We start from the raw sequence: 121,896 nt of genomic DNA on the forward strand, positions 1-121,896 counted from the left end.
GACAATGCTTCCCTAAGAGCCACAGACTACCTAACAAATGTCCCAGTACCAAGCATGAGAAGCCCCCATTTCAAGTTGTTGGTTGGAGGAGTTTAAGAGATTCCCAAAGCAATACAAGCTTGCAGTTGGTTGTCTCTCGGAGGTGGAAGGTAAGTCCCTATTGAAATACCATGAACTTATGACAAAGGACTTGGAGTCACTGAGCTGAATCTTACCTGAAAGCCTCCTCCCAGGGGACCAACTTCCACAGTCTCAGAAGGTGCTATGGAAGCTGAGAGAAGAAAGCAACCAGTAGTCCTACCCAGCTGTAACGCCTTTCAACCATAGCAACGGCCAACACGGCAGGGCAGTACTGCATCAGTGGCACTCATATCTTGGCAGAAACCAACGGCTCTCTAATTGGAGTTGCAGCTGGCTCAACAGGAGGGAAATCAAAGAAACTGCTGTAAACCTAGCCGGCTACCCCAGGATGAGGTCACAGATCTTGGAGGAGAACCTTTTCATACCACTTCATTAAACCAGCCTAACTCGGAACAGGATTCCAGATAGCTCACCTTATACCCACAGGTAAGAGTGGCTACCAGCCCTCAGCACAGAAAGCTTCTCTTTGCAGCAGATAGATGTCTGATGATAGAGAGAAGAGACACATTACAGACAAATGGCAACTGGTCAAAATGCAGAGAGCAATGGACCATGGTGTGCCCAGCCCCAGGAGATACATCTCCAACACAACTCCTGCACCAGAGGCTCAGGGAGCATTGTGGAAGAGGGCAAAGAAAGAGTGTAAGAACCAGCAGACCAGGAATCGGGCTGTGAGATTGTTATCCCCTAGAAACAACAGGGAAGCTTTACCTACAATAATTCAACCTCAACAGAACCTAAGCAAGTACAATACCAACAGACACACTAACAAGGACGCAGGGGAATCTCACAGGGCACCGCTGCAGACAAAGAGCTACAGGCAAGTAAGGAATGCCGAGGAGGAAGAAATAAGTTTCCCCAGCGATGAGCCCCCTAACTGGTTATCCAATACCAAGTGGTCAGCCCTGAAATCATGTCGGTGCAAACACCGCTGAATGAACTCTGGAGGCTGTATTTATATTTATGCATGTGTACGTAGTGATAAGAATTAAAGAAAAGGAGGCCAGGAACGAACGAATGCATCCGTTTTTTAAATCAATACCGATTTGAATAGAGAGGGAATTCTTTAATTAATATTGATTTGCACCGGGAAGCATTTACTCACAAGGCGTTAATAATAAAGTTCCTGAGGTGACACTGCAATCAGAAAGCAAGCTGGAAACCTGAGCAGTAAAGATTCTGACTCTGGATTCTTAGCATGAAATCTGAATTTTAACTTTCAGGTTTTCTCATGCAAAAAGAAAAGGAGCAGCCACCGTGCTCTGTAGGCCTGACTGCAGTGAAAGCCAACATGGCTGCCTAGCTGGCTTTGTGTGTGTGTGTGTGTGTGTGTGTGTGTGTGTGTGTGTGTGTGTGTGTGTGTGTGTGTGTATGTATATGTGTGTGTGTGTGTGTGTTCGTTCGAGTGCGTGTGCATGCGTCGTCTGCCCATGCTTTTTGAGTAATCTGTGCCATTTGCTTCCCAGCCTGGGAAAGCAATCAGCCAGATGGAGAAAACTGTAGTGATGATTCCCCACTCTGAGCCCAGGTTGGGCGTCTAGAGCAAAGCCTTCTTTGGGGCTACTGTGCCAGCGAGGCCATCTTGGTGAGCGTTTCTGTCCCTCCTGCTTGTCATTCTTGGTTCTGGTCCCCCAGGGTTCCAGAAGCAGAGAGGCCTGCTCCCGGTATCCACCCTGTCTCTCCATTTTCCCTCTCGTTTGGCCTGGTTTTGCCAAACTGGGTCAGGCTGGATGAGGACAGGAGAGCTGTTAGAATTGGCTGCTTTGCTGGGCTTAATCTCCAAAATACAATTTAGCATACATCTTGACATTTGGACTAAGGTAAAAGGGCTTTATTCAAAAGCAAATGGTCTGTGTGTGAAGTGGAAGAGCAGGTAGAGGCAGGCATTGTTCCAGAACAATCGTCCTGATTACAGAGAAACTCTAATTTTGCAGCGGGGTAACTCAAACTTTTAGAATTGCTTCTGTCTTTTCAAAATGATGAGGTGGTAGGAGTTCATTTTATTCACTGATAGAATAGGCCAGATCAATTCCTGAATGTCACGACTTAAAACCACATGTCCCAATACCCAAGATCGAAAGAGGGAGGAGTGAGGCTAGAGAGATGGTTCAGTGGTTGAGAACACCTATTGATCTCCCAGAGTACCAGAGTTCGGTTCCCAACAACTGCCTGTGATTACAGCTCCAGGGCTTCCAATGCCTCTGGCCTCTGTGGGAACCTGCACTCACATGCACATAATTTAAAATAATAAAAAGAAATCCATAAAGGGGAGGAATAAAAACAGGAAATAAGGTAGGGTTTGGAGAATTCCTCAGAGAATTAGCAAAACAATCTTTTTTAAAAACAGCCTTTAAAGTAGAGAGGTGGAGGGATAGTTTAGTCAGTTGCCCTCGAAGCATGAGGACCTGACTGATGCCCAGGATCCACATAAAGAAGTCGGGTGCGCTGCCACCCGCCTCCTTGGAATGCTAGCTCTGGGGAGGTTAAGACAGGAGCATCCTCAGGGCTTGGTGCCAGTCAGCTGAGTTTCTTTCAGATCTGACAGCCATGTCCTTCAGGAGGGGTGTCAGTCCATTTCCAGTGCTCCTTTGAGATCCGGTTTCTCTCAGATCTGATCTTGACCACTGCCCAGGTTCTTTGTATTGCTATTTGCAAGGTGTGTCAGCAAATAGAAGACTTGATCCTGGGTTGTTTAGTGCTGGCCACTCAGGGACAAAGAAGTGTGGCCACAGAGTCTACAATCCACAGACAACTCTGGATTCAGAGATGCCAGAGAGCAATTAGAAAGGGGACCAGATAAAGCATTCACTAGTATTTGAGCACCGAGAGCAGTGGCCAGAGTGCTAGATCCAGACATACCCAGAGCAGTTGTATAGAGTAATGCTGGGGATTCCTGATCCCCAAGGACCCAGATCAGGTATGTGCATAGTGACTGGAGTCGCTGATCTGTCATTGTTGTTTGCGACAGGGTCTCACTGTGTTGCCTTAGCTGACTTGGAGCTCCATGTGTAGACCAGGCTGGCCTTGAACTCACAGAGATCTTCCTGTCTCTGCCTCTCAGGTACTAGGAATAAAGCCATGAATCCCCACGACTGTGATCTCTGGAGCCCTTGTATCTGTAAATACCTAGAGTAGATACTATGGAGCAGTTCCTGTAGTCTTAGTCCATAAGTACCTGGAACAGGGATAGGAGCAGGGCCTGGAGTCCCTGGTTCCAAGGTCCCCGTGCAAGAGTGCATAGAGCCCCTGATCCCTAAGTACCTGGGCCATGTATATGGAACTGTACCTGTGTTCCTAAGGTCCTTAAGTGGCTTTGTGGAGCACTTCCCAGAGTCCACGCTCTCTAATTTCTTTGTAGCATTTGTGTGCCATCTCTCTTTAAATAGCTGGGTTACTTTAGCTCCTGAAGCATGTGTGATAAAAGTTTTCTTTCTCTTAACAAAGACTTTTATTTTATGTGAGTGTTTTGCCTCTCTCTCTCTCTCTCTCTCTCTCTCTCTCTCTCTCTCTCTCTCTCTGTGTGTGTGTGTGAGTTTGTGATATGTATTCATTGTCCCTCAAATCCAAAAGAGGACATCAGATCCCCGCCCCCCAAATTGGAGTTACAGATGGTCATAAGCAACCATGTGGGTGTTGGCAGCTGAACCCGGGTTCTCCTATGAGCAGCCAGAGTACTTAACCACTGAGCTACCTCTTCAACCCTGTGTTGTGATAGCTTCTAATTTAGTGGAGTGTTTCTGGGGTTAACTGCCTCATGGGGGCTGGGGCTTACAGGCAGAAGTTCCTGACAGGTAAAACTACAATGTCACCTCAATGATGATGTAGCCTTTCTTCTTTAGGAAAAACACGGACCTCCTATGGCCACAGCATTGTTGGCCATTGCAGGGAGGGCCACTCTGCCTGGGTGGCTCATTAAATAGCTTAGGCTGGCCTCAAGTCTGCCTTCCTTCTACCATGGCCTCCCAAGTGCTGTGACTGTAGGCTTGATCCACAACCCCCATCTGTCTGCTTTGCTACATTCTTTCCCAGATTTCTGGCCCTTGGGTCCTTCCCCGGACTTTCTGCTTGGGGACCTGGCTTTGCATAGCTGTGGCTTAAATGGAGGCAACTTTGTACTGCAAAGATTCTACAGGGACTGGCCAGGCTCGGGAGAGATCCAGCATACACAATGTCATCTACTAGGGCCTTCCAGTGAGACTGGCAGCGTTAACTGGAGGAGCGCAGAGTGGGGAGCTCCTCCAGATGTTGTCCTTCTGTTTATCTCCCTCTTGTCTGTCTTTTGTTGGGGCTTTCCTCACTCCTTCTGAACAGCAGCCCTCTGGAAACCAGTTCCACCCATGCCTGGCTGGCTAATCGAGTGTCCTCTCCCAGGGAACCTTGGCAATTGTGTTTGAATAAGAATCCCAACTTTCTGCCCAGTTGTGTCCAGCGAGCAGGTTATTAAAGTGTATTTGGATCGAGGCCTAGGTTTTATAGCCGTATTATGGAAAATAGAGCCTGCTGTGCCTGCTGACTTGAAGTCCTTACACAGGGATGGCGAACAGCTGTCTAATGCTTTGGCCTTGCTCTGACAGGCCACTTCTCTGCAGAAGGGGCTGTGTCAGTGTCTCTCGGTAGCCAAACATGAATAGAGAAGTACCAAAGGTAAGCAGATGTGCCTGCCCCATTATTCAGGCCTAACTCAGGCACAATTATCCCCATCCTTCCAGGAGAAGACAGTGTGGGAGAGAGGACAAAGGACTGTTACACAGTGTGGTCCTAATGACGTGATGACATTGCCGACTTGAGACAGAACCACATCTAAGAGCAGAGGCTCACTGACATGCTGAAAAATCTCCATCCTCTGCCCAAGGGCCCACCTCCTCCCCAAGCCAGAATGTTCCAATTCCTTCAGAGAGGAGAAGCCAACGCAGGAGGCAGCAGTGGCTGCAGGGTTCTCTTTCCCAGCATCATGCACAGGCAGGACTCCATCTGGATGTGCTGTCTCCTCCATCAGGAAAATCTGAGTCATAGCCATGTCGAGACACAGACATGGCAGGTCACTAGCCTGTGCTGGGCAGAAGCCAACGCCCAGCCACTATCAGCTGCCATGTGACCAGCACCAGGTCACTGATGTCTGACCCAGCTTCCACTGGAGAGCCAAGATCACCACTCACACATGTATGTATGTATACACACACAGAGAGTGGCAAGTATGCAGGCACACATGTGTGCACACACATGTACACATATCCTGTCTCTGTAGCATTATTGTGGAAATTGTGGGAAAATGTTTCTGTCCAGTGCAGAATTACCTCCCAGGTTCTAGGAGGCCCACCTCTTTTTTTTTTTAAAGACTTATTTATTTATTTTATATATCTGTCTTCCAACACACCAGATGAGGGCATCAGATCTCATTACAGATGGCTGTGAGCCACCATGTGGCTGCTGGGATTTGAACTCAGGACCTCTGCAAGAACAGTCAGTGCTCTTAACCACTGAGCCATCTCTCCAGGCCGAGGCCCACCTCTTTAAGGAGGAACAAGGACATTTGTAAAACACAGTGACTGATGTAGACAAGATCTGAGTCTCCTGGAGTCACCCTAAATAGTTCTCTCTCCCCACACCCTCTATCAGTTCCCTCCACTGAGAAAATATGGCTGAGACCCTCACTCCTGGAAAAATGGACTTACACAAAAAGCTATCCCCATGTCTAAAGCAGTTAGGGCCATAGCGAGGGACGAGGTATGTTAGTGATGGCCTTCCTCCCCAGGAAGCTCCGAGCACGCTGGAAGGGACTGGCCTGGGCTGGAACAGAGCATTGTGAGCGTAAGGGCAGCTGTGGCTGTTTGCACGGTGGGGAGCAGACCACAGACACGACCCACAGCTCACACCTGGCAGGGGACTGTTTGGAAATCAGTACTTTCCACTGCCTATTCCAGAATGTTCCAGACTGAATCAGCAAAGACTAATCTTGTGCGGAATCGACTTCAACACCTGGTCTACCTGCTGTTACTAGCAACACACCCTTGCTGAGGATGGCTGTGAGAGTCCGTTTGCTGTGTGGTGGCTCCTGCGTGCCGGAGCTGGGACAGGCACAAAGGGTAGACTTGTTTGCCCCCACCATGACTAGATCCAGTCAGGAAGCCTCCCAGAAGAATTATTGCCACCCTTCCTCCACCGTGTATTGTCTAGGACTCCTGGTGTACTGCCACTCAGAACCCTGGCCTGGGTGAGTGTGAGGCTCTCTACAAAGTGACCCCTTGATCACAGCTCCTGGGTTGTCAGGAGGAGGATCCCAAGGGAGCCAGGGAGAGGTTAATGTTCTTTCTTTTGTCATTCAGTTACTTTGTGTCCCTCAGCACTGTCACAGATACAAATACCAGAGCTATCCGTGGATTTATGGTGCCAGAGGTCTCAGCGTGTGACCCACAGCCCTTAAGCCTGAGGTGAGGCAGCATATCCTGTGGGAGCACTGGGACAAAGCTTCTCAGCTCATGGCTACACAGACAAACAGGAAGAGACCAGAGTCCCACAATGTACAGTAACTGGAGACACCTCCTGCTAAAGTTCCCACCACCTCCCAGGAGGACCAGGCTGAGGATCAATCCTTCATGGAACATTTTAGACACAAACTACGCCTTCTGGGATATTTTTAGGTTCAGGTCCATCGTATAGAGTCTGCTCACATCACTGTGAAACAGATCTCCAGGATTTCATCTTGCAGATCTGAACTCTGGACTCATTAAGCATTCTCCATCTCCCCTTGGGCCCTGGCAACCACCGTACTACTTTCTGACCCTATGGCCTTGAGTCCTTCAGGTACCTCCTGGGAGCAGATCATTCATGTACCACCTCAAGCACATGACAGGACTTCCTTCCTTGGTACAGCTAATACCCACATACCCACATACATACATACATACATATATACATACATATATATTTTTGGGGGGTGGTTCCCATATGTCATTGGACATTCATCAGTGGACAGCAGAATGCTCCCATCCCCATCTATCTCTCCTTGGCCATACTGGGAATTGAAACCAAGTACTCTACTGCTGTGTGTCTTCCCACCTGTTTTTTTTTTTTTAAACGCCTCCCTCCTTTATTTTAAAGCTTTAAAATATGGTCTCATTAACTTGTCTAGTCCTGCCTTGAAATTGCTGTATAGCATAGGCTAGCCTTGAACTTCCAAACTGCATGCCTTGGCCTCCTAAGTAGCTGGGATTACAGACCTAGGCTTCCAAGAACTGCTGCTTACCTCCCCTAGCTGACTGCATTGAAGCTCTTGAGCCTGCGAACCCCTGATTCTGGGCATGCGCAGTGCTGCGCTATCCCAACTTTTGGTTACTTATCCTAAGTAGGTTGCTGATGGGTAGCCGGAATTTTTAATAACAATTTTTAAAATTTTGTGTGTGTGTGTGTGTGTGTGTGTGAGAGAGAGAGAGAGAGAGAGAGAGAGAGAGAGAGAGAGAGAGAGAGAGAGAGAGAGAGAGAGAGAGAGAGAAGGGGTGGAGGGAGAGGGAGAGGGAGAGGGAGAGGGAGAGGGAGAGGGAGAGGGAGAGGGAGAGGGAGAGGGAGAGGGAGAGGGAGAGAATGGGTGACCAACGTGGAGGTCAGAGGACAGTTTGTGAGGCTGGTTCTCTCTTTCCACGTTTTCACAAGTTTAGGAGATGGAGCGCAGGTCACCGGGCGTTTGCAGTGAGTGCCTTACGCACTGATCCATCGCACAGCCTGGTTTTTGTTGTTTTTCCGAGACAGGGTTTCTCTAAGTAGCCCTGGCTGTCCTGGAACTTGCTCTGTAGACCAGGTTGGCCTCAAAATCACAGTGATCCACCTGCCTTTGCCTCCACAGTGCTGGGACTGAGGTGTGCACCACCACTGCCCGGCCCACATAAGCCTCCTAGCTGTGTTCCGTAGACTCTGCTCCACGGGCATCCCTAACAGTGCAGAAGGTCGCTGATTTGCTGCGGCTTCAGCTGTGTGAGCATTGCTCTCTGGAGCGGGCAGCAGCTTTGTTTGGGCCTGCTCTGATGTTAATGCACTGCAGGGCATTAGCAGGGCCCGCAGCCCTAGCCTTCTTGTGTTGTATTTAATAGCAGCTGTGCTTTGGTTTGGTCTGAGCACTACTCGCAGGCCCTTCGACGTGCACACCATTTTTGGCGGTAGCCAAACCCCTTGCTGTTCTTCGTTTTTTGTTTCGTCATTGCTGAGGATGGAGATCAGGGCCCCTCGTGCTGGGTGAGCACTGTGCCACCAGGCTGGGGCCCCAGGTCTTGCCCATTTTCAAACTGGATTGTTTGGTCTCTGCTGTTGTATTTCTTTCGTCTACTCCCAGTATCTGCTGCTGTTAGACTATTTGCAAGTCTTCCAACCATCCACAGGCTGCCAGCAGGGGTACCTGACCACCAGCGTGCTCAGCAGATGCCCTGGTTCCAAGTGCTGTCTTTCCCACCCTCACCTTGGGACTGGCAAACAGAACTAGCCCCTTCGTCAGCTCAGTGGTGCCTCTCTCTGCCAGATGGTTCCTTGCCGTGAAAGCCAAAGAGCAAATGCTGGCAGCTGGAGCTTCAAGCTGAGTGTCAGCCTCATGCCGTCCTCTTGCCACCTTCCCTCAGGAGCCAGAGCCTCTGCTCCAACAGGGCCCCAGACCGTGGAGATGGGGTGCATGTGGGTATCCAGTGGGCCCACAGACGCAATGCTGAGGAGAGGCCATTTCATTTCCATGTACTGGGTTTGGGGAACTTTTGTTATATCAGGTGCCTCTGGGGAGTGAGAGAAAGCTAGTAAGCTTGGCCCTTTGCTGGGTTTGTCTCTGAAATGTTCCCCAAAGGCTCACATGCTAAAGACTTAGTCACCAGCCTGTGGCACTATTTGGAGGAAATGGATGATTCAGGAGGCATAACCTAGTGGGAGGAAGTTGGGTCTTTGGACATGACCCTTGGTGGAGAATACTGAGATCCTGCCTTTTCCACTTTCTGGGCTTCCTGTCCATCGTGAGCCTACAGCATTTTCCACCCAAGTCCCCTCCAGGATGCTGTGCCTTAGCGCGGGCTCAGAGATACCAATGTCAGGTGACCATGGGCTAAAACGTCTAAAATCATGGATCAAAACGAACCCTCCCTTCTTTGAACTTGGTTTGCCACAGAGATGAGACAGTCCGTCACTGTTCCTTACAGGTTTGGCAAGGCTTTGCACAGCCCTTCAAACAACAGAGACTGGGGAACCACCAGAAGGGGAGCCATGACAAGAACCTGACCCTGTGTGTTCCAAAGGATGGTATTAGGAGCTGGAAAGATGGCTCAGTGGTTAAGAATGTACTGCTCTGGGGTTGGGGATTTAGCTCAGTGGTAGAGCGCTTGCCTAGCAAGCGCAAGGCCCTGGGTTCGGTCCCCAGCTCTGAAAAAAAAAGAAAAAAGAAAAAAGAAAACAAAAAGAATGTACTGCTCTGATGTGTGTAAGGGAGAAATTTCCCACCTCCATGGTAGGTGGGAGAGCTAGCCCCAAGGTTATAAAAACAGGAGAGCTCACCAGCTGCATCACCCAGGAGAGAGAGCCTTGCACTAGGTCAGCACAATAGAGCTGACATGGCAGGGGTGAGGGTGAGTGTCCCTGAAGGTGTGAGCATGGGAGAGGGAGAGATGCTCTCCCCACACCCCCAGGTCATGCAGAATTGGGTGAGCTAGCCAGGGCAGTGCTGGAGAGCTCACACCCTGGTGGTGTGAGTGCAGGAGAGCTGGTGGGCTGACCAACTCAGCTACCACCCAGGCCCAGGTCCAGGGCTTCGAGTTGCCCCCCTTCCCCCAACAGCTACCCCATTGATGGACTGCTGGAGCATGTGAAGGGGCCAGTTCTACAGATGCTGCAGGATCTCCCTGACACATGGCAACAACAGGATATCCAAGAGGAGCCTGGTGAAGATCCAGTATTGATAATGTGGCAGAAGCCAGAAGCCTAAAACCAGACCAATGACTCATTGCAATGAACATTTGCAAGTACAGAAGTGTGGACAAAAGGGTGTACTGTGGGACACATCGTGACATGCTACAGCTCTGCAATGAGATTTTTTTTTCTTTTGATGGGGAGGTTCCAAGGGTGGAGGGTGAGCATAAAGGGCCGGGGAGAGGTGTAGGACTGGGGTGCATGATGTGAAATTCATGAAAAATTAATAAAAAGTTAAATAATAAAAAGGAAAATGTAACACTCTTGCAGAGGACCTGAGTTTAATTCCCAGTACTCACATCTGGTGGCCCACTCACAACAGCCTAGAACTCTAGCTCCAGGAGAGCCAATGCCCTGTTCTGGTCTCCATGGATACCCGCATGCATATGCACATGCTGACACACAAATAAAGACGCACAGGATGTCAGCATATTGGGCAAGGGCAGGAATCTCGACACTGGCAAACCAGGCACACAGCATTATAGGTGGCCATCCCCTTCATCCTCATCCCAGGTACGGCCCGCTCCGCACTAGATGCCGTGCCTGTGTCCACAGACCTAGCTTCTGTTGCTCTGTGGAGTATGGTTGGGATTGGTGTCTGGGATGTTTCTATGGAAACCAGAAACAGACGGGAAGGGGTGGGTTTTTTCCTTGTTGGTTGTGTGTGTGTGTGTGTGTGTGTTGCTTGCTTATGCATCTGTGTACCATGTGTATGCCTGGTGCCCAGGGAGGCCAGAAGAGGACATCAGATCCTTTGGGACTGGAGTTACAGAATAGTTGTGAGCTTCCATATGGTTGCTGGGACTTGAACCCACGTCCTCTGAACCTCTTAACCACTAAGCTATCATCACTCCAGCCCAAGGACAAGTTTTTGATAGCATTTATTGAACCAAGCAGCACGTGCCTTGTCCCAGTGTGTAAGCTACGTGGGGACCAGGCTCAACTGTTGTTGTTACATCACACAGTATTAGAGGCATTCAGGGACGACTTGTCAGAGTCAGTGGCAAGGGCTGGAGGTCTTTACCCAGTACAGTGTGTTGTTCTCCTACCCCGTCCTGCCCTATGTGTGTCTGCCTGTCTGTCTGTCTCTCTACCCTACCGTCATTGGTCTGGACTTTTTTTCCCCACTTTAAAAAAAACCTAGAGCTTTGATAACCCTGAAACTACTTAGGAATTCTAAACACTTGATTTTTGTTGTTGTAGTTTTTTAATTTAAAGAACATTTTCTTTTTTTTTCTCCTAAAAACCTTGATTTTAATTCTAGGAAAAGAACACCAGCTATGTCCTTGATCATCCTTTGTGACCTTCCCTTCCCACTGTTTGGCTGTTTGGGCTGTTGGGAGCAAGCGGTACTCAGATAATCTATCTGGAACAGGGTGTGAGGGTGTGAGGAGATGCCCTTGACAGCCAGTCTTGGGTCCTGAGGCCCTCCCTCCCTTCCGAAGGCGCTTGTGTTTGCTGCCCACATCAGGGTTTCATCAAGGTGCCCATTTCCTAGGAAGCAAAAAAAAGCTACAAATGTAGCCAGGGAGGAGCCCTGTGGTGTGTGCTGACCTGCGTTGTTTGCTTGATGCTTGTCCAGGCTGTGGTAAAGCCAGGCTGGCTGTGGCAAGGCTGGTCTGTCACTAGCCCTAGCTAAGCAGGCAGAGCCCAGGAGACCAGAGGCAAGGCTGTCAAGGGTGGCCCTTTTTCACCCTTCCATCAGTCGGCACACAGAACACAGACTCAGGTCTGGGCCTGGTATTCTTGCCAGCACTGACACACAGAAAGCTGTATGAAACATTCACCTGGGATAATTTTCAAAGCTGAATTCTTTTTCCCTTTGTTAAAGAGAGATCACCAATAATAAATAATTTTCACTTTTGTTTAGGAGGCTGAAATGGAATCACAGAACAGCTTGCAAAGTGGAAATCCCAGCTAGCACGGTGGCGGGCAGGTTGTAACCTCATGGTCTCAACACGGCTGCGTATCTCTAGTCACCACTGACTCATTCCATCAAGGCAAGGAAAGAAGGAAGGATGTATCTTTTGTGTTTTTTTTTTCCTAGACAAATGAAAATTATCCTGCAAGTGCCACTCAACTGATTTCTGTCACTAATGCTAGGTCCTCTGGCTATCTGGAGACTAGTTATGAGCCAGGAAAAGATAGAGTGTTCACAGCTCACTCTCACTCTCATGTTGTAATTGTGTTCCTTTGCCTGGGACTGGAGTGACGGTGCATAAAGTATGCCAGGCACGGGTGATCTTTGACAAAAGGAAAAATCAGAAGTGCTCCCATTATGCTCTGGAGTGTTTAAATCTCTCTCTGCCATCTGCTTCCCTCAATACATTGGCATCGGCAACCCTGTCTCAGGAGCACTGAACAGAGTCTGGAGGACTTTTTTGGAAAATGCTCTCTGTGTGACAGTGTGAGGATGATGGCGGCCCTGCTGTCCCACAATGCCGGGGATGGCTTAAGGAGCTTGTGTGTCCACAGTGGTTGGTCTGTCGGTCAGTCAGTCGGTTGGTTAGTCGGTCGGTCAGTTGGCAGCAGGAAGATTTAAGTTGGTGTGCCTCTCGGCTCTGGCTCTGTGAGCTTCTGGGTTCTGAAGTCACCATCAAGTGCACCTTGCTTAAATGGGCGCCTTTGTGTTTGCAGAGGCATGTCAGGGCTGTGGAACAGGCTTGGATCTCAGCTTTAGATGTTGGAGGCTTTTCTTATGATCCATGGTGCTCTTAGGTCAGCCCTAAAGTGACTTGGCTACCTCCTGCAGATGATGCTTCTCTACTGTGGTTCCTGTCTCACTGAAGAAAATCTGCCTTCGTGTCCCGGAAGCTGGGTTCATGCTGATCTTCCTGTAAAATGCCAGGCTGGCTGGGCTCCTGGGTGACGAAGGGAAACAAACAGCTTCTCATAAAGATGGATAGTGGCTACCACCATCCAACGTTGTTACTCACAGAGTGTTTTGTCACTTTGACAGATCCATATCTTTATGGTGAGGCACCCCTCCTCATGTGCCCCCACTCCCCCAGCACAGGGAAACATGGCACTGTATAGAGCTGGGTCTGATGTCTTCATCACTTGTCCCCGAGGCAAGGGCTAGATCACCCATGTGAAGTGGTGAGTCTGGCCATGTATGATGCCAAATGCTGACAGATGCCAGGGCAGGAAAAGAACTGTGAAGAGGAGAGGAGAGAGGAAGGTAAGGGAGGGGAGAGGAGAGGGAGGGAGGAGGGAGGAGGGTAAGAGAGAGGAGGGTAAGGGAGGGGAGAGGAGGGGAAGGGAGGGGAGAGGAGAAGGGAGGATGGGAGAGAAGAGAAATAGACTCGGAGTGTTAAGTAGCATTTTCTTCTGAGATTGAAGCATTCCATCTCCTAGGAAAGCTTTTTAAGACAAAGATAAACAACTCAAAATAGCTTCAGGAAGTCCCTGAAAGTGAGCAGATTTACTGCTTCACCCCTCTCTTTCCAAGAGTAGACAGTGGAGACTACCAGGAGTCACTCTCAGACAAGCCAAGCTGCAACGATTCCAAGACCACACCAGAAGATTCTCCATCCAACTGAGTCATTTGGACCCTCTCTGTTGAACTCCCTGCAGGCTGTGCAGGAAACACTGGGTTCTGCTCCTGTAACTCAGTAACCCTTCACCTGTATTCCTGTAAGTAACACCAATAAAACTCATCAGTTCACTGAGTTGGACTTTGGTGGTGTCCATACTTTGGTCTGTTTTGGCCTCCCAAGTTTTGTCATACATAGGGAGCAGGAAGGGAAGAGGAGAGGAGGGAGAGGAAGAGGGAGAGGAAGAAAGGATGAAGAGGGGGAAATGGAGGAGAAGGATGTTGGAAAGAGAGGAGAAAGGAGTAAAAGAAGATAGAGAGGGTAAAAGGAGGAGGGGGAAAAAGGAGGAGGGGGAAAAAGGAGGAGGAAGACTCTTATAATCAAGGTTTGGCTCTTGCTTGGCCTGGTGTGCAGATGGCAGCCTAGTGAGCAAAGGTTAAGTTACCAGTGTGCCCTTTTAAGGGACCCTGGGACTCCATTTCTTCCTCTCTGCTTCCCAGATGCCATGAAGGAGCAGTGTCTTCCATTCCATGCTCCTGCTATGATGCCCTGCATCACCACGGGCCTAAAGCAACAGGGCCTGTGACCCCTGAAACTGGGAGCCAAAACCAGTCTTTCCAAGCTGTTTCTCAGCTACTTGTCACACTGACCGCAGACGGTACAGTCACTGGCTGTGCCTGGCAGGTGTGCGCCCCAGAATCTCTCCTCCTGATTTGTACTTAGGGAGTCTGGCCCAGGCAGGTACTCTCCATCACCAGGGAGCAAGTGACCACGACTGGCTTCCCCATGTGGCTTCCTGCCTCCTCTCCTTCCTTACCCTGCTTTCATCTGAATTATTCTTATTCTGTTTGGGCTGCTGTGGCAGAAGGGGCGTGGGCTGGAGGCTTCACAGCTCTGAAGGGCAATAACCCAAGATCAAGAAAATGCTGGCAGATTGGCTCTCTCTCACACTCCCTCAGTAGGGCACTCTGTCAACATCTGAAAGGGACACAAGGGCTCCCTGGGACCTCCTTGATAAGGACAGTTCCTTTCCTTATCCTCTCCTTTTTCCTTTCCCTGTTGCTGGGATAAGATATTCTAACCAAGCTGTTTAAGGGAAAAGGAGTTTATTCCGGTAGTTCAAGGGCACTGTCCTTCACAGCGAGGAAGTCTGACGTGGCCACGCACATCGCATTCACAATCAGGAGATAGAAACATGAATGCATGCTGGTAGTCAGATCTCCTCCATTTATACAGTCCAGGATTCGGTTCAGAGCATGATGTCTTCCTACCCCAGTTAACATCAAGATGATCCCTCCCAGATCTGCTCATAGGGCCATCTCCTGGGTGATTCTAGATTCCAGTCAGGTTGACCGGTTGGCACCAGCGATCACTTGCAGGGATCACAGTTTGAGGACTGTACCGTCTTGCCCAATTGCCTCCCAACACCATAGCTTTGAGAGTTAGGATTTCAGCATTCCCCCTCGTGGTAGATGATCAGCCCATCACCACTAGCTGGGTCCATTCAGCTGTGGTGAAATTTCCCAGGCAGGAGGCTATACCCTTCCTGCACGGAGGATGGCTCTTCACACACTTCCTTCTCCCTTTGCAGTTATAGCTGTCCCTGGACAGGTGGTTACATAAGAGTCCTCCTTGCCAGGGGTTGGGGATTTAGCTCAGTGGTAGAGCGCTTGCCTAGAAAGCGCAAGGCCCTGGGTTCGGTCCCCAGCTCCGAAAAAAAGAAAAACAAAAACCAACCAAACAAAAAAAGAGTCCCCCTTGCCAACTGTCACCAAGGCCACCTAGAAAATCAAGTGCTGGCTAGCTGCAGACCAGCTGAAGCTCCTCCCACTTCTTTCTGTGAAGAAAAACCAACCACATGCGTCTCCTGCAAAATTAAACTGAGTTAAGAGGCCAGGGAGAAGGATGGAGGGCAGCAATCCTAGCCCTCACTGAGGAGCTGTTGGCAGCTAACGGCTGCTGGGAGACGAGTCGTTTTCTTTAGGGGTGAGACCTCTAGTAGTTCCACCCCCAAGAGTATTTGGGCATTACAAATTAGACTTGATGGGTTTAAAAAGAGAGAGAAACATGAAATTCAATGGGTAGGGAGGTGGGGGTGGATCTGGGAGGAGCTGGGGAAGGCAAGTGATCAATATACACTGTACAAAATTCTTGAAGAATTAATAAAAATATTCTGAAAATGAAAAAGGGTGTAGGGAGGAAGTATCCACTTTGGAAACACCGCCAGTGCTGACATCATCTGGGTCTGATTTCATCCAAGGACAGTATCATTCAGGTGTCCTGTCTCTATGTCTTCCCTCTCTCTTTGGACTGCATGACCTCAAGTGACTCATTCAGATTTGGGGGGCTTTTGCTTCTTCATCTGCAGGGTGAGAGGAGGTCCCCAGGCACACCTATCCCCCACAGACTCCTCAGAAACACTCCTCATTCCCTCCCTCCACTCTTTCAACAAGAAAGGCCCGGCCAAGCTTGAAAACTGAGTGCCAAGGGGCCAGTCTAGGGCATGTCCTTACCTTTCCCAGGCCACTCTGTTTATTTGGACCAGGATTCATCCTTTAGTTAGAAAGTGGCCAGACTCCAGCTAGGGCTTTCTGGGCCCTTGGTTTGCCTCAGTTCATCTGTGACATTTTCACGGGAATAGCAAAAAGTGTTCCCAGTGTGCCTCTAAGGAGAGTGTACCTGGAGAAGGGCAGGCCTAGGGTCTGTGGAGCCCTCACTTAGAGCCCTGTGGAGTGCAGAGAAAGGGGGGTAGAGTGCTAGCTCTGCCCAGTGGTCAGCCAGTGCTGCGCCACAAAGCCCAACTGTGGGGCCCAGCTGTTCTCAAGAGCTGTCTGAGAAGGAAGCAAACCTGTGTAAATCTCAAAGCACAGAGCACGATCCTCAGGCCTGGGAACCCAGCCCAGGGGAGGCTTGAGAGGAGGAACCCAGCCCAGAGGAGGATGAAAGTTCAAGCTTCTCTGGGCTCTGTAACAAGCCTGTCTCAAAAAAAGAATGGAGGAAGAAAGTGAGGAGGAGGGAGGGAGAGAGAGAGAGAGGAAAGGAGGGAGAGACTGTAATAGAAATAATGTCTTTCCACTGAGAAATAACTCCATACATTTAGAGATAATAAAGGAATAGCTCTTAACTGAAAAAGAGCACATGGGCCATCTGTAGCTAATACCCAAGGAAATGCTGGCCTCCAATAGGTTTTATTAACTTATATACACTTTAGGCTTATGCGTTCTACATGTTCTGTTATCCTCAGATATCTTCCAAGTCCTGGCCCCAGTTTGTACTTATTTAAACAGAAACGTGAGACTGCAAATCTGGCCATCTGGGCAGATTGGAGATTTAAGCAGCGCAGGTAACCCACAAGAATTATTTCTTAAGTTGAATTGTTGTTACCCAGGACCAAATTGCCCACCCTGGCGGAATATCCTGATAAGAGCACTGGAGACTTGATGACTTGATAGCAGGCCAGGACTTGATGATTGTCACTCTGTACCACCCCTACAGTGCCTCGTTTCCAGTATGTTCTTTGATATAGGAGTGGGCCTAATGGTGGGTCGGTCCTGGTGAATAAACATTTACATCCTAGCATCCTAAAATAGGCCCAGTGGACATAATTCTTATCATTGGGGCACTTTGAAGGCTGCACTCCCTTAGCTAAATTCTACTTTGTGGGGTTTAATGTCTCCTAAGTAAATTTATTATAATCCTTTATAATATTAATTCTAGTCCTTGGATTCCTTCTACATCAAGACCATGAACGAGGAGAAAGGAAGAGGGAGAGTGAAGGACCCTAGGGGCTTTCACCAGCCTTACACACACTGCCTCAGGTCAAGGCTAGGCCAAGTCCCATTCTCCGCCCACAGTTCTTGGGAGGAGCAGGAACATTCTTGAAAAACTGCAGAATGTACTGACTGAATGACCTGACCCTCTGGTCCCAGATAGAGTTCGAACGCATGTCATATGCTTGCTAGCCAATAGATTCAAAAAGGTCAACATGCTTAGCCAATAAGTTTAAACTGTAACCTTGCTGATGTAACCTGTACCCCTACAAAGTATAAAAACTGCTTGTTACAGCCATTTGGGGTCGCCTTCTGGTCACTCGCCATGAGGGGCTGATTAAGGGTCAACCCCGACATGCCGGAAAAATAAACCTCTTGCGTTTGCATCAAACTCCATTCTTGAGTCTCACTTGGGGGCGGGCGGGCGGGTCTCCGGGTAGTTAAGACTCACTTTGAGCCTTACAAGAGAAAAAGGAAGGGAAGGGAAAGAAGGGAGAAAGACAAGAAAGAAGGGAGGACACCACTCTCTATGCTCTGTGTGACATTCAGGGTGCCTGTTCCATAATATCCCTCCCCTCACACACCAAGAATAAAACAAAGTGACGGTGTGGAGAGAGGGCAGGTCCTGCCCTTTATAAGGCACAGTGGTACACCCCAGCGGGGAGTGGGGCCAGAGGGGTAGGAAGGCTTCCAAAGTTGGAAGGCTGTTAGCAAGGAAGCTTTAGGAGATGAGAGCCTTAGGTAAGTGAATCTTGACCTGCATTCAGCTCTTGTTTTCCGTAGCTTTGGAGAGAGTAGTGATGTTCCACGATCTGCCCAGTATCCCAGGAGATCTGACCACCCGGCCCCAGAGGCAACTTCCTTGGGAACTACACGGTGCTCCCTGTGCCCCGATCTGTCACCGTCCTTCTGTGCCTTCTGATTTATTTTTACTTTATTTGATTCGCTTTTAGAGGTGCTGGGGGTTTGACCCAGGGGCTCCTCCATATGAAGCAATTGGTCTATCATTCCCTTACTATCATTTCAAACCTGGAATTAATAATCAAGGGGAAAGATTTACAGAGAGTCCAATGGGAAAAATGATTTCTAGAAGGGGGCGCCTGACAAGTGAGAAGAAACAAGAAGACAAACGAGAGGATTTTTTTTTTTTAAAGGGTGTTAATAGAAGTGACGAAAGCTGAAGCTTTGAAGTGGCTGGCAGACAGAAAAAGGGTTTGGTTAACCAACAATTTGCATGAAAATGTCTTTGTAAAAAAGCTCGGGAGGAGTATGGCCCTGGAACAATGGTGCACCACTTCAGACACAGTAGGTTCCTGGAAGGGTCTGCGGGGCTTGCGTCTTACCGAAAGCTGTTTAGTGATTTACAGGGAACCGGGTTGGAAAATAGCAAAAAAGGAGAACAATGGATAAAAAGAAAAAAAAATTGAGTCTAAAAGAAATATCTGATTTCTGTGCTGATGGGCTCTCTTGTGTTTCTGGGAGAAGTCTGGATGTGGAGTCTCTTTGGTAAGGAGAGGTGATTGGAAGGAACGGAAAGGGAAGAAAGAAGATGGCCTTCAGAGTTCCTCACTAACGGTTTTTTACATTTTTTGCATTCCTGTTTGTTGGTTTTATAATGGGCTAAACAATAACCTCACTTGCTTTTGTTTTTGATTCGACTACTACAAACCTGAAAGGGCCCATGCCTTACATCTGCAATGCATGTTGGGTTCTACAGGAGAGCGCAGATGGAGACCGTTTTCTCTTTTTTAAAATGAAATCCCAGTTGAATAATTAAGATGATGTTTTAGGAGCATCAACTTTTCTAAAGTTTTACTTGAAATTTATTTTATGTATGGTGTGTGGGCTTTCTGCCTGCTTTGTGTCTGTGTGTCATTTGCACACCCAGCGCCAGAAGAAGGCATCATCTCTCTCCAGATAGGAGCTACACACAGTTGTGAGCTGCCTACATGGGTGCTGGGTCTCAAACCAACATCACCTGGAAGAGTAGTCAGTGCTCTTAACTGCAGAACCCCCGAGCGTATTTTAATCGGCTGTCAGCCTAGGTTTCCCACATCCAAGTAAGAATATCTTTTATAATATTTCACACAGATAATTATCCCAAGTATTTTATAGCCTTCTTTGTTTGTGATCAGGAGACCACAGACTGGATGATTGATAATGACCAGAGATGACATACACAGTTGCAGAGGCTGAGAAGGTCACGGTCAAGAGGCTAGGTTTTGCAAGGGGCTTGTGTTTCTGTCATAATATGATAGCAGGTGCTGTGTTACTAGAGAAGGAAGACCTTGCTTTTATAGCAAACCTCTTTCCTTCATAGGAACTCACTCCTAAAGGAACCTGAGTCCATCCATGTTACTCAACTCATAAAGGGGCCATCCTCTTGACCCTGGAGTTGTTTTTTCAAATATGAACTTTGGGGATACATTCGCACTATAGAAAAATGTAAAAAAACAAAAAACAAAAAACAAAACAAAACAAAACAAAAACCCTGCTTACATTTCCTGTTTTGCTACAGAGGTATTCAAAGTAAAGTTAAACGATGGTTTAAAGTCACATCGTTCCCAAGAGGTGGAGCGACTGCCTCAAGCCTGACCTCTCATCCACAGAACTGATAGAACAAGGTACCCTGAGAAGCCATGGAAACCTGCCTAAGACAGTACGGCAGCAGCTTGACTGGATGGAGCCTCTGACTCTGACTCTAACTCTGCCTGTATCTCGGTGCACTTCTGACTTTGATCAGCAAGGCTGTATACACATACACATCTGCAATAATCAGCATTAAGGAAGCCAGAACAGGGAGCATTTTTCTGATAGCTGTTTGCCGTGTTGTGAAGTCAGCTCTATTCTTTGTTACTAATTGTATTAACTATTTTTAGGGCAAACTGTCAATGCGCCATACTTATTCATGCTCCCTACATTACCGATTTGTTTTGTTTAGCCGTATCTATTTATATCTCAAGTGCTTTTTAAAGAGATGCCCTCATTCTGCCAAAGATAGATTTGGGGCTTGTAATTAAGTTATAAAACACACTAAGAGGAAAAGATGATGTTTGGTTGCTATGAGGAGATTATCAATGGCCACTAGATGCTTTTTGAATTCTAAATAAAACCCCTCCTTAACATCTTGAATCAAAAAGTTACAGACCAGAGAAGAACCTGACATCACCTACCTGTAGATTTTAGACTTAGACTTGGTGTCAAGGAAGGTCTGTGACCTTGTGATCCTGGGGCTGCTATTACAGCCCTGTAAATTTTAGTTTTCTTCCCTATAAAATGGAAACTAAGATGTGCCTTCCAGAGTGTCTCTGTGGATTAAATGAGGGTTTTAACGGTTTCTTGTCACTTTCATTCCACGGTAGTAATGATAGCTACCGTTCGCTAACGCTGGTGTTTTACCATGATGTCTCCAGAGGTGTCTAGTCTTTTCTGACACACCTAGTTCAATTTTAGGCCATTCTCTTCTCTGTTCTCCCCCAAGAATCATAGCCTTTCCCCTGGGTTAGAAGGAAGCCCTACAGCTTCCTGTGGTGAGAAACATTCTTCTATCAAAGACACTTGGTCCCACAGAGTCTGTATTTCCTAACTCCCCCTTTTTCCCTTTGAGTGATTAGCCCATTGAATCATATTATGAAAGTTGTGTTCCCACCAAGGGGATGAAATGCACCTAGGTCAGAGATGGAAGACAGTGGGCATTTTGTTGAGTGTTTTTACTCTGTTGGCTTGGGTTCTGGTACACTCATTTTTCAAGAAAAAACAAATCACTTTGTTTCACTTTTGTTTCTGTCTTCCTTTTAGCAACACTGAAACTATTCTTTCCCCCTCCGGACAGTGCCTCTGTTTGGAGAACTATCTGCAGCTCTGAAGAGAACAATTCTGAGACCTGTAACTAATAACCTCAAAACACCATTGTGAGGTTCTACATTCCTGTTTCTTTTTGCTTATGTGATGTGGGCTCCTTGCCCCTCTTTACTGACATAGATCTTTTTTTTTTTCTTTTTTTTTCGGAGCTGGGGACCGAACCCAGGGCCTTGCGCTCTGACATAGATCTTATCACCAAGGACAGATGTCCTCTCCCAAGTGACTGCTTCCCTCATTCCTGGTTTTTATTAGTCAGGATCAGGATTACTGCTACCCTTGTCCAGAAATTTACAATAGAGCTCTTTTGCTTCAAATGAATAAATGCAAGCCTATCAGAAAGTTCTCCTATTTGGTCCAAGAGCTTAGTCTTAATATACATATGTAGTCTGGCACCTGCTAGATGCAAACTAAATGCTTGAAGAACGATTAGTTTTTCCCTTGGCAGCCATGTGGGCTGAGTTTGTATGGCGTGTTTTGCTGTCGCCAGTCTAGGGCCCTCCTGGAGGCTAGCGTGACACAAAGAAGTGTAGGTTCTTGTCATCTGGAAGCTCGCTGCCGCAGAGCCCCAGTTTCACACGGTGCTCACTAGCGTCATCCGTTCTTCCTGTTAGTCCCGGGGGGGTGGTCCTCGTTGGTGTTTTGACCTCTCTGTGTCATGTGAACTAGAAAAAGATGACTGAAGTAGATACCCTAATCTTGACTACTCAATTTAGCTGCCCTGACACTCGTCGCCTAGCAACGCTCGCCCGCCTACGCCCAGGGCGCAGACTCAGAGCCTTTTCCCGCCCGGCCTCCCGGGCGCTTAGTTGTGACGCAAGCATCCCGCGACCCTCGGCAGCCGCAGGACGTGTGGTACTATGGCTTCTTCTGGGGTGGCGGGTGGGAGACAGGCTGAAGATACGCTACAGCCACCGCCCGAGCTGCTGCCCGAGTCCAAGCCGCCGCCGCCGCCTCAGCCTTTGCCTGTCGCCGCGCTCCCGCCGCCGGCGGCTCCGCGGCCTCAGTCCCCCGCTGGCGTGAAAGAGGAGAATTACTCTTTTTTGCCGTTGGTTCACAATGTCATCAAATGGTAAGGGCCTAGGAAAGGTCAAGACACCACCTTTTGCGGCTTCCGGTGTCCGGGGTTCCGAGCTGTCTAAACCCGGCGCTGTGGACCACGCCCCATTTTCCCAGAGGGCACACACTGTACTCCCAAGTGAAGTCCACATACTGGTCAAATGCTTAGGTTCTGCAGTGCACTGTTCCTGGTCCCATCTCAGATCCTGCGGTGGCTTGGTGATGGGTCTCAAGTCCATACACACGTAGCCTGAAGACAATTTTATACAATAGTTTTAATTCACCTGCGTTTGACAGTTCATATGAAGCCTAGCATGAAATTTCCCACTTGTAGTATCATGTGAGCCTTGAAAAGTTTTCGAATTTTGGTGGACCGCAGATGTTCAGACTCTAGATTCTCACCTTGTACACAGTTTAGTTCCCATTTCAATGTGAGGCAGCATCTTACCTGTGTGACTGTGTTAAGTACTAGGGTTGTACACAGGAAAGGACCAGCCGTTTACCCTTACAGGGCTTAACAGTTAGAAGCAAAGAAAAACAAACAATAAAAACACTTTTTAAAGTGGAGAGGAGAGTAGTGATGCTAGAAAACATTTGAAACAAAGACACAGAAATTGCTCCAAATGATTGTGTCCCGCTATTAACTTTATTCTTATAGAATATCCAAGGATGTGTCATCTTTTAGACCCAAAGTCTCCAATCTCTACGATGGCCTGTGTTTTGTTTCTTCCATATACACTTGGGTCATTTCCAAGCGGTACACTGTTGTTCTGCAGGCATTCTCCATTGTGCTTTAATAAACTTAGGTGGTGCAGAATAGTTACTGCCTGGCGCCTTTTGGTGCAGTCAGGATTCTTAGCAACAGTGGGAATTGGATGACTTGGTTGGTAAGAGCACTTGCTCAAGTACAAGCACAAGGACCTGAGTTTGAATCCTTAGCATCCACATAAAAAGCCAGTCATGGCTCTCATGCCCGTAGCCCCATCATTTCAGGACTACAAACAGATCTCGAGAGCTCTGGCCAGCTAGCCTGGCTGACACTGAACTTCTATTTAATATGAGACCCTGTCTCAAGGCAGTAAGGTGAAGCTCCAGAGAAAGACACTTAACTCTCGCATGCCCACTCAGACATTCACAGACCTGTATAACACCCCACACACATACAAGACGCACCACATATACCAAACAAACAAAAAAGAGGAAGTAGCTGCTGGTGTACTAGGACATTCTGTTCAAAGGGTGGATTTTATTTTTAAACTTATTTAGACAGGGTTTTTTTTTTTTTTTTGCCTTTGGACTTTTGGTCCTGCTGTCTCAGCTTCCTGAGTGCTGGGGCTCGAGGTATGTACCACTACACCTAGCAACTGTGACTCTCACAGTAAAATGTTCAGTATAAGTCCATAAGCTAGTGACATCATTTGTTATTGTTATCAAGCAGTAAGAACTACCTGTAATGGTATGTGTTACACTTATCTGTCCGCAGTGTAACTGTTTGCTCACACAGTGGTGCATTGGGCTGCAACATTACCACATCTACTGTGTCATTAGGCAAAGGAAGGTTTTGGTTACTTTATAAGCCTTAGACTATCACTGTATATATGATCTGTCATTGGCCAGGTTATTTAGCACATGAGTGTATAGCCACAGGACACTAGGTACAAACCCCTGAATTTCTTCTAAACCATTAAATAGTAATTAAACCATTAAAAAGTAAATTAAGACAAGATTACAGTTCCAGTCATATTTATGGACATCAGCATGCCCTTTTGTTGAAGTTGAGGCAGTCTAGGTTTCTTGCTCTGGTGGCTTGGCGCTTGTCTTAGGGCTATTGCTGTGCTGAAACACCGACTAAAAGGACGAGGAAAGGGTTTATTTGACTTACACCCCGTATCATTTTTTTCTCATTGGAGGAAGCCAGGGCAAGAACCTGCTGACAGGGGCTGAGGTAGAGGCCACGAGGGATGCTTACTTCACACACCTTACTGAGTGTGCTTTCTCTTCCTTTTTGATTGTTTTTGTTTCTCCCTGTATTCCTGGCTGTTCTGGAACTATTTGTATACCAGGTTGGACTCATACTCAGAAATCTGCTTCCCTCTACCCCCATGTACTGGGATTAGTGCCATGGGACACCACTGCCCAGCTTCAGCATGCTTTTTTTTTTTTTTTTTTTTTTTTCTTTCCGGAGCTGGGGACCAAACCCAGGGCCTTGTGCTTGCTAGGCAAGCGCTCTACCACTAAGCTAAATCCCCAACCCCCCAGCTTGCTTTTTTTTACTGGCGCTCAAGGCCACTAGCTCAGGGTGCCCTTCCCACAATGGGCTGGGCCCTCCTACATTAATTAAGAAGATGCTCTACAGGCGTGCATACAGCTTGATATTGTGGAAGCATTTTCTCAATTGAGTCTCCTTCCTCTCTGATGACTCTCTTCACTGTGTTAACTTGACATAAAAGTGAGACTGCAAAGCTTTGGTTCTCACCTTAATTCCTCTCTTGGCTTCAGACAACATGAGGCTCCTGTATGTAGGGTAAAGCATACTGCCCCCTTTGTGTTAGCTGTTGGCAAATACATTAGTGAGATGGAAGTGAGGAAAATAAAAATCTAACCATCTCAGGGCAGTGCTGGAGTATCGGGTTATCTGAAGTAACCAGATATACATGCAAAAACTAAAACAAATGGGTTCACATTCACCCATACCTCAGGAAGGATGCTCATAAGCCAGGAGAGCAGTTGGGTTGGGCCAGCCTCAGTGACAGGAAGTGAATTTACCAAGAACATGCTATGAAGACAGAGGGTCTGAGTTCAAGTCTGAAACTTGCTTTATCATGTTTATAAATACTTAATTTTCCCAGGCAGTAATTTTCTGTCTTGATACATAGGTAGTAGATCTCAGTGGTGCACACCTTTAGCCCCAATACTCAGGCAACTGAGGAGGATCTCTGAGTTTGAGGCTGACCTGGCATACATATAGGTTCAAACTACAGCTCTGTGATTTATGGCTAGGTAGGTTTGGGTTGGTAGCTCACTTCTCATAGAACTGGAAGATACTCTAAAGTGCATACCTGTGAAAGATGGCAGGTTGATCACATGGGCTTGTCTAAAGGACACACAAGGGATTTTTTTATTCAGCATATAAGAGCAGGAAGGACAAGCAATGATTGCCAGACAACAGCTTGCAAGGGCTAACTTACCTACTGACCCCAAAGCATCAGCCTTGACCATGACCTTCTCTACACCTCAGGGCCTGGCAGTGAGAGAAACCTCTGCAAGCAGTGTGAAAGAAGGTGGTCTAAGAACAGGGAGAAGCCTACTCAGGATGTGCCCACAGTTCTGCTTCCTCCCCTGCCCTAAGCAGCTTGGTAACCACCCTTTTCCACCTTGGCAAACAGTAAAAGCCAGGATCGATCCTTTAGAGCTGTGTGACCCTTTGATACAGTTCTTCATGTGGTGACCTCCCAAACATAAAATTATTCTGTTGATACTTCATAACTATAATTTTGCTACTGTTACAAGTTATAATGTAAATATCTGATAAACAACCCCCAAAGGGGTTGTGACCCACAGGTTGAGAACTACTGCTTAAGAGGGAATAAGCCAAAGTCATTGTGGGACTGGAAAGGGAAACAAGCTTAAAACAGGGGTTACGACCCCTCCCCCCTTGGCCACCCCTTGCTGTGTGGCTGCTAGCCCAGCAGAAAGAATAAGGTGCCTTCCCTCGAGTGTCTGACCAGCAGAAGAGAAAAGTCCCTGGGAAGAAAAGACTTCTTTCTCTAAGAAAAGCCAGGTCCATTATCCTACAAGAGTGAGGATGTGGCACTCCTATTCAGAGCCTTTAATATTCACTTGTAAGGATGGGACTGGCGGCGCTGGCCTGTGGGCTTGTGAAAGAAGCTGTAGTAAGAAAGACAGGACCCAAGAGAAAGCAGCCTGCTCAGTATGGTGCTGTCTGCATGAAAAAGGTAGGTCCAGTTTGAAAACTCTGGGATGTTGTGAGTTTGTAGGCCATCAAAGAGATGAGGACTGTGGCAAGGGAAGGGGAAGAAAGGACTTAGGAAGCCTGGAGTTGCAGTTCATAGTGGGTGAGGCCACTCGTGGGACTGAAATTATAAGAGGGAGGAAGGTAGGGTAGAACCTTGCTGTGTACTCTAATATTGACTCCTGAGGTCACTGCTCAGAGGGGACAGGAAATTGAGGGCAGCACCTTTGGAAGGTAAGCCTTTATTCTTGGAGGACTAAGCTGCTGGCAAATCTTACAGCACGCCTAGTGTCCCGGGTGATGGCTCTGCCGGGCTCTGATGCCTCACTCTATGCTTTCCTTGGCAGTCCTTGAGCTGAGGCCTTCTTTCCTGGGTTGAGTAAGGAAGTAAGCCTGAAATATAGGACATAACCCTGTTCTAAAAAGCTCACCATCAGTTACATCATAAGAGGTTTTTTTTTTTTTTTTTTGGTTCTTTTTTTCAGAGCTGGGGACCGAACCCAGGGCCTTGCGCTTCCTAGGTAAGCGCTCTACCACTGAGCTCCCGTCGTAAGAGGTTTTTAATTAATAAAAGGAACGTTATACCAGGTGGCTGCTGGGAATACCTTGTTTCTTCTCTGGGTTAGATCCGTGCGTCTTTTCAGAAATAGAATGCCGCAGAACTGGGACTGGACTGCAGTGTGCCATCCTTGGCTGCTGGAGATCCCTTCCTGTGCACACGTCAGCCATCTCACTAAGGGCTGTAAAGACCCTGTCTGAGATGCAGCTGCTCCTCACATGTAGCATTGGGCATTTCATCTTTGCAGCAGGCACCATGCAGCAGGCCCCATGCAGCAGGCCCCATGCAGCAGGCACCATGCTGGGATGCAGCCCTTTGCTCACACTTATAGTGAGGTCAGTCCGAGGCTGTGCAACCGCTGAAGCAGGGACATGCAGTTTCTATCTGATAGCCATTGCTCGTTTCATCTTTTTAGCTGACTCTTCCGAACTGCAGGTTGGGCTACTTCAGTTGACTTGAAACTCTGTTAACCTGAAATGGCCCGTAAATCTGCCACCTGTGAGGCAGTAAGACAAATTAAAGATGGATTGTGTAGATGGAAAGGAGGAAGTCCTCCCTTCCCAGATGTGTGCATACCTCCACAGAGGACTGAGCTGTCAGTCCTTGAAACTTTCCACCCAGCATGTGCTCTGCTCCTGTGGTTGGAGGTGAAATGAGTCCCTGGGTCTGCACTGTCTCAGTGGGTTCTCTAGAGTCTCCGGAAGAAATTTCTAGTGCTGTGTTGTGTGACTATAATAACACTCCAGTGACTGTTAGCAAAGTTGTAGAGAATGCATCCATTACCACTGTATTTCTCTCTTCTCTCCCATGCCTCTGCTGCTGCTACTAAACTTCTATCCAGGCTGGTCTGATAGGTTAGAAATGATAGGTGATCGATGTCTTTTTTTTTTTTTTTTTTTTTCCGGAGCTGGGGACCGAACCCAGGGCCTTGCGTTTACTAGGCAAGCGCTCTACCACTGAGCTAAATCCCCAGCCCCTTGTTCCGCTTTTCTCTGACAGCTTCTGAGTGTGAGCCACTGTTTGTTCTTTTTCTTGTCACGTGACAAAAACACCTGTTACAAAACTTAGGGGAGAACTTCTGTTTCGGCTCACTGTTTGAGAGTGTTAGTCCATCCTGATAGAAAGTTTGGCAAAACACAGTCAACATCTATCCATCATGATGGCTAGGAAGAAGTGAGAAGGAAGGAAGGGGGCATGGAGAAAGTACTCCCTGAGGACATGCTCCCAGTGCCCTAATTCCTCAGTTTTGCCCCACCTCCTAAAGTTTCTAGAAATTCCCATTAATAGTGTTACCAAGTGTTAAAATATGAGCCCATGGGAGATATTTTATTTCAAAGCATAACAGATTCTCACTTATTAATTAAGGCCTTGAGACTTGGGTGTGCAGGGTCCTGGGTTCTGTCCACAGTGCTACAATACAACAGTAAAACAAAGTGATTTCTTTTCGGTTTCTACGACAGAGTTTCTGTATGTTGTGGTGTTGGCTTAGCTGTCCTGGGACTTGATATGTAGAGCAGGCCGACCTTGAACTCAGAGAGTTCTGCCTCTGCCTTTCTGTCTGGCCTCTGCCTCTCTGCCTCTCTGCCTCTGCCTTGAGTGCTGGGATTAAGGGTGTGGCACATCCAGCACAAAAGAAAACATCTTATATAGTGATCTCCTTTTCCTAGAAGATTTGTGCTTCTGGTTTTTCCTTTTAAGTTTTAGATGCTTGCAGGCTACATTTTTGTGGAGAGTAAAGGGTGGGCGGACTGTCTCCTCTGCTTCCTCTTCCCAATACCAGTTATGAAGATTATAAAATACTGTTGTTCATGTTTGGTGCTGCCTTCTAATCCTACAATCTTGAGATGTTCTCTGATCGTCTAGACACCCTAGTATTCTAGTCCCGAGTTCTTTATGGATCGTTTACTCCCTTCTGAAGCTAGTTCCCTTCTTGTTCCTGCTGGTTAGTACTTCCCCGGCATCCTACTTCCTCATGGTTATGTACTTGTGGTCAGTGGCACGTTTCCTTTTAACCTGCACTGGACTTCACTCATCCAGGTCTGCGACCTCATTTTTGAATCTTATATCTTATAGTCACTTTTTTTTCAAGACAAGGTTTCTCTTTGTAGCTTGACTGTCCTGGAACTCACACTGTAGACTAGATTGGCCTCAAACTCAGAGATCCACCTGCCCCTGCCTCCTGCGTTCTGGTAATAAAGGTGTGCACTGTTACCACCTGGCTTACAGTTCCTTTTAACTAGTTCCTTTGCCTTTAAAGCCTCTGGCATTCATTTTGTGGCATTATCAGGTTCGTCTTCTCTTTCTGAAATTCTCTAGAGGAGTAGTATACAGATTAATAACTCTACTGCCTCAGGAGGCTAAGACGGGGTAAGTCTCATTTGAGGCTGGGCTACATAGTAAAACCTATCTCAAAGAAAAGCTTCTCTCGGGTTCCCTTTTCTTCCTAAATTGAGCTCAGGTGTTCAGCCCTTTATGCAGGGGTCCCAGCAGACCATATCATATGCCCTGCCTAGGCATATGCAGAGCCCAATAGTTACAAGTGTCTTTAACTGGGCAGAGCACTGTGGAACTTGTGTGTCTTTAAGGACTCACCTAGAAGCCACCTCCTACACTTTAGAGTTCTGGGAGTCAGAACTTTCTACTGCATCCTGTAACTTTAATTTTTTTCAAATCTTATTTTTAATGGTGGTTCTTAAATATTTTAACCACCCTTTTAACCTACCATATACCAGAGGTAATGGGAAAGAAAGGTGGGGTAGGGTGGGATGGGGGGAGTGGACCTGTTTAGAAAGGTTCTTTGGAGCAACTCCCGTCTGTGTTGGCTGGAAATCAGCAGCTCAGTTCACAGGTCAGCAGCGGCCACTTGATCTACTTGGAGACACTTCACAGATACCAGCAGTCCAGTTCAGTAGAGTCGGGATAGCAAACACAGCAGTGACACTTCCTAGCAAGGACTGCCAGGCCTCAGCTTTGGCTCAGGTCAGGAGGGACCAGGAGGAGGGACCAGGAGAAGTTCTTGGCTGTGCCTCTCTCAAGGAAGCTATGATCAGTGAAGACTCGAGACCCACAAGCATTGCACAGCGAGCTCTGTAAGCAAGCCTAGCTCAGCCTCCACCACTGCCCATTGAGTCCCACTTCTACCCTCCAAACACCATGTGTCCTCCACAGGCCTTGCCTCAGCCCAGGAATCTGTCTCAGCTGACATCACTCTGCCAATCAGCCCAAGACCTTGGAAGCAGCAAGAAACTGCAGCACAGCACCAGAAGTTTTTTTGGTGTGTTTCTCTCTATGAAACAACAAATGGAGCTCAACTAGGCAGTGTAAGGCAGACCAGTACACACCTGTCGTTAGCAAAGATTCTTACATCGCATGTCTTTTCGTGTTTTTGCTTTAGCAGAACATCCTCTCTCCTGTGTCCACTTCAAGAAAACATTCCTTCACAAGTCTGCTTTAGTCTTTTAATTGTGTCCATTTCAGCTAAATGTTCCTTCATGTGTTTGCCCCAGCAAAACACAATCCAACTGACTTTCCAAAGAACCCTTAAATTTCCACTTCAGCACCCTATGGTGCCACCTGATACCTGGAGACTGTGGCTGATATACCCTGCTTAAAGTTTGAGTCCAAACAATGGCTTCCCTCCCTCCATCGTTCCCATAGTTGAATGGACAATTATGTGAACATGTAGTTTGCCAGACCTAGTTGTATAGCCTTGTACAGCCAACTACTGGACAGGAGTGAGAAGATGACTGACTTCCTGGCCTACTTGGGCAAGAGAAATTGGAAAGAAGACTGGGATGTAACTTAGTGGTTGAGTGTTTGCCTGTCAATCATGAAGCCCTAGATTACTTCCATACTAGAATTGACAGGCTTTTCATTCATGTATTTTTAATGTTTGTTTGTTTATTGTTTTGAAATAGGGTTTCTCTATGTAGTCCTGGCTGTCCTGGAACTACTATGTAGATAGGCTGTGTTTGAACCCATAGAGAAATGCCTGCCTCTGCCTTAAGTGCTGACATTGAAGGTATGTGCCACCACACTCGGCATGGTTTTTGAAGTCTGAAAGAGTGAAGAGAGGAATGCTTGTAAGAGCTATTATAAACCCTGCTCTCGGAGGCCTCTTCTTGTATATAGTGACACTACAAGGGACATAGCCTGGAAAGGAATAAAGAAGCCCTTTAAATTCAGCTTATCTCATCTGAGTTTGGAACTAAGAGTCCCAGCCTGCCAGTTCTAAGTGAGCTATCCCTGCCTGTCTCCCTGCTTGTCTGCCACTTTTTGGCCCACCCAGTTAGTAGTCTGTCGATTTGAGAGCTTAAGCAATGTAGTTTTAATTAAATGTCATACTTTACTAGATGTCTTAAGTTGCTAGTGGGTACAGGAGAGCCATCCTTGTTGACCCAGCACAGGGAGTTCAAGTGTTGAGCTCAAGCATCCCTCCCGCCTGCTCACAGCAGGTCAGCAAGACCTCTTTTATGGGAACAGGGCGCTGCTGACCTGCCTCTTCCCACACACAGGCTCCTTGCCAGCTGAGACCTGCTGGGCTGTGTAGGAAGCACCCCCACAGATGATGTGTGGGATTTGCAATTCTGCTGTCCTGCGTCCACCTTGTGCCCACTGTCTCTCTCATCTGTGTCCTGGAGCAGAAAGGGTGCCCTTAGGACCTGTCTGGAAACTGCTTAGAAGAGCTGCTTCTCTGTGTCTGCTTCTGTCTTTGCAGATTCACAGTAGAAGCACCCAGGCCTGGACGGCCTCCATGAGGGTTGCCTCCCTTCCAGCAGAAAATACAGTAAAAGAAAGCTGCCTGGGAAGGGGTCCTGGGAAGTGAAAGTTAAAAGTAGCTGGGATGGCCCCTGCAGCTTCTCACAGTTGAATTTGTCCTGTGGGTATGTTGGGGTGGAGGCCCACCACAGTTCTTAGGCATAGTGATCTGCTCAGAGTTGGATTTCTAAAGGTGGATAGGACAGAGGGCTTGGAAGGAGGGGAGGACTCTATGTCTAAGAAGCAGTGGCAATGGTCTGAAGTAGTCTGGAGGAGGGGGAACTAGGTGGACAGAATCAGAGGGCAGACTTAGTGTGTGGGGGCTGCTGTGCCCCATGGATGTAGACAGAGACAGGCACATGGCTGTTCCACTGTGGATGCTCGTAGACTCCTCAGACTCCAGGGAGAAAAATCTGGATGCTGGAGGAGGAGCTAGACTCAGGACGGGGTGTGGGAGTTGCTGGGAATGAGCAGACAATGAAGGCATGCTGCAGAACAGTTCGTTTGTTTGTTTTTTTTCAAACTTCTTTAAGTAGCAGAACCTTCCAGAAGAAGGTTGAAGAGAATGAAAACACCACAAGCAATCCTGTGGCAGATGAAAGCTAGTGTGGGAGGTCCAGAGCCATGTACCAAAGCCCTGGTGGGTGCTGGCGGAACTCCAGAGACAACCAGATAGCTCACTTCGAGACAGGGAGGAGCTGTGGGCACACTCAGGGGAGAGACATCTCTGAGTTTTGCAGAGGTGTGTGTTTATGTTTTGGATGGGGTCTTAGTGTCCTACCTAGATTGACCTCAAACTTGGTTTTCCTGCCTCAGTCTCCCAAGAAACTGGTATTATAGGTGTCTGTGTGCCTACCTCAGAGGGCATTCTGGCAGTATCTGTCAAAAATTATATAAAGTCTTTAATCTAGATTTCTCCTGGTCTGACATCTTTCTAGAATACTTGAACAGTATGTAAAGCTGCAGGTACACAATGTCATTTTGATGAATTGCAAACATTTCCAATAATTGTTTGTAAATAATTTCACAATGTAATCAACTGCATATTAATGTGGAAAGACAAAAACGAGAGCCACATTTGATATGCTTCTGTCAGAATTACAAAGTGTACATATGGTCGTCTGTTATTGCACGTTTTGAAATGATCTACAACAGTTTACATCATATGCTAACACAGGTGTCTCTGACACTTGGAACTAAAAAGACTTCCCTTTTCTAACATGCCTATCACTTTGAATTTTTTCCCTCTAGCATCTACTAAATAAGAGAAAAATTGATCTGGGGAAAGCGAAAACCACTGGAATCAGTACAGTGGAGGAGAAGCTGTGAACAGAGGAGAAGACTGAGGGGTGCTAGCCCAGGGTGGTCAGCAGGGACAGATAGATGCTTCTGAGAAGGATGGACATTTGGTAGAGAAAGATTCAGGCACCCCAGATCAGGTTACCCAGAGGTGAGGGGTGTGACTGGCCTGCTGGCCCATGCCTTCCCTTGCTTTTGCATTGCTGGAGGGCACACTGCCCATTGTTGCCAGTTTGCTTCTGTGCAAAAAAAGAAATTGGGAAAAACCAAGGCATGTTCTTAGATGCACCCGTCTTTCCTAGGCCTTTATCCAAAAGCCTGGGATACAGGTCCAAACGCCTATGCTAGCTGCTGGGAGGGTGTTCTGCTCTTCCTGCTCCCATGGCTATAGTGTTTCTACCCATGCTTTTAAGAAAGCACAGTAGATGGACCACGATGCTCTAACGTTGTCCTTGTTTGTATGATTTCCATCGATCCTGACCTAGTCTCTCTCTTTTCCTTCTAAAGTTGGATGGTGACTAACGCTGAGCACAAAGGCAGCCCATTTAGAGCTTTCTGCTTTTATTCCCTCACTATCAAGTCTGACCCTGTTCTTTAGGCCTGGGGATTTCACTCTTTTACACTCATCCTGGCATAACAGGGTCTCTCTTGGTTCGAGCAGGTTCCTGAATAGATGCTTTCCTCACCCCAGGACTTCTGTGCTATTTACCACTACCAACTAGGGCAGGTGAATGGCCTACTGCAGAGGTCTGCAGCCCAGCTCCCCTCCCGGTGGCTTTCCCTATGGGTTCTGTTTCTTGTCTGAAGGTTACTCCCTTTCCCCAAAGTTCACCCTGTAAAGAATGGCTTTCTGGAGTTTGGAGAGTTTCAGAAGTGAGCATCTGAAACATGGCCCACACTTTGCTTTCTGAATTAGAATTTCTTTGGGGCTGGGTTATGTTTGCTTCAGGAATTATTACTATAAACCTCCTTTCCTGTTTTAATTTTGTGGATTTTTTTTTCTTATTTGTTTTTTTCTAGACTTGTGATGTAAACCAGTTTTGTTAAAAGTGTACTTTAAATTCTGACAGCAGCTCAGTGGTGGTCCTCATTGTACACTGAGAGAGCAGGAACTGCTTCCAAACCTCCTGCTTCCTGGCCTTGGGGCAACGCCTTTGTTCTTAGGGTTTAGGTTCTTTTGCTTTAGTTTGATAGCAAGAGTGGGATTTCTGCCATGGCTGGGCTGTGAAAGGACAGGAATGATCTGCCTTCAAAATGACATTGATCCAGAGGAAAGCATCTGCAGAGCTGTGGTAGAGGAGAACCCGCGTCTGCTGAGAATGTTCCAGTGACTTGTAGCTGGTTTAAAATGTATGGAGTTCGTTCGTCTTTCTGTTAACAGGCCCAAGCAAGCACACAACTCAGTGCCATGAAGGCCCTGCTAACTGGCAGAGCCTCCTGGTTGGCCTACAGATGGCTCAGGTCAGGTGAAATGAGTATTTCAACAGCTTGTTTATTTTTCTGTTTTTGGAAGGGTCAGCTGATGATTGGTAATGGTGATTCGTTTAGCATAGCTGTGGCCTTGCTTTCCAAGCACTCGTCCTTTTGATGTGTGGTGTTCTGGAAATGCTATTTGGTTTGCGTGTGCACACCTGGGAGTGGTGGAACAGGCAGAGGCGGGCACTTGTGCCCAGCGTTATCATTTGTCCCCTTGTTCCCTTGCACGGAACCTGAGACTTGCTGTTTCAGCCTGTTTCTACACCCCCATCCCATCCCAAGGCTGAGCTGGGTTTATATCACGTGTGTCCCTGCTTTTACATGAATGGTGGAGCTCCAAACTCGGGTTGTCATACTTGTGCAAGTGCTCTTTACCCACAGTTGTCCTATGTGTAGGGCCAGGTTGGTGAGACAGCTGTGACGAAGCCAAGTTGGTCCCTGCCATCATCGAGAATTTTAAGTATCTGACTTGTCAGGTGTGCTCGTTGGGAGTGTTTTTATGAGCTTAAAGCTAAAGAACAAAACAAATAAAAGACCAATCCCTGTCTTCTGGGGTAGGTAACCTAGTAAGGGAACAGACATGTCTGACAACATTCTAAAAGGCATCAGAGGTGTAGAACAAGGAAGCCATTGTGGAAATGAGCTACACATGCTAATAACTGACTGACTGCCCTCTACTCCCCCTGTCACCCAGCATGGACAAGGACAGCCCGGATCTCCACCAGGACCTGAACGCCCTCAAAACAAAGTTCCAGGAGATGCGGAAGCTCATAGGCACCATGCCTGGCATCCATGTGAGCCCTGAGCAGCAACAGCAGCAGCTACACAGCCTCCGAGAGCAAGTCAGGACCAAGAATGAGCTTCTGCAGAAGTACAAGAGCCTCTGCATGTTTGAGATCCCCAAGGAGTAGGACCAGCTCCTAGCAAAGCTGCCAACAGACTGAAAGCGTCACACTGTGCTGTCCAGCTCCTTGGGAGCCCAGCTCTAAACTGTGAGGCCACATGTGGCTGGTGTGGGGCCTGGGTGGCTCTACTCAGCCTCCACTCTCTATGCCTTGGGCCTCATCAGAGGGAGAGGGGGTAGCTGTTCCCTTCCTCCCTGAGCTCCTCCCACTCCCACTATCAGCATGGCATCAGGTACATACTGTTCCCATCAACAGCAGTTTCATGAAGCATTTGCATAGAATTCACGGGGTAAATTAGGCCTGCACTCAGATGGCATGGATTTATTATAATTAAAGAAGGCTGTGAGAGTATGAATATTGTGTTGAAAGGCCAGAGGGTGGGTGGCTTCTCCCCCAAAACAGTTCACTTCCTTTTTTGTTTGAACAACTGAATGAAACTGTATCTCTGGGGGCGTCAGCCCAGAGCTCTGCCAACCAGCCTCCAGCTTCAGTCGCTGGCCTCCTGCATCTCGCCTCACCTTGTAGGCTCGGCTGCCTTTGTCTCCATCACTTCAGGCAGTGCTCAGAATAGCCAGCGCACTGCTTGCCCGGGGCCCTTTGTCCTTCTTCCCATGCTGGTTCAGAGAGGCGGTTAAGTAAGCGGCTCTGCCCTGATTCATGCCTCGTCCTCTCCGCTCTCACCAAGGAGTCAGCCATACTTGCTACCCTGTACATGGTCTCTGCACACTTCTAGTTTGGAGCAGAGTTGCTGGCAGGAGCAGTTGGGGGCAGTTTCTCAGCCAGGGGATGTGTGGTTTAAAGGGCATGGGGAGCTAAGTCTGGAGGTGCCATCGCTGTGTTCTACTTGTAGAGAGTGCCCAGCGAGTCCCAGGTAGCACACTGTGTTCTCTGTCTCCCAGGGACTGTTACACTGAGGGCGCCATGGCCCTTTCCTTCTCTCAGGAGGAAGGTGAGAAGTACCCAGGATTGTTTGGATCTTGAAATGGGCACAGCCTGGGCTCAGCTTAGGACTTAGCAGGTGCCTGCCAACTGGCTTTGTTGGCGGAGTGCTGGCTGGGGTGTTGTTGGCGGAGTGCTGACTGACCGGGGTGTTTTAGCAAACGTTCTGTCTGTCCAGGACGCTTCACACTTGGGACCTGGAATGTCAGTGGTTTGGGCAGAAAAGTGGACTCTGAGTTTGAATAGAGGGTGACAATGAAGCCACCTCTGCCTTGGGGCTGTCCTTTAACCCAGTCAGTTCCTTTCTGCCAAGGCGAAGCAGTGGCTGGACCAGCTTTAAGGCTCTGCCCAGTTCCTGTAAGGGCAGAGCACGTGAAATGCAGGAGCTTCGGATCTTCCTGACAGGGAAGAAAGAAAGCTTCCTCGAAGGGCTGGAGGCTCGGAGGCTTCTCTGTTCCAGTGTGTTGACCTGTCATGTTTTCACATATGTAATTAAAAGTATGTTCTGTTCTCAGGACACATGGTTTGCCTGTTGTCTCTGTCTCTCTCAGGGCTAGCAGTCAGACCCTGGGATTGCAGGTCTTTAAAATGAAGAATTAGAGTGGTGTGTTGAGTGGGTGGTGTAGAGGCAAAAATGTTCACTGCGCTCCTCCTTCCGCCCAGCATGTACATCTGTTAAATGAGCACAAAGCCTACACGTCTCCTGCAGGGGACCCTGGGGAGCCCAGCCATTCATTGTTGAGAAGTGAGTGCCTTTCTGAGATTTGAGGAGGTACAGTTCCCTGCAAGTGGCCCTTCCCAAAGCAGGGTTGACAAGACCCTTCCTCCCCCGGTCCCAAGACAATTTTGAGCATCCCCGAAGGTCAAGACCCTGGAAAAACCAAGTATTTGGCTGGGCGGCTGCAGCAGTTGTGCTGACTCCTTGGAGACCATGTTGACCCCTGCACAGAGTGCCTCGATTTCTCAGCTGCAGAATTGGAGACTTGGAAGGCGACACTTGCCCTAAGTTGACCGTAGGAGTGGCAAGGAGATCTGGGTCACAAACTATGAGCCCTTAGCCACAGGGAGTTAGGAAGGTGCAGAGGAGGTGGGCCCCACCTGCTCGAGAGCTTCTGGGAGCTTCACTCCACCCATCTGTACTTTCCCTGTCCAGGTCCTGCGGCAGCCCTGGGGCAAGGAATGAACGTTAAGTGCAGGCCTCTTCCCTGCCACACCTCTCCACCTCAGCCTCCATGTTTGTGGTAATCAAGGTTAGCGTTTCAAGTGTGGCAGCTTTCTGTTGCCTTCTATGATGAGTAACAGATGGGCTGTGTGGAGGAGAGTATGAATATTCTCTAAAACAAGGCCCTCTGTTACAGGCCAGGCCGGGCAGAGTGTAGACAGAAAGCCAGAAGGTCCCACTTGGAAGTGGGAGACCATATTCTGAAAGCCAGGTCCTTTTCCAGTTCTTGGCCACTGCCACCGAGGCAGGAAGCCTAAAAGCAAAAGCAAAGCGAAGCACCATTTTCCATTTTAAAATTATTTTATTTTAAATTAAAAAAAATAATAAAGACCTCACACAATAGAAATGTAGAGATTTTGTTCATGTCACGTTGACACTGGAACTATTAAAGTGCAAGTTTTGTGTTTTGTTTTCCTTTTGGGTAATTACACACACACACACATGTAAACAAGTTGTCTGGCTATGATTGAACCCCCACCTCGAGCCAAAGTTTCCAGTTTGCTGAGGACAGAGGTGGCTGACAGCAGTCATGGCAACACCAATCACAGACGAGATAATGCCCTGTTAGTCCTGGCCCCACAGCAAGCCGCACAGTTACTTGAAATCTCAGAGGCCGAAGCCCTTCACACACTCTCAAAGTCTCTGAGAAAAACGCCAACTAACCCTCTGCTGGGTCCTGGCATCCCAGAATCGGAGGCGAAAGTCCCAGTCTTAGCTAGTTCTTTCCTCTCACAGCAGATGACTGTCCCTTACTGTCTTGGCAGCATCTCCCTGGTGCACAGGGCTGGGTCTCAGGGAGGGAGGGAGGAGGCCAGCTGGCGCTCTTGGGGCACGGAGTGCACAGGTTAGCCTGGGAAACCGATTTGACTTTTGAACAAAAAAGGTCCTCAGGTTGTGTGGCTGACTGACCCTGGGGGCTCCTAACTGATGACACAGCGCTCCTTGTCCTTAGCCTGGCTGCTGACACTGGTTTTCTCACGAATGTACATGAGGTCGCTATGCACGCTAGGTCTGCGAGCAAAGGGCGCCAAGATGCCAAAGGCATCTCCGTGGTCGCCCCCACCTCCGCTGCCCGCACGCAGAAGCTTCTTGTTCCTCAGAGCCTTTTTGTGCAGCACGTCACAGTACTGCACAGACACCTTGCGGTGCAAGTCAGGGCTCATCTCGCTAGGCAGCTTGGCCATGGCAAAGAGCGCACGGAACATCTGGTCCAGGCTGCTATTCTTCTTGGCCGAGATCTCGAAGTAGGCACAACGCTGAGGGTCATCGCCCACCAGCTGCTCAATCTCCCGCTGCTCCACTTCGCGGTAGAAGTCCCGGTCCCCTTTGTTACCGCAAATGACCAGCGGCACGTCCACATTCTCTTTGGTTTTGTTCTTGAGACAGGACTTGGTGTCTAGGATCTGCTGTTTGAGCCTTTGCACCTCCTCGAAGGAGTCGCGGTTGTCTAAGCTGAACACCAGAATGAAAACGTCTCCTACAAGGGAACGAGTGGAAAGGTGAGGGCAGCTGCCAAGCACGGAGCAGCAGACAGCACAGCCCCAAGCACAACACACCGCCCCATCCGCTCCCCGCAGATTCCCTCCCCACGGTCCCTGTCGGTCCCCCACTCACCTGTGAGGATAGAGAGGCGCCGCATGGCGGGAAACGGATGATTGCCAGATGTGTCCAGTATGTCCAACTGGTAGACTTCGCCGCGGATCGAGTAAAACTTTCGGTGGAAGTCTTCAATGGTAGGGGTGTAAGCGTCCTCGAAGCGGCCCGTGAGGAAGCGCGACACGATGGCCGTCTTGCCCACTTTGGATGAGCCGAGGATGACCATCCTGTAGCAGTTCTTGGCCGGGATACTCAGTTCAGAGTCGCTTGGGCACATCTTCTTGATCATCGCGGCCAGTTTCATTGGGCAGAGGGGCCCCAGGGCAGATGCGTGGCTGAGAGAAGGTAGAGGGCTGCAGAGGGCGCCGGAGTGGTGGAAGAGTTTGGCTTCGGGACCGCGCGAGCTGGCCTGGAATCTTGAGTACAGGCAGCGGGCTCAGGCTTTCCGCGCCTCACACCACTCTTATATGCAGCTGACCGAAGCCTGGGCTGGCACCTCCCAGCCAAGGTGCGTCACGTCCCGCCCCCGGACGCTCCGGGCTCCTCCTAGACGCAGTGACCTCCGCCTTGGAGCCTGAGGCTGTGCTCCAGACCTACGTGCGCTGGAAGGAAAACAAGTCCAAACTACCGCCACGCGAGAATCCGGCGCTCCCCATTTCTTTGGCCGCAGAGGTCCTGGCTGTGCAATTGACTCACTTACCTCTGGGATACCCATTCTCTCAACACCAGTGCATAGACGCTTTTTTTGGGCCTCGGTTTCCCCCAAAATATGATCTGGTGATAGCAACAGGTTTGCTGGCCATTTGCCCCAGCGCCAAACTCTTAGGTACCCGGGCCCGTGGTGCTCTTGTGGGCGCAGAGTCCGGTATTTGTGGGTTTCCAACGTTACAGTCCGCGCTTTGCGCTTCCGCCACCAGAGGGAGCCCCACGGACGCACTGGGATGCCTAAGGTTGTGGCCACTCTGGAGAAGCAGGAACCAGACTGGGGCATTGTCTACTGACAATTATTGTGCTCTAGTCTCCCAACTAGAGATAATCTGGTCGGTGGGGACCTCAGTAAAGGAGAGTCTGTCCCTGACTTCGTACTTAGAGACAAGTCCTTTTTTAAAAATCAAAACAGGCCAGCGTCCCCTACAGTCTCCTATGGCTTTCTGGACTTCTCCCTCTCCTGGGCCAATCATCGTCATTTTGCATCGAGGGAGCTGACTGGGGCCGATGATCTCAGAGGAGGCCTGCGGACATAACCTGTGGAGCTCAGTTTCCCTTTCTGGAAGATGACATTGGTTCCTTGATTGTGAAAGAATGTGTAAACACTCTCCAAGACCAGGGCCTGGTCGGAACAATAAAAGTATAGTGTCAGGGAGGCTGCCCAGAAAAGGAAACCAGTGGCAGGTTGATCAGTAACCAGGACTGAGTAATGCTTAAGGAGAAATAGGATACGTCTGCTGCTTGTAACTATGACATAGTCGAGCTGTGTTTTTACTCTGCTTTGACCTTGTCTGATTTAGGAGAGGCCCAGAGACCCAACAGGTGACAAATGCCACTTGCCCATCCAGGCAGTCTTGGTGCCCCACAGGCAGGGCTAAGGTCATTCCCACCTATTGAGATGTTTGCACGGTGATCTCAAGGTTTCGTCCCTTCCTTGTGTCCCAGGATCTCAACAGAAAACCCAGTCTTTAGTTCAGCAGCGGGCACCCTGCCTGGGGCCCTCGAGGCCTAGGTGTACTGATTTGCACTAAGTCCCTGCACTAAGTGATAATGCTCTCCCTGGGGACAGCACTGGAGACAGAGAAGCAGCACTCTGCATTGAACAGATGGAGGAACTAAAGCTGCTGGCCTAGAAAGTAGGCCACCTGCCTCTCAGTCTTCCCTTCCTTCCCTCTGCCTGTGCCCCACAACAGTGCCCACTGCCGAGACTGCTGTTCCTTTCAATCTAGCAGGATATCCATATTCACTCCCCTTCCCTCCCAGGCTGCTTCTCCATCCATAGCAATGGAGTAACCCGGGACTCATCAGCTAGATCTAGGACAGGCCAGTTGGGGTGAGTCCTTCACCACTCTTGGTTCTTGCTCTGCTGCTGCGCCCTCCCTTCTCCATCTGGGGTGTCTGCCCTCATCTGTGAGGAGGACCTGAGCCTCAGCCAAACACTGGACTGCTGTGTTCAGTAAGAAGCATAGAGTGTTCACTGCAGGAAGAGGCCTCTTAACGGGGGCAAGCAATGGCTGCTGGTCCCAGACTGAGGCCCTATTCCTCAGCCTCTGGAAGGCATTGTGTGCAAGGCTGCGGTACTGGGTACTGACTCAGGATGGCCAGAGGCGATGTCACCATTCCCCCGAGTCTCCAGTCCCAGGAAGATCTAAGGAATAAGAATAGAGGGATGGCGGGGCTGGGGATTTAGCTCAGTGGTAGAGCGCTTACCTAGAAAGCGCAAGGCCCTGGGTTCGGTCCCCAGCTCCGGAAAAAAAAGAACCCCAAAAAAAAAAAAAAAAAAAAAAAAAAAAAAAAAAAGAATAGAGGGATGGCAAGATCAAAGAAATGGTTTACCCACATCCATCCAGATGGCCAAGGCACAGCGTAGATTCCTGGCCTTCACTCCTTCCATGGTCAGTGTCAAGGCTGGGCCTGACATCACACCTCAGTCCCTTCTAGATGCAAGGTAACTGGCCGATAGACACTGGTGGTTTCCTGATGCCTTCGAGGTTCAAACATCCTCGTATGTAGACTGCATCCTCTAAGCACACCTTCACACGGCCTCTGCTAGCAGGTCTCCAGTCACATGATCATCCAGGGGTCTGGAAGACAGGCAGTGTAGTCCCACATAGTCCCAACTACCGTCTGTCTCCTCCAGAACGCTGCCCCACACGGGACAGCTTGCGCATGCCTTGGAAGCCACTATTGAGTTTTCTTACCAGTCAGGCTTGTAGCAGGGCCATGCTTCCTGCTCAGAACAGAACTCTTACCACCTGATCATATGCTGAGGGGAGTCCAGAAGAAACCAAGGGTCTGTGAGCCGGAAATGCCTGCCACACAGTCCCATCCAGAGGCAAAGAGGATACAGAAGGTTCTTTGAAGTTGGGTCACAGAGAAGGGCACCGGGTGCCACCATGTTACCCACAGGGGGCAAGCCCACTCCTGCCAGCAGGAGGACGTCACTCCACTTTCAGTGTGGTCCTGCCCCAGCCGTCAGAGCTCTTGGTGGGGATAGTAAGCTTCTCAATTCATGGTGGAATGAAGAAGAGAGGCAGGGACTCTTGCCCTGGACAAGACAGCCTTAGTGTCCTCCCAGGTTCTGAATCTGACAGATTCCAGGAACAACGCAAGAATCTTGAGTAGCCCCTGGTGGCGAGGAAGGCATGACTGTGGTGTCACTGATGGGGGAGTACTGGGAAGGAACAGGCACTGGACTGTTGTCATGGTTTGTATATGCTTGGTCCAGGGAGTGGCACTATTAGGAGGTGTAGCCCTGTTGGAGTGGGTGTGTCACTGTGGGTGAAGGCTTAAGACCCTCGCCCTCGCTGCCTGGAAGTCAGTCTTCCACTAGCAGCCTTCAGATGCTGAACTCTCAGTTCTGCCTGCACCATGCCTGCCTGGATGCTGCCCTGTTCCCACCACAATGATAATGGACTGAACCTCTGAACCCATAAGCCAGGCCCAATTAAATACTGTCCTTTATAAGACTTGCCTTGGTCATGGTGTCTGTTCACTGCTATCTTCCCACATGACAGGTGCGGGTACCCTGCCCCTCTTCTCTAGTGCTCCTCACCCTCATAGTGGCAGAGGCAGGAGCCCGGAACTGAGACACACATGGGCCTAGTGCTGTCACTCTCTCAAGTGCCACCAGCATCTGTCACCCATCTCTCCTACCAAAGCAGGAAGACCCCGGCCATGAAAGAGCAGTGGGGTACACAATATCCCTCTCCACAGTGCAGGGGCACACTGCACTCCCTCTCTGCCCCAACCCTCTGAGCAAAGTCCTACTGGCTGGCTTGGAGAAGCAAATTAGCTCCTGCTTCCAACCTTCCTACAGCCTCCCACACGAGCCTTCAGGGATCCTTTGGAGGCCAAATTGGAATAAATGATGTGTTAGGCAGAGGGCCAGGGAGCAGGAAAGGGACCCTGCAACTTCCCACCCCACAAAGAAGATCCTGTCTTCAAGGCCAGTTCATCTGGGCTGGGCTGGTTTCACTGGCCTATGGCGCCCAGAATCTTCCAAGTGACCAGATGCCCATGGTCATTACCCGATAGATGGCGCAGTCCCTTGGCGCTCGCTCTGCCGGGCCTTGGCGTACACCACGCCTGATGCCTGGAATCACTGCCCTCCAGTTTGTTTTCTTTGCCTGGTGCTCTCAACATCGATGTCACCATCAGAAAAGTACCATCTGACCACGCACCTCAGCGGAAGACCAGGTTCCATGCCATTACCATGAGAAAACAAAAAAACAAACGAAAAAAAGTGTCTGGCTATCTAGATTCCATCTCAGGAAAGAAGGATGCTCATCGAAAGAGGAACGTGAGTGGTGGAGACGCCATAAAGAACTGCTGAGCGGTCACAAGTGCGTGCTGCTCGTGACCTAGGAACTGCATTCCTAAGCATATACCCCAAAGCAATGGGAACATCTGTAAGTGTGAAGATGTGCACACGGGTGTTCACAATGGTGTGTCAGTCACAGTCGCCCTGAAGGGAAAACCACCCAGTGTTCACCCACTGAATGGATACACAAGACACTATCTACCTACAGTGGAGTGTTCAGTGGTAAAAAGGAAAAGGGTCTTCTATGGCTTGAGCACCCCCATCAAAGCACCCACTGAATCTGGAGCCCCACAGGAAGTTGTCAGAGAGCAAACTTAGTTACCTGTGGAGGCTGGTAGTGGGACCTCCCTCTGGGAGAGATCACGGTTAAGCGAGAGCACAGAGTAGGACTGCAGTCCAGTGGGACTAGGGCTTCATTAGAAGACAGCAGAGAGGTGAGGCAGGATGTGTGGTCTCATCATGCAAGGTGCCAGGTCTCCACCAGCAAGGACCTCACCGACTATGGACACTTGCTAGTCTGGTGGTTGAGAGTCTGGGCCCCCAAAGGGTGCTCTCAGGAGGTGGCAGACCTCTAAGAGGTGGGGCCTGGTGGGTAGTCTCTAGGCTATTGTGAGAGTGACTTTGAATGTGGTTGTAGGACCCCAACCCCTTTCTCATTTACTCATTTACACTTCTTGGCCATTGGGTGAGCAACCTGCCCTACTATGTGCTCCCGCCACTGCACTGGCTTCATCTGGGCTGGAAGCCACACAGCCACTGATCGGGGGCAGCCCCAGCTCTCTGGCAACCAGCCCACTTCAGACTTTTGAGCCTCCTGGCAGGTTCCACCCCATCCCTGTCTCCTGCTGGATTCTAAGTGCACACTCGGGTCCAGATACACGGGCCCAGTCCTGCTGAGTACATGAAGACGACGCCCTTGGTCTGTGGTCCTCAGAAAAATGTTTAGGTCTCACTCCTCTCCCCCGAACCCCCTGCAGCCTCTTCTCACCTCTGAAATCACATGATCTCCATGTCTGCCTTGGCTGTTGCCTCCGCCCTGTTGTCAGGGAGTTGGGGCTGCTCTTCCCTCTGCCCATACCCACACCTGGCACTGAGCCAGTCGGTACATGAAGGTACTGGATACCAGTGATAGAGGTTAGCCTCTTGGTGCAGGGGACTGGACAAGAAGACCCCAATGGCAAAGAGGGCCATCTTTGCATCCTTGGTATCAGGGTACAAATGTTTCTCCAGCCCAGCCTTCCCAGGATACCCACCTGAGCTTCAGGATAGGACAGGCATGGTACCATCTACAGTGAGCTTCAGGATAGGACAGGCATGGTACTATCTACAGTGAGGAAGAAAGTAAAGGCTGCCTGCTTCAGTGGTCCTGTCACTCACACCCACCAGAAGGGGTGTGAGGGAGGGGCGGGGCTCAGGATGACAGCCCTAGACTCGTCAAGGGCCCAGGGAAAAAAGGCTCTGAGGCCACACTAAGAAAAGGTGTGACTCTTGTCTGCCCAACTGGGGTCTCTAGCTAATGCTCTGGCCTGAGATGGGGAGCCCAGGCCTCAAAGGGCCTGGAAATGTGAGGCAGGGGACCTGTCCACAGTGGATGGTAAGCCTGGGTGCTTGTAAAAGCCCATGCAAGCCCTGGCCAGGCTCCTGGGTGACAAGAACAGGGTGTCAGGAGGGCAGCAGTCTTAGATGCTGTCTGTCTCTTGAGCCCACAGGACTGGATAGCCCAGGGCTGGAATAGGCATAGACTGATCCTCTGGATCCCCAAATCTCACAGGGTTTTCTGGGCCAGTGAGGCACCCTGGCAAAGGCACGCAGCTGAGACTAAAGAGATGAGGGTCTCTGGTGAGTTGGGACAATTGTCCCTAAGTCATCCATCAGAAGCCCGGAGGCCTGAAGGTCAGGGCGGTTCTGGCTGCTAATGGCCACATAGTGACAGAGAGCAGAGGAAGGCTATTCATTGGCTCCCTCTGATGCCTGAGTGTCAACTTGTGACCCCACCTTCTTGGTCACTTGTGCTCTGCCTAATACATCCCTGTAGTGAGAATTCTGGGATTTCTTTTGGGTTTCTTTTCTTTTGGAAACCACAGAAATATAAGAATGTTTTTGTTTTAATCCCAGGTATGGGATATGGGTCGCACAATCTGCTTCAGACTGCCCACAGCAGCTACGATTTGCCTCGTGCTCCAGAAGGGGTGTGGCTTTTGCCACCCTGTGATGTTTGGAATTCTGAGGGACTTCTCAGAGTCTGCAAAGGCTAGAGCCCCAGCAGGTGGGTTTGGTGGCTGTTTGCTAAGTAGCCATGTGCAGAGAAGAAATCCGAGATCCTGACGGCAAGGATCAAACTTGCTCCAAGGCCCCCAGTCAACAGGAAGTGGTCTAAGGATAGCACTGCTCCCTTTCCAACCCCTGACTTTATCCAGGGATCTCTTTTCTTTCCTCTCTATCCTCCTTTCCCCTCGTCCAGAGTTAGGTGGTTGAAAGGGTAGAAGGAAAAGGGTGGAGAATGGTGCGAGAGGAGCCCACAAAGTGGCAAAAGCTCAGCCTCACACATCCAGTCTCTCAGCAGAATTTCACACAGCTCAGAAGACTGTAGGGGTGGCCGCCATATCTTGCCTTTAGGCGTCAATCTCGGTGGAACTGACCGTGCTGTTTAATCTGATAGACCCTCGAGTTGTGGATTTGGTCTAACACTTGTGTTATGTTAATTGGATTCGCAGAATTGTACGAGAATCCACACATAAGATGTAAGACACCGAGGGTCCCTGTCCCCCGTTAGCTTTGACTGATAAATAAAGTTGCCGGTGGCCAATGGCTGGGCAGGGAGACAGAGGCGGGATTTTAGGATCCTCGGGTAAAGGGACCCAGAGAGGAAGGAGAATTGAAAACTGCCTTGATGGGAAAGGAGAAGGGCCAGGCCTGAGAAGGGCAGGACAGAAACAGCCAACATATAAGGGACAGGAATCATGGCCCAGCAGGGCTGCAGGCCTGGGTCCAGGTGGCCAGGATGGAATTTGGTAAGTAATAATTCAGGAATATCGGAGGGGAGAGTGTGCTAGTATGGAGGCTTGGAAGTGGCCCAGTCATTGAGCCGATTAAGGCATATTAAATAAGGTTTTGTGTGTGTGTGTGTGTGTGTGTGTGTGTGTGCCTGCGTGCCTCTGTGTGTGTGTGTGTGTGTGTGTGTGCCTGCGTGCCTCTGTGTGTGTGTGTGTGTGTGTGTGTGTGTGTGTGTGTGTGCCTGTGTGTCTTTCATTTGGGAACCCAGAATATTGGGTGGGTGGTGAGGAACTCATGCTGCCACTGCCACTGCCACTGTGTGAAACACTACTCAACTAGGACACCTCCACTCTTGGGTTGGTGGCTGCTGGACTGGGTTCTAGGCATCAAGGGCATGTCCTGGGAGTGCCAGGGCATGAATTGCAGGTGACCAGGGTGTCTGCTGCCTAGGAAAGGCTGTGGTTGCAGCCAGTTCTGTTGTTGAGGTCTTCTGACAGTTCTCTGTGAATCCTAGACAGCACGAGAGGCTGGACTGGAAAGAAAAGGCCAAACCAATCCAGCCCAGAAGCCCTCAAGGGATGCTGCCCCTTGCCCTGCCCAGCCCTCACAAACCCACTCCTGGGACCAGGATGGGAATGGGACCAGAGAGGTGCTGAGGTCACAAAGCCTTTATTAGTGTGTCAGGGATTGGTGGGGATGGGGGTCTCAGCAGTCACATGACATAATGCCTGAGACCCCCATGACTGGTTTCCAAGGCACAGGTACAATGGCCAGCGCTGCTCTCCCCGAGAAGGGTTGTTGCTTGGGTCAGCCGGGAGGCCAGTCCGGCTTTCCAAAGGTCCCTCATGGCCCTGTCAGCTCCTTTTGTGCAACCTGGTGGCTTTCCGCCGGTAGATCTCCGCAGTGAAGGGCCTGCGGGCAGGGAAACGCTGCAGTAGGCTGTGCCAGGAGATGGCTGCTCCACAGACCCACATTCCCACTGTCACCAGAGCTTGCCTAGAGGCTTCAAAGAGCAAAGAGGGTCCTGGAGCGACTGGGGCCACCTCCTAGCCTGCCTAGGTCTCGGGTACCAGTGTGCACCCTCCCACTCCCAGCCTCTCAAGCCTGTGAGGCTTGCCAGACCACATGAAGGAAGTGCTTCCAAGTGAGAGGCTCGGTCTAAATGCCCATGACACCAACCACACATCTACTCACTCTTCAAACAGGAGAGCAACCACGTAGACGAGTGCCACCAGCACCGTCAACAGCAGGCCTGTAGGGCTGGCGTGCCTGTAGACAGACAGACCGTCAGTCGGAAGGACCATGCGCTCCTGCCAACATAGAGTGTGGTCCCTGCTGATGCTGGAATTCCTCTGGTGGGTGAGCTAAGCCTGGTGGTGCCCCCTCCTAGGTCTGTTTTCTAGAGAGGCCCAGGGAGACAGGAAGGCAACAATGCCCCTGTGAGGCAGTCGCTGCTTCTTCGTGTGCTGAGACCCAGGCCGGGGGACAGGGAACACGTTCACTGCCCACCAGTGTTCTGAGGAAATAAGTCTCTGGTAAGAAAGCCAACCCAGGGCTGCCATGAGCACATGGCCTCTTGGACAGACTTTGCCACCTAGGCTCTGGCCCACACACGGGTGCAGCTGGTAGCCACTACCCAGGGTGGCCTGGGCTGTGGGAAAGATCTTCCCACAGCAAAGCCTTCCCACCCCCACCCCCCGAGCCAGCAGCCTCACACTGGCCCTTGCCAGTCTTGCTCCCTAAGACCCACTTGGACCTCACACTAGCCAGTCTGTCCATGTGATGTCTGGGAGGGCAGGGGCATAGGACACAAGACCCGCTTGATACTACCCCAGCCTCTGAGCTGAACTTCAGCATCCTAGCCCACAGACAGGGGTCCTTGCAGAATGTACCCAGCATTTCTGTCATGGCTCTCTGCAGGTGACCAGTCTCTGACCTCACTCTGCCAATGAATACAGACAGCCTGTTAGTGACAGCAGGGAGGAGCCCAAGCATGTCTGCCTCAGATTTCCAGAAATAGCTGCTGCTGAGCTGCCCCAGTCTATTTCTATGGTTACCTCTGGCTCTTCTGGCTCCTGCAGGGCCTGGACTGCTCCATCCACCTCAGCAGGGAAGGAATAAACCAGAAGGGACAGAAATGGGCCTGAGGTAACCATAGGATCTGCTCTCCTTGACTGACCCCATTACACATCTAGTCCAGCAAAGGGCAAAGGGCATGAGAATGTGTGGCTCTGATAGAGCCCCTCCATCTTGCTCGCTCCGAAATGCCCTCATGGACCTCACATTGGCCAGTCTGTCCATGCATCTGCTTGGGAGGGGCAGGGACACAGGACACCTCTACTGCACAGCACAGATCACGAGGCTCAGTCACCCTTATGGTCTGGCCACCCCTTCTGCCACTGCCCCAGGCCTTGAGGGGAACTTCTCCCCCAACTCTTTCAGGTCTCAACTTGTGCCTAGCTTAGCTGGGCTCTAAATTAGTATTTTGTCTTTGTTGTCCCTTTCAACTTGGAACTTGGAACAGCTCCTGATGTCTGTGTCCTGGCCTCAGAGGGACTGTAGCCATGATGTCCTCCTATCCATCCGAGCTAAATAAGCGCTTTGTCCCCAGACATGGTTCAGCTGTGGTTCTGGCCACACGGGGATCTGTAGGTCAGCAAAGACTCTGGTGGCTGGCTAATGAAACCTCGCTCCTTAGGGAGAGCCCTTAATACAACACTGGCTACCACAGTAGCCACTGTACACCACAGTTCAGTACTATACAAGAAGCTGGCAACGCTGGCTATGCCTTGGAGCCAGGAACTTAAGTACCAAGGCCATCTCTGCCCCAGATGTGTATACGCCCTGAGGTGAGTGCAGTCTTCCACCTGTTTCCCCACCTCTCATGGGAAAGGATGATTCCTTCCGTCATGATTCCTAAACCAATTGCCTATGACAGCCACTGATATGGCCCCAGCAAAAGGCTGTGGGAAGACACGACAAACCTTCCCTGTCTTGATCCAAGATGATGGGATGGGTAAGAGTGCTCCCAACTGCTCTAGACAACAAGCTCTCCAGCAGGGGTTAGGTGCTATGGGCAAATACCCCCTCCTGCCTCATCTAGCAGCACCATGGTCAATGCAAGTTCAAAGATCTGCTGGGAGTTGGTGATGTGGGCATGAACAATCCTGTCAGCTGGTTCCCTATACTGGCCTATCTTCATGGAAACCTTGATCCAGAGTTTGACTTCCTAATAACCCAGGATACACAAGACAGCCCCAATGGCAGGTGATAACACTGAGCCCAGATCAAGGAGCCCAGAGTACCCCACTCCTTGTTACAGGGCTGGGGAGATAGAGGACTGGAGAGAGCAGGGGCTGTGGGCAGCCTGCTGAGTCAGCGTCTCCTGCCATGATGCATCTCTAACGAGCGCTCAGATGAAGGCCTCATGCCCAGTCTGCTGGGCCTTTGCGCATCAGTGCTGTTTGGAGGCACTGGTAGGTGTCACGTGTTCCTGAGAGCCTAACCTGGCCACTCCAAGCTCAGAATGACCTTTACTCTCGGGCACCAGGCACTACTGGTGATAGAAAGGGGCATGTGTATGGCTCTGCCGGAAGAAAGGAGGCTAAGACAGGCAGGCCACTGATCACTGACTCAGGGCCTGGGAAACCCAGAGGAGGCAGGAAGGAGTTGCTAGAGGAGGGGACACCACCAGTTGGGTTTGGAAGAATAGACTCGGGATGAATTCAGGTGCATTCCAGTCAAAGGAGCAACATGCATGCAGCATGGCAGAGGAACCTACGTGTGCTGGGAGGTCAGGAGGCTGTGGGAAGAGGACACCTAGAGTCCTGAGGGCCACAAGTACTCACATAAGTGCCCAGCCTAGGTAGTTGGCTGTACTTCCCCAGTACATGGGGTTGTCCAGCACGCTGAAGGGAAATGTGGTCACTCTGGACTCCTTGAGGATCCCAAAGTAGTCACCTGTGGATGAGATGGGGTGGGCATGAGGCTCACTCAGCCTGCTGTGTCCTTGGACATGTTATTACTGAAGCCAACACCTAGTGAGCCTTGAAGGAGCTGCAGGGGAGGTGCCCCAGGAGGCTTCCAGGTAACAGTGGGATCCGAGCCCAAGGCATCCATGATGGGAGCCTTCCCAGGAGCTCCACACGTGAGCTGGGCACTGAGATGCTCTCAGCTTGGTCCTCTCCTCTTTTGTGCCCCCATACACTGGCCTCCTCCTTCTCCCCACAAGATGCCTCTGTGTCTACCTGTCCCTCTCTTTAGAAGCTGCACAGCTGCTTCCTGAGTAGCTCCCTCCCTCCCTCCTTCAGAGCCCTTCCCATCTGCCTGGCTCTGCCCCTCCCCCCACCTACCCTTCCTATCTATTCCCCACCCCCAGGCCTGAGCCAGGCCTTATTCTTTCCCTTGGGCTGGCCAGGGGCTTGGGTGTCAGCATTTGTTTTGTTAGCTTGATGCAGACTGGAGTCACCTGGGAGGAGGGAGGTGGTGGTCCTGGGTTGTGTAAGAAAGATGGCTGAGCACGCACGCCTCTAAAAGCAAGGCAGTAAGGAGTGTTTCTCCATAGTCTACTTCAGTTCCTGTCTAAATTTCCAGCCTTGGCTTCCATCAGCGACGGACTGTGAGGGGCTGTGACATTTAAGCCAAGTATATCCTTCCTTCCCAGGTTGCTTTTGGTCATGGTATTTCTCACAGCGACAAACTAGGACATGTTAGCTGTGGCTCCAGCCTGCCCACCATATGCTTCCTGTCACTCTAGAGGTCAGCCCAGGGGAGTTGACATAAGGGGAAACTATCAGACGGCTGGTCACCCAACCCCCTCTGCATGCATAACCGGGCCACTCTCACAGAACAAGGCATCTATCTGGTCCAGGTCTCTACCTGGTGAGTGTCTCCACTGGGCCAGGGCAGCCTTTCCCTCCTTTGTCCTCCCACCCCCACCCCATTAGACCAGAAAAACAATGCAGCTTCGTCCTGCGCAGAAAATAGGACAGCCAGCCCAACAAGAGGGGCACTGCAGGAGGGGCCTAGTAGAAACTGGTGCTGTCATTGTCAGGGACAAAAGGTACAAAAGTCCAAGAGGCTGCCCAGGGACCACTGGGGGGGAAGCAGGAAGCGGGGCAGTGGAGCCTGACAGTGGGTGGCACAGAAACCTGCTTCAGGCTGAGTCACAGGAGAGGAGCCATTCTGCCCTACTTCCTAAGCTTGCCAGACCCTCTGCTTTCTAGGCCACTTCTACCAAAGTCACCTTAGCGCTGCCTGCACCCCTCAGACCCTCCTCTGCTCACTTTCCCCATCTGGTCCTGACCACCACTGTGGGCACTGCAGTCTGCCCTCTGCCACACCTCTCCAGCACTGCTGCCTGCACCCTCCATCTAACAAGGACTGAGAGCCTTCTTCAAGTGGAGCTGAGTCCAGGAGGGCACTCTGGGCCCATCAACCAGGACTAGGGTCTTTCCTTGTCTCTCAGGGAGCAGCCTGATGCCCAGAGTCTGATGAGCGAACAAAACTGAAAGTCCTAGCTGTGATAAGTGGGGACCCACCCCCACCCCGTGATTCTCAAGGCATGCCAGAGGTAGCAGACAGCAGCCACTGGACTCTGCTCCTCCCTGAGCCCCAGTGAACTTGCCCACAGTCATCCCATACCTCCGGGTCTTACCTAGAAAGGTCCCAGTGAACCCCAGTGCATAGAAGCTGGAGAGCACAAACACGAGTCCCCAGCCCAGGAGTGCAAGGCCCAGGAAGTAGATGGTGTGGCTATCCAGGCCCTCCATCTTGGGCTGGCTCATCATGGCCTGTGTGAAGCTGTAGAGCAGGGGACATGGAGAGACAGCATGTCATAGCATGTACGGCAGAGTTGTCAGCCCCAGGATCATGTGCTCAGTACCACAGAGGCGCTGCAGGTAGGGCCTAGGCTCCCGCATGAACTGCTTCATCTTTAGTGTCCTGAGGACAGAGCAAGACCAAAGGCCCAGTTTCTTATCTTCTTAACAAGAAGTCACAGATTCTGACATATATACAAATTGTCCTTAATTTTAGAAATAGGTCATCATGAAAGCCATTTATGGCTTCATACATGCTAGCGTGGGCCAGTCCAAGGGCCATCACACTCAGGTCCTGTCGACTTGCACAGCAAGCGGGGATTAAGCTCATGAAGAACAGGCACATGTGCAGTGCACAGTGCTCAGCAGGCCTGGGTCTGAGTCTGGCCTGTGCAGGGCAGGGCAGGCAGCAGGCCCAACACTTAAGAGATCTGAGCTCGGCATATGCGGTGTGCAGCGATGAACCCATTCTCCCTGCAGACCCAGGCCTGACGCTGGCTGTGCCCCACACTACTCATTAGCTTGCCCTGGCTCCTGCACAGGCCAGGCCACACCTGGGAAACTAAAAGTCCCACTAAGGGCCCTTTATGTCCTCTCCTCAACTAGGCTTTGTGGCCAAGTGCTGGCAGGCTCTGAGTCTGAGCAGAGGGACTGAACGGTGGCAGCGTCAGTGGCCATGGAGGGCAGGTTCTCTGGCACTGGCACTGGAGAGGGTGGAGGGTTCAGGGAAGCAGGCTGGTAATGGGTCTGAGCCTAGCCAGGAGGGTGTGGCCAGTGACAAGAGAAAGCACTGAATGTGCCAGGGGCAGAAAAAGGAGGATGTGCAAGGCCAGCACTTGTGCACAGCACATTTCCATTTTGTCCACAATCAGGAGATGTGGAGATTAGTTACACTGCAACTACATAGACTTCTCTCTATAGGTTCCCCCAAACCACTGACCCACCCACCCATCTGTCCATCCACCTATACGTCCACCCACCCATCTACCCACCCGTCTGTCCATCCATCTATTCATCCACCTACCTACCCACCTACTTACCCACTTACCCTGTCTTCCCCAGTCTCTACACATACCCATCAACACATCCACCCACCCTTCTCCTTCCATTCATTAACCTAGTCACTAGAGACCCAGATACCTACTTATCCATCTACCCATGTAGCCATCTGCCTCCACCCAGAGGCTTCTTCTCTTTCATCAGGACACATTCAGCACTGGGGAAGGTAGGTACTGTAATTCTATTCCTGGACCACACTAAATTTTGCCCCCTTGGAATTCTTCCTACCAATCTGAGTTCAGCTCTCAGAAACTGTTGTTGGCTCTCAGTACAGGCCAGGAGGTAGATGGGAGAGAAGGAAAGACAAAGAGAAGGAAAGACAAAGGCCATGGAGGCTACTTGCTTCTTGACTACACTGCATAAGGACCCATGGCACAGAGAGAAGGGTTGGTTCTTCAACAGGCTGGGAAGCTCCAACCGCCTAGAAGCCTCTGAGCTCCGTCTACCTGAATCGAGGACAGACAGCCTGTGGGTCTCTTTCTGGCCAGCCCTGGCCACTTGTCTTGAGTTCTCGGGAACGTCATCAGTGGCCACAAGAGCTGCCAGCTCCAAGAAGCTCAGCTGAGAACTGAGGAAGAACCTGCATGGTAGGGATGTTATAGAGACTACTCCAGCTTAAGGAATGGCTAGAACTAAATACCTTAAGGCTCAGAGAAAGTGCAGAACAAGAGGTGTTTGGAAGGGGCTGCACAACTAGGAAATGTATGCATGAGGTGCAGCAGAGGACCAAGAGACTGAGGGTCTCTCCGGAGGGAGACTCTGCTGGAAATGACCTTCCTGCCAGTGACTTCTGGCCTAGCTGGGAAGAAAGGAGATTGCAGACAAGGTCTGGAGCCCTTAGCAGACATCTCAAAGGCTCAGTCCTGCCCCTGTGCCTAAGGATGGTCCTGTTTTTATCCTGGCTCTGTTTATACCTCCAGTTTCTTCCAGTGGGTGTGCTTAGAGTAGGGCAAATAAGCCAAGTCCACCATCGGTCTTAGCTCAGGCTGCCAAGACGGAGTGTATGTGTGTGTGTGTGTGTGTGTGTGTGTGTGTGTGTGTGTGTGTGTGTGTGTGTAGGGGTGTGTATCTGCATATATGTAGGTGTGTCTGTGTAGGGGTGTGTGTGTGTAGGTGGGTATGTGTATGTGTATGTGTGTGTAGGAGTGTATGTGTTTGTATGTGTATAGGGGTGTGTGTGTGTGTGTGTGTGTGTGTGTGTGTGTGTGTAGGTGGTAGAGAGTAGGGAGTGTGTCTCATCCTACCTTGGTAGCCTACACATGATACAGAGGCTCACTAGAATTGGTGCCTAATTCGGGTGGCTGGTTACACTTTCATGTACCATGAAAGCACAGCCCATCCCACAGGGAGAATCAACAGGGAGCAAGGAGCTCTGTGGCCACATTCCACAGCAGAGCCGGGTAACAGGAGCAATTCTTCCCTCAGAGCTACTCTGCACTGGGGTTTCAGGGATGGAGTTCATTCCTGGGCTTTGGCTTCTGTTTTCTTATTTAAATTTTATGTGTATGAGTGTTTTGCCTGCATGTATGTCTGTGTACCACTTGTATGCCCGGTGCCTGTGGAAGCCAGAAGTCATATCCCCCGGAACTGGAGTTACAGATGGTCACAAATCACCAGGTGGGGGCTGGGAATTGAATCTGAGGCCTCTAGAATAACAAGTGCTCTTAACCACTGAGCAATCTCTCCAGCCCCTTGAGTTCCATGTTTTGCATTGGACTGAAATTTCAGTCAACAATGAGACAGACTGGAGGCTGCCTGTACTCTGCTCCTCACGCCAGACCATGGCCACTTGAGTGTGCACAGCTCCAGAGAGGTTGTCCTGCCCGTGCTTCTATGGCTTTAACCAGTGGGCTGCATTTGCAGACAGCCATACATGGGATGGCCTGAACTCTCTCCCCTCAGGCTTCTCTTCACAGTCCAGCTCAGTCAAGTAAGATCAGGGAACTAGGCATCTGGTGGGCTTATTTTCCTAACATAGAGCATAGTAAGTTATCAATCATCTCAGCCACATTGTCCCCAGAGCAAGGGCTGGAATTCACGGCTACCACACTGCACTAGTCAAAGCACCTTCTCCAAGCTTCCCTCAGCCCAGCAGCACTCACTCCAAGTGTCAGGAGAGAGGCAGCAGTGTGGATAGGAGGAAGTCTGGCCACTGGCTGGCCCTGCTTCTCCTGTCCTGTGAGCAAGCAGGTCCCCAGCCCTGTCATGAGATGCACATATCACTGTTACTCAAAACTCCAGGCTGCGTTGGGGCCTCAGGTGAGGGGACAGATACAGTTCTACCTGGGTACCATTCTAGCTGGCCTCCCTCTCCCCTCTCTGGGGTCAAAAACAAAACAAAACAAAACAAAAACAAAAACCACGACTCAGATTTCCCCTCTGATTCTCTAGCCATGGTCAGGGATCTCCATTAAGAGACAGCAGGGAGACAAGCCAGGTTCTAGTGGTTCCCTGTGTCCACACTGTGCCCAGGGGCCTTTCTTTAGCCTGTGGCCCATGAGTGGGCTGCACCTGAGACTGGCTGCAGGCAGGAGATGGGGGTGCTGGGGAAGGGGTTTCAATGGATGTCTCCCAAGCCATTAGGCTCCCTCCTCTCTCAAGACACAGCCAGAGCACAGCAAGAGCAAACAGTGCTTTCCTAAACACTTCCTTGAGTCTAGACTTTGCCTTAAGCTTCAAATAACAAGTTAGCTTATTCTGCCTGCTCTCTTTCCAGATCACCAGCTAGTGCTGGCCAGCTGATGCACAGTGAGTCCTAGGGACTCACCACCTCCTGTGGAGCCCTGGCATCACAAGAAGATTGACTTGGCTCAAGCACACACGTGTTCTCCTACCAAGCTGACTTAATAAGACACATAACCATCTGGGGTCATATCACCCCAAGTGACATGGACAAAGTCAGAGGGAGTCTCCAGAACAAGGGCTGGCATGTGGCCTGCAGTGCAGCACTTGCCTAGCAGTATAAAGCCTGGGCTTGGTCTCCAGGACCACAAACAGAAACAGGCACTAGGCTGACTCCAGGAGACTGGGTAGGTTGGCATTGCAGAGGACAATGGGAGGTGGTACCACCTCACAGGCATAGGTTACCACCTAGGATGGAGAAAATGTTTGAGAATCAGACAACAGGGGGACTGCACAAAGCTGGGAACAACCAAGTGTCACCCCATTGTGTACTAGATTGTGTGTGTGTGTGTACTTGAACATCTCCCCAGAACACACACCTATACATGGGTTACAGTGAGACACTAGGGGGACTAGATTAGAAGGTATAACCAGGGAACCAAGGGACAGGGTCTTCCCAGCCCTCTGCTGGAGTCCAGGGCTTGAGAAAGTGCCTGGTCCAGGCACAGAAGCACCCTCACCTGCTCTTGCTAAGGGTCCGTGTATCAGCTAGAAGATATTTTTCTATGTGACCCAGGATGGCTTTGACCTCCTGGGTTCAATCATTAGTCCTGTCTCAGTCTCTCAGGTAGCTGGCACCACAGGTACTCAGTTCACTGTACCCACTGACCCCTCTCCCCATGGTGTCTAACTTAGCCCAAGCTGGGCTGTGGTGCCATCATGGCACCACCCTCCAGACCCCACTAAGTCAGTCCCTTCACATGCAGGCATCCATGCCAATGAGCCTACCCTGGCTCCTACTTTCCTCCTGGGAGTAGCTACCAGTCCATTTCAGAGGAGGAAGTCAAAGCTCACGGAGGGAACCTGCTCAGGGTCACCAGCATTAAGGGGCAGAGCTGAGGCTGACCAAGGACTTTCCCCAGGCAGGCTCTGATTCACACTGGAATCCAGAGAAGGCTCTTCAGCCAGGGATGCTTGGGATACCTTCCTATATCAGTGAAAGCAAAATGCTTCCCTTCTATTATGATGGTCACTGTCTTTTGACAGAGGGCTCAGTGTTGGCAGGCGTGTAGAGAAACTGGACCACTCTGAAGCTGCCAGTGGGATGCAGGGTAGCGCGGCCACTGTAGAGAACAGGTGACGGGTTCCTAAAGCGTGAACAGCGACCCGTGGTGCAAAACTTCACTCCTAAGAACACTCTTGAGGAGACTAAGGAGATACTCAGACGCTGGCATGACATGCCGACAGCTGCACTGCTCAGTGGAGCTACAAGTGTCACCGGTGGATGGATGAGCAGAACTGGCTTAACCCACACGGCCGGACATGACAAAGTCCCGGGAAGGAGAAAGTTCTGAGACGCACTCCAGCCTGAGGTCACTGGGCTGAGTACAGTAAGCTGGTCACACACCCTGACTCCTCCTACACAAAGCTCCAGGAGAAGTGACATGAGAGTGACATGAGAGACACAAGCAGAGTGGGGGACCAGGGTCAGCCTGGTCCAGTGCTTAAAAGGTGTAGAGTTTCAACTTTATAAAATAAAGAGGGTTCTGGATATGGGTGGTAGTAACCATTATAAAACATCACTGTTTAAAGTCACTGAACCAAACCCTTGAAAATGGACAGAGGCCCAGGGCTTGCCTGATTTCTCCTTATCCAGTGGGGCACATTAAATCCTTGGCTGCTGTTTGCCTAGGATACTAAGCTTAGGCGCATTCCAAGGCTGCTCCCCTGGCCCAGTCCCAGGAAGTAGATCCCAGAAGCCCCAGGGTCTGCCTAGTCTGCATTTTTAACCAGTATCCACCCCACTTCTCCAGGGCCACTCCTCTCCAACTTTCTGGGTGCTGCAGGGGTGTTCCTTGGGGTCTGTAGCTGCAGAGGAAGCAGCAGAAACGGCCTTGAACCACCGGTGAATGAGGCCTGCTGGGAACGTTTCTGCAGGGCAGTAGCAGGCCAGTATCTCTGACCCTAGTAGCCTCTTCCCTGGGGGTTTTGCATTATGGGAAGGAAAACAGACTCCATCTGAAGCCTGGCAGGCGGAGTCCTCAGAGTGAGGCAAGGAAGTTTGACATGCAGCTCACGCCTCTAGTCCCCGAACTCAGGAAGTAGGATTGCTACAAACTCAGGGCCAGCCTGGTTTATATAAAGTAAGTTCCAGATAGCCTGGGTTACAGAGCGAGACCCTGGCCAAAAACAACAAACAAAACAAACCAGAGTTTGAGGTTTATGAAGCCAAGCAGAGCCCAGAGCAATTAAACGATCTGTCTACAGCTGGGAGATTTTAGAAAGCAGAGAAGTCAGAGACCAGCCAGGCTTGAAGCTGGTGTGTTACAGACTGGGTTGATTTGGGTCTGTCAGGAGACCTCATCCTAACAAAGACATTTAAGTATAAACCCCACAAAACGACTGAATGAGTGCTGAGACCCTATAGGACCAAGTGAGAAGTGTCCCCAGGAAGGACTTCTCACAGCTGGGGCCCTGCACTGGGGATGGGCAGAGCTGGGTGGAGTAAGAGCTTAAGTGACTCTCTGAGGTGTCAGGGGAACAGCCTCTGACTTGGCAGTATCCAAGTTAGGATGTACATGGGCTCTCTGGGTTGCCTGAGGAGCCTGAAGATGCCAGGTACCTAGTGGCACCCATTTCTGAAGGAGCTAGGAAGGGAATAGCTGATTGGCCAAGCTCACAGAGACAGCATTCCCAGACTAGATTGACTTCATCATGTTGGAGAGTGGTGAGCAGAAAGGAGGGAATTAGAGGGACAGCCTAAAGCCACACTTTTATCCTCTCATGGGGATGGTCAAGGCCACCCTACAAAAGAGTCTTCATGTGCCAGACAACTCAGGATATGTGTCACGGGAGCCATTCCCCTAAGGATGACAACCTTTGTAGCACTTGTCCAGCCAGGAGACACTGAGTAGCCTAAACCTTCAAGGCCATGAGGCACAGATGAGGTTCTGACAGACAGACCAGCTGAGTAGGACCCTTGCCCCACCCCACACTCCTAGCCCACAAGAATGGGAAAAAACCTCAAGAGTTTTCAGTCAGGGTGTCCTGCCATGGGGAAGCTTGGGTCAAATGCTTACAGAACGGGAGTATGCCGGGCCCACCACCCCTATCCCTGCCTGGCTTCCCATACACCAGACATCGGGTAACTAGACAGCCACCTCATGGTGCATCCTGTACCCACAGAGCCAAGCCAGAATGAGTGAGGTGGACAGATCAGATGTGCATGCCCTATCTGAGGGACTCCCCTCAGGGCCAGCCACAGTACATTCTGGGCACTCAACTTCTAAAGTGCAACAGCAAGTCAGGAATGAGGACTCCCTACACCACCTTCTTTATTTCCTAAAGCACCTTCTTTATTTCTGTGGCCTGTTGTGTACAAGGCCTGTGTACGCAGGCTTCCTGGGATGGGAAGCGAACCCAAGCCTCACAAGTGGCCATGCAAGTCCTGAGCTACATCTGAAAAACAGATCCCACTGCCCTCCTGCACAGCCCAAGACTCCATGGTGCACGGCTCAGCTCTGCTTCCTGCCCTCGTTACCTACACCACAACTGCTCTGGCCATTTTCTTTGCTGGCAGGAAGGTAATATGTCCTGGGCCCAAGCTTCCTAAGGATGGTCTAAGCATGGTTCCTGGTCCCTAAGGACTCCTTGCCACAGTGTCTATGTCCTGTCTCGGTATGCCATAGAAGGAGTTCTGGGGATACAGGCAAGGGGAAATTTCAATAGGTTCTGTCTCCTCTGCCCAAGCTGCCCCTATCATTGGACAATGAAATGTCACATCCAAGATCACAAGGATGTCTCTGCCAACAGAGATTCAGGACAGTAGTCTGAGGCCTCTAGGAGCAATGCTCTCTGACATTCTGACAGAACTCCCAAACACTGGTGAACCTGCCGGCCCTCCATCTCCTGACCATGACTTTCACACGGACGCCAGCCTTCATGGAGGCCCAGGCTTACCAGTGGGAGCGGAGGATGTTCAGAAGCAGGATGATGCTGCCCAGGGAATAGCAGGCTAGGTAAGGGGACCCGAAGGCTCTGCTCAGCTTGCGAGTTCTCTGCTCCCACCTTGCTACCTGCATGAAGGGCCGAGAACAAGAGTGAGAGGTGAGGTGAGGTGTTTGCTGGTACAGGAAGGGTGGGAAAAGCAGGCCTGAGTGCCCAGCCCAGTTCCAAGGAAGGTGAACTGTAGGGGGTGCAGCAACGGGGCCAGGCGGGTCTGCTACATCTCAGGGCTGTTGGCAGGATTTCTACCTTCCCTCAGTGTAGGCAGGATGGAGTGACTAACAGGCTGGCAGTCATGCCTAAATGTGGGGGCTCAGTTCTCAGGCCCTCCCGGAAGCTGTGCATCCTATCGTGCAGTTCCAAAGGCACCTATTACTCAGGAAGATACAAGCTACCATCCACAAAGGAGCCCTAGAAATGGTGGCCCCTGGCACTCTCGTGTCTCCACCAGGAACTTCCACAGGGTCATCTCAAGGGGCAAGACAAGGAGAGGCAGTCCTTCACCCTCACTGTGTGCTCAGCCTGGCCTCTCCCAAAGATACAGACTGTACAGTACGAGGGCACCAATGACTCTTCGTCTTATCATCCTTTGTTTCCAAGTCATCACATCTCAAACCTCGGTGTTCAGTAGCCAGGCAGAGGAAGCAAGCAGGAAAGTTCTCTCCCCTCTCTGCAGACCTCACCCCTGCACACATCCACATCCCAGTTGCTAGGGTTGCCCCTCTGGGCTCCTGGTGTGCTGTGCCTGACCCAGGTGCTCAGATGAACTCTGCTGCAGCGGAGAAGGGAGAAGGGAAAAGGGGTGAGCAGGATGCCAAAGGGCAAATACTCACGCTGGTGCTCTAGTTCTGGGAGCAAGTTATCCACCCCCTTCTGTGTCCTGAATATAAATATGTATGTGTGTACACAGGTATGTAGTGTACATGCATGTGTGTGTGTGTGCGTGTGTGTGTGTGTGTGTGTGTGTGTGTGTGTGTTTATTTGCAGATGGCTCTCAACTCAACTTGAAATTTTTCAATTTTAGAATGGTGGAAGGATGATGTTTGCAGTAGAAACCACTCTAAATTTGAATTTAGTTCTTCCCTGTCAGTGACATGTGATGCTCGCACAATGCTGAGCAGGGAGGTACAGCCATCAACCACATCATCCTCAGAGGGTTGACTGCTCCTCTAGAGCCAGCTATCCAGGCAGTATTTTGTGTGTGTGTGTGTGTGTGTGTGTGTGTGTGTGTGTGTGTGTTTTGTGTGTGTGTGTGTGTGTGTGTGTGCTGGGTAGCTGGAGGGGGCAGGGGGATACATGTCAATAAATGACATGAACTAGTTAAAAATGTATCATAAGGGGTTGGGGATTTAGCTCAGTGGTAGAGTGCTTGCCTAGGAAGCGCAAGGCCCTGGGTTCGGTCCCCAGCTCCGAAAAAAAGAACCAAAAAAAAAAAAAAAAGTATCATAAAATAGGTTGCGCTTCTGCCTAGCTGGGCCTGACAAAGTGGAAAGGCTGAACTGAGGTACCCATTCGGCTAGTTATGTTAAATGCATTCAGTAGGGTTTTTCTTTGTGGCCAGCAGCCCAGACCAGGCAGCCATGCCTGTTGTTCATGCCTGCCTGAAGCTCACACAGCCTCCAGCAGGCCTCCAGTGAGCTCACACTTCCAAAACTCGTGGTATGTGAACCTAGTCTGTTATCAGATCCCTGCATGTGTAGTCCTGGTCAGTGTCCACTGAAGTGGGAACTTAAGGGTTCTTTGGAAAGTTGGTTGGTGTTTTGCTGGGGCAAACACGTTTAGCTGAAGTGGACACGAGTGAGTGACTAAGGCAGACTCATGAAGGAAACATTTCCCTGAAGCAGACACAGGAGAGAGGATGTTCTGCTAAAGCAAACTCGTGAAAGAACACATGATGAAGGATTCTTTGTTAATGACACGCACGTATTGGTTCACCTTACATTGCGTAGTTGAGCTGCATTGATCAGGACTCCATAGAAAGAAACACACCAAAAAAAAAAACCCTTCTGGTCGTGTGCTGCAGTATCTTGCTACTTCCTCACTCAGGCTGATTGTCAGAGTGATGTCAGCTGAGTCAGACGCACGTGCTAAGGCAGGACATGTGCTGAGGCAGGACGTGCTGAGGCAGGACATGTGCTGCTTGGAGGGTAGAAGTAGGACTTGTTGGGCAGTGACGGAAGCAGAGCTAGCCTTGCTTACAGAGCTCGCTGTGCAATGCCTGTGAGTCTTGAGTCTTCGCTGATCTTTGCTTTCCTCAGAGAGGCACAGCCAAGAACTTCTCCTGGGTCCTCCTGCTGACTCAAGCCAAGGCTGAGGCCTGGCTGTCTCTAGTAGGTAGTGTCACCACTGCTGATTCTTGTTTGCTATCCCAACTCTACTGAACTGGACTGCTGGTATCCGTGAAGTGTTTCCAAGTGGATCAAGGGGCCACTACTGACCTGTGAACTGAACAGCCAGGAGTTGCTCCAAAGAACCTCTCTAAACAGGTCCACTCCCCCCTATCCTTTCTTTTCCACTACCTCTGGGGTGGTGGGATAACAGAGAGGATGAAGCATTTAAGAACCATCATTAAAAGTAGGCTTTGAAAAAATTAAAGTTCCAGTCCACAGGAAAGAAAAGCTTCACGAAGCTCCTATGGGGTGCAAACAAGTGATGTTGGAATCAGGTGGTTTCAGAATCCCACCCTGGGACTCCCATATTTAGGAAAAGGCTCCGAGAAGAACCAGCGCAAGCAAGTAGGTGACTATGTTGAACTGCAGCATGCTCAGATCATGGAGTCAGGATATTTTGGAGGATATGGGTGAGTGGTTTTTTTGAGAGATTTTCTCTGTGTAGCCCTGGCTCTCTTAGAACTTACTCTGTAGACCAGGCTGGCCTGGAACTCACAGTGATCTACCTGCCTTTGCTCCTAGAGTTCTTGGACTAAAGGTGTGGGCCCTATGCCCAGTTCATGGAGTGAGTCTTTACAAACTATGTGACCCTGGGGCATTTCCCCTGCTGAAATGACTGTACATGGCATAGTTACTGAGGATTCCAGATCTATAAATGTGCTTAGCTCAGAACCAGGCAAATGCTTGGGAAAGGGAGATGCTTGTATTCATTTTATTATCACATACAATCATGTCCTCTAGGGTCCTTTCAGGGATGCTGTCATGGGTAGGACCAAGAAAGGCCATAGTGTGCAGGGTATCCTGTGACTGTTCTTTTAATGCTCATATCCCAAAGCACAGAGCCAGTCACCAACTCAAGAAGGCTATGAGAGATATCCTCCCACACCACCCATCCATTCACGTACCACCCACCTACGACTCTAGTCATCTATTGATATAGATCTTGCACATCCACCTACCAATACATTCATACCCACTCACTCACCCATCCATCCCATCCTTCTATTCTCTATCTACCCACCCACCCATCTACCCATCTACCTACCCCATCCACCCATCTATCTACCCATCTATCCATCCATCCACCCAACTCTGCACGTATGCCCCCATGCATCCATTTCTCCACCTACCTGTCCACCCACCCACCTACTCATCCATCCATCCATCCATCCATCCATCCATCCATCCATCCATCCACCCACCCACCCACCCACCCAACTCTGCATGTGTAGGGAACCATATTGGATTTGGGCCTGGCCGCTTTGTGACTGTATGGCCACAGTTAAGATTACTGCCATAGTCATGAGATTGTTGGACAAAAGCCTCTCCCATGAATTTACGGCACAGGAAGAAAAGACCAAGTATCTCCTGAGTAAACACCCGGTGTCTCCACTGCATGACCTCTGCTGAGCCCGGCTGATGCATGTGGAACCGACACACCTAGGCCACACCTGGGTGGTGGTCAATTTACTTCTGCCTTTTGCTTCCTCAGCCTTTGTCCTTGAGATTTAGGCTGGTCTTCTGGGATTTCTCCCTAATTAATTCAGGTCTCGTTTTGTTACTGAAGTCACGAGCCAGGTAGTCGGGAGCCAGGGTTTCCCACTGTGCTTCCCATATATTTTCTACCTGGAGAACTTGGGTATATAAGTGGTGAATAAAGCTACAGGATGCTCTTCTCCTCTCTCTCTCTCTCTCTCTCTCTCTCTCTCTCTCTCTTCCTCTCCTGGCTTGACACGAACAACCTGTATATGTGTGTGTGTGTGTTTCTTTAATCCCACAGGCTTTCGCCCGATTCTCGGTACTGTGTCGGTGCAGGCGCCGACATGCATGTATACACCCATGCATCCATTTCTCCACCTACCTGTCCATCCACCTATCTACCCATCCATCCATTCATACTCAAGCATCATTCCAGCCACATACCCAGTATTTACTCGGGAGGTCTGTTAAAGGCTAGTAAAGGTTAAAAAGTAAAGAGCTTTGAAAAGAAAACAAAAACATAGCATAACAATGGTGCTCTTGTTTTTACACCACGCATGCAATTAAAGCCGAATATGCCTCGGTTACTGAAAACACCAGCATGAGCTCCTCCCCCAGGGAGCTGCTGGACACAGTGGAATTGACTAATGAGAGCAGGCAGAGGCCTTGGCTGGCTCCTCCAACTCAATGAGAGCTAGAAAGGCAGAAGAGCTGCTTCTGGAACTACATTATTTTCTGGAAACATCACTGCTTGCTTTTCACAGCTCTAAGAAACCCTGGAAGTAAAGGCTAGTCAGGGTAGACTTCTTTTTAAGATTAATTTTAATTTTCACTTGTGGGTGTGAATGGGTGGGTGGTGGGTGTGATATATGTGGAGGCCAGAAGAGAGCGTTGGAGCCCCTGGAACTGGAGCTATAGGTAGTTGTGAGCCTCCTGACACAGGTTCTGGGAACTGCACTCGGTCCTCTGGGAGGCCTTAACTGAGCCGTCTCTCCTGTCCCAGGGGGGACATACCAATGGGACTGGAAAGGAAGAACAGCCGCCAAACATCTGGATGGCGCCTGGCAGAACATCAGGCTACGTGGAGTACCAGTTTGGGCTCAAGAACCAGCTTCTCTCCACACTGCCTTGGGAGTGATTTGTGATCTCTCTGCTTCAGGTTCCTTATCGGGAAAAGGCATACTGATCTGCCCCAGGGTCACTGTGGGGATAAGGGAGTAGTCACTTGAACTCCTCGGACTATGTGTTGGGAGTGTGGTGAGGTCACTGGGGGCGGTGCCACTGTTTCAGGTTGGTATTTGAGAGTAAGGAGCAAGATGGCATGAAGATGACAATCCGTGAGAGAAGTTCAGAGGACACATGGCTCCTGTCTCCTTCATCCCAAGGCAGGCTTCAGAGAAACAGACTCCTAATGGGAGACCTAATGCTCCATCACCCATTCTCTCACCAGATATTCAGAGGCTCTGTAGCAGGGGTAGCATCTGGAACCCTTCTAGCCCAGAGGGGTTAAAGGCACAGTTGAGGTTTCCAAGGCCACCAGGTGTCCCTTGCCCTAGAGGACCTGGGCCAGAAAGCTCGCCTGAGGTATGCATGCTTCCTAGCTCAGACAGACAGAGGTTGGAACTCACCTGTACATTCAGCCCACACATGGGCAGGGTCTGAAGCATCACCCCTCACTCTGCCTGTGTGGTGTGGCTTGGGAGCTGAGCAGCGCCCAGCAGTAACTATCTTGGCTCTGGTGAACCATGCAGCTCCTGGCTCAGAGAGCGAGCGAGACCCAGGTTTCCCTATTCAACATGTCTTCCTGCTGCCTTCACCCTGATGTGGCCTTGCTCTTAGTCGCCATTCCCAACACTCAGTACCACATGTCACTCGGGTACTGAGCTCCTTCCTGAGGCCTATCTTTTTCTTGCCAGCTCATTCTCAGAGCTATGAACCCTCTAAAAGCCATTGTCATGGAACCCAGTTGTCATCTCTGATGAAATTATCCTCTGCTTCCGCCACCCTGATGAGGGAGCCAGCCCCTCCCATTGTGCAGATTCACATGTGCACTGGAGTGCTTGGAGAGGGTCCCAGTCACATTTGGCAATCAGGCCACAAAACCCTGGCTATTTTAGTACTGACTTCCATTTCTAATCAGCCCACTACATGAGCTCACTTTCTATCTAAGGGACTAAGGGACTGTGGCAGGAGGCAAAGGAAGCAAGCCTCCTGGGGTCATGTAATGCAGGGAGATACAGTTGCACGCAAGCATGCACACACGCAGAGAGCAGGAGCAAAACCCTAAAGAAGAGTCCAGCAGACGGCTAATTCAATTTGGATTCTAATTGTGGCTACAGAACTGCCTGTAGCATCTTATGAGGATGGAGCCCACTGCCCCAGATGACTGGCCTCGCCCTTGAGAACGACTCTGCGGACAAATGGGAAGGGAGATGTCTACACAGTCTTTGTAGGAGCACTCCAGGATATAGTGCTCAGTGAAAAAGCAGGCACAGGACGGTCTCACCTGGCTTCCTTGTCGAAAAGTAAGAAGATAATCCTCCCATTCATCTGGAGACCCAAGGGAACCCAAATAACCAATACAATCTTGAGAAAGAGAACACATACTTCCTGACTTCTAACTTCTTACAAGGAACAGTAATCAGGACAGTGTGGTGCTGGCACAAAAACGAACATACAAAGCCCAGAAAGAACCCCCCATACACTCATCCACTGCTTTCCCACTAGGCACCAGACCAAACAAACAGACACGAGTAATCAGTTCAACACTGTGCTGACACAAAGCGTGCATGAGGCAGGACAGACGGTCAGTGACAACTCAGGGACCTCAGGAAGAGAAGGAAGCCCTTTGCCCGGGGATCTATTGAGTTTCCTGCTGGCTGAGTCAAGAATCCTCAACACTGTTAATGAAGCCAACGGAGACAGTGTTTTCCTAGACTCACACTAGGTTGCTAGAAATGGCCAGTTGTGCTCATCCAGCCAGAGCGCTGTGGCCTTGCCTAGTACATCAGCACTCCTGGCCGGCCTGACTCGAAATAATGGGCTTCCAAAGCCACCTCACGGTTCTATTACAAGAGGAGACAGAATAGGTAAACCAGCTCGTGTACTTTGACCTATATTTTGCTTAAACTTTCAACCTTGTTGTAAATGACATCCTTTAAGCTATGTGACTTTAAAAGAATCCTATATAGAGTTACTTTTAAAAAAATTGCTAGCTCACTTTTTAAAAGATTTTTTATGGGGTTGGGGATTTAGCTCAGTGGTAGAGTGCTTGCCTAGCAAGCGCAAGGCCCTGGGTTCAGTCCCCAGCTCCGAAAAAAAGAAAAAGAAAAAAAAGATTTTTTATTATTATTTTAACTTGTGTGTATAAGAGTATTTTGCCTGCATGTACTGTAGGGAGGCCATGGAGGCCAGAAGAGAGCTGTATCACCTGGGACTACAGTTACAGACTGTGGTGAGCCGCCATGTGGATGCTAGGAATCAAACCCAGGTCCTCTGGGAGGGCAGCGGTGCAATTAACCACTGAGCTATCTCTCCAGCCTCTATATAGTCACTGTGAAGACACCTAAGTGTGCCCCTCTCCTAAGAACCTATACCTTGTCCTCAATATTTAATGTCTTTTAACCAAATAAATATTTCCTCTCTGCCTCCTCTCTTTTCCTTCTCTCCACACATGGCTGCCCTTAAGTCTGGAAAAGTAGTTTCCCTTATCCCTATTCAATAAATTCAGTGACTTTGGTGTTTGTCTCTTGTGCAGTGGGTATACTGGCTTTTCTGTCAACTTGACAAAACCTAGAGCCACCTATAAAAGGGAAACCTCGGCTGAATAATTTCCTTAATCAACTTGCCCTGTGGCCGTGTCTTCAAGGAATTATCTTGTTTAAGATTGGTGCAGAAGGCACAGCCCACTGTGGGGGCAGCACTGTTCATAGTGGGTTGGGGAGTCGGGGGTTGGGCTATACAAGAAACCTAGTTAGGCACAGGCCAGTGAGCAAGACAGTGAGTCTCATTTCTCCACAGTTTCTGCTTGAGTTCTTGTGCTGACTTCCCTCAGTGTTAGATAAGAAGCTGAAATAAACCCTTTCTTCCCCAAGTTGTGTTTATTGCAGCAACAGAAAGCGAGGTCAAACAGGGGTTAGGGCTGCAGAGGAAAGACAAGACAGGAAAGAGACGGAGAAGGAAAAGGAGAGACCAGTGTTGGTGTCTGAGACTCTGGGGCCTACAGCTTCACCATGGGGTTGCCAAGTCAAACAAGCAGATGTTTACAGAGGTTTCTGGTAGCCTAGGCACCTGCCCTACAGGTGGGAACCGCAGACAGCTGCCAGGCCTCTCTAAGCCTCTCTGGGAGTTATGGACAGCCTGACCCAGGGTTAACATGGATACAAAGAAACTAACCATCTAGGTTGCTTAGGGAACGTCTGCTGACCCGGAAGAAGATCACAGGACTGTTCTGAGGTAGGACCTCATCTTTGTCTCTAAGCTGCCACCTCCAGGAAAGATCCAGACAGAAGGAGCCGAGGAGCACCTGGCTGTCTCAAGGATCCCCCAGGGGACTAAAAGGTGACTCGGCAGTTTGGAGCAGTGGCTGCTCTTCCAGAACACCTGGGTTCCATCCCAGCACCTAATGGTAGCTGACAATTGACTATAATTCCAGTTCCAGGAGATCAGACATCTTCTGGCCTCCAAGGACACCAGGCGTGCACATGGTACATAGATATGCAAGCAGGTAAAACATTCACATACACAAATTAAAAATTAATTTTAAAACTATTTTTAAATCCCCATGAAGGAGAACAGATTGGTTCCCGGGACTCGTGGCATATCCTAACTCCCAGTCCATTCTCTACTTCCTGCAGGAGGGCATCAAGTTGGAGCCTACATCTGCCTTGAGGTTCCTCAGGTCCCATGAAGGTAGGTATGGGATGCTAGAAATGTTGCTTGCCCCACCTAACAGGGAATGGCTGAGGAATCACACCACTCCACAGTGATTCATGGCTCTTCCAAAGGCAGCTCCCTAAGAGTATTGGCCCAGAACAGGGACTATGTACCATGGGGACCACAGGCCAGCTGATACCAGTCACCATTCTGTGCACATGGGGTGTGTGTGCATGTTGGAGCTACATATGCACATATACATGCATACATTTGGAGATCCTTGGAAGCTGTCCCCCTTTGTCTTTTGAGAAGGTCTCTAACTGGCTTATGGCTCACTGATTATCGTAGGCTGGGTGGCCAGTGAGCATGTCTCTGCCTCCCTAGAGCTAGGGTTACAAGTGTGCTCCACTTTTCCCAACTTCTCACATGGGTACTGGTGTCCACCTCTGGTCCTGTGCTTGTGTGGCAAGTACTTTACGGACTGAGCTATCTCTGGAGATCTACAGCACATATGCTTTTAAAGACTCATGCTATGTCCATTGAGAGGGAAAGGAGAGGCCAAAGCTTCACTTGGACATTCACCTGCACCTCTGGCTTTTCTAGCACAGCGACCTTGAGTTCTGAAGGGCTCTTTTCGATTATTCTTTTTATTTTAAATAAAGCACAGCCCACCTGTGCAAAACCGCTGGAAAATAACCTAGACACGACTTTCAGCTGTTAACCAAATATGGTGAAACCTGGCAGCCTCTACAGTCAATATTGACATGGACTTCAGCCTACCTTGGGAAGGAAACTTCCAAGTATCTGGTGAACAGTGGAGTGGTTGTCTGATAAGCAGCCAGGCATCTCAGGGGATGGGCAGCAACCCATTCATCACAATCAAGCCAGTGGTGCCTCTGCCAATGGGCTGGAAGGATGTTTTGGCTTTGTAATCACAGGCTTTTTTTTTTTTTTAAATGAAGAGAGATAGGTAGATTTTCCAAGAGGATGTTTTGTTTTGTTTTGTTTTTTGTTTTTTGTTTTAATGTAAGGTCAGATTTACTGAGACGAATCAGTTTTTAAAAACAGAGTCTTGTTATTTTGTCTACAAGAAATGTGGGTATGAGGGATGGAGCAAGGACTGAGAGGTGGCTAACCAATAACCTGCCTAACTAGAGACCCACCGCACAGGCACGCACCAACCCTAACACTATTCCTGATACTGTGTTAAGCTTGTGGACAGGAGCAAGTTGTCCTTTGAGAGGCTCCACCCAGCAGCTGACTCAGACAGATAGATGCAGACATCCACAGCCAAACAGTAGATGGAGCTTGGGGACTCTTATGGAAGAATAGGAGGAAGGATTACAGCCCTAAAGGGGATAAGAAGACCAACAGTGTCAACTAACTAAACCCTTGGGGCTCTCAGAGTCTGAACCACCAACCTAAGAGCATACACAGGCTGGGTCTAAGATATGCAATTGGGTCTCCACGTGGGTCCCAAACAACTGGAAAGGCGGCTGTCCCAAAAGCTGCTGCCTGTCTAGGATATGTTCTTCTAGCTGGGCTGCCTTGTCTGGCCTCAGTGGGAGAAGAGGCACCTAGCCTCTCAGAGACTTGAAGTGCCAGGGTAGGGGAATACTGGTGGAGGGGGGTGTGGGGGGGGACCTGCTCAGAGGAGAAGGTGGGATAGGAAGAGGACTGTGGGAAGAGGTAAGGGGGGGGGCACTAAGAGAGTAAGTTTTAAAAAAGTAGTCTTGCAATACAGCCCGGGCTGGTCTCTGATTCTTGATCCTTCTGCTTCAGCCTCCTGAGTACTATAAGTACAGGGGTGTGCTACCATGCCCAGCAAAGGTATCACACTCTATGAATTCTGACAAATAAATGCAGTCATATACACACCGCCAAGACAAGGAACAGCCTTGTCTACTCCTTGAAAAACAAAATCCCTGGAATAACCGGGTTGTTCTCACCTGTCCCTGGCTTGTGTGCCACCCCTTTTTTGTTTTGTGTGCCCTCAAAATGTAGTCATATAGATGTGGCTCCCTGATCCACATGATGTCCCTGTGATGTGTGAGTAGATTTGTGACTCAGTCCTTGGGCTTCTGCAAAGGACTACTCAATGTAGACACATGGCGTAGTCTGACCCAGAAGCTGAACATAGGATGCGGTTATGTTAAACACGGGGCGGCAGACATCTGCACACATAGAGCTGTGAGACTATGGTGTTTCATCTGAGTGCAACCATAGACCCTAGGCTGCTAGCAGATCTCTGCCAGGGATCCTGTGCCCCACTTACTCACCACCGGACAGGGGAGGTAGGAAGGTCCCAGGCAGCTACGCAGCCAAGACAGACCCCTGACCTGGCAGGCAGGACATGCCACACTCCTCGCCTTGAGAGATTCAAAGGAAAGCAGCAGATGCTTCCTTCTCCCAGGCTAGAGGCTGCACGGGGACAATGCTGCCGGAGTATCCTTAGTCGACAGTCTTCACCAGTTCCTGCCCTGAAGCCCTGGGGGTAATACACAGGCTCAGGCACCCACTCATGAGTTGTGGTGTGAAGGAGGAAAGGTAGTACCCCAACGATGGACCTGTCACTAAAGGATCTGAGGAGCCGAGCCCCCAGATGAACCATTAGTTAGGAAGGTGTCAGAGCTATCTGCATATGAGGTTCCCAGGTAAAGGGGCTAGGACCAATTCCAGGGAACCAAACATTTAGTCAGGTGTCTGTTCCTACCACCCAGAGCTTGTAGCATCCCTTCCTCAGCACAGCCCTTCCTCCAGGCAGGCTCAGGAGCCAGAGGCACTATAGTCTGCTTGTGGGCACTCCTGCCACTACCAGGAGCACCTGGCATGCATTCGCACCAAACAAATAGGAATCTCCAAGCACTTGCCTGAGTATCTCAAAGCATAGAGTGGTATTCCAAAAGATCTACTGAATATAGAGACTTGCAGAACAGGAAGTGAATAAACATGCTGCTTAGGGGCAGAGAAAAACAACAACTTTCTTCTCTTACTTGTGAACTGTGACTCCTCCTTTAGCTGAGGGGGCTCTGGGGTTACAGAAATAACTGAAAGACTATTCCTCCTCAGAACAGCCGTGGTTATCAACAGTGCTGTGCACAGCCTTGCAGCCACATGAAACTCTGTGGGAAGCAGGTGCCATGCACCAGGCTAAATGTTATCTTCAAGAACTTCACAGGAAAGAGATTCTGGTTCATTTGCTGGTACAGTGGCTTCTCCAAGATACCTCAAGTCAGCAGAGGACCCTAATCAAACCAAGGCTCTTTTCATAACACTTGTTCTATATGGAAGACATTCCACGATCCAAGCTTTTCACTGAATTTTGAGGGAGCAGGAGCCTTCTGCAGGGGTAGGGCAGATAGCTAACTGAGGATCAGTGGTCTCACATGCAAGGCCTGGCTGCCCAAGAGGTACTGGGATTGACAGTTGCATCTACAGCATAAGAAGACTCAGGCACTGTGGGTCTTCCTCTCCAGGGGGCCTGGTTCCCTGCTCTAGATCCCATAAGCCATGGAGGCCATTCGCTGGGTCTTAAGAGTCTTCTGAAACCCGGGGTGCTGAAGTAGCAACAAGGGGCCTCAAGAGGTAAATACTGTGATGACTTACCCACGAAGGGATTCTGACCTTTAGAGGGAGTAAAAAACCTGCCACAGAATGTCTAACTCTAGACACTCAGGTACCTGAGGCTATCTGGACTAGCTTTGTCCAAGGAAGACAGAGTCTCTGACAATGGAAAGGTTTCCCCTGAGGACTGAGCTGCTGAGCCTGACTGATGCTGGGTGAAGCACACTGGTCATGGTCTCCTGGACTAGGCTTAAGCACTGCCTGCTTGGTGCTGCCTGAGGTCCTTCCAAGGCCAGTGAAGCTCCCTGAAAGCCAACACTTGGCTAGAAAGGCACAGCTAATCCTCTTATTAAGGTGAAAGCAATGTGAGTTAGTGGAACTCCTGTAGTTAATCTAGAATCAGGCGGGGCCAGACCATATCCGTGGGCTCCTATGTCACAGCCAGGGGGGCTGGCCCAGGACAAAGAGGGCCAGCTCAGGTAAGCTGAGGCACTGGCCCAGCACCCTTGGCCCACTGCGGTTTCCCTGAATTACCCCAGCCCTCACCTGCTGCCACCTCTCTGCATCTATCTGGCCCCATGCCGACTGCTCTGAGTATCAGCAGGCAGAAGAGGCATCAGCCTTCTAAGAAGGGACAGCTGAGAAGGTGGACCACGGTGAGAACGCAGGGCTACAGGGCAGGGCTTCCTATGCTTTGACAGTATCATCTTTCACAGAGGAGACGGGGCAGGTTTGGACCCTGCAGGAAAGCAGCAGCTACAATTCTGGTCCTTCTAAGAGGCCCCAGGACTTTACCACAGACACAAGTCTGGCCCTTAGCTGGCTCTGGAGATGGAAGCAGAGGGAGTAAGCTCATTATCTTACTAAGATGCAGAGGCTGCAGGGCCTGCAGCAGCCGTGCAGGGGGTGGGGAAGCTGGAGGCTGAGCCCTGTACCTCATCCCCACAGGCCTCCCAGGTTGGAACATCTTGACACTGAGAGAGCCTTGGAACACAGCTCTACTCTGCAGCTGCTTCCCTCAGAGGCTGGCCTTCTCCCCTTCCCAAAACTCGCCACACCCAGGTTGATTCCCAGGTCAGCATCACCACAGAGCCTGCTAGAATGCTCCACTAGAATGTGGCTTCAGAACTTAACATTTTGTTCAGCCCCAGGGGTTTATGGGAAGAGCCAAGTCATTCTACCAGGCTTTAAGGGCCCTCGGTCCTCACATGCATGCTCCACGGCCCACTCTCACATGAATGCTCCACGGCCCTCTTAGTCCCATAACCATTTCCTTGGCTAGGACGTTTGCCCCTCCAATGCCCCGTATCACTCTAGGCTGTGTTTCCCTCTTCTAGCTTCCTTTGCTCAGACATCTGAGCATATTGTCATGCTGTACGCAAAGCTATGACAATGTCAATATGGAACCTGTCACTTTACCACCATGGCCTGACACCCTACTATGGGTAGGGGTAGAATTGGGTATAGTGCCTTCTCAGGGTCGCTAAAGGAACAATGCTACTTAGGAACCAAATGCCTGCTCAGCCCACAGCTTCGAGAACCTTAAGGGGAGCAGGAGACACCGGCGTGATCAGGCTATGTGCAGCAAGGGGCAAGCACAGCTCATGACTTTTCTGACCCCAAACAGAACTTCTGAGCTTGACTGTGAATGTAGTTTGTGACTTGAAGCAACTAATGACATCATGTAGCTTTTTCACCGGAGGAGAGGAGAATTTCAAGATGGAGTTCCTGTTTTGAGACACTTCAACAACACAGCCTCAATACAGGTGATGTGGGCACACTACAGGGGGCAGGCATGGCTTGTATGAGTCTGTTATGGTCCCTAATGAATGCAGACAGGTGTCTCACAGAACCCTCTGCCAAATATGAAAACTTACACAAGAAGAGACAAGGGCAAAGGCTAAGTAACTTGCCAGAAGCCACCCAGCAGGGTAATGGGAAAGGGCAGCTTCATCCCACACCTCTAAGGCCTATGGCCTCTTCCTACTTCAGCTAGCTCTGCCAGACTAGCTGAACAGCACAGGGCAGTCACCTATGAGGAGAGTGGAGTGCAGTAATAGCTGGCATTTCACATCTGAACCAGCTCAGGACAAACAGGACTATTTCTCCACTCCCGTAACTCTCAGTTGGAGGCCTAAGACCATGTTCCTACAGGATGTGACACCTCAACCATCCTCCACACACTGTAGTGGCAGTTATGTTTTGGTTTCTTTGAAAACCACAGAAATATTATTAAAAAAAAGTTTTTGTTTAAATCCCAGATGTAGAGATGTGGGGCTGTTTCTGACTGTCTGCAGCAGCTGACTATGATTTGCCTCATGCTCTGGCAGAGGTGTAGTTTTGCCAGCTGCAGACAGTTTCTGTTGATGTTTTGAGTGCTGGGACCTTTTCAGAGGGAATACAAATGCTCGAACTCCAGTAGGCAGGTATGATAGTTGTTGATTGTTGGGGAGTGTTGTAGTTTGTTCATATTGTGCTCAAAGAATGAACAAAAGGAAAGAAAGTAGATTCAGGAATCTCTTTCCTTCTATCCTTTATCTAGTGTTAGGGGGAGAAACCTGGGGGATAAAAGTTGGGGGGAAAACACACAAAATGGTAAAAGACCAGCAGCCATACACAAAACTGATGTAGCAACAGACCACCACATTTCAGGCCAGCATCAAGTTGCAGTATTCCCACCAAGTGACACAGAGAATGGTATGGGAGTAGTTCCAGGGCTGCCTTCCTCCTGAGCATGACCAGTGTGCACCCAGTTGCTCATGCCCTGAGGTAATGCATTTGCCATTCCACAAAGCTACTCCCAGTGTCTTCCGTTTCCCATAGGGGCAGCCACCATGTAGGGGCCTGTATCCCCTTGGCTGGACCCCTGCTGTGTTTGGTATTTCCCATCTCACAAACTTCAAGATGACTGACTGCAGAGAGAGGGGTTCTTTTGCCCCACAGTTTCAGTCTATAACCAGCAGGGCCTGTTGTTTTCAGGTTTATGGCACATCATAGTAGGTAGGGCAGCAGGACAAAGCCATTCACCACATGGCTGGGAAACCAGACAGGGGAGGAGGGGCTAAACTCCCACTTAAATTTCTCCTGCTGGGGCATACCCTTTAAATGTCACACCACATCCAATAGTGAAACTGGTTGGGGGCCAGGGAGGATGGGGGGTTACACCTTCAACACATGGGCCTTTGGATAACTTGTTTAAAGCCAGACTGCTTTGTAGCCTGTGGCCTGGTGTGCGTGAAAACACTTGTGTCTCTCTTTTTGCCTATCAGACTATGAACAGGAGACCACAGGGCAGTGGGATTTCCCTTCAAGAATCTCATGCTTGGAGAAGGGGAAAAAATGAAACCTTGCCAGCCACAGGGAGAACTTGTCTTTGGAAAAGAGAAGCCACGTGCTAATAACGTTCACATGCTGTAAGTTCACATGCTGCTTAGCTGTGCAGTCCCCTTGGCCCTCTCCCGAAACCTCACCCTCACATGAGGATTTGAAAATGGACTGACCAGGAATGGCCCACTGGACCTCTTTGCTCCTCTTCCCAGTGTGGTCACAGTAACTTTTTGTAACTTTCACTATTATTCATTGGTTAAGTTGGCTTATTAAGGGCAGGCAACTGAATCTGGTTTATTGAGGTTTTTGCCACCTGAGACAGGTTGACTCATAGGGATGTAAAGACAGAATGTGGGCTGGAGCGATGGCTCAGTGGTTAAGAGCACCGACTGCTCTTCCAGAGATCCTGAGTTCAATTCCCAGCAACCACATGGTGGCTCAAAACCATCTGTAATGGGATCTGATGCCCTCTTCTGGTGTGTCTGAAGACAGCTACAGTGTACTCAGATATAATAAAATTAAAAAATGCTTGCTTCAAGCAGCTATTGGAATCACTTTACTCTGAGACAATTTTTTTTTTTAAATTTCCACACCTTAGCGGGCATCAGCTGCTTTCAAACCTGTACTTAGTGGAGCAGAGAATGCAGATTTGGACTTTGTTTTGGATTCTTGAGAAAGTCTGGCTGCTGATGGGTTTCTTTCCTAGTGGTGTGACTCTGGCCTTGCTCTCCTGTCAGTTTAGGAACTCAGCTGAGCTAGTGGGATTCTTTTGTGGAACCATTTGGCTACTGTGTCATTTATAAAGCACTCCTTGCTAATTTGAAGGTTTTTTCCAAGCAAAGTTGTAATTCTGCCAAACTGTTTGGACATCTGCTATGTGACGAGGAGAGTTTTGAGCTTCTATGTCTGAGCCACAGAGGTCTGCAGACAGTTCATTTGGGACAGAAAAACAAGGGCATTTGTATGTAATGATGAAAAATATTAAGACTTTACTGCCTTTGTGACTGGGACCCCCTGGGGAAAGGTATACATAACTAGTCTGTCACCAACTTAAGATAGTTTCCTAATGACAGCCATGAGGCAAAACCGGTCTCTGCCACAGAGTTCCTGAAAATAACTGAGTTTAAACAATTCCCACTTGCATTTCTTTGAACCTGCTGTGCACTGAAAATTGGGATTACAGTTACTGCCTCATTTAGAGGGCAGGGTTTCTAACTGGTTTATAAGGATACAGTCATACATTGCAATAACTGCTTAAATTCTGGATTTAGGCATGTGAACATCGTAGCTCTACACATACTGTTATAGCGCCACTCATAATTTGCTGTGCCACCAGCATTAAATTAAACTTACTTTGGAGCCTAAGTCAAATGGGTTAAAGTAAGCTGGTGACATATCTGAAACATCTTCCTGGATTAGAGTACAAATCACTTTTCTACATACATGTCTCTTCCCTTTGATTTCTAAGTCACCTGGCTTTGGAATTTGCTACTCCAGGGTTAACTGCAGTCCAAAAAGAAGGGACAAAAAATGTAGCAAGGACTGATCAACCTTTCATATGTGCGTTCATTCGTTTCGTGCATGCGTGTGCTTGAGCGTGTAGATGGTATCACAGAAGGAATGCCTTCTAGAAGTATAAGTCCTTAAAAAACAACTTATGATGACAGACTTCTTTAGGACAGTTTCAATTCTATGTATTTTGTAATATACCACCTCCAAGCAATAGCTGAGGCAATACAAGGCAGAGGTAACACAATGAATCCACATCGTATAACTAGACAGGCTGACACAGTGTTACTATTTTTTCTGATTACCAGCTAAATATAGAATTTTAATTTCATAGCAATGAAGAGTCAGACAGTAGAGTTAACATAGGCACCTAGAACATCAGTTTAAGCTGTTCTTCATGCATAACCAAGAAGTTACAAGGGTAACTGTACTGGCTAGTTTTATGTGTCAACTTGATACAAGCTGAAGTTATCACAATCACAGAGAAAGGAGCCTCCATGAGACCCAACTGTAAGACATTTTCTCAACTAGTGATCAAGGGCAGGGGGGACCCAGCCCATTGTGGGTGGTGTCATCCCTGGACTGGTAGTTTTGGGTTCTATAAGAAAGCAAGCTGAGCAAGCCAGGGGAAGCAAGGAAGTCAATAAGTAACATCCCTCCGTGGCCTCTGCATTAGCTCCTGCTTCCTGCCCTACTTGAGTTCCAGTCCTGACTTCCTTTGGTAATGAACAGCAACGTGGAAATGTAAGCTGAATAAACCCTTTCCTCCCCAACTTGCTTCTTGGTCATGATGTTTGTGCAGGAATAGAAACCCTGACTACAACAATAATAGACACTGAGGAGCTTTTAAAGCCACTTTACAGGTATTGGACTTCCTCTTGCACACGGAAATCAGTGTACATGCATGGTAAAGTCAGAATGTTTGAGTTTCTTCTTCACTTATCTTTAAAACACTGCTATAGCTGATTTAAAACAAAAAACAATAGCCATACAGCAAACACATTATGATTATAATCCTATACTCACTACTGCATAAAAATGCCACAAATATTATTCATTGGCCCCCAACAAAAGGTTTGGCACAGAATGCCACCTCTGGAGTGATGTTCATCATCCTTATATGCGTCTTCATTATAATGGGACTGGCTTTGATTTAAATCAAAGTCTAAAAGCTCTATCTAAATGATTTCTTCATTCTCTTCTGCATCCTTCCTCTTGGAAAGCAGTTTTTCTAGCAAAGAGAGTTTATCGTTAGAGAAAGTCATTTTCAACAAAGTTCACCTTCAATTCAATGGTTAGGCATTCTTTTTTACATGATCAACAGTATATTAACATGTCTTTATTTAGTATTTAATATCTCCAAGCTGAACGTGACCTAGATGAGAGATAATGTCTCTGGTTCACTTGGCTTTGGAATTTACTATTCAAGGGTTTTCTGTGGTCCAAAAAGAGGGGACAAAAGAGAAGGACACTGGGTTTGGAAGCCATACAATGCTTCAGCCAGCTATATGTCCATACCTATGTAAAGTTCTCTTCAAGTAAAAATGGCACAGTCCTTTCAGGCTCCAGTCCTGGTTTATGGTCTCTTTCAATGTGGAATATTATCTTCTGGCTGTCTTTCAAGCTTTGTCAATAGGAACTTCTAAAAAAATCCTCTTCTCTCAAACTATCTTTCTTCCATGGCATCTTCTACATATGTCTTTAGGACTGATCCATTCTCTATGACAAGCCTGAATTTGCTCAGCCATTCCTGGCCCTCTCTGATGAACCTGTATTTTCATGCCAGCACCGATGTGTCTGGCATAGCACTCTATTTACTGTTCCTCTCCTAACACATTGGCCTTCACATCTGGCACAAATCACACTCTTTCTGGAGCCAGTTTTCTTGCTGCATCATTACACAAGTCCCCTAAGGTCACTGAGAACCTGTGCACACCATTTTTATCTCTATTCTTCGTTTGCACCCTCCCACCTACTCTAAAAAACATTCAAAGATGTCCATGGAAAGCTGAAACCACCACCATTCCACCCTCCTGAATCATCTACTCTCCTTCGTCAAGTTTTTATTTGTCCTTCTTTTTTAATCAGAGAGAAATTCATGTTTATAAACCTGTTCAGACTTTTATCCTTCATTGGATTACTATCACGGTGGTTGTCTTAATTAGGGTTATACTGCTGTGAACAGACACCATGGCCAAGGCAACTCTTACAAGGACAACATTTAATTGAGGCTAGCATACAGGTTCAGAGGTTCAGTCCATTATCATCAAGGCAAGAACATGGCAGCATCCAAGCAGGCATGGTGCAGGAGGAGCTGAGAGTTCTACATCTGGATCAGAAGGCTGCTAAGAGAAGACTCTCTTCTAGGCAGCTAGGAGGAGGGTCTCAAAGTTCACCCAACAGTGACACACTTTCTCCAACAAAGTCACACGTTCTAATAGTGCCACTCCCTGGGCCACGAATATTAAACCACCACAGTGGTACTTCAAAGGTCAGGTTCTTTGAGGCCTTTTTCAATTCTGAATGCATTGAGTTTGACCCCCAAACATCACAGGGCATGGTTTCTTTATTTTCTACAGCTGGTGAGTGCACTGGGTAGAGGAAAACAGAAGCAGGGATACAGCACAGGTCAGCTAGCTCTCCACCTCTCAGCTCCTGGGAGGGAGCCAACACTGGTCAGCCTTCAGAAGAGCTTTCTTAAGAGATGGAGCCCTGGAAGGAGAGCTCATTAGAGAGACAGCTGCCATAAATACACAAATACATGATGGAAGGCCTTCAAACACCCGGGACAAAGAGCCCTTCCTTCTGACCCCTACAGGTTTTCAGGGCTCGGAGAAGTTTCATACCACTTGACTTTGCCTGGCCCATCCTATATGTCAAGGGCCACAGAGAGGTCAGATATCCTGCAGTTGCAAGGGGGAGGAGCTGGGCTTATTTTTCCCACTGAGGTCTGAATGCTGTCACAGAGGCACCTGCCAGGTCTGTGTCCTAAATGACAGGCTGAAGAAGCATGGTCTGATTTCTTCCAGAGTGCCCTTCTGGTTTCGTAAAGCAGTATCTCCCAGATTATCATGGTTGGTTTTAATATCAACTTGCCAAAATCAGAATCACCTGGTGTCTTAGTGTTCTATTGCTGTGAAGAGATACTGTGATCAAAGCAACTCTGATAGAGGAAAGCACTTAACTGGGGCTTGCTTACAGTTTCAGAAATTTAGTGCATTATTAGCATGCTGAGAAACCTGGTGGCACACAGGCAGGCATGGTGCTGGAAAAGGAGCTGAGAGTTTAACATCCTGATCCACGGGCAGCAGGAAGTGACAGAGCCACTGGGCCTGGCTTGGGCTTCTGAAACCTCACCCTTAGTGATATACTTCCTGCAAAAAAAGCCACACCCACTCCAATAAGGCCTCCACCTCCTAATCCCTCTCAAGTAGTGCCATTCCCTAATGACCAAGCATTCAAATATATGAGCCTATGGGAGCCATTATTCAAGCCAGCACGCCTGGGTAGGGAGCCTCACCTGGAGGACTATCCTGTCTGCCTGGAATCCACGTGGGAAGATGGCCCCCAAGTGTGGGCAGCACCTTCAGTTAGTAATGGGGATCAAAAGGGCCGTGGCTGATGGAAGAGGAGTGCCTTTTGCTCAGTGGGCCTCCCTCTCTCCACAGAATTGATTATGCTGTTGTTGCTGCTGCTGCTGCTGCAGACTCGATCACTGATATCGGAGCCAGGGCTACAGCCGGCCATCATTGACTACAGACAGCAGCAGCTCCCCAGGAACCCTCCAGGCTTCCTGTGCTAGAACGGAAGTAGCAAGGCTCTTATGGGAATGACCTGAACAACTACTAGGTGTTGGCCTTGCCGACGCGAGACAGCCATTGTGGAGCTCCTCCAGCTGCCCTGATACCCAGACTCAAGGGCGGAGCACTGCCAGGTTCTCAGCCTCTGAGGTGTGAGGCAACTGCTGCTATTAGTTTAAGGTAAGCTAAATTAAATTTGCTACAGCAGTTCTGTTCTCTGGAGAATTCAGACTGAGACAGACCCACCCTGTATGAGCGTGTATATATAGGAATATGGGTGTTTGGGGGACCCGCTGCATTTCTACTTTTGTTTCTTCCTTTAAAGAGAAAGCAATGATGCAAAGCTTTGCAGATTTAGAATTTGAGACTAAAAAGACCGCTGAGCGTTACCTCAGGCAGGCCTGTGTGACATGTTAACAGCTGAAGCATTAATTATGAACGTCTTCCCTGAAGGAATTTTAGAGCTTGATACCTTCAATGCTCTTGAAAATGAGGCAGGGAGAAAAAAATATTTTGTTAAATTATTGCTACGACTTTCTTTTTTGAAATGTCCTTAATATCACAAGCAATAAATGTAAGATATTAAGGCGGTGACATATAAAATGATGAATACGGATGGTTGCCAAAAATATTTCCTTTTTACAATAAAAATTACAAAAGAAATAATCCCTACAAACAATAACTTTGAGGATCCATGCTAGCTTGCTCTGTATATAACAGATAAAGGGTACTTCATTAAGCCTTACCAAAGGAGATAAACTAAGATCTGAGTGGAAAAGACCTAAAATAAGCTCTGTGCTGAGAAAAATATCGAAACTGCTTTTTGCTAACAAACACAGAATATAAAATTTATTTAGGATTGGCATGTGTGTGTGTGTGTGTGTGTGTGTGTGTGTGTGTGTGTGTGTGTGTATGATTTCTGGGCATTGGTTGGTCCATATGAAAAACACATGTATTTTTGCCAATGTTGAAATGAATTAATTTTGCTACTGGGATAATTCCTAGTAGATAACACATTTTGTTGTAAATAATGTTAAAGAATTTAAAATTGGGCATCATAATATCTAAATCTGTTACCAGGAATCAGTTTTATTTTGAAGGTTCCTGGGCTCCTTGGTGAGAGGTTTGGAAATGGACTCAGAAGGGAAGTTCAAAGACTGTCTTGATGAAATCTGAGAGAAGGGTAGCGTCAGGCTCAATGACGGACACCTATGTGAAGGGAGTAGGCTCATCGAGAGAGAAAGCTCACTCTCAGCACCAAGAAACAGGGGGGAGGGGAATTGTGTTCTTTTAACCTAGAGCTAAAAGCAAGGAGAGTAAAGCAGGTGAGGCTGGGGGTGTGGATCTGTGGGCAGCTGCAGGATAGGGCTGGGAATAGTGTCAGGCAAATGGAGCTTCACTGACGCCTGTCTCTCCTGGACTCAGCACTGGTAGTCTGTGTGTATACAATGTGTGCAAGGGCAGGCTTTGCCAGCTGGGCGGCTTTATGTGTTCATCCTTTTATTTACTTGCTGGTTTTAGTTTGGGCTGTTATAGAAAGGGTTCCTCTCCAGCCTCCACGCCGATAATGCTCGTCTCCTGTCTAGATACTGGTTGTGAATGTTCATTGTGAAATAATCAAGATAAAACAAGGATTGCTCACAAAAAGATCAGACTCTATTAGACTAATGAACATAGTGTTAGTCGTGTTTGTAAGAAGAATGTTCTTATGATAAGTGCAATTTGTTATGTAACTGTTAGATCACAGACCCTCTACCTGCCTGCCTCTCCCAGAAATCCGGTACTGTCCCCACAGGCTGTTCCTTAGGAATAAGGACAGGAACTTGCTGTGACTCAGAAGAATCAAAATGGCTGGCTGTGGCCGTGATGCACTCTCTCCTGACACTGGGATTTGAAGGCTCTCTCCGTCCAAGACCTCTGTCATCTATACATGATCACTGTGTCTCCTCTGGAGATTAAGGAAGGTTCTCTCTCCCTTCAAGGCCTGGACGATACCTCACTGCTAGTATGATACTTTCTCCCCTCCTAATGCTCTCCCAAATTAAGGCCTTCATTGCTGCCCACTGTCATGAGCCTCTCCTAACAAAGCTCTCCTGAGGGTAACCCCACATCGCCTCCTTCCCACAAACCTATTTCTGAACTTATGACTGATGGACTCGCCACACCAAAAATTCCATTTTGAGTTTGGTTCACTCTGGTTTTCTGTATATATTTGCTGTTACCAACAGCAGAAGACAGTTTCAGCACCCAAGATCTAATTCTGAGCTTACTTTTCCTTTTTAGCTTTTGACAGTGGCGGCCGCCTCCTCCTTACATAACAGCAGCAGGAGTCAGCACTCCTCTCTCCACCCTGGCCAGTACAGCTCTTCCTGGGCCCTTTGTTCCACTGGCTTTATTTCCGTGGTTTTCTGGAGCTCGGCCACTTGACCCCTCGGCCTTACTCCAGTCTACGCTGCCGGTTCTACGCTTGAAGCTGTGCTGTCCTGTTGAGTCCTGTGACTTCTTGGATGTTGGACAGGCTGTGCGTGAACTCTCCTAGAGGGGGGTTACTATTTTTAAAGGACAGAAAGATTTCAAAAAAGACTGTTTATCTTCACTATACTATGTCTTCTATTTTGACTTTTAGAAACCCTGCGGTTTAATTATTTGCCAGTGATTCTTTTAGAAGGGCAGCAGACCCTCATCCCTTCTGACCCGGCATCAGTTAGAATTATCTAGAGTAACGAGGAAGCATCTTAGAGAAAGGAAGCCAGAACTTCCCCATAAGACCTAACTTCACACTGGCTACTTAACGTTCATTAAAACAAGAATCCTCACCTCCTCATTGTGTATGTGGGCCTACAGACTCCCCTCATTGCTGAGTTCCGGAGATCAAATTCCAGTTATCAAACTTGCAAATGTCTTTTTCCTTGATAATATATTTAGATTTTGACCTAGTAAATGACTCAGAAATGTAACTATACCTTGATTTCACATTTGAAAGTGTTTGTAATTTTGCAGATTTCAGTTCAAATTTCAATGTAAATAATTAACTACTTTCTTAAGTTTTCAGTTTTGGTTGCCAAAATTACATGAATATTATTACTTAAGGGCATCACCTGGCCTTTTTTTTTTTTTTTTGGTCTTTATATAAAACTTAAAATTTATTTTTGCACTGGGGGCTGGAGAGATGGCTCAGCAGTTAAGAGCACTGACTGCTCTTCCAAAGGTCCTGAGTTCAATTCCCAGCAACCATATAGTGATTCACAACCATCTGTGATGGGATCCAATGCTCTCTCTTCTGAAGACAGCCACAGTGTATTCTTGTAAACACAATAAATAAATCTTTAAAAAATATTTGAGTTAAAAACTAAATGTAATTCAACCTTTGAAGAATTCAAAATATATGTGATACATGAGAACGTATTTAAATGTGTCTCTTCTTTCTTAGTCGTCACCATATATTTCATAAACACTGGAAAGACAAGAGGATGGTGGGAAAGGGGACTGATCAGATGTTTGGCTCTTAAAATGTATAGAGGGAGATGGGGTGACTGCTTCAGCGCTTGGCTACTGGAGACCTGGAAAGCCACAAGGCAGCCATACACAGTCACCTGTCATCGTCTCACCCTTTAAAGGTTAAACATCATTTAGTTGATTCTGTTGAGTCTTTGTGTATTCCTTGGGTCATTTGGTCTGTTTTTACCTCAGGTATAGACCACGGCTAAGAAAAAGACAAGAGAGCAGTCCATACCCCTAGTTATGACAACTAGAGTTTGGAAATTACTGAGATAAGACTCACCGATTTCCAAGTCTTAATGTTCTAATATAAAGACACCAACATGAAACTAGAACTTAACTGTGTCTAAAGCAAGACTTTCTTCAGGATATTTCCTGCTCAGTGTCATGCTCACTGACTTGTAATTGAGCAAACCCACAAGAGTTTATATTTTATTAAAATTATTCATGTTTTCTGATGTTTGTTTCAGGCTTTTGGCTACTTATGAAATTGCTTTAACAAACTCATGTTCATATAAGCATCTCTGTTAAATTAAAGTGATGCCTGGGCTGGAGAGACAGCTCAATGGGGAAAGGTACTTGCTGCCAAGTCAGCCAACCCGAGTGCCACCCCTGGGATTCATGTGGTGGAAAGAAAGAATCAACTCTTGAAAATTGTCCTGTATCCTCTACATGCACTCTATGGTGCAAACATGCCTGCACACACATGTAAACACACACACACACACACACACACACACACACACCATGGCATGAATGCATGTTTACACACAAACAACCAGGACAGACCTTAGCAGTGGGGACAATAAGGACAAATCGCCAGATGGTTCATAACAGTGTCTTCAGAGAATATCGTTCAGGGAGAAGGGGACGCAGTCAGAATGGAAATGAAGTCATATTGGCATGGTAGCAACTGCCTGTGAGCCCAGCACTTGGGAACCTGGCCCCAGCTGAACTTACTTCTGAGAAGGCAATGCAGACAGCCCTGCTTTTCCATTGTGTCTGTACCTGAAGAGGACCAGGATGTGGGAGGTGTGGACACGCCGAGGTAGAGTGGTGTCCAACAGCCCTCCACCTGCCCTGACAGCACACACTTTCTCTCAGGTAGACGGGGGTTTACTTTTAACTGACAGATTTTTGAACCCACATGAAAGTAGGAAAAACCAACCTCCAGGCACTGGCATCAAAATCCTAGAACATTTTGTATTTGTTGACATCACAGACTCCAGAACATGCCCTCCACTCCTCTTTCAGAAGGCACTTCCTACATCACCAAAAGTTCATTATCACAAAAGAGAACATTTTGAGTACAGATTTTGTTCTGGGATGAAATGAAGGAATCATTAATGTGCTGACCCCTAGAAAGGACAAGGAGAGCCCACGAGGTTTGTTAAGTCTATGCTGTGGTTCTCAACCTGTGGGATGCAACCCCTTTGGGATCAAATAACTCTTTCATAGTGACCGTATGTCAGACACCATGCGTATCAGATATTTACACTAAGATTCATAAAGGTAGTAAGTTTACAGCTATGAAGTAGCAACAAGATAATTTTATGGTTGGCGTCATGATGACGACATGAAGAAATGCACTGAAGGTCTCAGCATTAGGAAGGTTGAGAACCAGAGGAAGAAGTGAGGCTGAAACTCCAAACGTGAGACAAAGACCCACACTGGGTGGCCTGTACTGAAGCTATTCCCAGAAATGGACCCATGGCTGCTACCCACTGAGGTGCATGCCCACGAGAAGACTCTTAAACCTATCCTGAAAGCACAGTGATCCAAGCAGACAGAAGGCAGGGACTGCTCACTGTGGCCTGGCCAAAGGGCTGGACACATAAGGGACTAGGCAGCCTGCAGTGCTCTCATCTGAGCTAGATCTGTCAATACCCCAGAGAAGCACCCACAGAATCATGAGCTACAGGAAACATTCAGAAGAGTTGCATGGTACCTGCTTGCCCAATGGCCAAAGCCACAAGTCTCCATGCCAGCTTGCCACCAACCTCAGGAAAGGGGAGTAAGAAAGGGTGATCTTAGCCCCCCTAGCTTCTCTCTTAACCAGCTCCACTCTCTGCCTGCAGCTTTTCTCTGAAGGCACGCCCTCACCCTGGCATCTCCAGCATCCTCGGGTCTCCACTGCAGGTTTCAGGGCTTCACATACGGCCTTGCAGGGACTTTGGCCCTATCAAACACTGTCCAGCCTCACAGCTCTCTCGAGCCGTGTGCGACTCAAGATTCCATGACCCCCTCGCTCGCATCCTTCATGCATCTGAAACCAGCATCCAGTGGATAAGGCTGCCACAGTCTGCAGCCAGCTGATCGAACCTCACCCCGACCAGATTACGGCTGCACTGGTCTTTATGTGCTAAACCTGAGGAGACGCTTTCCTAAGTGGTGCTCTCACAAATTCACACTTTAACAAGATGGAGCATCAGTGTTGGGGTTCTTGCCCTGGACACTTTACTGCTGTCCTAGTTCTGATTCTCTTTAACAATGACCTCTTGTCAGCAATCTCCTTGTGCTATACTTCAAATTTGAGCCTCTCACCAAACTTCACGTTTTCTTACCTTTCTGCATCACTTTTTTTTTTTTGTCTCTCACAATAGATCTGGATGAGAGCACTAAGCAGTAACCATAGTAACCATGATGCAGCCTGAATGCTAAACTTTGTCTTGAAATTTCCTTCAGCAAACAAATTGGTCCATTTCCTTTAAATTTGGCCTTGCTTAGGTTCCCAGAACATGGGCAGAATCCTTCCAGATTCTTTACCAGAACATCACATTAACTTTCACCCCAATCCTAACTCCTTATTCTTTGCTCTCCTCCTTAACCTCATGGGCGCCTCTCAGCAGTCTTGTCATGCAAGCTCCTATCAGAGTGGCCTAAGTAAACTCTGCCTGTGGCTCTTCAAGGGCATTATTAGCCCAAAGTTCAAAGTCTTCTAGACCTTCCGCAAACAAATTCCAAAGGCCTAAGAAACACCCTGTCAGGGTTACTACAGCTGTTATCCCATGTCTCCGCTCCAATGTTCTGTATCAGTTACTTTCTCCATCGCTGGGATAAAATGTCGGACAGATATAACAAAGGAAGGGTGCACTCTGGGCCTTGGTTTGAGGGAATGGTCCACCATGACATGCAAGTCTTGATGGCAGGAGCTTAAGTCACTGATCACATTGTGATCAGCCTTCCACAGCCAGGAAGCAGAGAGAGAGGTGAGTGCGTATGCCCCCTTTCTTTCTTTGACTCTGGTTCAGGATCCTAGCCGATGCAAGGATGCTATTCACACTCAGAATGCGTCTTCTCAATGCAATTAACCTAAGCAAGACACTCCTCAGACTTACTCAGAGCTTTGTGTTCTACATCCTGTAAGTTGTCAATCCAGACTAACTGCCACAGTGAGCACAGTGACTGGAGTTGCTGTGGGTGTACAGTGATGTGGACTGGCAGAGTGGTGGCAGGTCCTGTTCAGCAGCAAGCTGGGAGCTCTTGGACCATAAGGTGCTCAAGGCCTGTGCAAATGTCCAGAGGTAGGACAACCAGTTCTGGCCTCCTGAGGAGGATTCTGTCCAAGCCATGGTCCTAACTTTCTGCAGTGACAAGCACATTTTAAAAACAACCTCTTAGGTAAATGACATAAGAAAAGTCACAGAATCAATTAACCAAGGCTCATGGGGCTCACAGAGACTGAACAATCAGGGATACTATATAGGTCTGAGCTAGGTCCTCTGCATACATGTTATGGCTATGTAGCTTGGTGTTCTTGGGGTACTCCTAACAGTGGGAGCATGGGGGGTGTCTGTCTCTGACTCTAACCTGCTTTTGGGACTTTTTCCTCCTACTGGGTTGCCTCACCTAGCCTTAACATGAGATGTGCCTAGTCTTATTGGAACTTGATGCCTGGGAGGCCTACCCTTTTCTGAAGGGAAACAGAGGAGGAGTGGATCTGGGGGAGAAGGAAATGGAGGTAGAGGAGTGGGAGGAGAGGAGGAAGGGGAAACTATGGTAGGGATTGTAATCTATGAGAGAATAAAAACAAAACAAACAAAACAATTCTTATTCTAGAATACTTTGAGATTTCCAAAACACAGCAGAAACAATGAGAACTACTCTCACGCCTCCACCCAGCTTCCTACAATTACCACCTCAATTAGACAAAAATCAAAGGTCACAACCACAGCAATGACACAGTATCAAGGCATGGGCCAAAGCCATAGTCTTTTGCTGGAGATGGGGGTTCCTTAGCTTCAAGGTATAGTAGACTGGAGAGGCCTCATAGCTACTACGTCAACATGCACAACTGATGCCTGTACTTGGTGCCATGCCTGTGGTCTTCCCAACCTTCCTAAGCCTGTGACCCTTTAATACAGTTGTAATGACCCCAATCATAAAATTAGTTTCACTGCTACTTTATAACTGTCATTTTGCTACTGTTATGAATTGTTAACATCTGTGTATTCCAATGGTCTTAGGTGAACCCTGTGAAAGGGTCACTTGGTCCCTGAGGGGGTCACAACCCACAGGTTGAGAACAACTGCTCTAGAGACCGTGGCCTTATGGAGGGAAGGTGGCAGGGTAGATAAGCATGGGGAGGTATGTACCCTGGCCCACAGCCATGAGGACAGAAAAGTCAGCCTGCTTGCAGAAATCCAATCTCCACACCACTTCACAGAGTGGTGCGACTGTCCCTGAAAGCAGTGTCTGACAGCTAGAGGCCAGCAGCAGCTGGACACGGGGACTCTCTCTCCTCACTGGGTACAGTCTAAATTCTAAATATCACGTTCTGTGCTAATTAGTACCCCCCCCAGTAATACACACACACAATGTTTCAGAGGAAGAAGATACTCCAGGATGGCATGTCAACGGGGGGGGGGGGGGGGGGGGACACAACGTGACAGAACAGCATGCTCTCTGCCTAGTCACAGCCTGCTGCAGCCCAGGCTCTCTATGGGGATGATCAGCATAGGTCTTCTGTACCACTCACTTATCAAGTCAGGTTTAAGCAGCCCCACAATGCTTTGCAAATATACAGCTAGGACAGAGTTTGGAGGCCCCTGTGATACTCAGTATGCACAAGCCACACTGAGGCAGCCTACTTTAGGACACAAGGTCTCGATCCTGCACAGAAGCAGTCGCCTCCCTGGAGATGCTGCTGTCAGAATCAGCTCCATGTCTACTCCATGGAGCCCATGAGTAACATCAGCACTGTTCACATAGTAAAAGTTGGGACAAGTCAAACAGTCGCCAGCCAGCGAGGGGATAATACAAGAATTGGAAGGCACCTTCATGACAGAATATTGACTGGGCAGCTATGGAGAAGAACAAGGGGCAATACAGATCCAGGTGAGCGACCTCCAAAGCCCACTGAAAGCCGTAAGAACGCCCAGGGGGTGGATATCACAGCCTGTCTAGCACTTCAACACACTCAAGTGTGTGTGGAGGGAAAGGCCCAGAATGACACGCAAGACTCTGCCACACAAGAGGAGTCTTAACCCAGGTATGGTAGGGCCCACCTTTAATTCCAGCACTGGGAGGCAGACGCAGGCCAACCTGGTCTACAAAGGAAGTCCCAGTACAACCAGGGATACAAGAGAAATCCTGGGTTTGTTATTGTTGTTGTTATTGTTGTTGTTTTGTTTGTTTTTTTAAAAAAGGTAGTACATTTTGTGCCCTAAGATACCTCATGCAGATGAAATCTAAGAAGGATCCCCAGAAAACAGCAATAGAATGCAGAGGAAAGATTCAAAGGAGACACATCCACCCATGCCTTGTGGTACTATTAAAAGGTTTGTTTTAAGGCTTGTTTATTTATGTATGTGAGTACACTGTCACTCTCTTCAGACACACCAGAAGAGGGCATCGGATCCCATTACAGATGGTTGTGAGCCACCATGTGGTTTCTGGTATTTGAACTCAGGACCTCTGGAAGAGCAGTCAGTGCTATTAACTGCTGAGCCATCTCTCCAGCCCACTACTGAACATTTTATCATACATAGGTTATTCCTTTAAAATTTTAAATGAAGTTTCTGTAAAAACAAAAACAACAGACTATTTCTGATGGTGACTGGAAGATGGCCAAATAAGGTGCCAGGCCAGTTCAGAGGGCTGCCACATGTGTGCATGCTCTCAGGCCTGCCAAGGGGACCACTGAGGGCAAGTGCTGCTGTAGGGACAGCCGGTCCTCTCCCCAGTCCTGCTGTTTTTGTTGCTCAGTGCGTTCTAGCAACTGATCATGTGGAGGAGGGAAGCCTGGTGCAAGGCACCTGGACAGGAGGGAGTGGGTGCCAGGCCCTTGCCCAGTGAGATGAGGGTGGGGTCTGAATGCTGAGCATAAACAGGGTTCTGAAGAGCATGGCACCAGGCTCATGGACACAGCTGTGTTCAGCGGCACCTGGCATAACTCAGGGCAGTAACTGGAGCTGCTAGTGACCTTGTGCAGCATGGTCAGACCGAGGAGGGTGTGGAGCCTGGGTAATCTAGAAAGAGTGCCAGCAAGAAAACAGAGGGGACAAAATAGCTTGGGAGTTCACTAAAAGCTGGGTGTCTCAGAGGTGAAACAGACCTTTGTGTAGAAGCCCTGGCTGACAAGTGACCTCATTAGCCTGTTCAGACCTTCTTGTGTCTTGTGTCTTAACAATGAAGAACTTGCCCCCAAAGGGTGATGATCACTTCTGATATCTCCCTACTCTTCCAGCATAGGAAAACAGCTTTCACGATTAAAACATACTCACAGGCTGCAGGGACCTTAGGATACCTAAGTGCCCACAGTCACTCCAGGCCAGGCAACTCAGACGGCCCCCATAGAAAGGCAGTCACGATGGACCGGTTTCTCTCATGGAACTGTGTTTGACCCACAATTAACAAGGGACAAGATCATGCCGTCATTTTTTCTTTCTAAATATCCTGCTGCCATTTTGACATGGAGACCAAAGGTCTAAAATTAGCATCTCACACCTCATTCTTCAAGCTCCCAGTGGAAGAGGTGTAAATCCACCTGAGGACATTGTCTTCTGAACACAGAACATGCTGCTCCCCCAGTGGCCTCTCCACTCCAGCAGGAACCACAGGTGGGGGTAATCTGCTTCAGTGGGCCTAGAAACCCAGGCTGGAACAGCCCAGCTTCTCCCAGAATCCCCTGCTACAACCCTCCCTCCTGGGAAGCAGTTCAGTGACAAGAACTCCTGTCCAGCTGGGGATTCAGAAGGCTTTTGCATGCTATATTCTTTGCAGATCCAGGACCCAAGGCCAGAAAGGACTTCATGTTACTGCCTCCCTGTCCTGGCAACAAAGTCAGATGCAAGGATATGGAACAGGTGCTGGAATGACCCTCACAACCTGGAAGCTTGCACCCCCAGCCCAGGAAAGGAGACCCAAGCTACCCTTTCTCCTAGCAAGGAGAAATACAATGTACCCTTAAAGTGGCCATCCTAGGGTAGGCCATGGACATATGAGACATTGCACATCAGGACTCTGTGCCTTCTCAGCTATGTGTGATCCTCCCTGCTCCCTTGGGAAGGCTGTGAGGACTCAAGAGACTGAAGAAGGAAGGTGAACACTCATAGGTTTCCTATCATCAAAGGCCATGTGGGTGCCCCTGGTAGGCTGCCTATCAGCAAAGGCCAAGGCCATGTGGGTCCCCTGGTAGGCTTCTGATGCCTTGGTCTCAAAGAGATCCCTCAAGTGAAATTACAGGCCATCCCCCAACTCTAAAACACCAGTATCCTTTCAGCACACTGAAGAGCCTCATGTCTACCTGATTTCTAGCACCAGATTAATCCAGACATTTCCCAGAATCCCATGTGTGGCCACCTCCCTGGAGAGCCACTTATAGAGACTTCAGGTCATTCACACAATCACATGAGGCCCCAGGCTCCTTCAGGTGATACCAGAGAGCCGAGCAATATCTAGAAACTTCTACAGATAACTCTCCACGATTCCTCTGACATCTGTTGCCATCTTAGAAGATCCAGCTCCTGGCTGTGGCAGGTGAACACACTGCCTTCCCTCCCTCCCAGCTGGCGCACGCCCAGGCAGCAGGTGAGGAATGCCAGACTGAGTGTCTAAAGCTTATTTGAGTGTAGGCTTTGGATCTGTGGCCTGGCCCGTGAGCAGGAGCTGACCTGGAGGAGAGTCAGGAGACCAGATCAGGGCCTTGTGGAGAACACCCTGAGGCTATCAGAACCCAAGTGCCCTCCCTCAGCCCATCTCGGTTCTCCCCTGGATCCACACTGCTTCTCTCCAAAGCACCTCACACAGAGGAGGTTTGGTTTCAGAGTAAAGGCGGTTATGAGCACTGAGCCTGCCCTCTGGAGCCGGAGGCTATGAACTCAGACCCTCTATCCTTTAGCAAACAGTGTGAAGCCATTGACAGTCCACAAAGGAGCAAAGATGTCAACAGACCAATGTTTATGATTTCCCAACCATGTCCCTCTTAGGGAAAACTGTCAGCTTCAGAGACATTACTATGACATTTTAAGGATACTCCAGCTCTCTTGGCAGGGGTGTGGCAGCTTGCTTCCCCTAGTACTGGCCACATTCAAAGCCAGCAGACAGGTGCTGTGAGTCTTGTGGGCCCTGTACCAAAGGGCCCTTGAATTATAGTTTCACCAGTTAACAACCAGGAAGGTTTCACCAGATTTTTAAAAACACAACACAAAGTGAAAGGCCAGGAAGGAAGGGCACAGAGTTGCCATGCACTCACATGCACATGAACCTAGCCTCAGCACCAGCCCTCTCTGAGAGCAGATGAGGCGAAGCGCATGCAGGACATAAATGGCACAAGCCACCATCAACTCTAGGCACCAGGAGAAGGAAGAAAAGGCCAACGAGTTCAGAGGCAATTGAGGAGACCCGGTCCAGGCCACAGGCTCCCTGAAGCATGGCCAGGCCCTGGTCAGATTCACTTCCCTAAAACTTAAAGAGCGTCTGTGGACACTCAGCATTCCCCTGGAGGCTGGTCCACCCAGGAGTGGGTCAGGCAAAGTGCTTAATGCATCAGGAACCCTGGCCATGCAAGGACCAATCCCCACTCCGGGTAGGTTCCTGTGGCCCTCTAAATACTTGCAGGGGCTCTGAAAGATCTTACCTCTTCTAACAGAGGCCAGTTGAGCCACACTATGCAGGGAAGGGGGTTGAGACAGTAAGGGACACACTCTGGTTTACTGGAAAGATCCTACAGCAGGCACACTGCTAATGGGAGAATCAGATGCACACAAAGAGACAGCCCAGTGGCACTATGGCACTGTGGCTCTGTGGCAATCTCTATTCATCATCCAAAGAGCAGGGTGAGGACATATCCTGAAGACTCCCAGGGGCACAAAGGAGGCATAGTTCACCTTTGATACCCCAGGCCCTCCCCTACCCCTGACCCCCTTCCTTCCATACTTCTACCTTTGTAGTCACCGCAATGCCCACCCCCAACCCCACAACCTTTAGGGAGCCCAGTGCTGACCCAGGCTACCTGCCCAGCCATATTCCACTTAAGACACAGCAAGCAAGAGCCAGGCTGCGTTCTTAGCTTTAAGAGGGTCAGGCAGAGGCCCAGCCGCACTAGATTCTGAAGCTTTTGTTTCTTGGTTCTACCACTCATTATGAAAGATGGGGAGCTTATAAAAACGCACACATTGAACAGGAGGGAACCGGAAATGAGATGTGGAAGATGAAGCGCTGGTACCCACAAAGCTGACCAGATAGCTGGCAGCCTCAACAGCCAAAAGTGCATCCTGCCATGAACCTGGTGACCATGGAGGCCAATCAGCAGACCCCGTGGATGGGCTAGCTCACTGTCCACTTCTAATACCCACAGTGTTTCCACAGCGAAATGACCAGGAAAACCATGAGCCAGTCTCAGGCTGCACCTACAGTGCCTCTGACACAGAACACAGAGGCCGAGCTACAGGACACAGCAAGACTGCCTGAAAAGTAAAGAAACAACTGAGCAGGAGAGCAAAGGAGGGAGGGGCACACATCTTCACAGAGAGCGAGCAGGGAGCAGGGAAGGGACTCAGAAGCAACAGGTGACATCCTTACATCCTGGCAGAGGCAGAACCACTGTGGAAAACGGCTTTGGAGAAAGCTCGGGCTCCAGGAAGAGAAATGCCAGCCGAGAGCCAGTCCAGCTCCTCCTGAGGGTTTTGCCGAGGAAATGGCACCTCAGATGGTGAAAGAAAAGCAAAACCCAGACAAGGGTTCAACTATGGGTGGCCAATCAACACAGAAGTATGCCTGGTGGCCTGGGCCAGAAACCAGAGGCCCAAATGATTGACAGTGTGGTGGGCTTCCTGCTGGGGGACGATCAGAACAACAGGAGGTGCTGGCTAGAGCAGAGGAAAAAGCACAAAAATGAAGTGGCACCCAGCTGGACAAAAGGCAGAAGTGGGGGCTGGGGATTTAGCTCAGTGGTAGAGCGCTTACCTAGGAAGCGCAAGGCCCTGGGTTTGGTCCCCAGCTCCGAAAAAAAGAACCAAAAAAAAAAAAAAAAAAAAAGGCAGAAGTGATCGCCTACCCTTCTGGTCCTGGCATCCTTCACACAACAGCCAAAGTCAAAGAGCCACCTCTGGGTATGTCCCTTGGCAGAAATAATCTGACTTTTAATAAACAAATACCCAAGTAGAGGTCAACTGAGGAAGAAACAAAGGCTTTGAAAAGGCAAAGAACTTCTCCCAAATCTGCAACAGAAGCTGTCCCAGATGCCTGCCCAGTCTATGGAAGCCCTACATGCTACTACCCAGAGTCCAGAAGGCTGGGAGGAAGATCAGAGGAAAGAGGTCATAGAACCCATGGCAGAAGCAGTCACGGCAAACGTCAGCACTGTTAGCCAAGCAGGCCCATGAGGAAAACTGCCACAGAACTAAGAGGCAGTGCAGTGACTGGCCTTGCTTATGGTTTCCCACATAACTTGTCTGCTGTGTCCACCCAGCTCCCCCTTCACCCTGTTTCCACCTCAATGATGTGTGCAAGGGAGCACCTGGCTTCCCAACCCATTACATCCAAGCAACTCCACCTTGCCCTGCTCTAACTGGCACGCTGCCCCTAATGACCTTTCACCTAGCTTGGCATGTGTGACATGTGACGAGGGAACGCTCAGACTTCTTCAATATTGTTTAGTCCCTGCTTCCCTGCTGTCCCTCTGACCCATGTAGTTAAATCTCATTTGCTCCCAGGGCCCAGAGGACCCCATAGGATCAGTAGGACCCCTGTCCTCCCCAGTTACCAAATCTTTACTAGGCACCAGTGAGGCAGGACAAATGGTACCCCCAGTTGCCCCTGCCAAGCTGGGGCCTGCCCAGCGCTGTCTGGGGTACTCCCTGCAGGGTATCTCATCAGCTTTCCCCACAGGCTGGGCAGGATATTGTGTAGCAGTTTCCTCCAGATTAAAACCTCCCATCTTGGAGAAACACTCCTTCACTCTGTAGGATGTGAGGTATTAAAGGGGGAGGTTAGATTACAGGATATTTTAAGACAGGATACTTATGGGGAGGTGAAACAGCAAGACATTCTAAGGCAAGGCAAAACAGGAAGTCCCTCAAACCAAGCAGCTTTTCTAGGCCGCTCCCTTCCCAGGTATACATAAGCCATAAGGATTGCTGAGAAACTCTCAGACAAGCTGGGGGCTTTAAGAGAGGTTCAGACTAGTGGAGCTGACTAGAGGAGCCAGACAAGCTGAACTGCCTAAGAAAAACAGAGACTAGCCTGAGTGCCTGAAAAACATTCAGGCCAACTAAGCTGCCTGGAAAGTACACTCTCCAAGCTACTGAGCTGCCCAAAGGCTGTGCGGTATGCTCCAAGTTCCCAGCTTTCATGAGTTGTCACCCATGCTGCACTGGGCTTTGGTGCAGCTGTGTTGGAGTTATTTCTGCTCCTGTAAGCAACCCCAATAAACCAAGTTGGACTTTAGGGGTACCAGTACTTTGATCTGTCATCAGTTTCTTATGTAGTGTGAATATGTGTCTGTTTATGTCTCCCCAAGAATAACATCACACAAGATGGAGGCAGGCGGAAAGTGTCTGCTGATGTTGTTCATAGGTAAGGAAACCAAGGCACAGCTCCCAGGCTCAGGGTTTGTCTGCAGCTACTCAGCAAATAACACCCAAAACCCATGAGTAGGTCCCAGGGTGGGTGCTCAGTGAACACACTCCACAGAAGCCTGGGTGGACCCCAGTTCTTTAAAAACCAGAGCTGCCAACTATGAGAGGCCAGGGGCAAGAAGTGACAGCCCAACACAGCAACTGCAGTGCAGGTCTGGGCACCCTTCTCACCAAGACCTTCCTTGTCTTGTAGCAACAGGCCACACCATGACTCCTATCCCCAATTTACAGGAGAAAACCAAGGCACTGTGAAGGCAGGAATCTTGCCCGGGCCCAATACTAAGAGGCAGAGGGGAACGATGGTCTGAGTATGCTCAGAGGCTGTGAAGTGGGAGGACATGACTGAGCCAAGCTCCTGAGGATGACCAGGGAAGGTGGCAGGCTGGAGGACACAGAAGTGTCACTTCTACATGACGGCTTCATTTGGCTGGCCCATGTGCAGCCCTGCCCACAGAGGACCTGTATGACTCAAAACATTGACATAGGCAAGACACAGGCAAGCACACGCCAGCCCACGAATAAGACCATGGAGAAATCCCTGCAGGGCTACAGGGTGCGTGTGGTCCCACCCAGGCTCTAACTGGCATTGGTGACAGTTGTGTGGGGGTCTTTTCCTGCTGGCAGGGCCTAGCAACTCAGGCCAGGCCATGTTGACACTCTAGGCTACGTCTCTATCCTTCCTCCACTGGTCAGATCACATCTCGGAACACTGAGGGATGTGTGCCACCCTGAAGTCGTGGTATAAAAAGGGCAGTAGAGGAAAGCACAGGAGCAGAGCGTTATTCATTCTATCAGTTTTGTTCCTGAGACAACCTTGGGAACATGCCAGGGACACAGGGCCCATTGGGGTGATTGTAGTCATCATGATAGCCCTGTGGCTATGGGACACTGGGGAAGCCACTGACCCCATCCCCATTTATCTGGTTAGGTTTTGTCAATAGAAACAAGGGTCACTTACGAGGGGGAACCTCAGCTGAGGAACTGTGTCCTTCAGACTGCACTGTGGAGACATCTGCAGGGCATTTTCTTGACTAGTGATTGGTGTAGAAGGGCCCAGCCCACTGTGGGCAGTGCTACCCCTAGGCTGGTGGTCCTGGATTGTATAAGAAAGGTGGGTAAACAAGACTGATGAGCAAGCCAGTAAGTAGCAGTTGTTCCTCTCAGTTCCTACACTGAGCTCCTGCCTTGGCTTCCCTCAATGACTGTGTGTGACCTAGAAGCAAAATAAACCCTTTCCTCCCCAAGCTGTTTTGGCCAGTGTTTAACACAGCAACAGAGAAACCTAACCAGGATACCCATGTGTGTGGCTGCTTTACCACACTGCCCTCCAGGCTGAGACCCCTTGACCCTGCCCTTATTAAGGCTATCCGGGAAGACACATCTGGGAACAGAAAGCACCACCTCCTCAGGTCAGGCCACCACTCACCTCTCAACCTCCCTGGCTCTCATCCAAACACAATCCACACTCCTAACAATAGATGCAGAGGACAAACACCCTGCTCCATTGCCATATGTGGCAGAAGTGCTCCCCATCTCCATGTCCTCCCTTCTAAGGGAAGGGAGCCCCAGTAGGGGCCAGTGGGTTTGATTTCTGCCCTGGACACCTTGGCTGAGAGCCTCATAGAAATATGGGACCCTACCTGAATCAAGGTCACACTCCTGTCTTCAGAGGTCAGGGACTCATCATACTGTGCCTGGGAACGCTGTTTCCTTCCTTGGAGCCTCCACTTGCCTACCCCAGGGCTCACTGAAGTGGCCCTCTTTGGGAAGTGGCAGGAAGAGAACCCACTGTATAATCCAACCTGCCTACCCACACAGATGGCCTCTGAGTCCCTTCTAAGCAGGCACAAAAAGGTGGGTACAGCCCTTTCATGATAGGGGCTTGAGGTACATACTGGTGCCCTTGTGGAAAAGACAGGACTTACAGAGCCATAGCATGGCCTTTGGTCCTATGTACCCTAATAACTACACCTGCTATAGGGTCCCCTCAATCCTTCTCACAAGGATGTGCCTCCATTGAGCTACATGCAGGGAACATGCAGGGAAAGCCTGAGTGTGGTTGCAAGGCAGCCTGCAGGACCAGGGAACAGAGAGAAGGCCAGCAATGTGGCCAGAGCCTTTCAGGCTGGGAGCAGGCACAGCTCATGGACTGACAGCTGCCCACAGTACACAAAGGCCCAGGTTAGATCCCCAGCACTGCAAACAGCAACAAAAACTTCCCACACAATCCAGCTGGTGACTGTGACAACGGACCCTCCACCAGTACTGAGTGTTGGGAATTACATATGATTGTTTCCCAGGGGCAGGGGGATGTCACCCACAGTGCGTACAGCCAGGTAAGGTGGAAGAAGGAATTGATGATGTCATTGGCCCACTATGTCCAGGGCCAGGCCTCTTCTCACCTTCTCTACTCGTTATACCAGAGCAAGCCAGACTACAGGCAACCATATCACAGAGCAAGCCACACTACAAGCCCCCATATCATAGAGCAACTTGTCCCAACTATCATACCTTGCCACAATGATGGTCTGAACTGGTAAATTCCAGGTTCAGTGAGAGACCCTGTGGGATGACATCCAATGTCAACTTAAACATCCCCCTGCACATACACACAGCAGTGACGAGTGAATGAATGCATAAGGAATGGAAGCACACAAATACCACCACCCAACCACACAACAAAGAATGGACTCCTGGGCTGAGGAGACAGCTTGGTAGCAGGAAGAACTGAACTGATGCTGAGACAAGGTGGAACCCACGTAAAACAAAACAAAACAGGGACTGGGGATTTAGCTCAGTGGTAGAGTGCTTACCTAGGAAGCGCAAGGCCCTGGGTTCGGTCCCCAGCTCCGAAAAAAAGAACCAAAAAAAAAAAAAAAAAAAAACAGAGAATAGTGGAACGCTGTGATCCTTGAACCAGAGAGGCAGAAATAAGCAGATGCCCAGGGCTCACTGGCCACTTCGTGTAGCCTATGCAGTGAACTCTAGGCCAATGAGAGAACTTGTCTTAAAAAACAATGTGGGGGTTGGGGATTTAGCTCAGTGGTAGAGCGCTTGCCTAGGAAGCGCAAGGCCCTGGGTTCGGTCCCCAGCTCCAGAAAAAAAAAAAAAAAAAAAAAAAAAAAAAAAAAAACAAAAAAAAACCAAAAAACAAAAAACAAAAAACAATGTGGCTGAAAGGGGAGGGTGGAGAATGACTGCCTGATGTCGAGAATTGTCTTTTAATTGTCTTTTACAGCAGCTTATCACAAGTGTGTAAGAGGTGAAGAGATTGGAAGGCTCTCGGCATGAGGCAATGATAAATGCTGAAGGTGATCAAAGTGTTGCTTAAACCTGGTGTGGTCAGCACACCTTGCACACACACACACGCACACACACACACACACACACGGAAACCCAGTGTGACCAGTATACCCTGCACACACACATGGAACTGTCACTCTACTCCATATATATTTCAGCTCTGTTGTGCCAAACAGAAGACCCAGGGGTGGATTTAAACAAAGGGATAACAGTCAGGTTGACTGTAGGCTTGCAAGGGCTATGGTTGTACCTCATGAATCCCAAAAAGAACCTTGAAGGGTCCACTGAGCCAGTTGCAAGTTCCTTTTACAGATGGAGAAGAAAGATGAGAGAAGATGGCCAGAGAAAGCGGCCCCACCTCTCCCAAAGCCAACACACACTGACTCTTTAGGAAGGAGGGAGGCCTTGAGCCATCCATCCTTTTCAATCCTAGGCTTAGCCCTGGGTATCAGTGGATGGCTCCCATCCTTCCCTGGGCTTTCAGGAACTCAGCCTGAGAGAGAGCAGAACCCACATCTACCATTAACAGTTCCCATGACCAGGGCTCAGCTCCATGATGGGCTTTAGGGAGACCTAAATGAGGGTGCTTAGCTGTATTTGCTGAGGGTCAGATTCAGGATTGTCTAGCTGAAGAAGGGGAAGGGTAGTCAAGCAAGGATGCATGGGAATCCCTTTAGGAAGAATGAACAGAGGCACAGTGAGAATTATCTGTCTGTGGCATGGTAAAATCAGGTAACCAGGGCTCCTGGAAGAGTACCCTCTTGAAGCTAAGTCTGGATCACAAAAATACCTCTCAGCCCAGTAGCTCTCAACCTGTGGGCCACAACTCCTTTCAGACTCACAGGGGTTGAATACCATGTATCAGATACTTATACTACAATTCATAACAGAAACAAAATCGCAGTTATGAAGTAGTAGTGAAAATAATGTTATGGTTGTGGTCAGCACAGCATGAGGAACTGTAAGGGTTGCAGTGTTAGGAAAGTTGAGAAACACTGAACTCAGACCATGCTACAGCTGCCAGGTTCAGGGCAGAAGCCAGGGGCATGGCTCACTGGAGAAACACCAGCACATGTAAGCCCCTGAATTCAATCTTCAGAGAAAGAACAAGAAGGGGAAGGGAAGGGGAGAAAAGGAAGGATGTGGAGAAGGGGAGAGGGAGGAAGGGAAGGGGGGAGGGAAGGCCTTGCAGTAGAACAGCCTGGTCTGCCAGGGATACAGATGAGACAGTGAAATACTAAGACCTCATTTCCTGTGCCCAGAAGGTCATCTATATCAAACTGCACAACAAGCACTCTGTCCACCATCTTTCAGGTCTATTGATGTCATATATCAATGTGGCTTTGGTGTAGTATAGCATTGAAACACCAAACTAATCTTATACAGAAAAATAGCCAATACCAAAATAACCACAGAGGGAGACACCCTGGGCCCTATCCAGCTAGCATACTCTAAGATAACTGAAACCAGCACCTAGACCCGTGGCACGGAGCAACCTCTCTCAGCAGGTTTGCCCAGCCTCCTTTCTTCCTTTTGTTCCTTGCTGAGTGTCTCCGAGCAGTCCTGGCACAGACTGAGGGACTGTTTTGGGCACTTCACCCCACGTTGCTGGGATGCCAGGTTCTAAAGAAACCCCGGTGCTGGAGGGACCAGTACAGCTGCCGTGAGTGGATGGGGTCAGTGAGGAGGCTGGGGCTGCTTCCAGCTAAACACACATCCACTGCACTGCACTTGAGCCAACACTGAGTACAACTGTGTCACTGTTAAAGATCATCTGCAGCCCAGTGTGAGGCTGGGCCAGCATTGGTTCTGGAGGGCCACAGCTGAGACAAATGAAGGGAGACTTGGGTGGGAGTGCCTTGGTGCATCAGGTGGCCGTCAATCAAAGCTATTAGTGTCTGGCCGGTGTAAGCCTAGAGACACAACCAAGGTCTCCTGCTGTGTGAGGCCTTCAGCTGCCTTGAACTACAGCAACTAGCCAGGCCAGCCTCTGCAGCACAAAACAAGAGAAGACACCTGACCCACAAGTGCCAGCCTAGTGGGTGGGTCATGCCCCAGTTGCCAGATTTCTAAGCCAGATGGAGCAAGAATCCCACACTGCCCACTGACGTCCCTGCCCATCACACTCACATGCACACGCTCACTCACACAGCTTGCCTCCAAGAAACAACTTGGGTGGCAGGCCAGGAGGCAGGATCATCCCTCAGGGGATCAAAACCTCTCTGGCCTGCTAATGTCACATCCCGCAGAAGTTTCCCTCATCCCTCAATTCTCCTCCTCTAAAAAGCCCACCTCAAGCATACCATCCAGTCTGTAGACTGGACGACTTCTCCTCAAGCCTGACCTGGTACTTGTGCTCTCTCCTAAGTGCTTGTGGGAGCTGTGGATGAGCACACCCTTGGCTATCCTGCTTCTCTTCTGGTATCTGGTCCAGTGCTCACTCCAGGAGAGCACAGTAATGTCCCAAGACACCCCAGGCCAGACCTGGATACGAGGCAGGTTTCTACAGCTCGACAGACCTCAGTACACAAACCCCACCTGGCTGATGGAGTCAGCAAGGCCAGAGCCAGACTGCAAACCTAGGCTGCCCCCGGTGGGTGCAAGGGGAAGCGTCTCTGGCACCAAAGAGGATCAGTGGCAGGCCAGGAGCAGAAAACAGAAGATTCCGTGACAGAAGAGAAAAAGGCACTGAAGGGCAGAGGGGCCAGGGCCTTGCTGGCCACCACCAGAGCAAAGCACACCTCCACCACCCTGTTATCCACCCCAGTTGTAGGTAACTTCCTCCCTGTCACCTCCTCCCCCTCATGGTCACCTCCACTTTACTATCACCTCACCCACCTGTCACCTCCTCCCTCAATGGCACCTCCTCTTCCCTGTCAAAGCCTTCACTCTCATTATCTCCTTGTCTTAGTCAGGGTTTCGACTCTGTGGTGAAACACCACGAACAGAAAGCAAGTTGGAGGGAAGGGTTTCCTTGGCTTACACTTGCATGTTGCTGTTCATCCTTGAGGAAGTCAGGACAGGAACTCAAGCAGGGAAGGAACCTGGAAGCAGGAGCTGATGCAGAGGCCACGGAGGGGTGCTGCCCACTGGCTTGCTTCCCTTGGCTTGCTCAGCCTGCTTTCTTATAGACCCCAGGACTGTCGGCCCAGGGATGGCCCCACCCACAAGTGGAGGGGGCTCTCCTCCATCAATCACTAATTAAGAAAATGCCTCACAGCCGGATCTCAGAGGCATTTCTTCACACCAAACCCGCCAGTACACTCCTTCTCCCTGTTACCCCCTCTCCTACACTAGTACCTCCTCAGTGTCTCTATGTCGCTGTCGCCTCCTCCTCCCTTACAGTCATCTCCTTCCTCACTATAGCATCATTGACTTCCTCTCTCCTCACTATGACTTCCTCTCTCCTCACTGTCAGCTCTCCCCTGCCTTCCCTTCCTCTCCTGTCATTCTTACCTCATAGCGCCACCTACTGTCCGATGCCCTAAACTCCTTCCAAGGCACCTGTGCCACTAGGCCACAGTGCCAGGACTCAGACATGTCACATACATCAAGTTGTTCCCAAGTTCTGTAAGTACAGTCAGTCACCTTTCTCAAACTAGGTCTCCAGACACAGTGACCATTGCCTAGGCCCACCCTGGAGGCCTTCAGGACAGCCTCCCAATTAAAAGCAGGCACCCTCCTGAGCTGAGTTGTTTCAACTGGTATCTGCCTGCAGCTGGGCTTACCCTGTGGTAGTTGTGAGGACCAGGTTGCCTGCGGGTACCTGGTACAAACAACACTTTCTCAGAAGAGTATGATATGTCCCTCAACCTTTAGGGAAGGGCAGTTGCTTCTGACCTGAGGGAGTGGCTTGGATCTACAGCAACACAGAAAGGAGCCTGTGAGGAGCTCTGCCCTCTTCACACCAGCTGTCCTGACAAGACTCTTATTTATTTTTTTTCTTTTTTTTTTTTTCCGGAGCTGAGGACCGAACCCAGGGCCTTGCGCTTCCTAGGCAAGCGCTCTACCACTGAGCTAAATCCCCAACCCCCCTGACAAGACTCTTAACAGCAGCCTGTGCTGCTGACTCCAGATACAGGGCCCTTGGATGGACTGGTCCAGGGCCATGCTCTTTGATCATCCCAGGCTTCCCTGATGTCCAAACTCTCTCCACTGGATGCTGTCTACTGCCGGCCATCTGTCCATCTGGCTAATGGTAACAAAGCTTGTGTGACATTTCCTCAAGTAAACAGCCCAAGCTCAGGGCCACTGCTAGGATCCAGGCTCTGGCCTTCCAGGGCTCTGACAGGCATAGCATGGCCACTGGAGCTTTACAGAGCCATCCATCCCTCTCCCCTGGGGTCTGTCACAGACCCTGAAGTGCTTTCCTTCCCAGGTTTGCCCAAGTGAGAGCGAGCTCATGTCACATGGAAGCTCCACAGAAGGTAGGTGATGAGCATCCATGTTCCTGAAAACAGCAGCGCTTCCTGGGCACGGACTACACTAGGCACAAGGCATGAGCGCTAAAGAGAACCCTCAGATGCGGGCCAAGCAGCAGCTCCTACCTAACACAGAGCACAGCAGGCTGGGGACAAGGTGGACAAACAAGTGCTTTGGAGCACTCTCGGATAACAGGATCAGTGTTCCTATGCTGTGCGGAATGCATGAGGTAGAGAGAGTAGGCATTCAGACCACTTGGGCCACTGCACTCGTTTCCAGAGACAGTGTGACCGACCCCTGCTGGGCAGGAGCCAGCACTGCTGATCCTCCTACAATGTGTTGGGTAACTGGCCCCAGATGCAAGCTAGAGCCGGGGAAGGCAAGTAGAGAAGGAAAAAGACCCGGGAAGTGATCTGCCAATGATCACCACAGGCTACAGGGATAACGGTCTTCTGGAAACCCTAGAAAAGCAGGGGCCATACATCCAGTAAGGGGCTGAGGCCAGGTAACCGGAGATATGGGTAAAAAGACGCCTGGTACAAAGGGCCCTGGCCAAGCTAAGAGCTGTACCTCTGCTCTCAGTAACAGTCCCCCTGAGCCGGTAACAGCCACCAGCTTAGAAGCTAGAGCAGTGCAGGTGCCTGCTACAGACAGGGGCCTGATGCCACGCGATGGTTCCTACCAACGGCTACGGTCTGTGGCTGAGCCCAGTGTCTACAGCACTGGAGGAAGGATGTCACTGGGGCTGGACTTTGACAATTTAATGTCTCGTGGCACTTTCAGCTGCCCTGTCTGCTTTGTGCTTGTGTTTACAGATGTGAGCTCTCAGCTTCCTGCTCCTAATATGGCCTCCTCTCCTCCAGAACTTCACAGGCATCACCGATCTTCCCCGAGGCAAGCCAAGTTCATCCTTCACACCAAACCTTCTTCACCACCCCATGTCGGTGAAGAAGCAGCCCTCCTGCTGGCCACACCAGGTCCACAGCAGAACTGGCCACACTGCTGCTACCACAAGCCAGCCAGGCTCTTCCTTGCTGTTCCTCCCACTTCCAGGGCCCCATTTCTCTGTACGCCACCATCTGGGCCTCTAAAGTGGACTGGCCTCCCAGCTCACCCTGGCTGCCTCCCACTCCTCTCACTATGCCTGCCACCTTTAAAAAAATCAACTCAGTCCCTACAACTTTCCCCCAGAAAGCCAGCACTTTCTTATGCAAGTGTTGGGTTTTGGTCAAAGGCCATCCCTTCAGACAGGCCTTCCCTGACTACCCTTCCTGTCTCTCCCTCTTAACTGCTTTGTCCCTGGGGGGTGATTTGCATGTTTAATCAGTGCCCCTCCTAGGATGCCACTGCACCAGGATCAGGCACACACCCTCTTACAGGTGCCCCCAGCAAGTGTCTGGACAATGATGGACAAATCTCCTTGATATGGTTGGACATGATTTCAATGTGTCCACAAAGGTGACGTGTTGAAGCCTTGTTTCCCGGCATGATGGTGTTGGGAGGATTAGAACCCTTGAGAGGAGCAAGTGCGAGGTGGCCAACCTCCCTGGGAAAGGAGTGGCACTGGTTCTGAGAACCGTTATTTCTCTTGAGGGTGGATTCTTACAAAGTGAAACTACCCACACACTCTTGGCCTCTTGTGCATGGGGCCATTTTCCTTTCTGGTTCTCCATTATATTTTAAGTTATTTAGGGAGACAGGCTGCTGGCACGACAGCGTTGGGATCTTCCAGAGATTATGACCTAAACATCCATATTCCTTCTACACAGTTCTCAGCACCAGTTATTCTGTTGAAGCAGTGGTTCTCAACCTTCCTAATGCTGTGACCCTTCAATATAGTTCCCCATGTTGTGGCGACTCCCAAACATAAGACTGTTTTTGTTGCTACTCCATAACTGTAATTTTGCTACTGTTATTAATCATGATATAATATCAGATAATGGCATATCTGATATGCAACCTCTGTGAAGGGGACGTTTGACCCCCAAAGGTGCTGTGACCTACAGGAAGAGAACTGCTGTGTTACAGCAACAGAAAGGGGCGAAATCCCTCCTCCAACCCGTTTCCCAGGGTGAGAATGGCAGCGCCTGGCTGTGCCACCTGGCTGAGTTGCCAGGGAGAAAGCCTGAGCATGGTGAGCCATGCTCAGTGCTGCAGCCATAAGATGCTGCACCACTCTTCCAGCAGGCCCTGCTCACAGCGCAGTTTCCTGTCCCTACCAAACACAGAGCTAGGCTTCCACCTCCTGTCTTCCTGCATCCAGACGCCACCTGAGCTCCTCTGACCCAACCATAACACAATGCCATTTTTCTCATTCCAAACTGACTATGAGGAGCTCACTCATTCTCTCATGGATGACTATACATCTTTCCAAGGAATAATGCTTTTCAAAATGGGGCAAACCAAAAACTTAAGACCAAGAAAAGGAACTGCTTATGATAACTGCACAGACACAAGGCTCTCGTCTCCAAATTTGGGCTGTTGGTGCTGTTCCTGTGGATGAAACTCAGCTTCAGAATTAAGTGTGCAAAAACATACTGCTTCGAGGGTCAATGGGAGATGAACATAGAGAGCCTGGGCCTCAGTAAAAGTACTCCCAATACCCACTGCATCTGGCCAGCTCTTCTCTCTGTGCTCCGACCTCACTCTGGCAATTACTGCCCTGTACTAGCTTCCTCTGATTCTGTAAAACATCAGAAACATTCTTGTGTGGATTAAGATCAGTGTCTGTCCCCTAGAGTGTCCTGCAGCCTAGTAGGCTGGCTCCTAGGCATGCAGGCTCCGCATGCACAGGTGGGACAGAGAATGCACACAGGGAAGGTGAGGACGGAGTAGGGCAGGCTAAGGGCACAAAGCACCATGTGTCTGGCCTTGACAAAAGAAAGCTATCAGGAACCCAGGGCCAGCACTGGCACACTCTAGCAGTACAATCCAAGGCTGTGGTTTCTTAGGAGCAAGGGGAGGTCATAGTGGTCTTGTCTGACCTCTGTACCCTTCCCAGCAGACCCCTCCTAAGGCAGGTCCAGCATGTTCAGGACTGCAGGGACAAAACATTCAGAAGGTGGTGGCTCTGGGCCAAGCATCCCTGCCCCTACCCGCCAGGTGGAAAAAAGACCAAGCCATAAACCAGATGAAAAGAATACAGTGTTCCACCCTGGTACAGCTGAACTAACAATAGTCTAGGATCAGTGTACTGATGGCACCAAGCACAGCCTTCTACAGACTAGCTCCAGGCAATGACAAGGTATCCCAGGCTCTGCCTCAGCGAGCACTCTAGCCTCCATTCCCATTAGGCCTTGTGTCATAAACTCCCAGACAGCCCAGGCCCGCCCGCCCGTGAGAAAGTGGCTGTAGGTGGAGAGCCTCCCCCATGCCTTTGTCAGCTGCAGGCTCTTTGTCTACCCTAGGTCACCCTGACACTGGCCCCTTGGCCTCCACGAAGGCAAGAGTCTCCTCTCATTCAGTGTACATTCACTGAGTACCACCCTGGTGGGGAAGAAGGGAAGAGGACGGTGACAGGCATGGGAAGGCAGAGAAGGGAGCCACCATCTAGCCCACTGTCCGTGTGTCTGGCTTGCTGGTAGCAGTGATCCTACCACACCGGCTCACTAGCCAGCCGGTGCCAGTGCAATGGTACTCACCACATTCCAGAAGAGTGGATTGAACACAATGGTGAGCACAGCCGCCACAAAGCTGGGCTCTGTGGGGTCCACGTAACCCAGCAGCCAGCTCATAACGAAGAGATCGGCCTGCAAGGACAGAACTGCCATCAGCAGGAGGCCTGTCTAGCAACACCCAGAAGCTACCAGGACCTGTGAGCCCCCAGGATGCAAAGACTGCTGGGAACATAAAGGAAGCTTGGGCTATCCAAGTCCAGACACAGTCACTCATAAAACAAAAGATAAAAGGCTGAAAACTAGTCGGCCGTGTCAACTGCCCTGAGAGTGCCAGGCTAATGGCTGCGGAGGTGCCCATGGGCACTGTATGCAGAGAGCTGTGGCTCTGAAGACAGGTTCGCAAGAAAGAAGAGACACCAACCCTGGATGTGATTGCAATCCTCTTGGATGAGGGTTCTCACGAGACTCAAGGAAAACTCAGGTGGCCAAAATACATGGGAAGAGAAGCCTGGCCTCAGGAGACAGCAGGAAGAACTAGTGACCATGGGTAATGGCCACCTCTCCCAGAGCCTCTGGGGCAGCATGACTGCAACTGTGCACAGAAGTGATTCAACACACAGCATGAAGAGAGCAGGTAGCGCCACTCCCGCCAGCTCACACTGACAATGACCTGGAGTCATAGAGACAACCCAGGGCTATGGCTATGGCTATGGCTCAGTGGTAGAGCACTTGCCTAGTATGTACAAAACCTTAGATTCTATCCCCAGTACCACCACCAAAACAAAACCACAAGATCAACCTAAGTGCCCAACCTAGAGAAATAAGATATGGCCTCTCTGTGTGTGTGTGTGTGTGTGTGTGTGTGTGTGTGTGTGTGTGTGTGTGTCTGTGTATGCTTGTGTGTGTGTACATATGTGTGTGCACGTGCGTGCGTGCATGCATGCGTGCGTGTGTAAAGCCCCTAAATCACAGGGAATAGCTCCATTTACTTGTAAAAGCCCGAAGTCCTTGATGTTGGGATGAGTTGTAAGCGCTAGGCTGGGCTGGGCTGGGCTGTGCATTCTAGGATGTCTCGCAGCCCCCGATCCTGGCTTCTACCCAGTGGAGGGTGGCAACTCCTCCCCACTGAAGCAACCAGAGATGTCTCCAAATATAAAGCAGAAACAAACTCTCTGAGTGGGAGGGAGCTCTGTCCACAGGAGAGGAGAGGAACAGCAGTCACTTTCTGCACCAACTTCTTTCTTCAGGCAGTGAGTTCTGTGCTGGGTGGTGAATATTGCCGGGGTTCTTGTGCTCGTCTCTAAACATCTCCAGTTTCCAGTTTAGGAAGGATCGTGAAGACCCAGAGCACTGATAATATTGTATTGTCTCCCCCACGTGCAAATGAAATAAAAGTCGCACTAAATTGTAAATGAGGCTTGGTGCACCAGGCCTATGGCCTTTCTCAGACTCTGCATACTTAACTGTTTCATTTCAAGCATGCTTCCGCCCCACATTAGGGAAGGAGAGGCAAAAATGTGCTACATCTGCTACTATGCCACACACACAGACCCTCCCAGGGTTGCCCATCCCTGGAGGGAAAGCAGCAGGCTCTACCCATGTTCTTACTTCACCCATTAACTGCCCCCTGGGAACACTCAGCCTGCCATCCAGACTGAATTGCCCAGTGTGACACAGGGAATACTGGAAAGTCACTAGGCATGAAATGTCTTCCATTCTGGCCTCCCTGCCCAGTCAGATGACATTTCTCACCAGGATGTGGGATCAAAGGCAGGCTAAGCATTTGCTAAAAACTTAAACCCAGTATTCAGCCACCCATATCCACAAGAGATACACCAAGACCCCTACAGATGCCTACAGTGCAGCTAACACCAAAAACGGCATGTGTTATACTGCGGCTGTTCTAATATACATGCACTTCCGATAGAAATTTTGCAAACCAGGCAAAATTTCATGAGGGTAAATAACCACTCACTAACTAGCAGACTGGGTGTGGTGACACACACCCGAGATCCCAGAACTCAGAAGGCAGAGGCAGGCTGATCTCTGAGTCTAGTCCATGAGCTGTCTAGTGTAGTGCAGGTCAGCCAAGGTTACAAAGTGAGAACCTGTCTCAAAATACAAAATCGAGAGAGGGAGTGGAAGGCAGAACTAAAACAGACTAAAGTGGTGCGATTTCTCCCTCCCTCTCTTGTCTGCTCCACTCACAGTCTTGCTTGTGGAGATCACTGCCGCAGGTTACAGGTGCAGCAGAAGTCAATAGGAAGTGCACTAGTGTGGGAGCAGGGACAAGAAGCACCTTGGTGAGATCACCAGGGTATTGATAAATGAATGACCGAGAACCTGCTCAGGAACCTGCAAGGAGAATGAGCCTGAGGCCTCATCCCAGGGTGCTGACAGAGCTCAAGAATACACAGGGAATAACATAGCAGACAAACCTGAGCCCCTGGACAAAGTCTCAGGAAGCCTTGGATGAGATCAGGGCCTCTCAGCACAACCTTGGGCTGTGGGAAGTAAGGTCATGTGCTTCTAGGGCACACAGCACTCGTGCAGGAGGAAGCCACCAGATCACCCCTCAAAATAGACCATATGCCTTACAGGAGAAGGAGGGGACTGGAGCTGTGTAGCTCTAAAGCTTCTAGAATCTGAGCCTAACAAGAGAGCCAGTCTTTCTTCCCTGTGATGACCTGTGCTCATAAGGCCCAGTGCTGGGGTGGGGGCTGCAGAAAAAGAGGAGAGGACACTGGCCTAGGCACATGCTCTGACTACTCCCAGAGCATGCTGATCTTACTTCTGTCAGTTGGACCACATATCCTTACCCAGCAGAAGTCCGTACATATCCCAACCCTTCCTTCCTATACTACATTTTGAGCTCCAGCCAAAACCTCCCATTGCTTAGGCACCGACACTGCAGCCTCCTGCCACACCTTTGTCTCATTGGCCACACTCTTGTCTCATCCTATCTAGTCCATTCTGAGATTCCTTACATAACCACTCCATCCATTTCCTACCCTCACCACCTCTGTACTCACGGCTCCCCCAACCCCCAGGCACAGCAAAGGACCTTCATGAGCTCCTATCTTCTGCTTCCCTTCGGAGTCCCCCTAGATGGAAGCTCACACCCTGCCGGCCGCCCTCACCCATACCTCCTCACCTACATTTGGCTCTCTCAGCATAGCACGCCAGCAGGTAGGCCCTATACTTCCCCCATGGAGTGGACCCTCACTGCTACCCATCCCTTCACAACGGCTCTGCACGTGCTGGGAATACCATCTGCCCCTGTACACTGAACAAACTCCTGCACATCCCTCAAAACCCAAATGGAACAGTCCTCTACTTCTGACCAAGGCACTCTATGGTATTCCTGGAGTTAAGCCTTTGTGAAGATCTGATCATCATCCCTGTCTTGCAGCCGCTCCTCAGGCTAAGGACCGCTCTTTCATTGATCTTTGTGTCTCCATTTCTGACTGCCAAGGCTGGCAGAAAGTAAATATTTGCTAAGTGAACTGAAGCCCTTCTTTCATCATCAATAAAATTTGAAGGCTAATGGTCATCTGCAAGGGGCTCAGTGGCTGAGCCACTCTATGGCCTCCTCCGGTCTGGCTTTGGAAAGAGACATGGAATTGCCAAAGCAGTCCCCGGAGGCAGTTTTGCAAGCTGCCGGACAGCTGGGCAGTCAACATGACTAACAGGCCCCTCTGGACATAGGGGCATGGCTTCTCGTAAGACCACAGACCTGGAATCACCAGCTACCCAGACACTTTGCCTCATACATATGTATTTCCGCAGGGCGGGAAGATGAAGCAATGCTTTACCAGAGTTGGTGGAGGTGAAATGCCAAGCCAGAGGGAGAGGAGGGACGTCCCAAAGCAGCTTGAAGTCCTCAGGTGGGGCCTGTTTGCTCCTAGGTATGCAAGTTAGGGGTGGAGGAGGGCAGGGAGGACAGAGGTGGGAGGACCAGCAGTCCTGAGGTCTCCAGGCCTGGCCTGAGTCCACCACCTACTTTCCCTTGCAGTATACTCCCCTGCCTGTGTCCTCTGCTGGCCGACCTCCCTGGAGCTCCCACAAGAGGACATTCTAGGCCTACAGGTCCTATAGACCCTAAGTGTACTGCACTATGTGAATGTGAACGCACACCCACACATATGCACACACACATATGCAAAACAATTAAACAGTAGTGTCATTTTTAAAAGGTAAGCTCACCATATTAGGGGAGGGAGGTGGAGGAGGAATACCTGGAGGAGAGAGCATTTGTTCTTGCAGTGGGGGCCTCCCCTCTTTCCCCGTGACCTCCAGAGGGAAGATACATGCTCACAGTCTTCAAAGGATTGTCAAGAATTCAACCCAATGTCATTCTCCTAGTGCTGAGCACCATGAACGGAGCCTGTCCTGGTATAGGATGTTAAAGGCCAGAAACTAACCAGTCCTGAGAGCATTCCTAGGGCCCATCTCCAAGGTCAGGGAACTGAGGTCTGAAAGAGGACTTATCACTGACCCCACAAAGATGATACAACCAGGAGCTTGGAGAAACTGCAGAGTCCAGGCTGTGAGGGCCAGGACCAGCATAGCCTTTCTGGATCCTAGGCAGGAAGCCCCACCAGATGAGACTTCAGCCACTAGGGGAGGACCCCCTGGCACAGTTGACAAGAGTAAAAGACAGTTTCTGGATCCTGGATCCCCAGCATGAGATGGGTAAAGTGGGCAGTGAAACGCATGCTTCTTTCCTTCTTTGTGAGAGCTAAGACAGAAGAAGAAAACTGAGACAGAGGGGTTGGGGATTTAGCTCAGTGGTAGAGCACTTGCCTAGCAAAGCCCTGGGTTCGGTCCCCAGCTCCAAAAAAAAGAGAAAACTGAGACAGAGATTAGCTAGTTAATGGTGCGGAACCTGCAAAAACCACCCTTCATCGGTCTCTCAATTACAGCAAAAGTGACCCAATTCAGAATATGAGCACACAACCAGGTCCCAGTGCCCTGGTCAGCCTGCCTCAGCAGGTGGGGAGAGTTCACCAGGAAGCCAGGTCACCTTGAGGGTTACCGTTGCCTGGAGAAGAAGCTGCTTCGTAGGAGAGAGTGACTAATGCTGAGCAGAAATTAGAAGCAAAGAAACATACTCCCAGCCCTCCATACCTGAGACATGGGCACCCCCCCCGAAAGCCCGCTCAAAACTGGATTAGCTGAAATTAACCCCAAATCCTTCTGACAAGAACAGAGGAGCCATGGCTCTCTCCCCTACGTCCTGCCTCCCAGCCAGTGTCAGATGCTCCATGTGAGGCATCTCAGGAGGCCTGACTCCTAAGTTCTCCCTCGAGGTCAGAGGCCTAGTGGGGGCTAAAGAGAGAACCAACCTACCAGAACCAGAAGGAAATGGGAGCTGGGCTCCAGGGGCAGCTCAGGTCACCTGTCCCTGGTGATGAACTCAGCTGCAGAAGCCCCACAAGCTGGGAGGAAGGAAGCACATAGCCGGTCTGCCACACTGGGAACCTGGACACACTTCAGACCAATGTCCTGCAGTTAGGGAATGATTTGCAGGGGGTCAATAGCACCCAGGGTGCAAGCCACATTGTGACATGCAAACAAACAGCAGGAGCGCAGGACAAAGTTGCATTGATCACCTGGAAGTGATGGGCCACTCTGTGACGTGTACCATACACATCAAAGGATAAAAGGGACGGAGTGGGGCTGTCTCGGAACAGGGACAGGATCCTTCATCCCACACAGTGGCCCACTGCAGCTGCATACCCTTCCCCCTCTTCCCAGCTGTTTAGTGTCTGGGTATTGCCCGCCACTTGATGGGCAATTCCATGAGAGCCCTGTGCCCTGAAAGAGAGAAAGGAGGTAGTGGGAGCTTTCTACCTAGGTCTACACTCCCAAGAGGAGTGAGTGGGCACCATGTTTACTATTAAGGCATCACGCTGCCCCACTCTGTCCTGCCTGGATCTAAGGAAGGACCCGGTGAAGGGCAGAGCTCTACCCTCTTCCTGATGCCCACAGAGCTCACAGTAACCACCAGGACCAACCTGAGGCCAGGTTCCCCAAGTGAAGTGGGCTAGCAAGAATGGCCACCCAAGACTACCCACGCTTGGTGTGAAGAACAGATGTGAACACCAGGTGTAAAGGTATATCAAGATACACAGGGCTGCCCTGGTGTCGAGCCACCTGAACTCTTCTGCTACACCCTAAGAATACAGATGTGTCACCTTTCACCCTCTTGGCAGGCATGTACCCTAAAGCAAGAACCAGAAGACACTGACCCAGTGATATTCAGTAAAACAAACAAACAAACAACAAAAAACAAACCAAACAAACAAACGAACAAAAACCACAGGTTTCAGGCCGTCAGTCATGGCTCAGTGACAGAGCAATCACCTAGCACATTTGAGGGTTCTAGGTTCATCTCCAGTAACAAGGAGAGGGAAACTGCATCTGTGCCTTCCCTCTTCCCTTTTTGGATAGGTGGACGGTTCATTGACTGACTATTTTTTCAGATAGGTGGACAGTTCACTGATTGACTATTTGGCAGGTCATGACAGATTGGTACCAAGTGGCAGGCTGGGTCCCTAATGGCACCACAAAATCTACCGGGAGGGGCACGAGGCTAGACCACCTCTGCTCAGTCCCTCAGGAGTGGCAGACCTGGTTCTGCAAACTCCCAGCATGGTGCTTTCTCACAGATTTATGCAGCCACATCATACATCACACCAGCTTAGAGGTGGAGGATGGGGAGCAGTGGTAGGGGGAGCAGGAAAAAAACATCCCAGTGTGGATGAGGGAGGGGCATATGAAGCGGAAGTGGAAACAAGGGTTCAGTTGTGTTGGATGGTGTTTTGTTAAAGGAGACTCACGAAGGGACGTATCACTGAAGCAAACACAGGGGAAAGGATGTTCTGCGAAAGCAAGCTTGTGAAAGGACACATGAAGGATTCATCTATAACAACACACATGTATGGATTGGTCCCCCTTTTACTGAGTAGTTGAACTCTATTTGTCAGGTCTCCATAGAGAAATGATCCAAAAGACTTCTAGTGCTGTGCTGCGGCTTCTTGCTGCTTCCTCAGACTTGGCAGAGTGATGTCAGCTGAGACAGACTCACATGCTGAGGTAAGACCTGTGGAGGACATGTGATATTTGGAGAGAGTATAAGTAGGAATGAATGGCCAACGACGGAGGTTGAGCCTGGCTTGCTGGTAGAACTAGCCCTACAACGCTTGAGGGTCTCTTGTCTTCTGCTGATCTTCGCTTTGCTAAGAGATGCACGGCTGAGAACTCCTGGCATTCCTGGTGATCCAGATCCCTCCTGCTAACTCATGCTGATTTGGCTGAGGCCTAGTCGTTCCTGCTAGGTCGTGCCACTGATGTTGCTACCCCACCATTACTGAACTGGACTGCTGGTATATCCGTGAAGTGTTTGCGAGTGGACTGAGAGCCGTTTCTGACCTGTGAACTGAACTGCTGATTTCCTGACAACAAAGATGGGAGTTGTTCCAAAGAGCCATTTCTAAACAGGTCCACTTTCCCTCCCCAGCCCCAACTCCTGTATCCTTTCTTTTCCACAACCTCTGGTGGGTTGTGGGCTGGAAGGGAGGTGTCTTAGTCAGAGTTTCTATTCCTGCACAAAACATCATGACCAAGAAGCAAATTAGGGAGAAAAGGATTTATTCGGCTTACACTTCTACATTGCTATACATCACCAAAGGAAGTCAGGATTAGAATTCAAGCAGGTCAGGAAGCAGGAGCTGATGCAGAGGCCATGTAGGGATGTTACTTACTGACTTGCTTCCCCTGGCTTGCTCAGTTTGCTTTCTTATAGAACCCAAGGCTACCAGCCCAGGGGATGGCTCCACCCACAATGGGCCCTCCCCCCTTGATAACTAATTGAGAAAATGCCTTACAGCTGGATCTCACAGAGGCATTTCCTCGAGGGAGGCTCCTTTCTCTGTGATAACTCCAGCTTGTGTCAAGTTGACACACAAAACCAGCCAGTATCCAATGCTATATTATACACTATGATAGAATGTTGTAAACTGGAAATGCTGAGTTGCACAACAGTCAAGACAACACACATCTGCCAGCAAGGCTTGGTCCCCAGTAGCACACTTGGGCATAGCTGTCACAAACGGGGCCAAGCAGCTGAAGGGTTCCCCTACCTCAGTTTCCTGAGTCAGGGGGCTTTGCTCGCTAAAGACCATTGCCCAGAGCTGTTCTATACTCATTTGACAAGCAAGCTGGGGCTAGAGAGCTGGCTCAGTGGTTAAGAGCATTGATTGTTCTTCTAGAGGTCCCGAGTTCAATTCCCAGCAACCACACAGTGGTCACAACCATCTGGATCCGATGCCCTTTTCTGGTGTTTCTGAAGACAGTGACAATGTACTCACATACATACAATAAATAAATAAATCTGAAAAAAAAAAGGTGAAGCATATTCTGTGACACCCATGCTGAGTTGGTGACATTATAACCTATTCTCACCCCGAGCAGGAAAGTCCTCATGAAAATGGGGGTGGTGGCTGGGCTTGAAACAGGCCCACCTGCACCCTAGTGCCTGGTTCTGAGTATCCCAGGGTGATCTACCAATCTGGGTACTGTATTAATCAGGGTTCTCTAGAGTCACGGAACGTATAGAATGTCTCTGTATAGGAAGGGAATTTGTTATGATGACTTACAGCCTGTGGTCCAACTCCCCGACAGTGGTCAGCTGTGCAGGGGAAGTCCAAGCATCTACTAGTTGCTCAGTCCACAAGGCTAGGAGATTCCAACAGATGTGCTGGCCAAGCAGGTGAAGAAGAGCTAATCTTCCTTCTTCCGATGTCCTTATGTAGGTCTCCAGCAGAAGGTGTGGCCCAGATAGAAAGTGTGTATCACCACTCCTGGATCTGGGACTTGTTTTGTCCCAGGATGACCTTGAACTCAGAGATCTCCTTGCCTTAGTCTCCTGGGATTCATAGCCACTATGCCTCAAGATCTCCACGCCAAGATCCAGGTCAGAAACTTGTATCTCCCAGCCTCAAGATCTGGATCACAGGAGAGCCTTCCAACTCTGGATCATGGTTCATTCCAGATATAGTCAAGTTGACAACCAGGAATAGCCATTACAGGTACACTAAGAGGTTTAGAAGAGCTCCCACAGGTGGGCAGGCTCCTCTCAGCCTGCTTCATACAACTGCCAGGCAGAAGAACAGAAGGATCTCAGTTTGTGAGATAAGAAAGGCCGACTTCTTGCCCCAACCAGTAAAAATTTTTTTTTTAAACACAAAAAGACTAACAGGCTAACAACCTGTTCTCAACAGCTGGGCTGCTCAGTGCAGCACAACAGCCACCAGCAAGAGGAATCCATGCTATTTCACATGGTGAGATATCCTCATGTACAGTTAATAATCAAATACAGACATCCCTCAGTATCCAGCGAGGACTGCTTCCAGCAGCCCCAGCAGACACTGACGCCTTAGAAACCAAAGCTCTTCCTGTTAAATGGCCCGCAGTCTTTGCATCCTCACCTGCTCTAATCATATCCCAACAGAGATGCTGTATGGATAGTTACTGCTATATGGTCAGGGAATGGCACGGTGAAGAAAAATCTGTTCGTGTGTGCACACAATTTTTTTCAATCCAGATAAGGTAATTTACAGATAAGGAAACTTCAGATGTGAAGGGAAATTGTATCTTGGGAAACTCATTTTTGTTCTGTGTGTTTAGGGTTGTACATGTAGAGGCCATGGGCTGACATTAAATGTCTTCCTCAACACTTTTCACTTCAGTTTTTGAGGCAGGCAGGCTCTCTAAGTCTGGAGCTCACCAACCTGGCTACATTGGTTGGCCAGAGAGCCCCAGAAGTCCTCGTGTCTCCACCTTCCCTGTGACAGGGTTCTGGGTACACAGGCTGCACACGGCTAGACTGGCTGGCCAGTGAGCCCTAGGGCTTAGCCTAAGTGTGTCTACCTCTCCAGCACTGGGATCACAGATGCCGTGACTGTACCTAGCCTTTATGTAGATGCTGAGGAGCTGAGCTCAGGTCCTCATGTGTGCACAGCAGGCAAACACTCTACTGAATAGGCCATCTACTCAGCACCTCTTCCATATGTCTCTAAATAATGTAGATACTAAAAGAATGTATTGATTTTGTTTGTGGAGAGGATGGGAACCAGTCATGGCCTTGAACACCTTAGGCAAGTGCTCTCCCATCTCTGAGCCCCTCTGCCCCCGGTCCCAGCACAAAATTCTAAATTATATATGGGACACACAACCCTTCCATTTAGACAGCATTGAGAACCTCAGCTCAGGTGTCCATGGGTGAAGAAAACCTTGAAGTTCTCTCAGGCCAGGGGCTAACATATTTCACGGAGATTTTGACAGAGGAAGCTCTCCTGAATAACAGAACCTTAGTGTGCATGATGATTGGTTTGAATGAGAATGGTCCCCTAGCCATCCTCAAGCACGTTTGAATGCTTATTCCAGTTGGTGGAACTGTTTGTGAAGGATTAGGAGGTGTGGCCTTGTTAGAGGAGGTGTGTCACTGGGATGGTGCTTGAGGCTTCGAAAGCCCTTCCCATTCCTGGTTAATTCTCTTTGCCTCCTACTTTTGGATAAGAAGTAAGAACCCAGCAACTGGTCCAGAGTCATGTCTGCCTGCTACCATATACCCCACCGTGGGTCAGAGATTCTAAGCCTCTGAAACTGCAAGCCCCCAATAAACTCTTCTTTTTTTTTTTTAAAGATTTATTTTATGTATGAGTACACTATTGTTGTCTTCAGACGCATCAGAAGAGGGCATCAGATCCCATTACAGATGGTTGTGAACCACCATGTAGTTGCTGGGAATTGAACTCAGGACTTCTGGAAGAACAGTCAGTGATCTTAACCCCTGAGCCATCTCTCCAGCCCCCAATAAACTCTTCTAAAAAGTGATCAGGTCATGTGTCTTATCACAGCAATAATAAAGTAATTAAGACGGTAATGTTACTGCTTTCACTTTATTTCATTAAAATCTCTTGGAGGGTCTGGAGGGATGGCAAAGTGGTTAAGAGCACTGGCTGCTCTTCCAGAGGTCCTGAGTTCAATTCCCAACACTCACATGACTCACAACCATCTGTAACTGTAGTCCCATGGGATCCAATGTGCTCTTCTGATGTGTAAATATACATTCAGACAAACATTCATTCATATACATAAAGTATAAAGTACATAAATATATCTGAGAGAGAGGGGGGAGGGAGGGAGGGAAGGAGAGAGAGAGAGCGCGCTCCCCCTTGGAAAAGAGATCCATTGGAAACAGGAAGCTTAGCTGAGCTGACCAAGCTGTGATAGAAAAAACACAGTGTTTTACAACAAAGGTCATCCTGACCTCTCTCCTGAAACAGCCCTGGCTCTCCAGCTGGCAGGGAAACCCCACTGGAACTGAGTGGGAAGGAGGAGCCATCACACCCAGGGAGCCATCCCAGCCAGGAAGACTTCTTGTCTCTTGTTTCTAGACCTATAATGCAGGCCTTGTTTCCATCACCCTGGGGTAAGCCAGGAACCCTTGGGTCATGCTACAAATGGCCCCTGCATTCTAGCTTGTCCCTGCACACCTTCCCCATTCCCAAGTTCAAGGTTACCCAGAACTTCAGCTGGTATTCTTGCCTTATGTGACGCACTGGGTTAGAGAACATGACTCACAAGAGCTGAAACTGGTTGTAACACTTGTTTCACATGCCCAAGAAATAAAGGGGGTAGTGAAGAGAGTACAAGGGGAGGGAGGGTGGTCAGCCTTACGCAAACGCTGGAGATGAACTAAGGGGTTGCCATTCATCTAACTGGATGGAGGATATGCTTCATAACAAATATTCTAAAGGAGAAAACTACTCTCCAACATCCACTGCCCATCCATCCACCTTAACTGTCCTTTGTACTGTTAATACCAGTGAGTAACTGTCTCCTGTCCCTACCTATGTGTCTGCTGTCCCTCCACCAGGAATTCCCACACCAATTCCTTATCATTCACTGCTCACATTTCCACCCCCTCAACTCACACGCAAGACTGCTTCTCTTCACCTGCTACTCTTATAAAAACAGTTTCCTCTCCTTTCAAGAACTTCTACACTTACAGTCTCCTTTCCGTGAACGAAAGCTCGGCGATAGCCAGCCCTTGTCTGTCCCAGAAACTGGACCTCAGCAGTCTCTTTGTGAATATTGACCTGAAACAGGGAATAAATGAAATGCATTCATTTATTCCAGGCTGCTTCTGGCAGAGATCTTAGGCTCTGTGAAGTATGGCTTGTACAAAGGAGGGAACACGCAGGAAAGTTAATTAGATAGGATCAGCAGCCTGGGAGGCTGGGGGGTGCGCCGAGGGGGGGGTGCCTGTGAGTTTGCGGTAGTCAGTGGGGATCAAACCAGGTCCTAAGGTGGCACAAGGGGCCCTGCCACACATCCACACAGCAGGCACCCAAATATAGTTAGCCGCCTCCTCTCAACTCGCACTCACATTCTGGACATCCACGCAACTTTGACTACACAACTCCAGGAACTTAATGTGCAAAATTCAAATTTTCCCAGAGACTTACAGTCAAAATTTCCCAGCCCTACACAATCACAGCTTGTATCCCAGAGCTACGACAAACTGAGATGACACGCTTCCCCGCAAACCCCACCACCACCAATCGCGCGTGCACCCCTCCTTCAGGCTCCTCCCCGCCGATCGTTGCTTGGGAACAGGGTAGTCCCGCCCATCAAGCGTTGAAGGCGGCGCCCGCCATCTCCAGCGTCAACCCTCCTCTCTCCGTAAAGCTGAGCTGTACCTGCTTGAGGTCGATATTGCCAAGGCCTCCACAGCAGTCGTGCCCCGCCGCCAAGCTGCTAGGTGCAGTTGCCGGGCTCGTATTTTCTTTCATCACGCGAGTCCCTTCAGGAGGTGCCACGTGGGGACCTCGCCCCACCGTGAGGCCGGAGAGCGGCCCCTTGGCATTTAAGGAAGCGCGGCCCGCAGGCTTTCCTGGTGTCCCCAACGTCTCCTGGCCTTCTGGGAAATGTAGTTTCCTGACACTGCCTCGTGGGGCGCACTTCCAAGTCTCGGGAAGCAGTGGACTACAAGTCCCAGGACACTATTGGAGCGAGAGACCGCTAGCTACAGATGGACTAGAGCACTGTCCCTTAGAATGAGGCTCCTACCCTGCTACTTTGGAACCAGTGTCTTGCCTCCCTCACCCCAACTCCCCCCACTCTCAAGCCTACCTCGCTCCCCACTGAGATAAGATAAAAAGACACGGACATATATAGGAAGGAAAAGTAGTCAGTCACTCCAGAATCTGGTTGTAACACTTTTGCCAGCTGAGGATCAAGGATTCCAGCACAATTAACTTACTGTGAAATTTACCTACACAGAGATAGTGTTCCTCTTATATGGATATTTTCAAATAAGAATGTTAAAATAGCAATGCAACGACCCTTAAGGCCTAAGAGTATATGGCCTTTATCAGTTACAAATCTCTGCAAATCTACGATTCTCACAAATCCCATTTACAGTAAAAGATGTCTTGACCCCTCTTGTAACCCATGATTTATTTTTTGCCAGATTACAATTCTAACCACATCTAGAACCACCCTATGATCTTGTTTCTTATCAACCATTTAAGACGTAACTTGAAGCCAGACGTGCCTTTTATCCCCCGCACTTAGGAGGCAGAGGCAGGCAGATCTCAGGAGCACAGGATGAGATTCAGAGTTACACAAAGAAACCCTGTCACAAAAACAAACGAATGAAACATGTAGCTTGAGAGTCACCAGAGTGACACAT

The 121,896-nt window shown here is 49.4% G+C and overlaps 3 protein-coding genes, 1 long non-coding RNA gene and 1 pseudogene across 20 annotated transcripts; 2 read left to right on the top strand and 3 right to left on the bottom strand.

The window, feature by feature from the left end:
• The first annotated feature begins 22,071 nt into the window (after positions 1-22,071).
• Med9 (mediator complex subunit 9) lies at positions 22,072-36,714 on the top strand. The gene is given in 2 exon segments (NM_001127302.1): positions 22,072-22,301; positions 35,048-36,714. Coding segments are annotated over 2 exon segments (429 nt in total). The 5' UTR covers positions 22,072-22,089; the 3' UTR covers positions 35,265-36,714.
• A 986-nt stretch (positions 36,715-37,700) lies between these two features.
• On the bottom strand, positions 37,701-39,408 carry Rasd1 (ras related dexamethasone induced 1). Its single transcript, NM_001270954.1, is given in 2 exon segments — positions 37,701-38,896; positions 39,034-39,408. Coding segments are annotated over 2 exon segments (843 nt in total). The 5' UTR covers positions 39,320-39,408; the 3' UTR covers positions 37,701-38,339.
• Positions 39,409-47,193: 7,785 nt separating this feature from the next.
• Pemt (phosphatidylethanolamine N-methyltransferase) lies at positions 47,194-121,070 on the bottom strand. 15 transcript variants are annotated; one of them, XM_087569957.1, is made up of 12 exons: positions 120,668-120,730; positions 120,209-120,298; positions 116,792-117,288; positions 115,071-115,236; positions 113,744-113,948; positions 113,481-113,636; positions 108,153-108,260; positions 60,220-60,335; positions 52,197-52,342; positions 50,389-50,500; positions 47,735-47,809; positions 47,194-47,452 (listed from the first exon to the last, which is right to left on the bottom strand). In XM_087569957.1, the coding sequence occupies exons 7-12, from the start codon at positions 108,243-108,245 to the stop codon at positions 47,395-47,397; spliced, it is 600 nt and encodes a 199-aa protein (XP_087426083.1). In that variant the 5' UTR covers positions 108,246-108,260; positions 113,481-113,636; positions 113,744-113,948; positions 115,071-115,236; positions 116,792-117,288; positions 120,209-120,298; positions 120,668-120,730; the 3' UTR covers positions 47,194-47,394. The 15 variants fall into 15 exon arrangements, with proteins under 15 accessions (XP_087426083.1, XP_087426084.1, XP_087426081.1 ...); XM_087569958.1 differs by lacking the exons at positions 120,209-120,298; positions 120,668-120,730 and adding an exon at positions 120,902-121,070; XM_087569955.1 differs by lacking the exons at positions 113,744-113,948; positions 120,668-120,730 and adding an exon at positions 120,902-121,070.
• On the top strand, positions 68,428-84,613 carry LOC148002895 (uncharacterized). 3 transcript variants are annotated; one of them, XR_015631665.1, is made up of 9 exons: positions 68,446-68,693; positions 68,788-68,859; positions 68,990-69,044; positions 72,485-72,593; positions 73,521-73,646; positions 74,200-74,338; positions 75,842-75,985; positions 81,077-81,388; positions 83,004-84,613. It is a non-coding gene; the product is annotated as an uncharacterized LOC148002895 (long non-coding RNA). The 3 variants fall into 3 exon arrangements; XR_015631666.1 differs by lacking the exons at positions 72,485-72,593; positions 73,521-73,646 and having other exon boundaries at positions 68,428-68,693; XR_015631667.1 differs by lacking the exons at positions 72,485-72,593; positions 73,521-73,646 and having other exon boundaries at positions 83,492-84,613.
• Positions 78,354-79,260, bottom strand: Dnaja1-ps3 (DnaJ heat shock protein family (Hsp40) member A1, pseudogene 3; annotated as a pseudogene).
• Positions 121,071-121,896: the final 826 nt, after the last annotated feature.

This window comes from Rattus norvegicus, chromosome 10 (genome assembly GCF_021556685.1).
Source record: "Rattus norvegicus strain SHRSP/BbbUtx chromosome 10, alternate assembly SHRSP_T2T, whole genome shotgun sequence".
NCBI lineage: Eukaryota > Metazoa > Chordata > Mammalia > Rodentia > Muridae > Rattus > Rattus norvegicus.

What these genes read in the sequence shown, in the direction of transcription:
- Pemt (XM_087569952.1), bottom strand. Translation starts at nt 120,994, where the DNA reads ATGAAAGAAAATACGAGCCCGGCAACTGCACCTAGCAGCTTGGCGGCG. An exon ending in GCAATATCGACCTCAAGCAG is followed by an intron (nt 108,261 to 120,901) that starts GTACAGCTCAGC and finishes CTGTCCTTGCAG; the next exon opens with GCCGATCTCTTCGTTATGAG. An exon ending in AACATCCTCCGCTCCCACTG is followed by an intron (nt 52,343 to 60,219) that starts GTAAGCCTGGGC and finishes CCTGCTCTACAG; the next exon opens with CTTCACACAGGCCATGATGA.